General features: G+C 36.1%; 1 protein-coding gene and 1 non-coding gene across 3 annotated transcripts; one reads left to right on the top strand and one right to left on the bottom strand.

Annotated features, from left to right (window-relative positions):
• Positions 1-42627: 42627 nt before the first annotated feature.
• SAK (polo like kinase SAK) lies at positions 42628-124902 on the bottom strand. 2 transcript variants are annotated; one of them, XM_081751625.1, is made up of 16 exons: positions 124451-124902; positions 104689-104784; positions 103247-103457; positions 102890-103002; positions 100239-100331; positions 98275-98418; positions 97487-97624; positions 94864-95132; positions 89712-89804; positions 83622-84756; positions 79009-79151; positions 73594-73709; positions 60217-60350; positions 54209-54394; positions 50477-50650; positions 42628-43410 (listed from the first exon to the last, which is right to left on the bottom strand). In XM_081751625.1, the coding sequence occupies exons 1-16, from the start codon at positions 124496-124498 to the stop codon at positions 43180-43182; spliced, it is 3324 nt and encodes a 1107-aa protein (XP_081607751.1). In that variant the 5' UTR covers positions 124499-124902; the 3' UTR covers positions 42628-43179. The 2 variants fall into 2 exon arrangements, with proteins under 2 accessions (XP_081607751.1, XP_081607753.1); XM_081751627.1 differs by lacking the exon at positions 89712-89804.
• Positions 90737-90810, top strand: TRNAR-UCG (transfer RNA arginine (anticodon UCG)). Its single transcript has one exon. It is a non-coding gene; the product is annotated as a tRNA-Arg (tRNA).
• Positions 124903-144179: the final 19277 nt, after the last annotated feature.

Here is a 144179-nt window from a genome sequence, read left to right as displayed (position 1 = left end):
TTCAAAGAAATAATATTTAGAAATGATGATGAAAATGAGGATGAATTGTACTGGACGCCACAACATTAGGTTCTGTTAGTGAACGGATGCTGTTATCTTGTGTTCCTGGGGCTACTCAGGAACTGGTGTATACAGGGGAGGCCCATGTTAGTTGGTTTTACTATGCATATGATGGATAGATGGAAGATGACAGATGGCGTGGATGATATATAGCAAATACTTCTGGGTCTCGATTGGCAGGATCCATTTGCAAGTGATACAGTGTAAGATAGTGTTGGAGTGGAGTGTCGACGTATCGTGGCGGTGCATCATTGTCTCGGTCATATCGTAGTATATCCGAAGCATGGGGTGTCGTAAATCAAAGCGTTTCGTGATGTAACGAATGCGAAGCTGTTCTAGATGGGTGAGCAGTGGTGGAAAGTCTATGAGATCGTAGAGAAGTCTGGTTGGGCTTGGTAAGTGAATTCGATAGGCCAATCTAAAAGCATGCCGCTCCATTATAGACCAATTGTTTATAAAATTTGTCGGGAGCTGTGGCCCAAGCTGTTTGGCCATAGGTTAAAGTGGTCCTCATAAAAGCTTTTTAAGTGTGAAGGACAGTAGGTGGTCGTAAACCCCAGCTGGTGACAACTAAACGTTTAAGTAGATTTAGTCTGTTCTTAGCTTGAGTAACAATTTTCTTAAGATGCGGAGTCCACGTAAGCTTTGAGTCAAATATCATCCCAAGGTAAGTAAGAGATGATGTGAAAGGAACTGGCATGTTGTCCACGTGAATATTTAATAAATTCGGATTGCGAAACACTCTGGATCGTCTACGTGGTGGTAGAAAGACTACAGATTGTGTTTTAGCTGAGTTAATACTGAGTCTCCAGATCTGACACCAACGGACAAATGTGTCGATAGCTGGCTGCATGAGTCTATTAATACGCTGGATAGTGCGAACTGTTGTGAGAAATGCTGTGTCATCGGCGAATTGGTAGACTTGGACGTGAGGAGTCAGTCTGAAATCAGCAACGTACAGTAAATATAACAAAGGAGACAGAGAAGAACCTTGAGGTACGCAAGAATGTAAGAATATGGGGTGTGATAAAGCGTTGTTAATAGAAATATATGCAAGACGTCCTGTTAAGAAAGTATTGATTAATCGTATGTAAGATATGGGCAGCATATAGTTGTGAATTTATATATCAAGCCAGGATGCCAGACCTTATCAAATGCCTTTTCCAAATCAAACGTAACTAAACAAGAAGGAAATCCCTTGTTGTATTGGTTATAAATAGCAGTGGCGAGTCTTAAGAGCTGATCGAGTGTATTGAAGCGCGGTCGGAACCCAGCTTGATGTATCGGCAGAAGATTGTGCATGAGGAGGTGGTCGTGAAGCCGACGAACGAGAATACGTTCTAATAATTTGCAGAGACAACTTGTTAAATGGATCGGGCGATACGGCTGTACGTCGGATTGTGGTTTCTTAGGCTTAGGAAATAAAAGAACTTTAGAATACTTCCAATCGAGCGGAAAGAAGCCAGTGCGCAGGATAAAAGTATAAATATGGTTTAGAATCAGAATGAAAGAAGGAGGTGCTTGTTTGATGAGAGCATATGTGATGGAGTCGAATCCAGGTGCCGTACTGCGTTTGGTTGCAAAATTAGCCCTGATGTCATCTGGGTCTATAGCCTGAGTAAGTGGTTTAATAGGTTCCAGGGTATGGTGGTCAGAAGGCTGTAGATGAGGAGCGGTCGGATCGGCGTGACGGTTGATCGAAGTTTGAAGGTGATGCGGTGTGTGCCGTTCAGAAAGAGGAGTGAAGACTTCTTGGAAAAATGTAGCAAAAGTATTAGCCTTGTCGATGTCATTATTAAGTGCTTGATGTTTGTGAATAAGAGGATAGGGAGTACGAGACGTTTTACCAGTAAGTTGATTGAATTTACGCCAATATTTGCTGGGATGAGTTTCTGCAGTAAGAGTATTACACGTTAAAATCCATTGTCTTTTCTTGTTCGCTACAATGTAGTTGTGTGTTATTCAGAGATATTGGCGGTGTAAGAGCGGTGCCGCCAAGTTACCGCTGGTTCTATATTCAGGATAAGCTCGACGTGAAGCAGAAATTAGTGCAAGATATCTTGGTGGCAAAATAGGTTTATGCGGTTGTACATGAGTAGACGGAATGGAATGTTCCACTGCTCCTTGAATTGCTGCAGTAAGGTCAGTGATGACGTGATCAAGACTGCTGCGAGGTAGGTATAGTGAGTGTGCTAATGGCGTCGTCGATTGTGGATCGGTATTGATCCCAATTAGCCTTATGATATAGATAATTGTTTCTAGCTGGTAAGTGATTTGACGACTTCACTGTACATTGTAGTTCTAGTTTAACAGGAACATGGTCGCTGCCGATAGAATCTAGTACAGTAATGTTAATAAGAGGAGAAAGAGAAGACGAGGTTATTACTACGTCAGGCGTTGTGTTGCTAGCTGCTCTCGTAGGTTGTGGCAAGATGTGAAATTCTCATGTAGTGGAAGTTTGAATAAAATCAAGAAATTGCTGTTTGTCGCGCTGTGTTCTGCTATGGAAATTCAAGTCTGCCATGATAATATAATGCCGGGATTGTGTATCAATGAAACGAAAGAAATCATAGTTGAGAATCTTTCCTGGCCGAACATAGATTGTGGCAAATGTGACTGTGCGACCACGAAGGTAGAGAGTAGTTAAATTGTATTCAGGCAGATTGAAAGTTTGAGACATGGTAACAGTGCGGTATGGTAGACGAGTGCTAATGCCGATAGCTGTACCGCCGTACGGACGTGGTCCGGACGGAGCATCATGACGTAGTAAGTTATATTTTGGTATGTAACACTGTAGATAAGGAGCCAGATAAGTTTCGTTGAGTGCGAAGGCTGAGATGTGTTCTTCCTGTAATAACTGCGTCAATAGTACTTGATGTGTCAATAGTGAGCGTATGTTCATAAATAAGAAGTTGTACGCCATTACGAAAAAAAACAGAAAATATTACAAATGAAAGCTGCCATATTAAACGTAAACTTCGATAGGTTGGATTTGAAAATGAACTGTTGGTCCAGAATAGGTTGCATGGAGCTGAAGGTTAAACAGAATTTTAGCTGCATGGATGATTTGGTTGAGAATGTGAGTTCGAAGAAATGGATAAATGTTCTGTAGACTAATCGTGTGGAATCGGAGCAGATCTTCAACAGTAACAGGATGAAGTAAAGAGTTTGCAAGTGGAGTGGGACGGTCAGCAGACCTTATGGGTGCAACAAGTTCTGGTTCAGAAGGTTCCGGTTGTGGCTTAGCTTTACATCTGTAACTATATGTTGGATGATTTTCAGGACACGCATTACACTGTGATGGCGCCTTTTGATTGGGGCAATCCTTCGTAGCATGTTGTAATGAACAATAGCCACACTTAATGTCGTTAGTACACTCGGATATGGGATGTGCATTATACAGTTGACATTGCTCGCATCTTAACGGAAGAGGAGGAGGTGTGCGAGATGGTTCGACTTTGTAACGTCTTCGATAAATGTAAGCTGCAGTGGACAAAAGTTGGTCTATCAACTGTGGCTGATCGGTGAGAACCCGTACAAGACATGTTCCACCGTTAGCGTTCTTTATTCGGATACATCGCTTTACAGGAAATCCTTCCTGATGTAATTCCTCATAGATTTCCTCATCGGTGAGATCTGGTTCCACTCCTCGTATAACAACGGATAGCATTGGCAATCGCCTAGGAGCAGGGGGCGGATCCAGGACCGACTTCTGGGGGGGGCGGTGGGTTGTCATACTGCTACTTTTAAGGGCTCCAAACTTTGGGGTGGGTTTTATTTATATATGTAAAATAAGAAAGTTTCCTCTTCTGGGGGGGTGATCGCCCCGATCACCCCCCTGGATCCGCCCCTGTCTAGGAGGAAGAGGAGTTTTACGTGCATTTGGAGTTAGTGCAGATAGTTTAGCCTTTGATCCAAAGATCTCAAAAGTGGCCTTGTTTCGCACATGCGATACAAAATTTGAGTTGGTAGACTTTAGTGTAATGCCTCTGCGAGTTTTGACGATTTCGCGTATCTCAGGACGAGGCACATATTTAATCAACTGCTGAAAAACTGCTCTAACGGTGTTATACTTTTGATCATAATCTGTCAGCAGGAAGTTATATATAGGTTCTGGTTGGTGATGTGTGTTGGAGTTATCGACTGAATTAGATGATGCCCAATCCATGGTATTGCTCATACTTGGATCAATAATAGATGTAACTCGCTGTTTCTTCGGATCTATGGATTGCTCACCATCCAAGAGAGACCGAGAGCGAATGCGCTGCCCTTTAGTGATGCAGTCAGCGTAAGTAGTAGAAACAGTGGTGGTAGTCCTGACCGTAGCGTTCCGGTATCAATCCGGGGTTGAGTCTTCTGCCGACCGTTTGGCCCTATATTAGCTGGAGTTTGTTGACCGAGATGCGTGTTAAGATCCGTCATGATAGGTAGGGAGCCTGGGGCCGAAGCCCAAATGAAGATGCAAACGAAAAAAAGGATGATAGATGAGATTCAAAAACCAAGCGCCCTCCGAAAGTGAAAAAGTTCGTCAGTCCTCTAAGTGTCTTAATTGTGTTATGCTCGCAAGTACGTGGTGCAATACTTGGTCCTCGCTGACACCGTAAGAAACACAAGAGAGGCTAGGCTTTTTGTTTAAGTATGAGCACAAAGACATCGCCTTGCGATCATATCAAAAATAAATAATCACTACCTGAGAGAATTTGCATTGGTGTTTATCGTTTAATATAAGCAAAGATTTGCGAAATATCTTTGGCACTTATGCCAAGTAACGAATAATGTTCTATGTTTTCAGTAGTAGTACTTGCCCCACCTGATCGCAATTTTGATTATCCAATTTGGGCCTCATGGTCCATAAAGAATGAATCAAAGGATGCTTTGGCCCGGGATTGCGTCACCTATTGAAATTTTTGCTTATGCTTATTCAGGGGCCATGCACGTTGGTGTGAATGAGTCAGAGGTACCTTGGCCCTGCTACGACGTCACTGAATTGGGATTTTTGGATCAGATGTTAGGATGGTTCTTTAAAATTACTAAAAATATGGTCTTGATGATTTATTACGTTATGAAATAGTACAGGTTTACGAATGCTTTTTATTTTTCGTTCCCTTTTATGGCATAAAATTTGGAGATTGTTATCCCTTTGATGAGATGGACTAACACTGGTGCAAATGAAATCTTTGAGTTTTACGTCCCACGGTTATGCAGGTTATGCTAAAGGAGACGGTGACAATGAGAAATGAATGAAAGTGTGGGAGAAAATTGGAGTATCCCAAGCATAATATTGATCACCACAAAATTACTTTCGCGGGATTTGAACCAGGGACCCCATACAGCAGAAGTGAACGCTCTACCACTGAGCCACCGCGCCCCTACTGGTGTGAATGAATTAGAGGTATTTGGTTCGAGCTAATGTGTTCGTATGACGTCACTGAACTGGGATTTTTAGCTTGGAGGTTATGATGGCTTGTTTCGTTCCGTTTTATCGGTATAAAATTACTAAAACAAGGTCTTAGATTTATTTCCTGATGGTCTATCACATTATGAATTAGTAGACCCCAGTAATAGTATAAATTAATATTAGTATTAATATGAAACTCGAAAACTTTGGAGTTCTTCCGTGGCTAACCGATTAGCGTATGCGCCTTTAACGTGGGAGACCAGGGTTCCGGAGCTCCAGGTTCCGGAAGGAGCTCATGCGGTTTGGATTTCACGTTAATTAGTAGGTTCTATTTTTGCTGCTGAACGGGAAGTTAAACTTAAAATCAACTCAACTCGAAAACTTTGGAAGGAATACTTAACTTTTGGTTAAGGTTTAGTTTTATTCATGGAACTTATGGGACTCGAACCACGATATTCAATTGCCAAAAAGTGTGTCCAGGAAATCATACATTTATTTGAGACGCATAAAAGAGGGGGAGGGGCGATCCCGGACCTGGTTAACAACAATAATTTATATTGTATTCGTTTGTGGATTAAATAAAACTGTTGGAAAGATTTAAAAAGCTTCTTTCTGCATTGACTTATATTGAATCATATGTTAAAAAGGAAAACGTCAACTATATCGTGTTACATATGATTATGTGTTCGTTGTCACAGTAACGTTGGCATTGTTTGTTCGAACAAGTACGGTGTTTAATTGTCAAATAGTGTGTAATGGTTTACTTTGGAAAGATACATTCATTGTTTGAGAAGGAGAAAATGGATGAGATGAGGTTATTTTGGACCCAGTTAGTACCTCTCGTTTCGTCTGTGACGTCACATTTACTTTTTGCTTAAATCTGATTGGTTCATTGTAATAACGATTAATCATACTTATGTAACGAGATAACATTGAGGAGTTATTTCTTATGACAAAACAAGAACATATATGTGTAATGGTTTACTTTGAAAGAATACATTTATTCCTAGAGAAGGTAAAAGAGGGAAGTGATGAGCTGAACCTAGTTACTACCTTTCGTTTCCATTCGTGAATAAATAATAATGACGTCATGAGTATAGGCTTTTATAGGGCATGGGTGCATGAACGAACACAAACATTTCATGATTGTGGGTTAATTTGACAGAACCAAAGTCATGGTCTCCAGAAAATTTTGGTTTAAAATTTTAGGTTCAAAAATTTAATTTGTAAATTTCGTTATAATTTTTTTTCGTTTGACACAGATTGAAACTTTTAATTCGAAAATTCAGTTTGATTTTTTTTCGTTTGAAAAATCTTTTCATTTTTTTTGTTCGAAAAATTTAGTTTCAACTTTCTAGTTCTAAAATTTGATTTCAACTTTTTGGGTTCGAAAATTGTAATTTGAAAAGTTTAACTTATAACATTTTTAGTTTGACACAGGTTGAAAGTTTTAATTCGAAAATCTCAGTTCGAATATTTCGTTTGAAAAATCTTCATTCAATTTTTGTTCGAAAATTTTTGTTTCAACTTTCTAGTTCTAAAAATTGGTTTCAACTTCTTTTGGTTCGAAAATTTTGATTTCATGTTTCGAAAATTTTAGTTAACATTTTCTAGTTCAAAAATTTCAGTGTGAAATGGTTTGATTTGAAAAATTTGAAATCGAATTTTTTTATTTCATCTTTTTTTGTTCGAAAATTTGTAGTTTTAAAAAATTTGTTTCGGAAACTTTCAATTTTAAAAATTTCAGTTTGAATACTTTTCTTTGACGAAATTTCGAATTCGAAAAAATTTTATTTCGTTTTTTTCCGAAAATTTTAGTTTCAACTTTTTTAGTTCTAAAATTTGGTTTCAACTTATTTAGTTCGAAAATTGTGATTTGAAAAGTTCGAGTTATAAAATTTTTATTTTGACACGTTCATACTTTTAATTCGAAAATTTCAATTCAAATTTTTTGATTTCTAGAAATTTTAGTTTCAAATTTTCACTTGAAATTTTGTAATAATTGGAAATTAGTGAAGACTCAAAATTTAATCGAATAGTTAATAACCGTTTATTTGTTAATCGAATAGTTAAAAACCGTTTATTTGTTAACCGAATAGTTAAAAAACCGGATAAGTGTTGACGGTTAACCGTGAAACAATTCCCTCTTTGCACTCACTGAAAAATTTTGGCTAAAATATTTTGAGATGATGATTGTAACTAAACCGTCAATGTTATTTAAGATATAAATTACACAAACTAACACCAAGACCAAGAAGGTAACCTTAAAGTATCGTGGTTCTCTCTTATCAAAAAGCTTAAGAGGAGTGCATTAAGGAACGCATATCCTCATTATATGTAAATAAAGTGACAGTAAACTCTACTTTGAAGAGCTCACACAACGTCTATGTAGAGCATAAATCCAAAACAGCACAAAAATTTGTTAATATCAGTCATAAAAACCATCATCGAGAATCAAATTCATGACCTTCGGAAACTAAATCTAGACAGTGCATGCCTATAACGCAATAAAGAAAATACATGAGGTTAGAAAACTTCCCAAATTATATCTTTAGCAATCTTAGTTGGTCAAATACTAAAATTAGTTCTGGAGACCATGACTTTGGTTCTGCCAAATTAACCCACAATCATGAAATGTTTGTGTTCGTTCATGCCCTATAAAAGCCTATACTTATGACGTCATTATTATTTCTTCACGAATGGAAACGAAAGATAGTAACTAGGTTCAGCTCATCACTTCCCTCTTTTACCTTCTCTAGGAATAAATGTATTCTTTCAAAGTAAACCATTACACATATATGTTCTTGTTTTGTCATAAGAAATAACTCCTCAATGTTATCTCGTTACATAAGTATGATTAATCGTTATTACAATGAACCAATCAGATTTAAGCAAAAAGTAAATGTGACGTCACAGACGAAACGAGAGGTACTAACTAGGTCCAAAATAACCTCATCTCATCCATTTTCTCTTTCTCAAACAATGAATGTATCTTTCCAAAGTAAACCATTACACACTATTTGACAATTAAACACCGTACTTGTTCGAACAAACAATGCCAACGTTACTGTGACAACGAACACATAATCATATGTAACACGATATAGTTGACGTTTTCCTTTTTAACATATGATTCAATATAAGTCAATGCAGAAAGAAGCTTTTTAAATCTTTCCAACAGTTTTATTTAATCCACAAACGAATACAATATAAATTATTGTTGTTAACCAGGTCCGGGATCGCCCCTCCCCTCTTTTATGCGTCTCAAATAAATGTATGATTTCCTGGACACACTTTTTGGCAATTGAATATCGTGGTTCGAGTCCCATAAGTTCCATGAATAAAACTAAACCTTAACCAAAAGTTAAGTATTCCTTCCAAAGTTTTCGAGTTGAGTTGATTTTAAGTTTAACTTCCCGTTCAGCAGCAAAAATAGAACCTACTAATTAACGTGAAATCCAAACCGCATGAGCTCCTTCCGGAACCTGGAGCTCCGGAACCCTGGTCTCCCACGTTAAAGGCGCATACGCTAATCGGTTAGCCACGGAAGAACTCCAAAGTTTTCGAGTTTCATATTAATACTAATATTAATTTATACTATTACTGGGGTCTACTAATTCATAATGTGATAGATCATCAGGAAATAAATCTAAGACCTTGTTTTAGTAATTTTATACCGATAAAACGGAACGAAACAAGCCATCATAACCTCCAAGCTAAAAATCCCAGTTCAGTGACGTCATACGAACACATTAGCTCGAACCAAATACCTCTAATTCATTCACACCAGTAGGGGCGCGGTGGCTCAGTGGTAGAGCGTTCACTTCTGCTGTATGGGGTCCCTGGTTCAACCCCGCGAAAGTAATTTTGTGGTGATCAATATTATGCTTGGGATACTCCAATTTTCTCCCACACTTTCATTCATTTCTCATTGTCACCGTCTCCTTTAGCATAACCTGCATAACCGTGGGACGTAAAACTCAAAGATTTCATTTGCACCAGTGTTAGTCCATCTCATCAAAGGGATAACAATCTCCAAATTTTATGCCATAAAAGGGAACGAAAAATAAAAAGCATTCGTAAACCTGTACTATTTCATAACGTAATAAATCATCAAGACCATATTTTTAGTAATTTTAAAGAACCATCCTAACATCTGATCCAAAAATCCCAATTCAATGACGTCATAGCAGGGCCAAGGTACCTCTGACTCATTCGCTCTATAGGTACCTCTATAAACTTATCAAATTCCAGCTTCCTATCTCATATATTCGCCTCATATACAGCTTCATTACCAATCGTATCACCTATATCTCCATACGAGGGAGTTTATCACACCCTATCTTTCTATTCACTGGAGTACCGCAAGGGTCGGCTTTATCTCCTTTACTATATCTTCTGTATGTAGCTGACATCCCTCGATTATCAGATAAAGTACACCTCTTTCAATATGCGGACGAGACGGCCCTTCTAGCAGTTGGAACAACTATCCAGCAGATCAATACTATCTTACGGACTGCTATCGAAAGCTTCTACACCTGGTGTACTCTCTGGAGGCTTTCTATCAATCAGCGAAAACTCAGGCCATAGTTTTCTTACCACCCAGACAAACTTCCAAATTCCGTAGGAAGCTACTCTCTCTCCAGGTTGATGGGGTGCCTATTCAACTCAGTAATACTGTTACGTACCTGGGAATTACATATGACCTCCACCTTACCTGGTTACAACACTTGAAAAATGTTACTACTAAAGCCTATAATAGACTTATTATCTTGAAACGATTGATTGGTACCACTTGGGGCCTTAAAGCACACACCATACTAAATACGTACAAAGTTTTTTTTTTTTTTTTTTTTTTTTTTTTTTTACGACCAGTCCTCACGTATGGCTTCACTGCTTGGTTAGCTGCTCCGACAAAGTTCTACAATAAACTCTTAATCCTAGAACGCCATGCTTTTCGTACAGCGTTCCGTATTAAGCTACCTAATTACCTCCAAATTACCAGGAACTGTACCGCCAAATTACCTTTCCGACCTGACAATACTATCTTGAAAAGCTGCGGCTAACATATATCACCAGACGTTTCGAAATCCGACATCCTTTACTTCAGGATACATTGCGTTATTTAGCACTTTACCCAACACCTCACCGTTACTATCATTCTCCACTTTCGCTTCTCTTCACCTTATATCACTATACTCTACCACCTTTAGATCCCGTTTTACTTATCATCGCCGATTACGTCATTCATGAACATGTCCCTCTCATTCACCCATTATTCTTAGCACAGTGATTACCATTATTTACTAACATGGGCTTCATTCGTTTTCATTATTGCTTAGAGCAGCCCCTAGTCTGAAGATAAGCTCATTTGTCTAACTGACATCGCCCATGTGATGTCCTGTGTACCTCGCCACATCATTCACGCCCATTACTATATCATCCGTATCGTGCATGCTATACCTAATTCTTCGTTATGATCATTAATGTTCTTTGCTTATAATATACTGTCTGATTATTTCCTTATTTATTTTCCTATTAATAACAATCATATATATGTCAAGTAACGTTTCTTTTCATCTATTTATATAATCTATCTCATCTTACTTCTCGCACTTCCATTGTTCTCACGTTTTGCTTTGTTTTCTCACTTATATATATATATATATATATATATATATATATATATATATATATATATATATATATATATATATATATATATATATATATATATATATATATATTTATATTTATATTTATGTTGTGTTCAATTATACTCGTTATTATGTTACTGCTCTTATGTTATTAAAACTACACCTACCATTCAGGTATGATTATAATCAAAAAGATCATAACGTCCTAGTTCTAGTAATAAATAGATAAATAAATTACTCTTAGCCCACCCATGCCTTACTTCTTTACCATAATACCTTCACGTCTCCCACCTAAGAGAGGATGTAGCCCTCTAAAAGGGAGCTAGCCTATAGCTAACATTTCAAAAAAAAATTGTGCTGTATTAACACACAAGTGGTAGTCATTTTGTGTTGTTTCAATACCTCATTTTTTACAGTGTAGCGGTGATGTTAGACATCGGTTCCGTGGCCCGAAACCCAAGAATTCGGTCCCCACATGTGTGGGCTCAGGCCCCTTCCATTCGATATCAAATATATTACGCTGTCCCTTACTAGCATGCAGCATCACAGTATTGTCTTGTAATGTTCGGTTGAATAACATTCATTCAGGATAATAAGGGAACTTACTTTTGTGAGCAAACAGCATGGAGAATATGGCATGAACATCCTTTGGGGCCCGATTTCTTGGGCATCGGGCCCCAAGCCAGATTTACGACATCATTGGTGTGCTCAGGGGAAACCGACACTTTCAAATGCAACCACCCATGTCCAAAAACTCCATGCTTCATTAGTAAATAGAAGGGAATCTATCCTATACTTTCAGAGCTCGATATTTGGTAACATCAAGCCCCGGGCTCGATTTGTGACATCACCACGACCTTTCCATTGCCACTTCTCACGTCCAAAAACTACATATTTCATTGATGAATAGAAGGGACCCAAGCTCGAAACTTCGTGGCCCGATTTCTGGGTCTTCGGGCCCGTCGTCTGACAAGACCGCTGTGCTCAGAGGACCATTATTTATCGCCACCACTCACGCCCAACAACTCCATGTCTAACATGGTTTCCTTACTGTAGGAGAATCAATTCCATGCTCTTTATATAGTATCGATTGTACAACACATTATTAAATACATAAATTATGGACGAGATGCATTTTCGAGCTAATAACTTGCATGTATAAATATTTTTGAGACTTTTTTTTTATTGTCTTATTGGTTTTTCAACAAACAAGGCTACGGATTGGACAGGGCCCCCTTTCGGACCGTTAGTTACGCCACTGGTCACTAAAAACGAGAACGGAGTTTTGAATTAGTTATAACTAATCGAGCAATATCTTAAGTGATTTTGTACAGGGCAGGGCCCACCCGGAAATTTCCGGATATCCGGGCGGCCCAGTCCGCCTCTGAATAAGTTTTCTAAAAATCAAGCACCCACACCACCCTTAAATTTTTGAACACCCTCCTAATTTTGAAATCCTGGCGGAAACCCTGTTTAAGCGTCTCGAGAAATAGTTTCGTGACGCAGATCTCGATTCCGTGCGGATCCTGAATTTTCCTCGACGTAATGGCAACTCTAGTGCAGCATTATTTATTATAGCTGTCCCGCTACATTTTTACATGCAAGAGACGCCCATGTTTTTCATGTTGTCCCATTAACGCAAAACTAAGACAAAATTATTCTATTAGTAAGCATCGTGGTCACAAGAATAAATTGTGACGTCAAAGCTACTCCTTTGGTAGTTAATATATGGTCACTTGATGGCAGCACATAGGACCTTTTTAATAGTCGTAACAAGTTGGAAATTCGAGACGAATAGTAACATTATTTTAACGAACGACATGGAAGATAATTTTTCTTTTCGAAGAAAGACAAACATTTTTTATATAATGTGAAATCTGCTCACAGTTTATACTATTTATATTGGCGCTCACAAGAACTAGGGAAACGAGTAATAACAAATTCAAAAAAAAATAAAGCGAACTATTTGATATTTACGTATGTTGCTGAATTCAATTTATAATTATTTTTGGAAAGGAGTGTTGGTTGTAGTCATTTCGGTGATTCCTAACTCTTCTCAAAACTGAAGCCATCGCCGGCTACGATCTCTTAGCGCCTTCCCAAATAGCACAGACAAGCGAACAGGGCCTAGTTCCTTTAGAAGCCGCTGTGGCGCTAGTTACGTGCACCAATATTTTCTCTGTGTAGCAGGGAAATGAAATAGTTAGCTATAACAGGAAAAGAATTCTTAAGCCCCCCCTCACATAGTATCACAAAAACTAAATTGTTTTTAAAATTGAATACAATTAGTATCGATTAATTAAGAATAAAAGATAATACAAACACACCGGGAAGAAATCCTTTACAAATTACAAACGAAGTACTTCCCCAGATAATGGCTTGGCATTTACAAACTTTGCATGTTCAAAACATCCTGTTTCAACATCTGCTATGTTCTTCAGCAACACTGGAACTATTAGGTCTACAATTAATTTGAATGAATGATTGTCCGAAAAGAGGCACTGCAAATACTAAACGTGTTGCAGAAAGGAAACAATATAGGCGGAAAGAGTTTCCGAAATTCGGGTGATCACAAACTAATGGGCCTTTTCAACAACGTGAATCACCTATACTAGTTCTTTTGTAGGATAGCACATTACGTTTCTACTGTCTTGTTTATATATCCAGGGCCGGATTTAGCATTTTGGCGCCCCTAGGCCCAATAATTTTTTTCCGCCCCCTAGTCTGGTTAAAGTTACTTTCCTAAAAACCTTTATTAAAAAATTATATCAGGCCTATATGTTAATTGTTTAAACACCACTCCACGATGCAATTTTATCATTGCAAGTTTTTTGAGGAATTTACTTTGTTTCTAGGCTTAACAAAATACCGTTAATGTATTAACAAAAGATTTGTGAACTTTACCAACAATTATTTGTTCCAATGAACTTCAAAATCAGAATGCTTTATTAGCCTGATTTTTTTAATCAATTCAAAAAATATGTTAAGTTATGGCTATTTATTTTTATTTCTAGATATTTTTTGATGGCTATTTATTTTTATTTCTAGATATTTTTTTAATTTTTTTCTCTCGGCCGTGCGCCCCCTGGGACTTGCGCCCATAGGCCCGGGCCTATCTAGTTCATAAGCGTGGAATTGCATTTGTCCTGACTGATAAGTTTGTGACATGATTCACAATCTATACTTTGAATAATTTTCCGATCTACAAAACTTCCTAAGAAAGCAGTAGAAGCTAATTTCACTGTTCCTGATAAAATGTCTGAAAAGAAAACCATAAATGGGAACATTAAAGTATTATACAAATTGTGACAATAGTAGTGAACAATAGGCTAAAATGTTATGAATTGACTAATTTCTTAAAAATGTTATGAGTTGACTAATTTCTTATTGTGCATATAGTGTGTACAGACTGAATTGTTAAGAACTGGATTTCATTTGCGTTATGATTTTACTGAATTTCACTTTTAGTTTACACTTTAATGAATGTGTCTATTTTTCTCCTAGTGCAAAATGGTTATATTTTTTTTATTGGCATTATCATATTAGTAGGTTTCATATGGTAGATTGTCAAAAATACACAAATATCTTTCTAAAACATGGGATCTTTGTATATTATTATTATCCGTTTTAGCAAGATGTAAATAGGAGTCTACTAATATATTACTACGATATTTCACAAAATAAATAAAATCATTTTTTATCTATTGTAGACAAATATTAGGGAAATTTGAGGTTACCGCTGGCACACCAAATGCTGGGATAGTATCTGAAATACAGGCTCTGGGTTCTTCTTCTATCCCATTAGCAAGGGCATCAATTTTGTGAAGCTTTGTAAGCCGGGCCCCCCGAAGTTGAAATTGGCTACCCTAATGAGAAGGAGGGGAGAAATGCTAAGTTGAAGTAGGTTCTCCAATTTCTACAGTACATGGTAATTCGTTTTCCTGTTCTACTAAAGCGTATCTGCCATAGGGCTCCCTCAAAGTTACACAGAAATCGCCCATAAGTTAAAAGTTTTACGTCTGTTTTTTTTTCTTTCTTTAGAAAAGAACTAACCTACGCATAGATCCCATTACTAATCAGAAACATAAATAAATAAAATTAATTATACAAGTAAAAAACAACACTTACTAGGATCACTTTGAAGATCAGTTAACAATTCTGTTACTGTATCTGGTATGGGGATATGTGCTTCAGAATCAGGAAAGTGATCGGGAATATTTTCCTTTGAAATAGTAGTAGAATTTGCAGTGGAAGGCAGGGATAGCAATCCAGTTTTCAAAATTCGATTTATTGTATATACAATGACCAGTGGCGTATTTACGATTTTGTTTCGGGGAGGGCTTTGCTAACTTTCGGGAGGGGCTTTGCCTGAAAATGTGAAAATTCTGCAAGATATTTCATATACTTTACTATAGTAGGTAAGATTTCGGAGGGGCTTAAGCCCGGAAGCCCCCCCCTAAATACGCCACTGACAATGGCTCTGCTAACCAACATATCATTGCTCCCAGACAAAATGATACACAACAATATACCATAATTAAAACAATAAAAGAACATTTTTGTGTTGTTAATTTTACCACATGACGATACTGTATTATGCAACTATAGTGCCTACACACGCCATGTGACTTTTTTTTTTTTTTTTTTTGCAAGGAGAAAATCACGTAAAACACCACACTCAGGGTTCCCAAATGTCCCGGATTTTAAGGGACAGTCCCTTATTTTATGATTTTGTCTCGCGTCCCGGGGAGCTTCGATACAAGGCAGCAAAGGTCCCATATTTTGCCCAAATGACAAATTTACTTCAGACAACGACTTTAAAGCCCGCAATTTTTAATGAGTCGTCATGAGTGTGGCCAGTAAATGGCAAATGCTATTTCAGAAAAGCTCCGAGTTGCCAATTTATTTAAAGTCGTCTCCTTTTGACTAAGGATCCCACCCTCAAATTCATTTGTTGAAAGAGTTTTCTCATATATGAATTTAAAATGGACTGACACAAAAATATGTGTTTCTGTCCAGTTGATGATAGCTGAGTTTTTCGACAGCCTAAAGAAAAAAACAACTTGAAAAAGATTATAAGTACAGTTAAGTCAAGCGTGAAGTAGGATTTTTGAAATAGTTTAGATTACGTAAATCCAATGTTTTAAAAGTAAGATTTACTTATTTTTTCTTAGATCTATATTAACTCTTTGTATTAGTTTATACTTTTGTATTTCTTTCAGTCTAAAATGATTACTTTTTTATGTGATTCCTGGTTCATTTTCTACCACTAGATCATGTTTATTAAAACCTTCCCGTTAATACTCATTGAAACTCGTCAACCCAACCCTTATTTAGACTTCTTCTTCTTCTTCTTTTTGTTGGCAATTCTGACCACACTACACGTGTCTAAATCCACTCAGACTTACGTCACAGACAACCTGTCCTTCTGTTTAGTGCACATTAGTGGCGCCACAACGGCCGAAAGGTCAACTATCCCCTGTACGCTAAATCTCATGTTACGAGAGGGATATGGTAAGGCGCTAAGGGATCGTAGCCGGCGATGCTGAAGCAAGGTGATGTTAAGTTCAGTTTTTCCTAGTGATGGGCAAAATGATTCATTTCGAAGAATCGATTCATTTGCTCTGATTCACTAAAATGATTCGATCATTTAATTCGTTCATATGAATTGGTTGTCAGCGCATTCCCTTCGCGCAAGTGAATTGGTTAGGAATGATTCGCTCGTTGAATCAGTTAGGTTTCAGCGCATCTATTTTGCGCAGATGAATTAATCGATCGTATGAATTGAGTGGGAATTATTCGATCATATGAATCGCTTGGGCTACTGCACTTCTTTTCTGCGCAACTTAATAAATTTCTTGTGAGGAAGTACAACCTCGTGTATCATCTTTGCCACATGACACAGCCAGCGTTGCATTGGGGTGAGTGGTGGCTCGGGAACAGAGCTATTATGAAGTTTCAATAATATAGTGTTGCTCTACTCCCATTGTTGTTACTTTTGCATCCTGTTTGCATATTAGAGCATGAGGCAAAAACTAAAACTTGCAATCTCCACGTTTTTTCTGCCAATTTCAGAGTTCGAGGAAATACTTTGTTGAAATATACTCCATAAGATTTTCATGGGGTACGAGCAGTTTTAACAAATTTCTTTTCAACTTCTTATTGTCGTACATATCAATATGAGGAAAAATATAGAGCCCTAAGTGCAATGTATAGGCTACATTCATGTTTTTGGTTTTAAATACAAAAAGTAGTATGCAATGAGTCCGTAGTGGTATATGCATTTCTGGTGTGTATTATTTTCCCAGGTTATGTACACGTTGTAAAGTACACATCATGTTAATGAATTTCTTTTCTTGTAAGTCTTACAGTTTTGCACTATAGGCTAAACAAGAGGCGGATGATTAATTAAAGTAAATTGTTATCTCGCAATCTATTCTATTCTATCCTGAGGTCGGGGGGCGCGGTGGCTCAGTGGTAGAGCGTTCACCTCTGGTGCTTGGGGTCCCGGGTTCGATCCCAGCCCCCGCCAAGTGAACTTTGTGGTGGACAAACGCCGTGCTCGTGGGTTTTCTCGGGGTTTTCCCGTTTCCTCCCACTTTCTTCATTCCACCATTTCACTCATCTCTCATCATCACCGTCTCCTTTAGCCTAACTAACATAACCGTGGGACGTAAAACTCAACGATGATTTCATTTCATTTTTCTATCCTGAGGTCACCGTGACTCACTTTTAAAGCTGATACCTCCGGTGTGTGGGGTTCCTGGTTTGATCCACTGCTAAATAAGTTTGTGGTGTACATCATGATGTCCGTCTGTTTTGTCGGGGTACTCCCGTTTCCTCCCACACTCTTATTGCACCTATTCTTCCATTATCATTTACTTGCCTTAATCATTCGTTTTCCTTAGATTAATGGACATAAACGTGGAATGTTAAACTGCAAGATTTCTATTTTATCCTATTACATTCTAAAATATGTTCTATTTTATTCTTGACTGGCAAAAGATAATGATCTTTTTGAATTCTTTTGAGCTAGAGAAGAAAGGGAGTTAACACATCAACATATATTTAATATTATTATGATCATTTTAAAAGATTTCCCTCGAGGAGATATTGAGTAAACGCGGAATGAAATGGAATGTTAAAAACTTTTACGTTCCATGGTTATCATCGTGTAGACTAAAGGAAACGATGATGATGAGATGAATGAAATGGTGAAATGAAGGAAGTGAGCGAAAACGAGAGAACTCAGTGAAAACCCACACAAATAGTGTTTGTCCGCCATAAAGCCAATTTGGCGTAAATAGGAGAAAATCAGGGACCCCATCCACCAGAAGTGAACACTTTACTACTGAGCCAATACTACTTCAATAAGCAACAGATGAACATATATTTGCGAAAATACTGGTAACCCCAATTGAACCCAATCTGAGAAATGCCCCAGGGGATAATTCTTAGCCTCGGGGTATGTTTTCCTCGCCTACCCCTGGAATCATCACTGTTCGTCTATATTCTTAAGATAAAACCATTAGTTAGTTAAATTTGAGTTGAGTTGATTTTTAGGTTAACGTTCCAATCAGCAACGAGGCTATATGAAACGTGGACCTATTGATTAACATGGAATCCGAACCACATGAGCTCTTGCCGAGAATCGATCCCAGGTTTTCCACATCCTCTTGTTTACATGGAAACTCAGAAAACCATTTGTATCTCTACGCTCATTTCAATAGTAGTAAAGCGAAAAATACGTACCACTAAGCAAGAGAGCCGATTTCTCTGTAACTTTGGGGGGGAAGGGGGCATTAAGGTGTGTTTGGTTGCAGACAAGGGTTTAAAGGATTTTAAGACTAATTCAAATTATGCCAAATATTGAATATTCATAAAAATACATTTGAGCATTCAAAAGGTCCGGGTTCCGGGCCCCCCAGAATTGGCGCGCTTGCCACTAAGTTTTGTTGCATGTGGGCAAGTGTTTCTACTGAAAGATGCAATACATTATCTTCCCAGAAAGAATCTACGTTCGTCTTTCTGTACAAGTATATACATTTGTGAAATCCATTATGTACAGTACCTATAGTTTACAGGGCACTTTTTCTTTGTAAATATTGTATTTAGATTGAATATAATATAATACTTTGAGCTGATTATGAAACATTAAAATTGACCTTTTTGGCTAGTGCAGTTGAAAATGATGGTAATAGCTTTATCCAATGTACGTACAGTATCTTAATAAAATAGATATGTGATCATCAAGAGTATGTTGAAACTAACTACGAAATCGTATTACATCTAATTGAGCAACACTGTCAGTACTTCACGACGAGAAGCAAGCAACAGAAAAGTTTATTTTGAAAGTAATTTGCTTCTAACAACGCTTCTTCCTCTCTTCTCAAGAAGCAACCCTACCACGAAAAGAAAAAAGCGCATGCATCTACGAAAACAGGAACAAAAAGCGCGCGTACGGTTTTCTTTGTTTTACCATTCCCCGTGAATTGCAAGCTCATTTGCAGAAGCAACACTACCAATTCTCTCACACAAGCTGGCACTTTGTGATTCTCAATTCATTTCGATTACGGCAAGCAATTCAGTGAAAAGTACACATGATTCATTAGAAGAATCGATTCATTTCTGGCAAGAACCATAATTCATTTAATTCACGCCATGATTCGTTCATAATGATCGAATCGTTCATGATCGACACAATACTAGTTTTTCCGTATTCTCTTTATTTACTTCCCCAGACCTCGCGTTTACTCGGGGAGTTCTTAAGTTGACATAACCACAGCAACAGGACATGACGTCACTTAATGTCGTCACTACCCTGGAGCACTTAATGCGCAGTGTATCCATAAGCAAGGCAGCTTTGTTGACAGTATTACTGCTGAGATAATATGGCAAGGTGTATTATAATTTAAGACATACCTGGAATTTGTTCGTGTACAATAAAAAATACATTATGTTGTTACAGCGGTTGTGTGAGTTGCGTTTTATATTCAACAAACGAACAAGATTATACATAAACAATGCACTGAATAATGCGTAAATAATTGCGGCTTGTCCCATCAGAGGCGGGAAGAACGCCGGGATTTTTTTTTTTAAATCTCATTTCGTGCTGCGCACTGATACGTGTATCAAGATTGAAATTTCAGGTTTCCTCAGTTATGTTCTATTTTATAAGTGTACTGACATTCATGATATATCAATTTCTTTTAGCACCAAATGAACTCTTGTAGGTTTAGTAAGTGTTTTGGAGTGGCAGAAACGGGATTAAGAATACGTGGACATTTTTAAAATTACAATTTAGAGGTAAAAGGTGTTAATTCAGAACAAAAAACAAATGTTTAGGGAATTTATTTATGAAGGCGCAGAATATGTAAGTCATCTGTGAACATAGATACAGCAATAAGATGTTGCTTTAATTCTATGAAACTCACCATAAGGGCGTTTTTCCAGGGATGCAAACTAATGTACAAGCGACTTGAAATATGACTATTTCGCTGCCTGAAACTACCTAACCTAACCCGAACTACTACTACTAGTATACTATTATTACTACTACTACTAAACTACTACCATTACTGCCTTACTATAGTACTACTACTACTACTACTACTACTACTACTAGCCTATTGTTATACTATCATTGCTACTACCAGGGCCGAAACCAGCTACAAAGGTTTGGGAGGACCGTGAATATGTGACGGGGGGCCAAGTCTTTAGAATTATATTATAAATATCTAAATTATGTTTTTTTGTATTAATAATAACATTTTGTATTGAAGTCTGGAGGGGCCACAAAAAGTTTAGAGGGACCTGGCCCCCCTCTGGTTGCGGGCCTGGCTACTACTAAACTACTACTGCCTTACTACTACTATACTATCATTACTACTATTACTATTACTAAGTATGCACCCATATTTTTTTTAAATGTAATTTTTGAACAATTATCTCTTGTAGCGCCCCTGAATTTTACCTGTTCCTGGTGGATCACTGGCATGCGCCAACACATGTACAGTCTAGAAGGCGTGATGACGCTATTTTCATCGAGAAATGTGGGTTTCAAACTAATATGAATTTGCCCACGTATTATTGATCTGAACTGCGGAAACTGCTCTATCCCAATTTAAGGATGCACATTAACAATAATGTAATAAAGTAATTATGCAGTCTATACCTAAGCTACACGAGGTTTACGTTTGCGTACCCACCATTTCAACTTTTGAAGTATTTTTTTATTAGCTTATCGACGTCGACCATACCCTAGACGCCGCATGGACAAAGTCGCACGTAGTACGAACTATTCGCAAAATCAAAGTAGGCGAATCACTTATCGACAATTTTCGCATTTATTACTGCCTTAAAATGGGGAGGTCCTTAAGTGACATGAATTCCCGCATATATCTGTGTGCGTTGTGGATTACACGCACAACATTTAATGGATTTATCAAGAAATACTGAACCCACAGGTTCAGCACCCACATAACTGCATTACTTATGAACAAGGGCGCCCATCAAGGGGGGAACGATGGCGGGCTCGCCCCCTAAGAGGAAATTATACTTGGGAATACTGAAAACCCAATAGAATTTTTACATTACTTACAACAAAATTTGAAACTATATTTGAAACGTCGCTTATACTTGCCCCCCTTCGAAACCACTACATGGGCGCCCTTGCTTATGAACTGCACAGTAAGAAAAATCCGTTCTCCGGACAGCGGTATATTGTACAAATATACAAAATCCTCTTGCTTACTACAGAAATCAGTATGGAGCATATGCTACATACGCACTGCCCTTAGATGTTACATCATGCCATTGCAGGATGTCTGACATCTAACAGTTTTCCGTATATCACCTATGTTACATTCTCCAGCTATATTCTATTCTACTATGGACATTCTGCGTCGATTTGTATGTGAGATCCTGACCGCCTATATTGTTTCATACGGAAAGTACGTACAGATGGAACACATACGGAAAGTAAGTATTATAAAACATGCGTTTTCAGTTATACGTTTGCTGTACGTTAAGTCTAAAAACTACAGGAATTACGCATGTAACCTACCATTTTGAGTACGCTACCTACACTTTTTTTTCTCAGTATGTGCTTTGAAAACTAGCCATATGTCGGATTACTGGGAGAAAGCATTTTTTGTTGAAAATCATTGTTGTTTTCTTAAATGTTTTTGAGGTTAATCTACCTAAAGCCAAACATACCACTAACTAAAGAGTTTCAGACAGTATTGCTGAGCATGAGTAGTCGCTAATGCTCTCGCCTTTGGTCCTGGGCTCGATTTCCGGCAGGTCAGTCGGTCGAAAAGGTGTAACAGCTTTTTCAGGCTAGCTATCCTAAATGAGGTTTTTCCTGGGATTTCCTCATTCACACCAGGTAAATGCCGGGATGGTATCTAATTTACAGGCCTCAGGTCGCTTCTTTCCTTATCCGTTCCTTATATCCCTCCCCCGTACCGTGATTGTGTGCTCGCCGAGGATGTCATCCCTCCAACCTGACGTGCTTAAGGCCATAGATGTCGGTAATGGCCATGACTTGTATCAATAAATAAATAAATATTGACGAGCGAGCAATAGCAAGCGAAGTCGGGTTAGAACGCCGCAATGCACATTATATTTGTCCATTCTAATTAATACCAAATAGTAATTGCAAAATTTTCCATTCAGCACACGGCATTTCCAGTCTACTCAATTCACAAATTACTCACACATCAATATCAATTATCTTTCCGCAACATGAACTCATTCCACCTATAAACATTGTGTTTTTACGTAGTTTTGGTACCCCGTAATCCTACAGAACCCGAGAAATATATTACATACTTCTTTCGTAAATTTTGCAAATTCAAACTCATAAAATAGGACAGCACCATCGTTTTCTACATACAGTAAACGTTATATATATTTTAAAAATTAGTAGTACAGTCCTCTTTCACACGCAGTCATTCATTTTAATCATAAATTACGGTTTTTATGTTTATGTATTCTACACCTGCATCCATTTATCCAGCGCCGTAACTTAGATTGTTTTCTTGGGAGAGGGGTAAGCATTAATATGCGTATTTGGTGCTCCTAGAAAAAAGTTGTTTCTCTAATCTTGGGCTCCCTCTTTCCATCTTTCTCTTACTCTTTATGGGCCCGGGTCGTTAGTTACACCTTTGATCCCGTTCCATACATGACAAATGATTTAAGGGGGCAAAATTGACAAATATCAAAGCCATACGAATAAACATTACTTCTAGGGCCCCTAATAGAAACATTTTTATTCAAATGGGCCCACGGCTCATTTTTGTTTTATTTACCTTTTATGTGTTGTTTTGTTTATGTAATATAGTGGACATATTCGATGCTTCATTTATAATTTCATGTTCGTATCGTATACGGAGTAAGAAAATGTTGTCTTAAAATGGGTCCCCTCGAACGGCGGGGAGCTTCCTTGGGGAAGCATTTGCCCTCTCCCTCCTCAAGTTACGGCCCTGTCACTTATCACATACTAGGCTAGCCAGCCCAAAAATCTAGGAGAAGCCCGGTAGAAGTTTGGGAGGGAGTCCGATCCAAACGTAATATAGTTAATCATCATATTATAGCTCAGCGTACAAATTTTCGACTAGAAATTGGCGACTAGAAATTTAGAGCTGGCGACCAGTTGGAATGGTTCAGTAGTACTGGTAGTGTTCAGTGGGAATGGTTTCTGCCTGAACTCACAGGGCAGCACATTTTCTGTTTCGTAAGAAAGTGAGAGAAAACACGGAAGGTGAAGTCTTTCTTTGTCAAACCAAAGGCCGTTTGGGGGGGGGGACATGTCAATTTGTACGTGAGAGATATTGGCGACCATTATTTTTGGATTAGCGAGTGCGTCTGACTTTGAAATTTTGCACCCTGTTGTAGTTCATTTGCAAGCGTACTGTGAAAATTTTAGGGGACCAGTACCGTAAAAATTTAGAGGAGCCCGCCCCCTAGACCCCATGGATAAGGGTCTGTCACATATTAATATGATGTAGACCTATCATTAATTTTTATGTCAATTATACATTGTGGATCTCCAAATTTTTTGGGGCAACAAATCTTTCGCGGAGCAATCATCAAATATCGCGTGTGGAAATGCTATGTTTTCATACAAATATACAAATATCTCTTTAAGTATATTACTTCATTAACAGATAATCATTTTTAAACATATTTTCTTTACCGGTCTGTTACTCTAGTATAAAATTAATAAGTTGACACCAAATCAGTTGCAAACACTGCTCAACTTACTATCACATTTAGTGGCGTCATATTGTGTGGTGCTCTGGTTTTGTCAACTTAAGATCTCCCGTTTACTCGGCCTACAGTATTGTAGGGGAAGGTGGTCGAATTCTGCGCGGCGGATAATTCTGCGCACACATGTTTCTTGAACTTGGAGATCCTTTACGGCAGATTGGTTGCTGCTGCCACGAAGGAACCGTTACTATAACTAACATTAAAGGAGAGAAGCTATTATGTCAAATGTTTAGGCTGTAAGTGGCCATTGAATAATTTCATCCCTGTTGATGTTAAATTTTCTTCAAATAAATTAAGAGATACGTTCTATACTTTATATATTTCTAGGTAGTTACTTTTATGTTCCGTTTATATTGTACAATGGACATTATAATCATTGCAATTCGTAGTGCTAATCAGTATTTAATATGTCGTAATTTAGTGTTCTTTTGTTAAATGACGGAGTGGGGTTATTCTGCGCAAAATCGATGGGATATTCTGCGCAGTGCGCAGAACTGTACTTCAAGAGTGTTTATGTTAATGACAAGCGTACGAATTAAATCCACAAAATATCATCACTCTCTAATTAAAGATGCCGAAAAGAAGAGAAAGAACAACTACAAGAGGTAGTTATGTAGAGGAATAACTAAGAGAAGTTATCAGTGCTGTTAAAAGTAGGTGTACGATTCGAGAAGTTGGAAGATTTGTACGGAACAGCAGAATATACTATTCGTCTACGGATGAAAACTGGAAATACGGTGCTACTCTAGGAACAAAATCACTGTTCTCACGAGAACAAGAACGAAATTGGTGGAATGTGATTTTCGAAGCAAATCGAATTGCCAATAATTTTGATGGAAATACCGAAGTTGCTAGTATGGACTGGTTATGACTGTTTCTTTAAAGAAATCCACGAATAAGCCTAAGGAAAACTGAGAGAGTTAGTTTTAATAGAATAAAGGGATTCAATGAAGAAGCCGTGACCTTATCCTTCAAGAACTTGGAAACTGTAATGAAAAAGCACCATTTTCCCCTAAGTAGAATTTTCAATGTGGACGAAACGGGTATTTCGAACGTATAAAAACATGTTAGAATTTTAGCACCTAAAGGTCAGAAACAGGTAGGGACTGCTATTTCGAACGAGCGTGGAAAGAATCACTATTGTGTATGTTGTAGTGCATGTGAAATCTTCGTCCTGCCCATGTTTCTATTGCCACGGCGTCGCGTGTCACAACAATTAAAAAACGATGTCCAATAAGTGCAATCTATTCCTGCAGTAAGAATGGATGGATTAATGATGATTGTTTATGCAATGGATTTATCACTTTAGAAATTTCGTTCGCCCATCTACGACTGGTCCAGTACTTCTAATACTTAACAACCATGCTAGCCTTATTTCACTCCTAGTTCACATCTATTGTTGGGAAAATAATCCCATAATATTATTAATACCTCCCCATATATCCCATAGGATTCAGCCGTTCAATATTTTTTTACGCACCACTGAAACCGATGCTCTCTGTTTTTGAAATCCCTTATTATCAAACGCTTATGGTATCAATGCACTCAAAAATATGTATTTTTTCAGTCACAAAACAAGTAGACAATAAATTATATAACAAAACTTGTAACCCTCTCGTCGTTCTTTTTCTAAACCCACTCCATTCAGCGTTTCTTTCAGAAACAATGTTCCGGGGGGACACTTTCTGGTACTATTCTATTAATTATTATATTATAGACGTGTTATATTGGTCTCCTCCGGGGGGCACTCACAGAGCTCCAGAAGGGGGCAGTGCGCCCCAAAAACATGCTGCGTGGAACACTGACTCCATCTCTATATATATATTTAAGTATGTTTTTGTTATGAAAATGTTTTCTTGCTTTATTCGCTTCGCGAAGAATTATCCCATATTACGCGCAGTATTACCCACCTAGTTGGGTAATTCTGCGCAAATGTATAGTTTAGGTTTTTTGTCTATTATCGAGTACTGGTGTGAGCAGTGGCGTATTTACGATTTTGTTTCGGGAGGGGCTTTGCTAACTTTCGGGGGGGGGCTTTGCCTGGAAATGTGAAAATTCTGCAAGATATTTCATTTATTTTACTATACTAAGTAAGATTTCGGGGGGGGCTTAAGCCCGGAATCCACCCCCCTAAATACGCCACTGGGTGTGAGCTTTTATTCAAACTGTGTTTATCTTGTCTACTACATAGCAAACAATGGCTGTGCAAAGTTATGTCGTTTTGCTTACAAAAACAGCGGAGAAATAGCGATTTTTCCTTAAGTGCGCAGAATTCGACCACTTTCCCCTAACTCTTAAACCCAGACTTTAAAGAACATGGGAATTTTTTTAGACCGATTAAAAACTATATATATATATATATATATATATATATATATATATATATATATATATATATATATATATATATATATATATATATATATATATATAATTCATTTTTGGCAATTTCTCTGTGGGTTAGTCTCGGAAGGCTATAATCATGCCAAATTTAATCATTCTAATCTTGCCGGACGTGCCTAAATATTTTGGAGTGTAGAAGATGTCCCATATAAAGAACATGACTGGAAAAGATATTCCAGTTCCCCATAAAACCACTCTAAAGTTGGAAATTTTTATTTTTGTTAATTTACTTGGGTAACGCTAACGAGGACGTACGAGTCTACCGAATTTCAAGATTTTATTCCAACTATTTAAAGTATGAGATTATAGGTCAAAAAAATGTCTATTTACGTAACATGGAAAATTACTTCATCCCCCTTTAGACCCCCTAATACTTAAAAATATTTATTTCTGGTAATTTTTCTGTTGGTTAGTCACGAACAACTACAATCATGCCAAATTTAATCATTGTAGCCCTACAGGAAGTACCCAATAATTTTGGGGTGTAGATGTCCCTTATAAATAACATGGGATTTTTTTTCAATTGCCCAAAAAACAACTTTAAAGTTGGAATTTTTTATTATTGGTCATTTACTTAGGTAATGATAACGAAAACGTACAAACATACCGAAAATATCTTTGTTTTACGTCCCACGATTATGCCGGTTAAGCTAAATGAGACGGTGATGAGAAATGAATGAAATGGTAGAATGAAGAAAGTAGGAGGAAACGGGAGAAGCCCGAGAAAACTCTTACACACGGACATTGCCTACCACAAAGCACACTTGTCGCGAGCTGGGATCGAACCAAGAACCTACAAGTATACCGAATTACAAGTTGTTTGTCCAATTCCAAGTACATAAAAAATGAGATTATAGGTTCAAAAAACGCTAATTTAAATAACGGAGAATTTCTTCATCCCCATTTTATACTCCGTAAAACTTAAAGATATTGGGCCTTATGCTGAGTCGTTCTGACTCGTGATTAGTGCCATACTGAAGAGTTCGTCTAACATATGTTTCCTGCAGTAGTCAGACCTTTAGTATGACGCCAATCATACATCAAAACGTCTCTGCATAAAACCCTTTCACTTTTGTCCATTTTTCTGTTGGTTAGGCTCGAAAAGCTACAATCATACCACATTTCAACTTTGCATGTCAACCGGAAGTAAACCTTTATTTTGTCAGTCAATTCAGGTAGTTTTATACATATACTTAGGATAGCCCTTTAGACTTTCGATAGACCCTTTGGCACTACTTACGTCATTTTCACAGGAGCATGGCGAGGAATCATTTTCAGATTACGGAGTTTAAAGGATTAAGTCAACTTACTTCGTTAATATTGCATATATACAAGGAAGAAATAGGTCTACATATTTACTTATTCCACGCGTTTTTCTTTTAAATTAAAATAATTTAAAAAATAGCGAAATTCACCATTGAAGCATATCGCATGTATAAAATGTTTTTGAAATGTGCATACATATTTTGAAAAGATATATGTTTGAGTATCTCTACTTATATTGTAAAGATTTAATTGCAACTTAAACTGTATTGTTTCAACCTAATTATTTGAAAATGAATAATGATTGTAGTGAACATGAACGTGGTTTGTTCTTTATTATTAAGACATGGGCCATAACCGTGTTTAGATCTATGTAATACAGAGATTGATCAGTCTACATTTGGCCAATTTCGACTTACCTAAAAATTTAGAAGAATCCATGGCGCCAGGTCCGTAACTGCTCGATGTGTTTCCCTTGGTTCCTAACAATAGCCTGACAGCGTAATTTCCACTGTAATAGGCTTCTCTGAAGAACTGGGAGGGAAATCTTGTCCCATTCCCTTTGCACAGCTTTCAAAAGTCCTTCCACAGTTGTCACACGACGTTTTCCTAAAGTCCGCAATCCAAATCCACAATAGTCCATAGGACTTGCATCTGGAGGTTTAACAGGTACATCATTGAAAGGTATCACCTGTATACCACTTGCCTCCTCCATCTCCCTGTAGAATGCGAGGGACGATCGTGATGTATGTGATGAGGCCTTGTCCATGTGAATGCGCACCAGATTGGCGTAATTTTCGTACATTGTTGGCATCTCATGCTCGTAGATTGGCCGCATGATCTGCTCCTGAAAATACTGCGAATTTATTTTGCAGTTCTTCGCCACCCTACGAATCTTCAGTTTACCTTGGTAACAGTAGCCAATAACGACCAAGAACCCTTTTGGGAAGGATTCTTTACAGACATGGACCCACCTTCTGAAGTTCTTGGCGCCTTTCTCTCGGTTTATGATGGCTCTCGGTTTGCCGCGGTCGGAAAGGTAAATCAATGCTTCATCGAGCGTTACGACGTACAGTACAGCGTAAGGGGCGTAATAAATATGTAGGAGCCGGTGCAGGGTAAGTTAACAACGGCATTAGCTTTCCATCCTGTAATGGCCAGCCCCAAAAGGGTTAAGGGACTCCCTCAGCAAAGTCTGTACTTCATGGTATACACTTAAACTGTGATAGTGCCAGGTTCCTGATGTTGGTGAAAACGATCTGGGATCAAGTGCTGAATGGGATGTAGCTGTCTTCACACAGGTTCTACATCTTAGTGTTTATATCTTCAATGCATTCACCGCCATACAAGGACATGATCCTTTCTCCAGATTTTGAAATTGCATCTACATCCGTATTTCGTAGCATATCTCCGCCTCTTTGCGAAAATTAGGATAATTAATACATTTGGAAAGGGCTATACTCTTACCCAATCCAAATACGTGTAATGTAGTATCACATCCAAGAATGCTGTGCAGGACTAGGATATTAGTGTAGACGTGCTCACCGAGAAACTGACATAGTGATAGCATATCCCAAATACGAAATTTCACGTCAGATCGAAATATGACTTTCATGTGCTTGTTGGTAATGTAATACAGTAAAAGTACAAGGAGATCGGTATATTCTCCCATTACAACTGTGTTCTCACAATAAGCGTACTGAAGTGCTATATTAATAATGAAGACATTGTGGCATGGAGTACAGTGATGCTTTTATCTCGTAATACATCACCAGCATTTGTATGTTACTTTCGTTCTTAAAGAACGTATCTCTCTTTAATTTCTTGACAGTTGTTTCAGTGAAGAGGGCCTGTAGTGCTACTTTACCTCCACATCCACTTAAGTGAGTTACATCTTTCTCACTTGGTCCTGCCTTATAGGAGTCAAATACAACCTCTGGCCTTTGTAGCAGTTGCATACTGAACACATTGCAAACATATTTCACGAAACGTTGTCACGTTTAGCCATGTCACTCTTCGTAGTAAGGACCCACCATCTCTAATAACCTTTGCATCATCAATGGAAACTGAAACACGGGGATGGTGCTGCCAGCACTGACTTGTCAGTTCTTCGTGGAAGGCAATCATTATCAGAGTAGGAGGCACTACATAGCTCATATGTATGACATCATCTCCTACCCGTATGGACAGTTTGTCTGTTGCTGGGTAGGGATGCATTCGAGTCGAGTCGAGTCGAGATTTAAGCCTGTCTTGACTCGTCTCGAGAAAATGTTGTCTCGACTCGAAAATATGTTTCTGTCTCGACTCGACAGTCTCTGTCTCGACTCGACTCGAATTCGAGTCGAGACGTCTCGAAATTCGAGTCGAGACAAAATGTACGAGTTAAAATATACGCACACATCAGCCAGACCATCATGACTACCTACCTAATTGTCAGTATGTCGACTTTTGGCATGGATAAAAACGGCGATACGTCTTGGCATACACGCAATGATCCTTGATAGGTCGCTGGAGAGAGCTGGCACCACATGTGCTCACTCAGGTCACCTAATTCCCGGAAATTCCGGGAAGGGGGGCGATGTGCTCTGACGTCACGTTCAATCACATCCCACAAGGGACATCACTCAAATGTCCGGCTCCAATTTCAATGAAACTTTTTTTGCTGATAGAAGGCATGTATGCATCATTACTTGTGATGTGGTGCCATGTGTGGTGATTTTTGCCATGGTGCATGTTTTCTATTTTTTTAAATAACTTTTAAGAGTTGTGATGTGGTTATTAGAGATTACTACAGAAGTCCCTTACTACCCTTTGTAAACGGAGCGTTAATGAAGAAAAGTGAAGAAAAACCATGTGGATACATATAAATCCTGGGGGAAGTCGTATGGTAGATATGACCTTGATAGCAGCCATCTTGAAATCCACCATTTTGAATTAAGGTCAAGTTTTCAAAATGGGAATAGGGTAATATGATACATAATTTCGGGCTAGCATTTAATTAGAAAAATAATGGTGAGGTTAGTTTTAAGATACACCCATTTGGGGGAAAGTTACAGGCATATTAATTGTTTTTACTTACTGTGTGCGTAAGTCCCTTCTTACTTTCGTCTCAAGACCTGTAAATCGATCGCAACGGCAGAGCCCGGTTTCGCACTAGTGTTTAGAAATCTTTAAACTCACTTGAGGCAATATTTGTGGATTATTGTATTGTATTTTGCCTTTAAAATTAAATTTGAACCCACTTCATGATCTTGTGTAAAGTATCACTAAAAGAGAATTTCTGTTTTTATGGAGAACGTAAGCATGGCAATTATAAAAGGTGAGTAAGGTGCGTATGTATTTATAAGAAAGTATTTTGTGGTTCCGCCAACCTATTCTTTAGTTGTTTTTTTTTCAAAATACTCATATCTCATAAATAAAAGAGCTATTATAAAATCTCTTACCACTATTCTTTAATACTTATAAAATTTTATTTATTGTAAAAGCACTGGCGAGTTATTTCTTAACGCCCACTAAAATTATGGTGGAGCTCCTTCGTGGCTAACGGTTAGCATACTTGCCTTTGGTGTGGGAAACTTGGGCTTGATTCCCGGTGGGAGTTCATGTGGTTCGGATTCCACGTTAATCAGTAGGTCCACGTCTCACATAGCCTCGCTGCTGAACGGGACGTTAAACTCAGAATCAATTCAACTCAAAATTATGGTTTTGACTTTATTATGATGTCATTAGTTTAAACGCCCAACTGCCCAGTAATTATAAACATTGACTACATTATAAAATTGTAATTTGTGACGACTAAAATATCAGAAATTAAAGATTATTCTTTGGGTTTTGGAACATTTTGAAAAACGTGAAAAACTGGTACTGCACCGATACAACACACCTTTTAGATTTGTCATAACATGTCGTACATAGCTTTGATTCGATTCTCAACACGGACTGCAACTACCCGTTAAATTGTGCATCCGAAAGGCACTGTTTGTTAAACCTCGCTTATCACCGCTCATCTTAATAATATATATAACTTCACCGCGAAGCAAATGTTGCATTTCTCTCTTTCATCCTAGCACAAAACAAAACTAACCACAGCTGTGACACGAAGGAGCTATTTCGAAAAGAAACAAGCTGTGCTTCATAGAGATGTGTACCAAATGATAGAAGTATAAAGTATTGTTTTCTTTCCTGTTTATTGATATCAGTTGGTGTTCTTAATGAGTTTACTCATTAGTTTAGAAAGAGTATATATGGAATTTGGACATATGTTGTACGTATTCTCCTGAGAAATTGATGAGACCAGAAAAGTTATAAGGACAGATGGAATAGGTTTAAGCGCATCTACGTGACTTTATTAAATATTTATTCTCCGTAATGGTACCACGCGGAAAACTTGGTATAGGCCTACTTTTATCTTTGCCTCCCTCTGTTAGCTGTTTCGTATCATATATATCGGATGGTCTTGATATTTCTTCTGATCATTAAAACAACAGTGGTACCTGTGTGCGTGCAGAAATGCAAAAGCACAAGGTAACTTCCTATTTGTTTTGGAAACAACAAACCCATTTCACGTGTGCGAGAGAAATTGAGCACAGCGAGATCGGGTGTTTACTCACGGTCAGTTCGCAGCAGGAGTCCATGGTAAAAGATTTGGCTATCTCGAAAACACTCGCAAAACCTTACAAATACAAAATACTGCGCTTCAAAGAAAGTTTAGACACAGATGTTTCAATTTTCTTTTAGCATCTTTCTTCAGCAAAAGATTCGGTTCATTGTATTCGAAAAAGGGAAGGGAGAAAGGGTGAATTTATATTTTATGTGGGGGGTAACGTTGTAAGTAGTATAAACAATACATACCGCTTCCGACTCTGTACTGAAGCACTTCCTTTAGCGGTATATCATTAGATCTATCCTGACCCTCATCCCACCTCAAGTTGTAAAGTAGAAAGGGACAGAAGTATTCAACATGACTGCGCACTTGAGTTTCAGTTCACAATACGAAAACCAGTGAGCAAGTAAACAGTCTTTTGTAGGATCGTGTTTTACTTCTTGAATTTATTTTTGAACATTTCTGTGAATTCAACAACAGAACGCAGTAGAAATACGGACTAGTTTTTACTCCAACCATTACTTTCGCTCCAACCCAGGAATGCCACATTTATGATTTCGTACTAGATTTAGTGATTTTACTATTGAATTAGTGATCTAGTACGTACTTTGGGTAAATAGGTACATTCTAGTGATTTTTTGCATTTTTTTTGATGCAGACAAATGAGAAGGAAATGGTTCTTAAAATAAAAGGAAGAAGTATATTGCAGTTCAAAACAAATGTAGAAACCTTAAATTATTTTTTCTTTTCCCTCTGACTGAATGAAACCCCTGCTGTGTAACGACCTTAGGTAAACAACGGCTATCTTTGGTCCGCTACCTCCTTTTGTTAGCCGACATGAGATGGGTTACTCTTTTTTCTTGAAGAAAGTGAAGAAATAATTATCCAGTACATTTACGTTTTGTCAGGCACACAGGCGCAGTCTGTACTTGTTTCCTAACGAATTTTAGCAACATAACATAAATGAAACATATGTACCAGAAAATAGAGGCAGTACAAACCGAAATTTTCATCTGTGACACATTTGATGAGAAATATAGTTAGATGTCACGTGCAAGCAATCTAAACATGTCCTATCCTGTAATTCTATTCGTATGTTTATGTAGGTGAGACTGAGAAATCAAGAAACAATAATAACTGGTTTTCTTCCAGGGGAAAAATCTAAATGTGAAGGGGTGTTACACTGGGACTTTAATTGCGTCCCTCGAAGCAATGGAAGCGAACCCTCGTAAGGACCTCTGCAAGGAAACATGAACACTATCCGCCACTGTTTGTTACATTACAAAATAGTTTCATATATATATATATATATATATATATATATATATATATATATATATATATATATATATATATATAGTTTTAGTCAGGGTTTTCATTCTGCAGGAGAGGGGGGATAGTAATACCTGACGAACATTTTATATTCTCAGAGTGTTGCAATGATAGCATTTCCTCCATTATAACTTGGCCAAGCTAGTTGCATTATATGTAAGGATTAAGTTAGCCTAAAAAGCTTAAATTTCTATGGCTGTTTTACTCTGTACCCATGTTTCTCATTTTCGGTCTACGGGACTCTGTGTCCGGAAATTTTCGATGGCTTCCAAGTCGGAAAATAAGTGTATCAAAGGCATATATATTATATCTATGGTTATATGAGGCATGGATCTACAGTTTAAAGTGGGATACCGGTAACAACTTCATGAGCTTCCACCGTAAATCGAACCAGAGTCTCCCGCGATCAAGACGTATGTGTTAATCATACAGCCACGAGGAAATTCACATAAGCACACACACATATATATTGTTGAGTTGATTTTGACTTTACCGTCTCTTTCAGCAGCGAGGATATATGAAATGTAGACCTACTGATTAACGTGGAATCCGAACTACATGAGCTCGCGCCGGGAATTGAACCCGAGTCTTCCACGGCAAAGACGCGTACACTAGCCGCGGAGTTCACACACACACACACAGAATCAGAGTCTTCACACACCAAGGGTGAGAGCTGTGCCACTGAGTCACAGCGGCCATGGGGCTAGGTCGAGTCCACTTTACGTTCATAGTTTCTTAGTACATAAATGTTACGATTATGAAATTGATTTCCCTTAATGAGCTGCACAAAAGCTTTCGAAATGCATTAAACAATTAGCTCGATTTCAGTGTGAACTTAAAGTTATATCAGAGTGTAAATACGGATACGCACCAAACTCGAAAACTTAATACACTATTTCTCCTATATAGTCAGCATGTATCAAGGAATCGTTCAGCTTTCATTTGAGAGGATGGAAATCGAAGGCCCCTGAACAACTATGTTACTAATGTGCGGAATGTATTTATCTTACAGTGAACTGCTTTGATGCCAAGTGGCCTAACTCCAAAATTGAAATTTTCCAGGAGTGAAAGTTGAAGTTCAATATCTCATGAACAATCCATATTTCTTTTATGTTGGGAACCAAAACCATAACTATTGTATGTAGCTCATTGTTTTATAACTTAGTGTTTACAAAAATCCTTTTAAAAAATACCTATTCATAGAAGTGAATGGTACTTATCTGTACTAGTTCTTGGCATCCAAGCAGTCCATTTATTGTAATACTAGCTTAATATACCCATTCTTCGCATGGGGGATGTATTTGGAAGTCAACACCTGTGGAAGTATCACCATTCATTTCAGTGACCGCGAAAACTGTGGATTTGACACTAGTATCAATCAATATGGGCTATTTATACATGTCTCGGTATTCCTCACCCGCTGACACCCGGCCCGCATACAGTAGTAGCTGAATTTGCAAGTCATCGCTGATGGAAGTGTCACCATTGATCTCAGCGACCGTGAAAACTATGGATTTGACACTAATGTCGATCAATTTGGATTACTTTTACTACATTTCTCGCTAAACGCCCCCCTGAGACCCCCTGGTTCCAATTTTGACAAAAACGCTTCGCCTTAGACTGGGACCTGGACCAAGGTATCCGTGACCAAAATTTGGTGACTCTCGGTCAACCTGTCTGGTCCCCAGGTCGGTCCCAGTAAACGTCCCCCCCGAGACCCCCCTGGTTCGAAATTTAAAAAAAACGCTTCGTCTTGATCTGGGGCCTGGACTAAGGTACCCGTGACCAAATTTTGGGAACTCTCGGTCCACTCGTCTGGTCCCCAGGTCGCACACAGACAGACAGACAAACACACAAACAAACTCTTTATTTTATTTATAAAATAGTCTCGTATCATAATATGTGATTTACAACAAATGTTACATTATATATTATCCGTAGCTCGTGATATGCTGCAACATATTAAAGCCTCAGAATAGTTGGGCAAGCGAATAATCCACAAGTTACGTAACCCTATTGCGTTCATGGGAACGAAAACACAATAATTATAACTATGCTAAATTACTATAGACTACCAACTGCTCATTCAGAGAATTTATGAAGTTCACTTTATCGCAATAGTTTTATACAAACTAGATTTAGACTACGGATAATAGTTTTATACAAACTAGATAATCAATTATTATTATTATTATCATTATATTTGCAGTACAACCAAATACAACGACATTAACTATTAGTTCTAATTAACTGAATAGAGCTGAAAATTAAATCTTGATCTTTAAAGATTAACTATTAATTTTATGCGTTCTGTACCTTTCTGAAGGAATAAAAGCTGGAATTGGTTTCAAGGCTGTTTCTGAGTGAATACTTTCTTCAAAATAATATTAAAAATTATAGAAAGATTTTCGAGACATTCGAGTCGAGTCGAGATTTTTAAGAGCCGTCTCGACTCGACTCGTGTCTCGAATTTTACAAAATGTGTCTCGACTCGAATTCGAGTCGAGTCGAGTCAAGATTCGAGACATGTCTCGACTCGAGCGCATCCCTATTGCTGGGATGCATTGCGATGCCTTCTTAAATTTGTACTGTTACATTCTGATCTACCGTGGTCTCTAGTATCATTTCACCAATCCCCTCTACTCTGTCTATATTAGCATCAATTACAGCAACTACAGCACTAGTAATACTATGAAGAGAATCTACGGTGACGTCGAAAGGATTTTTTACGCTCTTTATGAATTCCACAACCTTCAACAAATCCTCTGCATCCCTTTTCACTCTAGCATTTGAACTTTATGCTGCTCACTAGCACTGAATGTGTTTCACATATGCCTGCATAGTTTCATTTACCTCAGCACAAGCTGGCATAGATAACCACACTATCCTTTCCTTTTCCATGATTTCTCTTCCTCTTGTTAGGCCACCAGTTGTTTTCAAACTCCGAATAAGTACCTGTTCAATTACGAGATCAGAAGAAAGACCAGCCCAGGTCTCATCTGCGTATAACATATAGGCCATCCATGAAATACTTATGGACATTTGGATGACCTTTTTGTAAAGCTGTCATCTTCTGCAGGTACAACCAACCACACTTGGTGTACAGTTTGTGACCAGCTGCACCGAAAAATGGTAGCATATCAGGAATACACTTTAAATGAAGTAGCCAGTTTCCGGTTCTTCCTGCCTTAATAAAAGTAAGAAGTACGCGCACGTAGATCAACACTTATTTCAGTTATAGTGATTCTTTCCCCAAATAATTCCAATAGTTAGCTTTCATGTGTCTGACAGAGTACGCTTGCTCTTCTGTATAACTCCTGCTTCATAACCTTCACTAAATCACATATGGTAATCTGCTCATCATAGTTAATCTCCAAATACTCAACTACACGCAAGAAAGCATCCTCTCTTTCAGTTTGCATGGGGCTGCCTTTTTTTCTGCGGTTCGTATTCACTTGATGACATCCGCTTCCCCATCTTTCCTGTTCTAAAATTTACGCTGCTAGTAGTGCGGTACACTGCGTCTTTCGCAAACAAATCTCTGGCATATTCAATGCGACTTTTTACAGTCATGGTCCAATCATCATTGCGTTCTTTACATAATTTCAATATTGTTTCTTGTAAAGTATTAGTTTTTATTGGAATTAGATAGTGATCCTTCCACTTACCGTCATACCTATCAGGCTCTCTACAAAACAAACAATTAAGAGCAAAATGAAATGAAGGCGAATTTGAACGTAGAATACTTGCAGTTTCTTAATCGGACGGTATTCTTGATTTGACTGGGATTCGCACATTTCCTTCGGCATTCTTGATGTACGTTTTCTCCAGGTTTGGCTGTCAGTGCAGCTGCACATAATTCACTTGTTTTCTGAATTCCTTGGCATCTCTTCTGAGATAAACACGTGGATCTGTCATCTTCAGTGAACATCATCTTACATGTAATGCAACTCTCCATGACGAGTGAGCAGTATCCTATTCAGTGGCGTATTTTGGGGGCTATCGAGCTCAAGCCCTCCCGAAATAAATTTGTTATATGCACAACTTCATTAAAATTTGTCGGCACCCAAAAGGAAAAATATAAGTGCTTATTCATGTGTTGTTCACAGCTCCCCGAAACACAATCCTAAATACGCCCTCATTTTATTCAATGTTTTCCACTATCTGTGGAACATTAAAAGCTTGCATTGTAAAATTAAAATCATCAGTTACAGTTCAGTGCCCAACTATTCAGCCATTTGAAAACAACAACCATAAAGAGAGTTACATTTACACTTACAAGAGGCGTAAAGGATCTACTGTCTGTAGTTAATGAATAAAGTATATTACAGGCATGTTCAGCGTCTCATTCGAAAGGACACATAATGATGAACAACATAAGCTTTTTTTTTTTTTTTTTTTTTTTACAAAGTTACATAGTTACTCCGTTTGTTATTATGACTCCCGTAAATGACCATCAAAGGCGGCCATATTGGATTTAACGACCTTTCAGACTGAATATTCTTGAGGATTTTTTCAGGATTGTTTAGAATGTAATCAGCATAATTTTGGCGCATATTTCATTTCTATTGCAATTTGTTCAAGGTAAAGTGCCTTTTTTTCCATACGTTGACGGGGCTATTTTGAGTAAAATTCGGCACAGCCTCACCCGTTCACTGCCCGGTATACGTATGTATTATACGTAATGGGTAAACAAGGCATTTCCACGTCGAGTGACTATCACCACGATGAGTAGCGATCCACAATTAGTCAGGGTACCAATTTTCATAAGTATCTAGCAGCCACGTTTCGCATACTCCCCTAGTAAGGAAGAAGTTGGGTAATTGCTTCATATGGAGTATTGGACTGTATAGTTCAGAGACTTGGACATTACGGAAGTTAAAGAAGAAATATTTAGTTTCGAAATGTGTATAGACAGGGTGTCTACTAGTCTGGAAAACATGGAAAAGTCAGGGAATTATCTGTATATTCAGGAAATTTTTGGTAAAGTTAGGTTTATTTCATTGCTTTTACATTTTATTTACACAATGTTTGGAAAACAACTTTTCGCTACAGCAGAGGTCATCATACAGTGAAGGACTTTGAAAGGAGTTGGCAACCCTTGCGTCTGGAGTTCCTGGTTTCTGATCTCCACGTTAAAAACTGATCCTCATGTCCAAGAGTAGCTAGGCTATTGCAGCCGGTGACTCCCAATAAAGCCCTAAGTAACACTTGTTCTGGTCTAGTTGATTTTAATATAGCGATATGTCAGAACCTAACTATGTATGGTTAACTCTAATTTATAATATAATGCGTACCTACAATAGTTAGGTTTAAAACTTCTATTCCATTTCCTTCATATTACATTTTCAGTGTAGTTTGGCGTTCCGCGTGTCTTTTGTGATTTTCATTATTATTTTGCAGGTAATTTTTGTGAATATTTTTGGTATGCTTTTAACTTTTTAATAAGATCATTTTTTTCTAGCAAGTGTTCATATTTTTTATAGAAAACGTGAATGTAGTAGACAGAGCTCAGCAACTATTATTACACTTGAAGATGTACGTCGATATAGTTTCACGTAGTAACCGAGAACCGTCTTGTGACAGCCTTAGAATTGTTAAATCATGTCTGAAAGATTCTTTGCTTGGAGCTAAATTAGCTTTCTTCCAAACCGTTGCTGCAGACATTCAACTTTTTCTTACGAAATTTCAGTCAGACTCACCAATGCTTCCTTTTCTTTATGATGAAATACTTAAACTTCTGAAGTCCCTCATGATTAGATTTGTTAAAAAATCCATTGTGATTGAAGCAGCACGTTCTAAAGACCCGATGAAAATGTGCCTAGAAGATAGTAGTAAGGATTTGTGTTCGGTTAAGCAGGTTATTGGATTTGCAAACAGCATTAAAATCAGAGAAGTTATCTAAACTGAATATCCTTCGTATTTGGAGGGATTGTTTGCATATTTCAACAGGTTTTTCTAAGAAGATTCTGTGTTAATTGCCATTGAAATACAGACTTAATTATGATGCTGCATGCCTCCCTCCCGATTCAGTTTTAAACAAGACATTTGGGGAGGAACAAATAACCATAGCATTGGAAGTTTTGTAAAGAATAATCATTTGTCTGGCCCTGCTACTCATGAAGTAAAATGACTACAGTAAAATCAAGATTCAGTTATCACAAGAATGGAGAATTTTGACGTTACTAAGGATCGTTTAGATCACTTGTGGTTCTTCGTTCCTAAGAACATAAACACCAGCAACAATTTTTCATCGTTCGTTAAGAAAATTCTTAGTTTTATCACACGGAAACGCTTCCGTTGAACACAATTTCTCATTGAATAAGGAGATAGTCTACACGAAGAGTCATTAGTTTCGCAGAGAATAGTACATGACGCTGTCACGTTTCACGGAGGTGTTCAGGCAATACCAATTTCAAAACAATTAATTCATGCAGCAAGAAATGCAAATGTCGAATGGAAAGAGATTCTCAGAAGGAAGTAGACAATAACTGAGGCAGAGAAAAATCGTTCGAAAGAAAGAGAGCAGTTGCGGAGTTGGAAGATATATATATAAAAGGAAAAATTCCTTGAGAAGGCAGCAAAAGTAATCAACGAAGTTGATGAGCACATTAAGAATCTTAAGAAAAAATCCAATAACGTGATCATGATTGGAAATCTCATGTGGATTTTAGTGTTCTAGATAAAAATATTCTGTATTTAGTATTCTACATAGAATACTTTTATAATCTAGAATACTAAAATCCACAATGTTTGTCATATTTGTATCTCGCAATGACATTTTTGTTAGTATCCATATATATGTGTGAAATATCGTGTATTAGCCCTACTTCATGTCCTGGAATAATAAAAAATATAATAGAAGTAAATCACTTGAATAGTCCAGTTTATGTAACTAAGTGTACCCAGGCCCGTATTTATATATTGTGCACGACTGTGTTCTAAATAATTTATCGCCTCCTCGCACAAAATTTGCCGCCCCCCAACCCCTAAAACGGCCAATATTACAGTTGAATTCATAGTTTTTGGGGTCGCTGAGATGAATAGTGACAGTTTTAATCCATTTCAACTTCAAGGACATACTCCACTTCCCAGGGAGGAGCGAGATTTTAAAAGTAATCAAAAATGACAGATATTCGTGTGTAATTCATAGTTTTCGAGGTTGCTGAGTTTAACAGTATTAGTTTTCATGATGTTCAAGTTCATCCTCACCCTTTGGGGTCGGGGTGAAAGACGATGACTTTTAAAAATAATCAGATAAGCTAGGTAATTAGTAACTACTGTAATTAGAACAAATTAAACATATTAGCATATTTTGAACTGCGAATTGCTGGTTTTAAATATTACTTTATTATGAATGGTTTAAAAAATCCAAAATTTTGCCACCCCGTGCTCGAGAACAGAATAGCACTTACCTAAATACGGGCCTCACTGTACCTCACAAGTACGTGATATGAAATGTAAAATCTTTATACGCATTTTTGTGTATTATTATCTATGTTTTATCATTCACACTTTTTGTATTTGAAAAATATATGTATTAGTTGCATTGAAACAAGGAGCAGAGAGAGGGGACTACAAGGGGAGATGGGAAACCATCAAAAAATACATTATATTTAACAATACTGTTCTTGCCAAGAATAAGTAGGTACTTATTTAAGTGTTGTTCATAGTTTTATAACAGTCATCACAACTAAGAGAACATACATTATAAAACTACAAATGTTTAGAGAATAGTGGTTACTTAACTTCACTAAAATATAATCTGGGAAATATTCTGTTTTGGTATGGAAAACCTGGTCAAGTCAGGGAATTCTATTTGTCTGAAATAATAGACATCCTGATAGAAGGAAGATGAAGAAGATAAAATGGACAGGAGAGAAGAGGATGCTTTTAGCCAGCATTCTTCGTAGGAAGGCCCATTGGATTGGACAAATCTTGCGAAGAAATTGTCTTCTTCGTACCTGTATAAAAGGAATGACGGAAAGAAAGTGGTGAGTAGAAGACAAAGAAAACAACTGATCGATGATTTGAAAAATAGAAAAAAAAATATTTGGACTTAAAAGAGGAAGCTGAAAATAGAGAAACATAAAAGAAACATTTCCAGGCCCGTCCCAGGACCTGACAAAAGGCAGAAGATTTAATAATAATGGGCCTTATGCAGAATCGTTCTGACGCGTGATTATTACCATACTGAAGAGTTCGACTAACATATGTTTCCTGCAGTAGTCAGGCCTTTAGTATGACTAATCGTATGTCAAAAAGACTATGTATAAGGTCTAATAAGTTTACGTAACTCCAGACACAATTCAAAGTTACTTTGGAACCGACGGATATATATAAGTTTTAGAATATTTGATCTATCTATTCCAAGTATTTTGATTCTTGAAGTTGTTATGGCTATATGACTTCATAAAAATATTAATAACCTTTTGGATACAGAGAGATTAGTAATATTTTTATTTTGTAATATGTACTTCATATGTTCTGTCAATTGATGTAGACATCATTAAGTCTCCTACCATATGTCTTTTTCGTATCTTCAGCAAAATAGGGATAACTTCATTTGGTCAACATACTAAAACCATCACATATCGCCCAATAATGCATACAGATAAGTGAGAAACTGAACAAAATTACAACAAAAAAAGAGGTGCTTTATTACGAGACAATTGTATATAAAGAATTTTAATACCTATTTCAACTCATCTAGATATAAAAATAAATAAATGTCATGTTCTTCAGTAGATTTGTTAACGTTCCAAAATAAGCCTATTATTCTACAAACTGAATAATTTTCAAAAATACGTTCTATTTTATTACAACAACTCTGGTAAATTATCAGAGTTATTCAAATAAACGACATATCTAAAAGCAACTACAATGCTTTGGAATAAAAAAGTTCTTGAATAGATCTATAACAAATACATATTGCTTCATATGTTACAAAATTACATACCATGACAGTAGGCAATTTTAGAATTAGCTGTACAAATTTTATATACAAGGTGTTTGTATATATGTATCTTTAATTCACATAAAAATAAGCCACGCTTCCCTAAAAAAAATCCACATCCACGCTTACAGGATATTGCACGAAAATTGCTCAAAATGCTACAAGATATTGGTTTAAAAAAATTAAATATACATATAAAAGGCACTGGATAAATTTCGTGGTATGTTAAGGATCACCTAACACATCGAGTTTTTGGTCGAAATTTTTCTTGTGCTTCCATTAAATATTTGATAACTTTAGGCATCTGAGACAGATGCTGTCGGATTACTGTGGGTAAAAGACCATCCTTCTTATACGTCACTACTTCTCCATCTGGGTCAGTAAATTTGGCTTCCATCAGTGTTGATTTTACCATCAGACACGATCCGTCTTCATACTTCACTTGCACATCACCATTTGACAACTGTGAGATGAAAGCAAAGAAAACAATTATTCAGTTAATCTCTTTCCTTTTCTAGTGAGTCCTTAATGTTCAATGTGACTGAAATATCACAATATGCATTAACTGTACCAACAAAATACTTATCCAGTTCCGAATAAAAGCATCATAAAGTATTTTCACATTTAACTAGATAATAGTTTGGGAACATTGCATTTACAATAAACAGGTTTATCAATTTCGAGTATTAAACATTTTCTACACTTCGCACTACATAACTTTCGTGTCGGATAACGACGGTGTTCACTATTACTAATCAAGAAAAAATAACAATTGGCCGTATTAACGCAGACATTAACACAAAATATGATGACAAATAAGAATTATTCATTAATATGAATTAAATCTTGAATATTGTGATTAGTGTTGTTACTCAAACTTAAGGCTAATTTGAAATAGTTTTTTTTTTTTTTTTTTTCTGCGCGTGAGATTAACGAGGTTTCCGTGTTTGAAAATATTGTCAAAAGAAATTATCTATCACGTAATAGATGGTAAAATGGATGTTATATGGATACATCACACGAAATAATACTACAATTTATTAGCGTTTAACGGGGGGATAAGTCTGAAAATGAGACATGTACCCAATAAAATTTCATTTAACTGAGCAAAACATGGGTGAATGTACACCCTCCATTCCAAAAGAAACCGAACGTTTTAAAAAAACAAAAAAAGCAATGTACATTTTGGAACAAATCATTTTTATTAATCAATGTATTCCCCTTCTGCATCGATACACATATTTGCACGCTCCAACAAGTTGTCAAACGACTTCTTCATGTCCTTTATTGGAATGGTCTTTAGGACGGCGGTCGTCGCCTTCTCAATGGCATCAATCGATGCGTGCCACTTTCCTTTCATCGCCAAATGCAGTTTCGGGAACAGATAGAAATCGCACGGAGCGAGATCTGGTGAATAGGGCGGATGATGCAACCGAATAATGTGATTTTTGACCAAAAATTCAGTTACAAGTCGCGAACGATGTGATGGTGCATTATCGTCCAAAAGAGTCCAACTGCCGATTTCGCTATATTCGGGCCGAATACGACGAATTCTTGCCAGAAAACGCTTCATGACGCCCAAGTAAAACTCTCCAGTCACTGTCTGGCCGGGCTGAACAAATTCTTTGTGGATAATTCCTTTTGAATCGTAAAAACAAATCAGCATCACCTTAACTTTTGACTTCACCAAGCGACTTTTTTTCGGTGTTCCTTCATCCGGCGCTCTCCATTCAGCACTTTGCCGCTTTGTTTCGGGCTCATATTCAAAACACCACGTCTCGTCACCAGTTACAATCGATTTCAAGAAGTTTCGATCCTGCCGAGCACTTTTAACGATATCTTTGCAATGCGCAATTCGATCAACTTTTTGGTCTTCGGTGAGTTTGTGTGGTACAAACCGCGAATTAACCTTCTTAAGGCCCAAAACTTCGGTCAAAATGTGGTATGCGGTTGTTTGAGGAATGTCTAATTCCATTTCAATAACTTTCACCGACGATTTTTTGTTATGTTTGATGAATTCACGCACTTTTTCGATGTTTTCTTCCGATAATCCGGTTCTGGGACGGCCTGATCTTTCGTCATCATCCAGCGTCTTTCTACCCGATTTGAATCACCTGAACCACTCGTAAACTTGCGTACGGGATAGACACTCATCGCCATATGCATTTTGTAGCATTTGGTACGTTTCACTAAAAGTTTTACCCAGTTTAACACAAAACTCAATTGCAGCTCGTTGTTTGAAACTCATTTTCCGACCGATGTACACAACACACTGACAGTTGAAACGCAATAACTTTGTTGCCGTGCATCCAAATGTCATGACATTTATACCAGTTGTCAATGAGGGACTACGCCATCTACCGGTAAAATATTACAACAGATGGCACTAGTGGTACTATTTGTTTTCAAAAGTTCGGTTTCTTTTGGAATGGAGGGTGTAAATCCTCATTTAATCCCTCTTGCATTTTTACCGAGCATCTGTCCTATAGCTTACATTTTTTTCTTCATTATACTAACCACATTCAAATATGGCGCCCAATAAGACGCTTCACATGTATTTATGTCTCTTTCTTTTCTCTCTACTTCTCCCTTCCCTTATCTGATGAAGCATTCACCGAAAGATCTTACAGTTTGGCGCATGCAGCTTTGGTGCACGTGGTTCCAAGTTTGATTCTCGGTGGGAGAACATAAAAATTCAATTTCACAACCATTCACTTTCATTTATCATCCGTCTCCTTTCGGGCGAGGGTATAACCGTGAAACATTAAACTAAATAAATTCATTTTATATATACAGAATGGCCCAAAAGTAGGTATACCATGGTGTCCACAGAAAATTCCATCTCAATTACCCTGACTTTCCCTGATTTTCCCTGACTGCATTTCCAATTTTTCCCTGACTTTTTCTGGCCTCCACCATCCCCATAGCCAGCCAACTCTCACCTTATTTACTGTCGTATTATTACATTTTATTACACATTATGCACACAAGATTACAAAGATACAGAAAGATTTTTTAACGTACATTTACAAGTTTACAAAATGTATTATATTAGCACATGTTGACATGAAACTGAAAAATATCATGGTTTAAAATAAAAAATAATAATAATAAAGCGTCTTCTGTACAATATGGAGAATGTGTTCACATGAAAATTTCTCACTTATGATTGCACAACTATCCATAAAAGTGGGAAATAAAAGAGTTTATATTTTTAATAAGTGTTCCATATTACAAACTGCCTTTCTTCTTTTCCAGCTCATCGATTCTTGCTTGAAGAGCACTTTCTTCTGATTTCAAGTTATTCTGCAACTTTTGTCTTTTGTCATTTAAATCTTTTAGCTCTTGATTAATCCTTCTCTTTTCTACAACTTTCTTTTCTTCTTCGCGCTGTACACTTTTCTGTTTGTCCAGATAATCTTGGTACCTTCGTCTGGAACATTTTACAGACTGTAGTAAGCTCCTGGTGATGGATATATTACCTACACCCCCAGCACTGCTGATAGCATCATGCACAAGTCTTTGAGACACCAGAGAGTGTTCTACAAGATTTTCTACAAGTAGTGATTTGTTGATGGAGAAACCACTTTCAACCGGTGAATTGCCATGTGACATTATCAAGCAAATTTTCACTACATTCAAAAGGCTAGCAAACTTGACATCATCCTTTAGCATCTTGTAGTAAAACTCATCTAATCCTACAGAATCGTCGTGTCTTGCAGTAAACTCGCAAAAGTATGATTTCAAGGAACCTTGTGCTTCAACACACAATACACTGAACTGTTTCTTTGCCTGTTCAGCCACATCTGACGAAATCCTGTTTGCACTGTGAAGGTCTTCAAGAACAATCTGCGCTCTCTTTCTTGCTAGAGATGGCTGCTCCAAAATAATACTTGGGGCAAAACAAGTGACACCACGCACAAACCTGTACTTCAGCGGGCTTCTTTCACGCAACTTCTGAACTAAACCTATGATTAATTTGCGAAACTCAAGTTTGAATTCTGCTTTTTCCTTGTCTGTACATACGGTTTCTCTTAATACTTTCCTCGTAGCAAAACCAATGTCAATCATTGCTGAAGGAAGAAGGTTCTCATTTGAAAGTTCCAAAGACATCAGTTTTTGAGCAGAGTCAGCTTGCTGCAATATTTCTGGTTTCACACATCGAGCCAATAAACTATGCATTAAGTCCAAAAGTGCTGTGTGCAAGAAAGGCATTAGTGGCTTTGGAGACTGAAATCTTCGAAGAAAAGTTTCACATTCTGCTGAAACAACTCTATAACCAGCCAACTTACTCTTCCACAGAGGGTCTTTCATCTGTTCCTTTAAAGAAGATTGTTGCCGACAACTAGGTAGTGTAGAATCTTGTATGAATTTCTTCACATTGTGATAAATTTTCACAGCCCTTTCCAAGCAATCCACATTCTCAAGCCATCTGATAGAACAGAACTTTTTTGGGAAATCGGTGGATCCTGTAATGGTAGTATATTCCGCCCGGCGAGCTGGGCTGTTATTAAAAAGGTAATACATATCCCTAAGAGTCTCGTCTAAATGCCACTGTGATGCCTTTAGCCCATTTTTCATGCTACCATGCAAAACATGTAGTCCACAAACACCAGTGTCTATCAAACTTTTTCCATCGGGATTTCGTTGGCACATTTCACTCTTTAGTTTTTCCCTGAAGAGGAGATTTACGTTTGGTCCACCCATGGAAACCTGCAGTAAATTGTCTAATGAAAGACCTATTCCCTCTCTGAATCTCTCCAAAACATCATCGGCTCTTGCCCGTCCCAAAAATACACTATTTAGATATGATGTAGAAACTTTTTGTTGATTTACATCCCAGAATCTTACGACTAGGTCCATCTGGCCTCTCTGAACTACTTTATTCAGAGATTCGTCGAAATATATGACATAATCTGAAGCCTGTTTAACTCTATCCATAGCACAATCTTTAAAATATGGAGCCAAGCCATGATTTACTAGATAAGAGGCTTTTGTCTTCCCAAGGGTAAATTTGGAAGCAATAGAGCTGTCAGGAAACATCAACTGGAAAGTTTGGCTAATGTTCTGGCAAGCATTCAAGGATATTTTCTTTGCAACCAACTCCAAAGTCCATATTATTTCTGCCTTCATAACTTCTTCGGTCTGTATGTATGAATGTAAACCACGCTCTTTATTTTTGCTATTGATTTCACCACTTCCTTCACTTGATTCTGGCTGATCATCTTTATGCTTACACACAGTTTGATCAGATTCCTGGCTACAGTCACTTGTACCTGATGACTGACCTGTTGAACTGGAAGGCACAAACACACTGACAGCAGGTTGCATGAGTTTAGCTTTCAAGTTCTTAAGATGTTGAGGTCCTTTAGCATGAAAGGACACTGCTCTTCGTCCCATGTTACTAAGCTTGAATGATTTTGAACATACTTTGCAAAACGCACATCCACTATTTCCATGTACACTTCCAATCCAACATGAAAATTCCGGGTACAACTTTTCATCAAGCCATTGATCATTAAAAGAAGTTGACTTATTAGCCATTATGATGACTCATAAGGTCAGATTATTGAGTTGACATCCCACTTAAACCTGCAAAAAGAGAAAGTGATATTAATTTCTGAAACAATGCAAAGAAAGGCATCTAAAATATTTTTGGAAGTGAAATTAGAAATTACGTACAATGATATACTTACCAGACAAAAGGTACTGATAGTAAACTGTTACCACAATTTGATTACCATCACTAATATATGTACGAGCTTTCAAGAACTAACTCACTGTTCACATCATCGTCCGTGCTGCCCTCACCCATCCTATTCTCCCATCTAAGCCTGATGATGAGAACAGTGAGTTAGTTCTGGGGTAACAGTTTACTATCAGCACCTGTTATCTCGTAAGTATATCAATGTTAGTAACTACAAAGCGGTCCAACTTTTGCGGTTTAGAAATTATGTAGATAGGTAGATACAATAGAATATTATGCTCTGAAGCACAGAAAAAAATATAAATGTATAGGTCACCCTTCACCTCCAAGGGCAACCGGAAACAAGATTTAGATTAATACAAAATAAGAGTATCTTTTTACTTTTTAAACTTAGTAGACCTGCTGTATCCTTAAAAAAATAATAATAAAATAAATATGGACTTATCACTTAGCCACTGATCGCAAAATCGAGTTTTTCTTGGCATTGTAAACTAATGATCTATACAAGAAAAATTTAAATACAATTAAATTAGCAAATATGTATAGCTCATAAAGGCATATGCATATTCTAGTCCCTCAGAAAAAATCCTAAGACACAATTAGCATATTGCTAATATGTAGCAATTTAAATCATCATTGGGACTGCACTTGAAAAATAAAGGAAATAAAGGACATATATATTTGTCCTATAATAATTGTCACAAATTTCCAAAATATAGGAAAACAGGACAAGTGGGAGCCCTGTTTATATAAAAAACACTGTGTTCAAAGGAATAGTTAACTGATAAGGACTTTGGACTGACAGCTAGGCCAAGTTTGTTTACGGGAAGCAAGCGCTCACGGAATAAGCAAGCCCATTATGCCTGCATCATTGACTCACAATCACATGTTCATAGATGTAGTTTATGGTGCAAGTCTTTTGAATCATCCTGTTGCTTTTCATCATTGGGTACAGGCCATGCGAAACAATCTATTAAGTATCTAGACAAGCCCTCAGTTTTGGTATGTTTCATTATTGGGCTCAGGTCGTGCGAAACATTTCAACTGATATTAACAAGTGAATTTTTTTCGCTTAGCCTACCAAAGAGCCTGAAATATTGACTTGGTATTCCTATAGTACAGGTGTTAAAAAAAGATGAAAATAAAGTATGTATGAAACCAAGAAGAGATTCAAAATACTCTACTGTCAAGTAAAAAGCAAACAAACAAAACAAAACAAACAAAAAAACGGAAGAAAAAAATGAGCCGCTAGGAAGGCGGGAAAGTACCTTCCGATAAGCATCAGAAGGTGAATACAAAAATACTTGTACATTTCCATCAACATATGGTGTTTGTCCTTCCAGGAATCAACTGCAAAACATACAAGAAATCTTTCTAATTGTAATGTTTGTAATTGATCGTACAATTTCTTGTGCATTTTCCCTGACTTTCCCTGACTTGGCAAGCTTTTCTTGTGATTTCCCTGACTTTCCCTGACTAAAATCCATTTCCCTGACTATCCCTGATTTTCCCTGACTTTCCAGAATGTGGACACCATGTATACAGATCTGCATCGATCAAGTATGACATTTTACTTTAAGATAACGAATTTATTTGCTTTGGATTGTTCCGAGCTTAAGGTATACGTGAAAATAAATTAAGAACAGATAAGGAAGAAGCTAAGTCAATACCTATATGAATAACAATAAGTAAATGATATAAAATGCCATAAGCCGATCAGTATGGGACTGTATACCTACTTTTGGGCCAATCTCCATATGTATATGTATGTATGTATGTACAGCACTTTATACGTATATGCAGAATGGATTTAAAAAATTACCTGCATAGCAATTCCAATTCCTGGCACTGAAGCTATTCGCACTTGACTGTTTTCTCGTTTTACTCTATCAGCAGAGCTAGAACGAACAGACCGTGTGGATCCAGTTGCATGGCTTGTATTGTGACTCTTCAGTGCTGTTCTTACGCTTTTGACAGATCCATCATAATCTCCAAGCTGTTAAGTAAAACAAATTTTATTACTGAATGGGCTCTTAGAGCAAGATTTTCGGTGTAAAAAGAAGATACAATCTACCTGTAATGTATTCAACAACTCTGTATTTTGCACAAACACTATCTACTTATAAACAGAATCATTACGCTCTGAAGCAGAGAACAAACATTATAACTACGCGCACACTGGCTTCAAGAGCGAAAGCGGTGTTGTTAATTCATATATCCGCTACCCGTTTGCAGAGCTGTTAGCTAATATTACTACCATTAATATTACAATTGACTAATAGTGCGAGTGATTATACAGGTATATAAATAGTCAAGAATTAAAGAATACAGTTTGAAAAATTAGTATTTGCTAAATACTTTCTTCCACAATGACAAAGCAAAAATAGCATATTATGTTTCATACAAATTTGTAATGCATTTAATATAAAACATCTTATAAGTGCTTTTAGAACGAACATGCAATTTTATATCGCATTAAAAACTGATATAAAAATGGACTAGTTGTCATTTCTCGATATAGTGACCAGAGTATAGCATGAAGAGGGAGATATTTAGAACAATTACTTCTTCATATCTTGTAAAGTTTTCTCGAATTTCTTCTGGACTGACTCCCATTTTTATGCTTATATTTCTGGATTATTTAGCAGTTAGCCTTGTTACTCACAATATATGAAGCACAAAACAATAGTTTTCTCGTCATATAGGTTGTGCTGACGACTAACTAGCGATATGATCTATCGGTGTAACGTTCTCTAACTACTATCTCTCCTCCTTATGATGGTCGTTTGCATTTGACAGAGGACACCGTAGTTTGTAAGTTTTTGCATAATAATTACAAGTACAGTAATGGTGCAAACGTTGTGAGACTGCCTATACGAGGCACCTGGTAAGTTCTCAGAATGACCCACAGATGGATGGGAGTACTTATTATTACGAGCTATCTTTCATAATGGCAACTAACCATTATTGTCAAGGTCAGTAAATGACCGCTCAAGTTATTGGTAATTGTCTTCGCGAAATTATAGTGAACGCTTGTTTGTTTAAAAAAAAATCACAAATTTTGCAGCCTGAGCGGTCATTAAATATTTGTTGCAGGCAAGAAAATACATGATGATCTGAAAGATAAACTGAGGACTGGACGACCAAAATCAGCCATTATAACAGACATTATTGAAAAAATACACGATATAGTACTCCAGGATCGCAGATTAAAGGTCAGTGATATTGCACAAGCTCTAGACATTTCCGGTGAACACAAACCGTAAAATTGTTCATGAAGAGACAACTGCAAGACAGATGCCGCGACTGCTACCACTTGACCAAAAACGAATCTGAATGCAAGTGATCAGACGAAATTAAAAAGGAAACGAATTAGGAGACAACTTAGCCCTTTCAATTAATTTTATGTATCGATTCTTAACCAATGATGAAACATGTGTACACTATAGAACTCTAGAAACGAGAAGATGGAAATATTCTGATTCTCTAAGTCCGAAGAAATATGGAGTCTGCAGCAAAGGTTATGGTTTTATTTGGTCTAGGAATTAATTCGTGCGGTTGGTACGCACACATTGAAGCTGTAGTACAAACACAAAATACATAAATACCTTAAGAAAAATATTGTCCATCGCTAGCCACCACTTTCGCCCATCTGTCAGGCAATGTACGGATTCCGTGGCGAAAGAAGTCCTCATCCTTGGAAGCGATCCAGTCAGAGACCCATGTTTCGATATCTTCTGAAGAAGTAAACCGCTGTCCAATCAAATCGTTGTTCATGCAATCGAACAAGTAGTAGTCCGAAGGAGCAACGTCTGGTGAATACGGCGGGTGGGGTAAAACTTCCCATCCGACATTTTCTAAATAGGTTTTGACCGGTTTTGCGACATGTGGGCGAGCGTTATCATGTTGAACAATAAGTTTATCATGTCTGTTCTCCCATTCTGGTCGTGTTCTGGCCAGAGCTTGCTTCAAACGCATTAATTGTCGTCGATAACGTTCTCCATTCATAGTTTCACCCGGTTGCAGCAGCTCATAGTACACCACACCTTTCATATCCCACCATATGCACAGCATAACCTTTGCACAGTGAATATCTCGTTTTGGTTGTGATGGACCTGGTTCACCTGGTTTCACCCAGGCCTTTTTTCGTTTAGGGTTCTCGTAATGGATCCACTTCTCATCACCCGTAATAATTCGATGCAGAAACCCCTTTCTGCTCTGTCGTTGAAGCAGTAATTCGCAAATGGTTTTTCGTCTTTCAACGTCTCTGTCTTTCAATTCATGTGGAACCCAATGTGACATCTTTTGAATCATTCCCATGGCTTTCAAGCGTTTGGAGACTGTTGTTTGATCAACGCCTAATGCTGCTGCAAGTTGTTCCTGCGTTTGACACGAATCCTGCTCGAGCAATGCTGTCAATTCTTCGTCTTGAAATTTTTTTGGCTGTCCAGCTCGCTCTTGGTCTGCCAAGCCGAAATCACCACTTCTAAACCGTGCAAACCACTTCTGACACGTTCGCTCAGCTAGAGCATGGTCACCATACACTTCCACCAAAATACGATGACTTTCAGTCGCACTTTTCTGCATGTTAAAGTAATGCAGCAGGACACCCCGCAAAAACACTTTATCAGGCACAAATTGCGCCATGTTCACTTAACTACAAACTGGTGTTGTTGACGCTTTAATCCACTGCCCTATACTACGAACGATACGCGATGACAGGGGTTTGCAACACATGTGTGGATACACGGAACTGTGGGACGCTCCGTTCGTTGCGCCATCTCTTGTCCACCCGCACGAATTAATTCCTAGACCAAATATTTCTTGGGATGCTAACGGTATTCTTCTCAATTCACTATCTTCCATCTGACAAAATTATTACCACCAAGTAATACGCAAAACCTTTGGACCTATTACAGCAAAATAATAATAATAACAAACAACAACGGAAAAGATTACATTTACTACGAAACTCATCTTGCATTACAATAATGTTCGACATTATACGAGTGTCATTGTAATAGACAGACTAAATGGGTTAGTGTATGATTTGTTTTTGTATCTGCTTTATTCACCAGATGTGGTTTTACCATATTTCCATCTCTTCTCAACGATGAAAAATATATTTGTGGACTTTCACTACATACGAAACCCTTAAAGCATATAGGAGTAATTTTCTGCAAGTCTGGAGGGCTCTAGTATCCGCGATAGCATAAACACTTTAGAATCTCATTGGATCAAGTGCATTACTGTCAAGGAAGACTATCTTGAAAAATAAACAATTTTCAAGAAACAAACCAATGTTTAATACATCATGCCGAATACCTTTCAAATGAGTCTCATATTTACTGGACTAAATCATGAATAACCGGTCTTACATGGTGTACTATCATGTTATATACTTTGTTTGCAGTAGAACTTATAACTTGACCGATTTTCCCAATTGTATCATTGAATGCAGGAATAGTAGTGAATTTAAAAAAAAAAACATTTTCTCCGTGGTCTTCAGCTGTTTTATACCGTGTTATTTAGCATACTAGAAACTTCTACTTACAGCATGAACTACATCTGAAGGATCTTTTTCTGAAGGTAAAACGTTTTCCTTATTGTTGATAGGAAGACTATTATTCTTTCCATCCATTGAAGGTCTTCGGCCCACTATAATAGGAAAGCATATTGCCCCCTTATGCCCTGACACTTTAGACAGAGCACTTTCAAGTTGAATACAATGTTGGTAACACTATAATAAATAGAAAACAAATAAAATAAATTGCTACACAGAAATAAAAGCACTGAGTAAACATAGGAAGAAACTAATACAATAGCTTTTAGAAATTGACACAATATATTAATTTATGTTGGATTTGTTATGACGTATATTTGTTTCAAGGAAAGTAAATTAATAAGAGCTTTAAGGGAATTAAATTAATTGGGACGGCTAGCTGAAATACTATCTATGCAATCAGCAACGAGATCAATGAGGAAACACAGAAGATTGCTTTATCTAACGCGGTATTCGTTACACTTTCGATGTCATTATAGTTTTCTTGCGTAAATTCACAACCTGAATCAAAAATCACCATATTCAAATTTGAAAAACTTGACTTCCGCTCTGAGTAGGTTCATTTCCAGCCCGTTGAAGTTTAAAATTTCACCATTTAATAAGGTATATAGGTTTTACTTATCATAGTATTTTATATTTTGACAATATTCTTCCCTTTAACTTTAGAAGGTCTGAATAAGTGGGGTCCTATGTATTAAGCTTATTTTCTCATCGCAGTTTTCATGTCATTTTAAGTATTATTATATATATAACGGATGATCGAAAAGAGGTTACGAAACATATAACTTTTGTGTCATTCAACACAATATCATGTTTGGCTTGTTGCAGATTTAAGGGCTTCGGATTCTGACCATGTATACCCGAGAAGCGGACACTTAAAATGGTGACTCGCCTGGAAAACTGATCAAGAGTAGAAGTGAGATCAGTGGTGCGGTTCCTGTGGGCCAAAAAACACTACACCTGTTGTCACTCACAGACAGATTGTGGAAGTGTATCGGAATGGTTGAAATTCAAGGTAACATGTACTGTGATATCATGCCTTCTAAGAACGGACTAGTATTGTTAATGATAACACTGGATACAGCGGCAAACCCAGTACTTCAATCACTGACGTGAACTATGCTCTTGTGGGCGAGTGTATTCGTGTGCGCAGAAGATGGTGGTTACGCTCAATATCAGCTGAGCTGGAACTGTGCAGAACATTGTGGTTAATGTCCTTAAGTATGGGAAAGTGTGTGCGAAATGAGGTCTATCCGAGAACTATAAGATAACCAGAAAGGCGATGTCGCTGAATATTCTGCAGTGTTATGCAGTGGAGGGAAACAATTTTCTTCACCAGCTAGTGACTGGGGAGGAAACAATATAGCATCTATTCAGTCCATCAACGAAGCAAGCATCCATAGAATGGAAGCACGCACCTTCTCTACGGAAGAAAAAAAATCAATAGCATTGCTTCGTCCATAAAAGTTTTGTGCATTGTATTCTGGGACGCATCAGGTGTGTTACTAATGGATTATTTGGAACAGAGAAAAACTGCGAATGCTGAAAGGTATTGCAGGACACTTCTGAAGTTGGGGGATGCCATCAGTCAAAAACGTCCTGGTCTCCTTCGCCGTGGTATGATTCTTCTGAATGATACTGCGGGACCCCATTCAGCAGAAAAAAACTTGAGTGTACGCTGGGAACAACTAGAATTCTCCTTTACAGCCCTCACTTGGCCCAGTGACTTTAGCCCTTTCCCTGCTCTAACGTAGAAAATGACTGGCCAACATTAACTGACATGTGATGATGTCAAAACCGCTGCTTCGCGGTGACTACAAGAACAAGACGTGGATAACTGTACAACCGATATGGAACACTTCATCTACCATAGTGACAAGTACTTGAACAAAAAACTATTATTACACCGAGGACTAGTGTTAAGTGTCCTCTATCATCTGGTGTGTTGATCTTCCAGCTATATCTTACCAGCGTCCCAATTAACTCATCTGAAGGCCTGGGGCTAGAAAAAGTATGTGGCACCTGCTGATTTCGCCTAATATATTTCTGTGAAAGTACAGTAGGAAAGTTAGGGGAATACACGTAGTTCTACGCCATGCATTAGATGATATTATACCTAATGGAACTTTGTATCTTGTATGATTAATTTTACACAAACAGTTGAGATTTTGATACGAGTGGAGGCTCCTGCCCACCTCGAGGCCCGGGTCTACAGCCCCCCTAAGCCCCTCCTTAATCCGGCTGTGTCTTACACATAAGTCATAATAGGTTTTGTAACTTCTTTCCCGATCCCTCGAATGTATACTGTATAATAATTAATAAATAATGAATTTCACAAATTGTTAATTTTAGAGGTCTACGAAAATCTCATGGAGTGTTTCCTGTTGTAACTTACTACGAGCTATTTCCTGGGTTTCTATATTTTTAAATAAAATGTTCTCCTTAACTTATAAGGTCTACAAACTACGAAAACTTCTTACAATCATAGTCAGAAATTGAAATGGCCTTGTCTTTCAGTCTGAGGCACTACTTTATCGCTTTTATTTTTCAACACTGAAAATTCTGCAATTTCTTTTCACCCAGATTTTTACGTTAAAAATAAATAGAGGAAATAACTGATTTTTCCACACCAATAAGTACGAATTCAATGATACAAAAAGAGTGAAAAATACAAGAGTGGATCGCGAATCAAACCCAGGTCTATGGCTTATGGTGCCAATGCGTTAACCACTACGCTATGCAGTCCGTTCCTGAACAGTCATATATTTTACCACCCTATACATCGATGTTCAGTCCCTCAGATCACATGGACTATACCACAACTTTTGTCTAAACAATCCAGCGTCTACATTACACTTCTGATGGTTGAATGCTGTATTGTACACGTACGTAAATGAGATATGGAAGAAATGACTAAATGTGGTGCTTGGGCAACCCAATGTCTACATTAAAAAACATCTCTGACGGTTCAACTATACATTACACAAGATTATGGAAGCGATTTTATCTCATGTCAATTCGCTTGTAGGTGTGAATTCAATTATATACAAAGAGTGAACACATGCACGATTGATATTTTTCACTCTTTGTATATCATATCTATAATTAGCTTGTTTCAACCTTTGCAGCAAACATACCTTAATTCTGACATATGAATATATAAACAGAACTCAAAAGAGATCGTTTAACTGTACAGCGCTTATAGTATTTAAATAATTCATGATGCAACTAGTAGTATTTTGACATTACCCATGGCAAATCAACACAGGGTTTCGGATCGAGCCTTACATATTGCAATGATATTTTATATCCTGGCGGTATTCCGACGATATCACCAGTGTGTGGAACAAGCGAAAAGCTAAAATTGATTTGGAAACCGGTTTCGAAAGTTCTCAAAATTTACCAAGAATTGCGTGAGTGACATTTGTTCCATTGCCATATTCGGGCGTTGATTAAGATGCCACTTTAAAACTTTTAAAAAGAGCTTTCAAATTGTATGTAACACTACTGAATTATTTTTATCTTTTCGAAAAATCCAAAGAAATTGCATTTTCTCAAAAAGCCATATATTAAAAACTTTCAATATATATATATATATATATATATATATATATATAAAATTTTGAGATCAGATGGAATCGTTTGTTACAACTTCGCGAGTTGAAAATCGCGTTAATTTAGGTTCTTTATAAAAACTATGAAAGAAATAAGATGTACTAAAACCAAATTAATAACATACAAAAGTGTCAAAAAAGAACATTGATCAGGCTTCTGTCTCTATTTGGAAATTTGTCTCTGGGTACAACTTATAACTTAGTTCTGAGTGAGTTTGAAAGGCTTTTTAGCTTGTCACTACATATTTGGCAAGTAAGTCGAAAAGTAGGAGTCAACAGGGTTCACCTTACACAGTAAATGCACTGCATGAATCCAGAGAACATCTAGCTTTCCAGGATATGCCAAAGGTGGAGATGGGCCAGGTAAATAGAGAAACGTCACTTTCACTTCATCTTTTCCCACAACATACGTCTGCCACTGCCAGATTGTCGTCAAATTCGATCAATGTCTGTTTTAATGAACACTGGCAATACGAAAATATCTTGATAAACAAGTTTGGAAGTATCTGAAGCTGCAGGAATGAACACGGAAAATTTCTGTGTCCCAGGGATTGTTTGTGTTTTGTTGAAGCGACCTTACGCGAATGCTGCTGTCTCGGTGTGCTCTCCTTGAGAAGTGTAAAATGCATTACAGTGAAGTTTGGCGCTTCTCAGTCAAAAAGCTGCCGGAGTGAAGAATTATAATATCATATGGATGCTACAGATTTGCTTGGGTTGCCAGCCTTTTGATTTGTGTCACCAACCCCATTGCAAGAACCCTTTCCATGATCTGTTGCAGAAAACTGCCATTCAGACTCTATGCCAAAATTACCATTATGTTTAAAACCACTAGAACCACCAGAATACTAGTATACCTTTTTCGGTCTAAACTGCTCTCTCACGAATACAGTAAGTTTATGCTGGAATCAGTATACAGCCGTAGTGATGTGGTTTGAGACACTTCAAAATTACAACATAACTGACATGCTCTATTTTTGTATCTCTTTTATAGTACACTACAAACAGTTACGATGCAAGTGTTTTTTTTTTTTTCGGGGAGGGGCAAAAGAAATATTTGGGGCAGCTGTTTTTTTGTATACCAAAAGAATATATTACTTGTTCTACAATATAACGGGGGCAAACGCAGCCACCAAGAAGTGCCCCCTTCCCCCTCTCGATTCATTATTGACTATAAATAGTTGAACAGTGGCTTGATTACTAGTCCAATGAAAACTTTGTGCTTTATCATGTGCCCCAAAATTATTATTTTCACCCAATAGTGTTCTGAAAAGTAGTTTCTCGTAGTATTTCTCGTGAAGTTTTGTGCTTTACAGAGATAATTGTTATGCAGTCTTGTGTTAGTTAATGGGATGCAAGTTTAACAGTACTTTTAACAAAGTTTTTAGCCCAATAATTTTCTTTTTATTGCTAAATTAAGGGTTAAATCCAAGAATCTGTTTTATAAAAGGGGACATTTTCCTAAATCATATTAACCTCAGTCATAAAAATTGGATTAAAAGTGGCTTTACTTAGCTTGTTAAATTCACTCCTTTTTTTAGAGTGGGTTTTGTAGAAACGTTGAATTAACCAATTTCCTTTAAACTGAAACTTACATAAGGATCACACCAAAATTAATTTGCTGAATTACATAATTTTGAACTGGGTACCTATTATTTTGTTGAAGTAGGTCTAAACGTTAGATTTAATAATAGTAGGGGAAAAGGGGAAACTTATAAATAATTTAATTTTCATAATTTAATTGGGTTTAAAATTTAAAACTAAACCTTCTTAAATAAAACAATCAACAAAGTAACATTCGATCGGAATTAATAAACTTGTAGTGTTTAATAATAGTATCGGTCAGAAAGTTTCAGACACCAGCGAGGACTGGACATATGATAAAATCAATCTGTTTGAATATCTTCTTTCTTTCATCCAGCGATTTGTTAAGTGTTCAATTGGTAGAACAGAGACAGTAGTTGTAGCTGTAGATTGATTAGTGTATGTACTTTGCAAATTTGAAATTTAAACATAATTCATATAAAAGAACTAAAAATTTACTCTATTATTGAAAATTGCCAGAGCCTGTTCGAATTTGGAATTATTTCTTTACTGACTAATTCAATATTTCTAAATCTGAAAGAGTTGTGAATAATAAAGTTTTCGAATTTATAGTCATTTGAGAAAATAATCAAAAGTTGTGTGAAACTAATTAATCTGTTCATTTCTTTAAATCAATTAAATAATTTCGAATCACTGTTGCCCCATTGGCTAAATTACAAATATTGAATTTATGCCTTCGATTGGTTGATTATTAATTTGACATGGAATGACTCGTATCCTATTTTGTCTCTATTCTTTACGAACATTAAAAAATCCCGGGTCTGAGGAAGTAACAAAATCTACCTGCTGAAAATGATCCCACATGAGTTGAGCACTGCTATGCAAAAAACTGACGTTATCCATTGACTGAAGAATATGAGAATTTCCACCTGCTTCTATTATCCTGATTTCATCTTTTGATTTCGTAATCTTTCCTCCTAATAAAAAAAAGTAAAAATAAAATAAAACAAAAAAGAAAGGAAAAAAGTAACATTATAAATTTTATGTAAGTCTTTTTAGATTTTGTTAAATTGTGTAGCTTTCTTCACATTATTCAATATACTGAAAAAAATTAAAAAGTAGCTTTTTCGAATGCTAAATTAAAAAAAAAAAAAGCTCCAGTAAGAAATACCTCATTACTGAGAGTATGACGTCATAGTCAACTTACTGAACAAATTGTCAACAAGGAAAATCGCACAAAACATTTGCCATTTTAGAGTACTGCAGTCTATTGGTACCAAAATGTTTATGTTGTGAAACTTTAATACTCAATTTTATTTCTTAAAACATTGCGGATAACGTGTAAATACGCTATAAAATTCAACGAACATCATTAACAGTAACCAGGAGCTCGTTTCGCAAGATTTTTTACAGTTATGAAATAACATGAAGCAAAAATAGCAGATAATAGTGTCAGAAGCATTAACACTTACGAGTGAAAGCCATTTGTAAATTCTAGTACAAATTGTCATTATTTTAAATGTACAAATTGTAAGTCTCATTTATTATTATTTTATTAGATGTAATTTGAAAAGTTTATCTTTATACGTTTTATACTAATATTACAAGACTAGTCCATGTAAAATACATAGCTCCTGCGTGGCTATAAGATTAGCATACGCGCCTTAGGCAGAAAACCCGGGTTCATTTACCAATGGAAACATTAGTGTTTTGGATTCCGCGTTAAGCTGTAGGTCACCTCATTGCCTAAAGGGACGCTAAACTTCAAACCATCCAACGGTTAGGAAACACGTCCCGTATTATGAAGTATTGGTCCAAACAATTTAAGGTAAACGTACTGTGTACTAAAAGAAATGGGATTTCTAAAATAACAATAATTCCAAATCAATATCCTACGTTTATTTCTTAAATGTACTAGATATTATTAGGGAGTGTTTAAAAATAATCTTACAGGTCAGACATAAAGACACTAACAAAACATTAAGCTATGTGATTGTTATCAGACTGAATAACGTGTAGGTTGAAGCTCAATACCCTAAAACTTTACCGACAGACAACAAGTGCAAATGTACGTTTAAGAAACAATTGATAAAATGATGATAAAAGCACGTGTGTCCTGCAAAAAGCAATGGACACAGCTTTATATCTTGACTTCACATGCCTTGGCATCTGAGTAAATGATACTGAGCATTGAATGACAATGAGTACCTTTGAAGAATAATGCTCCCTTGAAGGTGTTTACAACGATCCTGCAAGTGGGCCGTATAAGATTGTAATGAGCCCGATATCCCACATGACATAACTCTTCAACGAAATCGAATTTTTGAATTCTGCTTTTTGCAATAGAAGCTAGAGCGATTATCTGGCCGATTCCGTTAATGAAGTCAATCCGTTAATATCTTTACGGATATGACTTTAAGGGTACATATCCATATCCCATTTTTTACTACTGAAACAAAGGTAATGGAAGTTAGGCATCGCACCGTTATATGGAAGAGACATCCTCCAGTGGTTGACATCTACCGGACGAAACAGAAACTTCTAGTGCGTGACCCCATTTACTGTCTACTAGGGTTCATTTTTCTAGTACACTTTTAAACAAAATTACACTACTTAATGATATTTTTATTTATTTTTAGCATAACATAAAAACAAAGAATATTTCAATTTCTACTTCGTAGAAGTTTATTACTCAAGAAATATGAAACGAAGAGGATAGCGTTTTCTAGACATCAGTGACCACCCTTCCAATTCGGAAAATCATACACGTACAGAAGTCGTTTCTGAAATCTTAATTGATCACTTTTATTTTTTACTCTTATAAATTAATAATACATTCTCTACCTATATAAGAGACACAAAGGAACCTGATCCAAGAATTCACACGTGTTAACTAAACGACTCGCAAAGCCTACAGCCACCTTAACATACAATCAGCCATTCCTCGCCTTCAATAAATGCTAAAAACTAGAACTCTCTAATGTTTCAGTATAAGAAACGCCATAAAGAGCTACACGGCGTATATACTAGATGATGCGTAGTTTTAAGTATAAACACAAATACTTATCAATTTAATAGAAATACCTGTAAATAGTGCACCTTACCAAATTAATAAAGCGTTGGACCATCTTTCACCCTCAGAACATCTCTGATGCTACATAGAATGTACCCACAGAGGTCGGGAGTCATAACAAGTGGAATATTACATCATTCTGCGTGCAATTCTTCACTCTGTTCCATGAGTGAGGATGCACGAGGAAATCTGTGCCGCACTCATGTCTCCGAAACGAACTACAAATGTTCAACTATGTTCAGGTTTGGGTATTTGATGGAACAGGGGAAGTTATTCCAATGTTTCTCATACCACGCTGCAACAACCCCAATCGTATGAACAGATGCATTATCATCCTGGAATACGCAAAACTGCCCGGAAACATCTGAACCACAGGATGCATATTGGTCCCCTAAAATGGCGATATAACCATGGGTAGTGACGCTACCAGTAACAGTCAGAACCCATTAAAAACCAGGATACTGAGGCCCACAGCATCACAGAGTTGCCGCCATATTTCTGGCTGATCGGATATACTAAAAATCATACGCTGTCTCTGGGAGTCCGCCACATATAAACATGGTCAGTGGTTTGAAATAAGATGAATGGTGACTTATCCGACTACTTACATCTTTCCAGTCATTGGTGGTCCATGTTGAATATTAGGGACACTATTTGCGTTGTGTTAAAGCATTATGGTCCTTTACCAGCGGTTTCAACCGGGGTAGTGATGGATCGTTCATGAACGAACTGACTTTGTTTGAATGGCACATGCACGTAAACTAGTAATAAACTACCTCGTTTATTTTGAATGCTCGTTTAAAGTAATCACCACGATTCCAGCACCAAGACAATTCTTCGCTCGTGCGGCTCTCAGGACACCGAAACCGAAATAAAAATAAGCATGCAATCAAGGTTATCACATCCTGTTTTACGCGAACTTGTCATTCTTTTAAGTACAATAAGCGCCCGGGTGGATTTTCTACGACAATGAATTGGATTTTCTATCAATTCGAGAAAATTCAAAAGTTGAAATAAATAGTTCCATCTCGTTTCTTGCAAATATTTGCATTTATCGACCACAAAGGAAGTGTGTAATAGTCGAATATAGATGTCGTTTGCTGCACAGGGACGAGCTCCTGTAATTCAACATCCAGGTATTTTTTCCTGGCAGCTATTGACCCTTGTAACAACATTTATTGAAATAAAAAATTGTCGTTGTTTCCTTTCAGTTTGTTCGTTTTTATTTTTCCAGAAACGACTCGATTGGAACTTTAACATATGTATTAAACGATGTCTTATTTTTTTCATAATAATAATAATCTGTACACCCATCAACGTTGAAACCGCAACACTATGTTACACACGTTAAGATTTTTGTAATATGAACACAGACCTACAATCAAGAATCAAGTAACAAGCAGACATCTTACGCCATCTCTTAGAAAGCATGGGAACTCAATGAATGAAATTGTTCATTTTTCACAGACATATAGTTAACATTGACATTCATTCTGGTGAATGAATGACAGCACCACTCCAACATCGAAATCGCACCTTTCACCTTTGAACGACTCCCATATTAGTGCCGGAGCGAATGAGCTAGGTACAGTAAAGGAGCCGGTTTGTCACATCACTACACCAGTGCAACCCGATCTTGTATGTCCATACAATGTAACTTGAAGCGGACTGTGATTGTCGACACAAGTTGTGGGAGGTGCTGCTTTAGTTTTTCCGTCACTTGTAACCCTAAGTGTAAGCAATGTGGTTTGGGTTCAGTCAAGTGTGTCATCAGTCAACAAAAGTTGGGAATCACTGCTTTACATAATGTTTACATTTGCAGTAACAGACAAGTTAACAATGTCGGTTTATGCCTTGAAGCACAACACTGTAAATACTAATCACTCACTGCAAATCCAATCTCTGTAGCATCGAGTTATGTAGTGGTTTTAACTTATCATATTAGTTTTTAAGTGCTCTTACTGCGTGCACAAAATCTAAAATGCGACATTGTACATGATAAAATATTCCATCTTATAACAATTGCAGCACCAATTTAATTCCTTTCCACGTCGAAATTCCAATCGTTTTTAATCATTCTAAGTCAAGTACCAAAAAAATGCTGAAACAAGTTTCGAATTATTTTAAATGAAAAGTCTAAACACCGAATTTCAAGCTTCTAAACTTAAGGGATTCTGAGACACAGATGTATCATTGTAATGTACACTTCTTTTTCTTCCTTTCTACGTCAAATAAATATATATAAAATACTGAAACATTTACTTTATTTTAAACGAAAAATTTAAATACCAAATTTCATGAGGTCCAAAGGGATCCCATGGCATGGCGTCTTAATATGAAAATTGTAAGCCCACTCCTTTCTTCCTTTCATGGTGAAATGTCAAAAAACACTACACATAAAAAGTCTAAATATATATTTCATGCCTCTCCGAGATATAAGTCCGTATTCATAAAAAAAAATAAAAATAAATAAATAAATAAATAAATAAAAGCTTATACGTGTAAACTATGACGGAAATCCTTCAATCTGTATTCATAAAGAATCAAGTATAATATTTTATTTTTAGAGTATAAGCATATACTATTAGATTGATCCTTGTACTTCTCATCGAAGTAAAAGGGTATTCATAATCTTTATCTTATTCATTACTTTACTTAAAAAGCATAACCTTCAAAAATTACGAGTGTGATCAGTAGCAAACTCACCGTTGCGGTTAAATGTTTTGGAGTGTGATAGCGGATGTTATTCAGCTAGGGGATGTTAAAGATTATAAGCCCCGGTTATCTACACTTGTTCGTGATTTTAAATAACTATACGGTTTTGAAGAAGACAACTTACAAGGCCATATTCATAAAGTTGAAAGATATCCTTCCAAGTATAAGGTTGAAGTAAAAGGTTCTGCCTTAGGGTATAAGGTAGAGGTATAAGCATATTCTATATTCCGTATTCGTAATGATTACCTTATACTTGAAAGGATATCCTTCATTGTTTAAAGTAAAGATGTCAAAACAATTGAGCATCTCAATACACAAATTGCTCGCTTATTTAAAAAGTACCACGAAAAAGACTGAAAATAATACAGCATAAGGAATCTTCCTTACAAATTATAGTAACTGATGCAAATAAATTGCTTGTGAAGTTAAAGTGTAAGATGTACGAAGGGGAACCCATAAGAAACCGGGTTGAAAGAGCGCTGCCGTTCCTAGGCGCAGTAGAGAGTTCTCCTGCTAGGTGGGTGTAGTAGAGACCTTCCCAGATCAGTTGGCCAAGCGGCGTCTGCGTAAGAGGTTAACGTTTGATCGTATTATTGTTTTTCTCAACTGTTCTCGTTTGCCGCCTGCGAAATCGTTATGGCAGAATCAAAGGAACAAGGAGTGCGTTTGTTTCCTACTTGGAAAATCGGAAACGAAAAATTACCAAATGCTTCAACAGGCTTTCAAGAAGGTTATTATGAACCGCACACAATTTCTTGAGTGGTTTGGGCGCTTTAAGCGTGGCGAGATGGATGTTGAAGATCATGCTCGTGCTGGGTGCTCTTCATCATTTCGAAACGACGAAAACATCGAACAAATCTGCCCCAAAATCAGCGAGGATCGTCGTTTCATGATCGATGATATTTCAAAAGAGGCATGAGTGAGTTGAAGCTCGTACTAGCGTGAGGTTTTGCAAATGAGACATGTTGCCACTAAGTTTGTTTCTCGCCTGCTCACACAGAATCAAATCATTCGTCTGAATTTGAGCCAGGACTTGAAAAATCAGATTGAAAGTGATCCAAACTTTTTGACCAACATGATGAAATTTTCCGAGAATTAAACCAAATCTAAAAGGAAAATGTTTTGATGGTGTAGAGGCTGTAAAAAGAACTTCACAGAGCGCATTGGACGATATAAAAGTTTTAGAGTTCCAGAGGTGCTTCAAACAGTGGGAAAGAAGATGGGAGAAATGAATCGCATTTAATGGAGAGTACTTTGAAGGAGACTGAAATTTTTTTGTAGAAAATGTAATAAATTATTTTTTTTAGAACGAAAGTCCGGTTTCTTTTGGGTCCTTCCTCGTATAATAAATTTACTGCTTGTTAATAAATTTACTGCTTGTAAAGTTAAACTTCGTTATGCACGTGTGATTAGTTATACGACAGTAATCATTACATACTGTTTACAATAACACTCAAGTTCTTCTTATTACCTGCCTTGACGACGAAGAGCAAGTTCATCATGATCATCGAGTTAATGATGATCATCATCATCTTCTGGTACTTCCTCATCTGGTTCGAAATCAGGGTCGCCTAAAGGTTTTGCAATATTATGGAGCACAAAACACGCAATAATTATTTTTTGGAACATTTTCCAACTTTGCACGGCAAACGTACTGTAAGATCGGAAATCGACGTTTCATGTGACCAAAACATCGTTAAAATATTACTCTCTCCTTTTTCAAAAGTTTGTTATATTTCAGTTCAGCACCAAGAGCAGGATTTGTAAACGTAGTCATGAGGCATGCATGGTTCCATCCCATACCTATTATCACCAAGTAGTACAACATTCGCTTTGTTTCTTAATAGTAACCTAACCTGTAAATCTTTCCATATTCTCGAATCATGCACAGATCCAGACCAGCTAACATCAACACTCCTGAACATTTCTCTGGCGTCACAACTTACTTGTACGTTCAGACTAGATTTATCTTTCCGGTTTATGTACTCATATCTGTGGAATTTTGGTTTCAGTATTCCTACATGGGCACAGTCAACTACACCAATTGCTGTGGGAAACCTAAATTTGCTTTGCCATAACTGTTTAATCCGCATTATTTCACTGTCGGTAGAAGGGAACTTTATCCATTCATGTGCTTGCGCGATGATGATGTCAACCACTGCATTTACAGTCCGAGATACCGTAGCCTGACTAACATTAAGCTCCTCTCCGATTCCTTTTTGATAGCCGGGATCAGCGAGATAGCGTAAACGTATTTTCATTGTATGTACGAAGGACAGCGCACCTCCTCGAGTTTCTGGATTTGTACCAATAAATCTATCTGTAAGCCACAGTTAGTTCTCTTCTTCAAAATGGTATAGCTGTTTAAAATCACGAACAAGTGTAGGTAACCGGCGTCTGTAATGTTGAACATCCCTTAGGTGAACAACATCCGCAATCACACTAGGAAACATTTAACTGCAAGGGTGAGTTTGCTACTGACCACACTCATAAATTTTGAAGGATATGCTTTTTAATTAAACTAAAAGGCAGAGGTTATACACAAAATATTGCGTAGTGCCTACATTTTTCTGGTGAATTTTACAAAACAACGGGGACCTAAATTCGATAGCATACGGTGGATTTGTATTATGTGTAACAGACCCCGATTACCGGTTTGTTTACATTGGATCCGTATTGTTATGTGTACCGGTTGAAGTTGAAGTTGGTTCCCGCATAGTATTACTGTGCCCAGTTTTGTTACGTGTAAGTCTACACTAATTTAATGTTAATTCGTTTTATATTGTTAGTACAAGGAATGGCACAAAAGAATACATGCACTCAATTTTGATATGATATACGCACATAAACGCCTTCGGAAATCTTCTAAATCTAACTCTTACCGGTGACTGCTTCTTTACAGTTTATACAGTATTTTAGAACAATTAATATAAGTAAGACTAGATACAACTAAAGCTTACCGAATATTTTGATATAGTTTTATTATTAGATTTCATTCGTTTGTGAATTATCTCGACGTTCGCTTGTTACACTATATTACTGCTGATATGGCGATTTCTCTGGTTATTGCCGCAAGAGGGCGTTCGAATCGCTATACGTGGAACTAACAGTTTAAAAGATGGCGGCTCGGCGGTGAAAAGAAGTCCTCCGTCACTATGACAATACCTAAATAATTGCCTGGAGAGAATAATCTTTTAATTATTTATTTATTGAATAGAGTTTTCGGTAAGTTAGATATTAAAATAGATATAGAAATTCATGATTTTTACAGTTAGATTCTTGTATCGATATGTATTTATGGTAAAATTATGCGAATTATAATCAAAGATATAATAGTAGAAACCGCGTTTATAGAGGCCTGGCTACGAGTGTAAGATGACGCAGTGGATTAATAGATTTCAGTGTGGAAAAACGATGGCTTGTTAGCTCCTCCAAAAATTTAGAAATTCTGTAACTAAAAGTGTAATTCGGCCTGTAACCTAGTCAAAATCGTGGTTTAGACTAACCTAAGATGTTATTTGGAAGAAATAGATACGGAGGAGTCTAACAAAAGTCAAAATTTAGTGAAACCTTTTTTTTCGGCTACAAGCCATCGAATGTCATCTCCGCCATTACTAGACATATGCAGTAATGGAATGGGAGATGTAATTTATCGAAGCTGATTGCGGCGGCGGACCGGAAAGATATTCTACGTTCGTCGAGTGTGTAGCCGGTGTACCGAAGGAGTCATCTCTCGATTTTAAATAAGCAAGTAGATGAAACCTACTTTGCGAAGTTTGATCGCCCAGCTCAACCTGAGGACTATTATTCTGTGAAACCTGCGGATAATCGGGTAACATCTTTTCTTATTTATCTTATAAACAGTATAGCAGTTCAGCAAATGGCATCTTTAAGAATCAGGATGTGTAACTAAGTTAAAGGGCGTTACGCGTCTCTGAACTTGTCAGTCGTCATTATCCACTTATGCTACAAGCATGTATAATTGAATTATTAAATCTTATGTGTGCCTCTACGTAAATTTGAAAAATATGTATGTTGATATTAGGGTAATATTTTACTTTGTACGTATCTTTCGATGGCAATGTACCTTGAAAATTTTGAATATTTAGATTAGATCGGTTATGTTAAATACATTACTGAATTATGTCTCGAATTATGTCCCGTGATGATGCCTTATTTTGTGAAATATTTGCTGTAGGTTAGGTTAGGTCTAATTTTGCAAATGTGTGATCCATAATATCTATGTAGGTTAGGTTAGATTCTCTTTTACCCGTGTTTCCAAATTTAATACGTGTCTTTTATATATTGCAATGTGATATATGCTATTTTGTTGGGAAACCTTTATCATGAACGCACATACGAATATTCCGTGTCTGAGAATTTAAGTATTTCGTAATTCATTTCATTCGCTTCAATATTGCTTCATGATGTATGTCAGTCGTAAACATTAAGATGAAATTTCTTTGAGAGTGCTCTGATATATATATTAAAGTGTCTTTTAATCGTATTTGTAATACATGCATGTAGGTTAGATAAAATTTCCATTTCTTACGTGTAGAACCGGTAACAATTGTGATTTGAGCGTGCTTTCCTATATTTTGTCGTGTGTCCCTTTGATATTAATTTGTAATGTATTTTTGTATCCGTGCTTGCCATATTTTGTCATGTGCATGTTCAATACGTGTAATGTCGATAAAATTGCATTTCAAACGTGTCTATTATTATTATTTTTGTCGTGTGCCCTTTTATAGTATCTCTTAATACATTAGTGGTCTAAAATCTTCTTTCGTATGTATGATCTCATTTCGTTGCACCATATATTTAGTTTTGTAGGTTAGGAAAAATTGAATATAACATATCCTCCGATGTTAATATCGTATCTTGATGAGTGCGAGTAATAGATCTGTGCCGATGCGGGAGAACTTCGCTCTGGACATACTTCCGGAGTTTGACATTACTATTTATAAAATACTATTTCGTGCTATGTTTGTTTATCTTCCGTTAGGTAGATATTTACTTTGAACGCGCCATAGTTACAGTGCGTAATTAACTGTTCGTGCCTATATATATATTTGCCTCATCGAAACCGATAACATTAAAATATGTCTCAACTCGCTTCGCTCTTATGCGTATCCATCCTTCTAAGTTTAATTAGTTGTAAACAAAGATAAAAGGTTAAAAATGATAATAATTCTTTAAGAGGCGTTTCAGTAATTGGATCCTGTCGATTATATGTAGATTTTTTTTTTTCGTTCTCGCTAGACATTTGTAAATATATCACTTTCATTAATAGTAGTGCTTTCATATTAAATGTGTTATGCGAACAATACATAGGTTAACGTAAAGTAATGCATGTTGCTACTCGTTGTTTTTTTTTTTTTTATATATCAAAAATGGAGTTGTAGTAGCGATGATATTGCCTATGGATGCATAATTTACATGTTGTTTGACGAACGACAGGAATGTGATAAGTGATGAACGCCTAATTAGAAGGGATGGATCGTCAATTCTTTGAATAATAATAGGTTCTATATGTACTAACGAAATATGTTTGAGAATCATGTTGAAGAATCTGGATATGTTAAAGCAATATAACAATGTCATTTCATACAGATGTTAATGAAGTATCATAGAGATACTACGATGGAGGCAAATGTTTAATGAGGCAAATGTTTAATGACAATTTTTTTTTTGAATCTGTTATGATGTAAATTGTTAACAAATTGGCACGAATAAATAGTCATAAAAATTTAGCTCTATAATTTCAAATATAATCTATACAATTAGAATTTATGAAAATTTTAAAATTTTTCTTAAAAGTACTAATTATGCTGAACAATGTTGACTCTTATTCTTGGTTGGCCACAAAACAAGAATCTGGAAACTTCTGATGATAAATAATAGCTTTATCGTTGTGTCTTCCTTTTCTTTTGCTAAAGCGAATGCAACCTGAACATTAAGTCTAATATAACCTTGATTTTTTTTTCACAATACCCTGAAAACGATTTGTTATAATTGGCGATCCAATCCAGGATTTGCCTGATATGTATTCATTAATCTCTCGTTCCTGAAAAGAGGAATGTTATATGTGGACATTGAACTTTGCGAAAATACTGTACGCCAACTTTTCCTCGAAAATGCCTACTAGGGTAGAGGTTTTTTACTTTGGTGCTCAGAGTATATAGACATAGTATTATAATAATAGCAACCTCTTCTCCCCCTTTCACGTCAAATTTCCACAAAGTCTACCTTATGTCACAAATTATATGCGGTGATGCGGTGTTCAAATTTCAAGTTTCTAGCTTAAGCAGCTTGGTCTAGGCATTAATCAGTCACTCAGGACTTCTTTTATATAAAGAAAATATTTATACTTTATCAGTATGTTATGTTAAGCACTTCTGATGACGAGGTCTGTCCAGAAAGAAACCGAACATTTCTAAATATAATGATACTTACAGTTTGTAGAAGTTATTCAGATTTATCTCCTTCAAAATTGTTTTCTCCACTATTGATACATCATTTCCAGCGCGTCTTCCACTGCTGGAACGCACTTTCTGGAATAGTCTGAAAGTCTCGCAGCAGGTTTTTTTTTTTTTTTTTTTTTTTTTTTTTTTTTTTTTTTTTTTTTTTTAAAATAAATCTTTTCTATGGATCGGAAACGGCAACCTTTCAGGATGTATTACCTTGAGGAATAGCAAGAAGCCTACAAGTGCCAAAAGAGGTTAGTAAGGTGGTTGGGGTACAAGAGTCGTATTGTTCTTAGCCAAGAACTCCCTAATGAGGAGTGTTCAATAGTTAGGAACAATTATGTACCATTTTTCCAAGTTTTCGGTCTCTTCGTCACAACATTCCCCAAACGCCTCACTGTTTCTAAATAATACCCGGTTGCTGGTTTGACCATGTGAGACATATTCACCATGTGAAACAATGAACAACTCCACAAAATTAAAAGAAAAAATAATAAGTACCGCTTTAAAGTTTGCGCGACTTTGATGAACTTTCTAGGATCTCGGCGACGACTTTCCCACCCATTGGGATGACTGTGTCTTTATTTCAACGTCACAGCCACAGACCCAACTCTCGTCACCTGTTTTAATGTTTCTAAAGAAAAATAGTCTTTCCACGATTCAGAAGATCTTCACAGATTTCCACGCGTGTTTCTTTTTGTTCATTTGTTAGGAACTGTGAAACGAATTTTGGAGCAACACAATGCATTTCAATTTTTCAACTAAGATCACATACAGACCGATTTAACATTGCACACTTTAATCATCACATGATATTGTGATTTTATGTTGAAATGAAATGAAATGAAATCTTTAGTTTTACGTCCCACGGTTATGCCGGTTAGGCTAAAGGAGACGGTGATGAGAAATGAATGAAATGGTGGAATGAAGAAAGTGGGAGGAAACGGGAGAACTCCGAGAAAACCCGCGAGCACGGTGTTTGTTCACCACAAAGTCCACACGGCGCGAGCTGGGATCGAACCAGGGACCCCAAGCACCGGAGGTGAACGCTCTACCACTGAGCCACCACGCCCCCTGGTTTTATGTTATTGTCGATGAATGTTCTTCCTGCTTTAAATCAATGAAACCACTCATAACACTAGGTTCGGCTTACACATTCTTATTTGTACATTCCTTGCATCATTTTCAAAGTTTCTGTGAACATTTTACTCAATTTGAAATAAAATCTAATCCACAGATGCTGCTCTTCCAAACTCGTTCTTTTCGTAATATCACAAAATTGCCACAAGTACGGAACACATCACTCCAATCCTTTCAACGAACACGCACTCACAATGACACAAGACAGAATAACGGAACTGCCGTTAAATTGCTTGGTAAGAATCCCACTGCGCATCGCTAGCAAGCAGAAACTCAAAAACAGTTAAGTTGAACGTATTTCTTAAAAGTTCAATTTCTTTATGGACAGACCTCGTATCATGGCTCTTCTATGACCTATGGTTAGAAATAACAGTGGTACGAGCCATGTGATGTAACTGATAGCCAACTAGCCACTCATTGTCCTTTGTGAGTTGTACCACTAATTTTCTTTATTTCTTTAAAACACCGTTGTTTAGATACTATTTAAATGGTTTATCTTTTACATCAATTATATTTCCGCCTCAACATATAGAATCTGATAATTGTAATTTCAGTGTGAAAACTCTTATTGTGGTCATATTGTTTCGGACGATTTGTATTTCTTCATCAATGCAAAAATAGTTTATAATTTCACTTGCTGCATCAAGTATTTCACTACGGGTTTTCCAACTAACTTAAGCTCTATACAAAATTATGATCCACTAATCACAGATATTGAGTTGATATGGATACAATAGTGATTTAAGATTTACATACTTCATTGGTGTAGCAGCAGCAGCATTGAAGTCCAACAAGAAAAATCACAATTTAAAATTACGATCTTACCTTCATAAAAGCATGCTTCAAAATCAGGATCTGGCATATTTTCCATCAATAAGCATTTACACTTCTCACTGTAGTAAGTTATTTTTGGAGTTTTTGCTTTCACCAAATCTACAAATCTGAAACATTAAAACCACACTTAAACTCAATGTAACAAGTTTAGAAATAAAAACAATGTAATAAATCATACGATGTGTTCAGTGTTTATTTTTATCTAAAGATGACTATAAAGGGTAAAACTACTTATAAAGATACACTTATAAATGTACATTATTAAAAATTCACTTTTTTGTTTGTTTTTATATTACTAAAAGTGTTATTTCTCAATGTTGTTAAACTTAAAATTATTATAAAATATTTTAAAGAATTTATCTACATTTGTGCGTCGGTCGGAAACACACACTTCAACTATCATTTCTTCTCCAAAGGAACATAATGAGCTCGTATCGAAACCTACCGCGAAATTGCAATGAATCTCACAGAAACTCAACACACAAAATAAAAACTATGATTGTAATCTGAAAAAATCTGAAAGCGATAGAGAAACGTCGCTCCCTCTCGACAATTCCATAATATACTTCAATGTGAGATGAAAAACAGCAGAAACGAGCCTCAGCGATAGAACGAGAAAAACACAAATTGGGTTCATACCAGCCACAAGAAATAAGCACTGTCTTGTCACATTGTCCATAACATTCGAGCGTAGTGGTCTGTAGACAATATTGCACAGACACTATGAACTTAGGAAGCCGCTCCTGTTAGTACCCAGTTGCACATCATTAATATAAAATCATGTCTGTGAACTGTGGAGAAGAAACTGAAAATAAATGAAAGAGTGCATTTTCAGCAGTTTCCACGTAAAACTTCAAAATTAATATATTTCCTGGTTGACACAATTTATGTTAATCGATGCGACGGTAACGAGCCTTCCATTTCCATAAGAAAAACTCATCCAATGACTGGATTTTTCCTATAGTATCTGAAGAAGCGCAATAGTGTTGTTTGGGTAAAGTCTTGAAGACAAATAGTAACACTGTGATCCAAGAGTCGAGAAGCACAGCAGAACGTTCTGCACAGAAAGAGAAAAAAGTCCCTTTAAACCAATATTGTAACTCCACTTTTCCCATTTCCTTTAGTTTAGTGCAGTGACAATGAGACTGTCTACCCGAAACATTTGTCTGGATAATCTGGGAAGAAACTTTCCACTCGGCTCCTTTAGTACAACAATTAAAAAAAAAAAAAAAAAAAATCTTTAGCAGTAGTGGTCATTATTGTGTAACATAAGAATAAGTCAATGCATTAATCGATTGGGATTATTTGTGTGCTCTTCTCCAACAAAAGACAAAGTCGTTTCAACTCATTTCATAGGTAAAACCACTTTAATCGTTGCTGTAAATGAAAGAGAGGGTATAGCCTATAATTGCTCTCTGGCTGTCTCCACGAATTATTGTACAGCTCTCTCTCTCTGTCTCCTTCCTCGTGTGTGTAAGCGCGAAATACGAACTTTTAAATTTTCCTGCTTTTAATTCGGAAATATTTCTTGAAGCAGTTTATCCACGGTATGGATGCGCTGAACTTCCCTACCAATTACAAGTCTCCTAGAAATTTCGGAAGCCCACAAACGTGAATCCTCTTCACTATCACCTCGTTTGCTTTGTCGAGCTTCCACAAAACGAGAATGTAATTTGTCACACATCATATTGTTATATTCTATTGGTTTTACACACACTTTCCAGCTGCTTTTTCCATGAATATAGCTGCCGGACTGACATCACTGAACGAAATTTATTACGAATACTGAACACCGAACGTCGCTTTTTACCACCTTCATTCACTCATAATGTTACAACCCTTTAAATTAATTCAATTACTTGCTGCTACATTTCTAATTCTTCAGAGCTTACTGTCTCCGACGAGGAAAACGCTCCTCCTGGAAATGACGTAACCTGAAGTGCAGAATATTACCCGGATTCACAACGGAGTAGATTTGACTGCAGGACACCAGGACTGCTTGTACTGTATTGATTTCAATACCGGTATATATATATATATCTGGCAGAAATTTGAACTATTAGCTCCAACTGACAACCTCTGGATGACGGTAACGTCATTCAGAGTTGAATATTAGAAGCGAGTGTTTGGCTTTATAGTGAACCTGGTATAACGGAAAGATACAAAAAGTAAAAATGGGTTATGTCATATAGTACCCAAATGTTAAAACGGAAAGATAACCGTGTGCAAATTTTTGTAATGTTGTAAAGTTTGGAGTGTTATTACGTTTAAAGAGATGCGTGAAGTATTTCAACAGTTATTCAAAATATTCAGATGTATTGTTCGAGTTCTATTAAAATTATATGGTTGTTAATCAGCTTTACTTCAAGTATCTATATTGTTCCCATCTCATTCGCCTGAAGGTGAGTGTAAGAATTCTATTATTTGTAAAGCTCTGTAATGCTGTTAAGTTAGGGGAATTAATGAAAGCTTAACGATAGATAAGACAAGGCAAGAAATAAAAATTTCATTATATTGATACCATTAAACGATTCTAAATTGGCTTGTTAATGCTAGAAAATTTGTTAAATCGATTATTAGTAAATCCGAGTTAGATTCTAGATTCAATGCCAAATAATAATATTAAATTGTTTGTACTTGAAGATTTTTATGACCCATTTGTTTAATTTTGAGAGCTTTATAAAAGTTACCAAAAGGATATTTCTCATTTTTTTTTTTTATTTCGTTTATTCAACTCTCACTAAATATTGGTATTGTTCTGTATAATTAAAAATTTAGAAAAGAATTAATCTAAATTAATATAATGTACTCCCGGTTTGAAGCTTTATTAATATTGTTATTTCTTTGGTCTTTGATATTACAGTGTTTGTCTATAATTCCACTTATCCTGTGTAATCCGTGTCTAGCACAAAATTTAGCTCGCGACCCTCGAAGCTCGAGTTACGGCAAGAGAACGTTACACAAATATTCCACTCTGAATGATGTCAGTTTGTACTATTTCAAATTTCTGGCAGACATGGCGCTGCTAAAGAGAATAAGCGGGTTGCATAAGAACCTCAATTTTTTCCTTATATATATATATATAATCAATACGGTACATACTGGAACGACCGGATACCTCGCGTAATGTATAACGCTTGTGCCAAACCGGAACCAGGGTGGCCACTATCTACCGGCTGGTTATTTTGTTTGCGTAACATTTCGCCATCGTTCTCGGGTCCTTCCAGTTCACAATCGTAGCTGTTATTTTGTACAAGACGTTTCTATAGAACTTCTTTGCTCTGAGTGCAATTTCACGGTAGGTTTCGATTTGAGATCATTGTAAGTTCTCATAAGTTTGATGGAAGATCTTGTGATTACGTTAAAGACTCTGTATACAGAGGTGGAAGTAGTGTTACAAAGTTTCACAAGATCCCCTCAAGGAAATCAACTGTTCACCGCATTTTAAAGCAACCAAAGTGAAAACCCTACAATGCCAGACTGCTTCCGGATAGGCGCCTCCAATTTTGTGAATGGATTGGCGATAATGAACAGTTGACAGATTTCATTGTTTGATCTCATAAGGCGACTTTTAAACTGAATGGAATAATCAATGTATGTATGTGTACTGGGCAAGAGATAATCCCTATGTTATTGAGGGACGAGCTGTTAATTTTCTCGTTTATCAGTGCGGTGAGATATGTCTGTCAGAGGACTTGTCGGGCTATCCTTTTTTAAATGAGCAGTGACCGGTGCAGTATACCTTAACATGTTGCCAGAAAAATTTGTGTAAGCTATTCATCAACTACCCAGATGAAGATTCTTTTTTCAACAAGACGGCATACTGCCACATTACCATCGGAAGGTGCGGCAATTCTTGGATGAAACATTTGCTCCTGAGAGGTGGATAGGCCGACGAGAAGGTGTTGAATATCCATTCAGATCTCCTGATTTAACGCCGTTCTTTCTGTGGGGAACTCTGAACAACATTGTATATGGCACAAAACGTACGCTGGATGCCATGAGAAAGGGAATTGAGACTGCCTGTGAATTCATTCAAATGGAAACCATATCACATGTCTGTCGGTCTATTCCACAACGTTGCCGACGATGTATTGCTGCCAATAGAGGACATTTGGAATATATTCCTCATTAGAACATCATCAGTAATTTTTGACCACATTTGTGACTTAAAAAAATCATATTTTGCTTATAAATCCCATTCTGGGACATCTTTTATAGGAGCATGTTGGAAAACTTTCTATATAATACACAGTTTAACGATGAAGTTCCAAGACAGATGCTGGTACTCTGTAACTGCTAATGAGAGAATATTGTTTATCATGTGAGATTAGTACTATGATAGTCTTGTTTTGCAAACAATCTAAACATCTGGTAAAAGAGAGCATCTTTGCCCTGATTTCCATTATGATGGATTCTTTTATTTATAGCACAAGGTTTCGTCGCCTGAAGACGTGATCAGCAATGAAAAGTCCGATTCCATGGAATTAATCAACTCCGTGCAGTCAGTTTTCCGGTCTTTAATCAAAGAATGAGGCACGAATCTCACATAAATATTATTTTCCCGCAAATCTATCACGATTGTTTTACGGTTGATGTGCAGCACATCCTCCATCATGAGGACGTTTAAGCGACACTCTGACTGCAGATCGCGAACTAGCTCCATTTATCTTCTATATGACAGGTTGGGAGACGTCCATAACGAAATCTGGAGTATCATGCAAAGACGGACCACGAGATCTAGGGTATACTCGTGGTAATACGTTGTGATGATCTCGTAAATATTCTAATGCTGATTTTCCTAACTTACAGCAAAATTTATTGTTCATCCTTTGCTTTACGTTAGAATCTATGACAATGGGAAGTATGTCGTCTTAAATGATTGATGTTTACAAGGGCGCGGATGCTCCCTTCAACAAATTTCCGAATGCCCTACAAAAGAATACCATAGCATTAACCTCACATGACAAAGAATTTTCTGTTATTACCAGTCATCAGTCATGGAACTATACTGTAAAATCTGAGGTAAAAGATAAATATAATTAATAGATACAGCTTCTTACTGAATTTTCATTGGAATCAACTCAATGAGCTCTCAACAAAAAGGAAAAGACATTTTACGGTTACACAGTACGTTATATTTATGTACAATCAGATTATGAGTAGCTCCGATTGATATAAGATAAAAACAAGAATGAACTTTTAGGTAAATTCTAACCGTACATCATATCATAACCGTCCCTCCATTTACAAATGCTGAGTTCGATTCAAGATAGGCGGCATGTCATTAATGTGTCTTGCAGACAGAGTATTCATTAATGTCAATTTGATGTCACTCCAACTGCTTATTAGCAAAGTTACACTACGAGAATTCAATAATCCAATATTAAAGGAATGTTTACTTACCTCACGGCATACAAATATTTCTTCCAATGTTTACTTGGGAGGCTTTCGTAACTAAATATTGAATCTGCTCCTTCTGGAGGTACGTCTGGCGGAGAGTCACTGACAGAACAACCACGACCGAAATTAGGTTGGTACAGTATTATCTAGAAAGCAGAGAAATTACGCTTTATTAATAAAATCACCAAATCACATTACTTAAGAAAGAGTTTACATAATTACACTGTTTCACAGTAGTCTTCATGGCCGCTTTTTTGTGTATCTCTACATCTCTGAAACGTTCTCTAAATATCTCGTTATGATAAGAAACATTTTTAGTATTTACTTATACCAAATCTCAGTGCTGAGACGGGTCGCTAATCTCAAATAAATTAATGCGGCTCCTACTGACATCCTATCAGGATGATTTTGAGATGTGAGAGAGACATCCTGTGAAAATTTTGGATGTCCCAAAACAGGTATAGGACTTGTGGATATGCTGTACTGTGTGTAAATAAACAGCCTGTTCCAGCAGAATAAAAATATCCATTATTACTGGAAACGAGCGACATGCTTTTTGGTGTTATGTATATATATATATATGAACATAATTTTGGACTGTGTCTCATTAAACATACTATGTACTGTCTTTTCACTACTTTCATACTAATAGAACGCTTGATTCAATCAGTTTCAGTGTAGTTACTGTGTATCAATTTTTAGGTTTATAAAAAAATTGTTTCCCTTGCCTTGATATCTACGCATGAAGATTTACATTCACCCGTATCACTTTGTTCAGCTCCATGAGAAGTACTGACTGATAAATGTTTCATCTTTGGACCTTTTTCCCGTTTAATATGAATAATATTTAGACGAGATCATAATTGAATTGTGAATAGCTCTGTGTATATACGTTATAAATTGATTGTAGGTTTTGTTTACCATGTCCATTAATTAATGTATAGTTTTTAAAGTGAAACAATTACTATGCCTAATTGGCAATAAATAACAGCGAATGAATTTTTAGTGTGCAATGATTAAACTTTGTCAAATTGATCACGTTTTAGTAGACAGAAGACAGTCTAGCATCGTAATTCATGTTCAGGGATTTACAGGAATGACTGTGACACTCTGCCCATTATCTGGTAGCAATTACAAGAAAAAGATTATCGTTGAAAAAACGAAATCTTCAATATGTGAAAACGGAAGGGTTTAATTCAAAGAAATTAGAGGGGGATCGGGCGAGAAGAGAATATCAGATTGAAGTGTCGAACAGATTCTTGGTTTCAGAAAGGTCGGAATGCACTAGTAGTGCAGGAATTTTATGTCAAAATTAGGGGTTTATATAAAAAAAATCATACAAGTAAGGAACTTTGCACAGTTGTAGTAATTGACCTCCTTATCAATATACTAAAAGTCCCCTAAAATTGAAAAAATGAAATGAAATCTTTGAGTTTTACGTCCCACGGTTATGCCGGTTAGGCTAAAGGAGATGGTGATTATTAGAAATAAATGAAATGGTGGAATGAAGAAAGTGGGAGGAAACGGGAGAACTCCGAGGAAACCCACGAGCACAGTGTTTGTCCACCACAAAGTCCACACGACGCGAGCAGGGATCGAAGCTGGGATCGAACCAGGGAGGTGAACGCTCTAGAGAAATGTTTGTTTTTTTCGTTCTCTACATATCATTACTCTTTATAGTTTACACTACTGTATCTCTGCTCATTCTAGAGTTATCGGCGGAAAACTGAAAATCGGTGGCTATTTTCCAATATGGCGGCCGAAGCTCAAGGTCAATCTAAGGAGACTTTTAGCACGTTGATAAGGAGGTCAAGTACAACTGTGCAAAGTTCCATGCGTGTATTTTTTTTCTCTTTTTCTTTACAAAATTCCTGCACTATAGTATTAAGGATACCTGGTTAAAATTAGTGACAACATTAAAATTTCACTAAGAAAAAAAAAAGAGAAAAAAAAAACAGCGCGCGGAAATACGTAGAACAAACCGTCATTCGATCAGGAATGCATTACACTAGCAATGAGAAACAGGCAAAACTGCGTTAGCTTCAAAGTCCGAACGATAGAATTGCATAAAATTTGGTTGATAGCACGTGGGAAACTTCCAATAACTTTTAGAACAAAGAAACGTGATTTTTTAAAAGTTAAAATTGTTGAACAAATAGATAACAATAAAGACAAAAATATTTGGGACATGCATAAAGGCATCAGCGAATTTAAGAAAGGTTATTAATCTCTTGCGGATACGTTAAAGAAAAGCGGACTTTACAATTCTCACATGGGTAGTACTATTTCGAAGAGATGGAAAAAAATGAAATACATAGAGCAGAACTGAAACAGAAATTGTTATAAAGAAATTAAAGAATTACAAATCTCTGAATGTAGACGAAATTCCTGCTGAGTTAATTATAACTGGAGAAGAAAAGCCTGGAACGAGATACAAACAAGGAAGAACTGTCACAAGAGTGGAGGGTCTCAATCATTTTTCCAATCCATAAGAAAAGCATAAGGCACAAAGGCATAATAATTTTCGAGGCTTTTCTCTTTTGTTAACATCCTATAAAAATCTCAAACATACTGTCAGCAAGATTGAACCCATATACAGTTGAAATTATTGGAGATTATTAGTGCGGATCTTTCACAGACAACTCTTTCCTCACCTATCATCATATTTAGACTTTTCTTTTTCACATTCCTATTACATTGTACAGAAACAATGTTAAGTAGAAGGCAAATTAATTACAAAATCAAAAAGTAACATGTTCAATGTTCATGCTTACACATTTAGATTTGCTACTGTCTTGACACATGACAAATATTAAGTGAATACAAACTGCATATAAAGTAAGTTAAAAAAAAAAAAAAATGTAAACACTTGTATTATAAACACTACTTATTTTCTTTCTCAAACTAGTTTATCAGTGGTGGCCAGTTGGCCCTACCACCACCACATTCAGATAATGGACTCCATCTTGAAAAGTCTCAAAAGGAATTTTTATATTTCTCCAGTATTACACAATAATTTCTAGTACATTTTCAGTATATACAGTATCGATACAAATTTCCAATATTTCAAGTATCAATAGACACCCTGTTAAAGGTTTTCATGGACTTCTAACTTGCTTTTATTTAAACCCCATCAATTTATAGTTAAGCAAGGAAAAAAATATGAATCTATGCGTAAAATTTATAACACACTCAAAATCAACTGTAATACATTTGCAACCTGTGCTAACATTATGCTCTTCCAACTAAATATTTGAAAGTTTGAGAAGCAAGAAGTGTTCAAAATGAGCGTTTTTATTCATATACAGCATATAACATAAAATATTTTGGTAACTAGAAATGAATAAAAGTCCTACGTATGTTTCCAGAGGGGCACTACTTTGAAAACTTAAACAGGGATCCCCATTCTTTACTGCGGAATCTACGACAAGAAATAAATAAATTCTATTCGATTCTTGACAGATGACGCTGTAGTCAGTGAAAACCACTTTCACTAAGATTACTTCAATTGGGATTTCCTACGTTTCATTCTTGAATAAATCTGTGACAAACAATACCAATATTTTATTTTAAACGTTTTCTCGAAAGGTTGCTCTGCATTCGGCGTGAATTCCGATAACTCAAACGTGGCAGGGTAATTAGATGGAAATCGCACTTGGTTACCAACAATTTTATCGGCTGCTTCTATGTCATTGGCCCCCTTAAAACGTGGTACACAGATCCGATTATTTTAAACGAAGATTGTATGCACAAGGTTTCACCTTCCTAAGTTGACAGGACCATATGAATGTTTCGTATAAATTTTAATCGCCCTAGCTTCCGCCGTTGAGGCTGAACTTTTACTTAATTGGTATCGGTAATGTCATTATTCATTTTATTGATCCTAAAAACAAGAGGTTCAAAAGCAATATATTGTCGCTGCGCCTCGAAGAACCGCTATGTGACATTTTTGTCGAAAATGAGTTATATCGTGCAAATAAACCAGAAACCTGTCAGGCAGCGTCCCTTATAATGTCAGAAGTTAATATTCAATTGTTTTACTATAACAATGAAAAATTAGAGATTGAAATTAAAGGCTTCTGGTTCTCATCACGTACGCATTGATTAATATATACAAATCCTCTATGTGCTTATAAAGGCGCAAAAGGTAAACACAAAAATAGTAATATAATACTGTTGAAGCAAGCTACAACAATGTCCAATGCATAATATACGCAGAACCAATTTAATTATATTTTTCAAGTGTTTCCGTGTATTTGGCAAAATTTTAAGAGTTTGGAGTGTTTTTTGCTTCTCCTGAAAAGTTGCAGTTTTAACACATAGCGGTTCTTCGAGGCGCAGCGACGATATGTAGTTTTCGATTATTTCCACATATGCCCCCTTCCTATCCCATAACAGTGTCTTACTCTCACAGTATTTTTCTAGATTGTAAGTCATATGTGTACCAAGTTGTGTTGAAATCACTCCAGGAGTTCCAGTTACCAGACTTTTTGATGTATTTGAAGTAACTAGCTAATATTTTCTGACATATTTTGACACTATTGTTATTTCTACACGATAACGATACTAATACCTAAGTTGTGCATAGAAAATGACTAACAACGAACTATATTTACCCTCATTCCATCTCCAGAGATTCTGCATACATCCATCACTTTCTCCTCTTTCCCGTGTTTCTTTACAAACTCTATGCACACTTCTCCGGTTGGAAGAATGTTTAAGATGGCGTTTTTTGTTCTGTGACGAGTTGGCTGTAATCTTGATGTATCTAACGGTATACCTTCATTAGGTAGATTTTTCTTACATTCATCGGAGGGAGGTGGTGAGGACGGGTTCTTTTGCTCAGGCTTATGGGACACTTTACTATGCACTTCACTGTCATCTACATCCACATACTGATTATGATTTTTTTGGGAGTTATTGCCACAAGTTACACCTGTATACCCAGAATTTGAATAAGTAATGTGACTGCTTGCGCACACAGTCTCCGTAGTTTCCTCTAACCTGTGGATATTATCTGTTCTTTGATTGTAACTCTGGCAACAGCTTCTATTGATATGAGAACAATTAACACAACTACCGACATGAGAACAGTGTCTTTGATCTGCCCTACCTACATGTATTTTGGGTGGAACATACATATTGTGACTATTTTCACATGGTGTTGAACTATTTCGACAACAATTGAGAATTTGATCGGCACTGAAACTACTTGGACACACTCCGTTCTGTGTCTGTCTGGGGAAAGAAATTTCACTACAAGGAGTTCGTCGGTCACTTTTCTCGCAATTACACGTCCTCGAACACTTACTGCAATTGTTTTCATCAGCACTACACCTACTTACATAGTTATTAAGCGAGAAATCGGAATTATTTCTGCAGTTCGCTGGAAAATTTGTGCTCAGCTGCTTGGAATCTAAGTTAGCATACTCATCACCAAAAAGAAGATTATTTCCGAAAATACTATCATCACTGTAACTGGAATACGGAATATTTTTGTGCGAAGAAATGACTGAACTTATGTCGCCCAGAATAGTTCCACAATTGGTATTATCACTTCGACTAGTCGTATGAAGGTCATGGTGAAGGTTAGCAATCTTCTTCCGTTCTGCAGAGACATCTCTTGATATCTCGGTATGCTTAGGGAAGCTTGGTAAAATAGCTGAATCGTTTTCAGGAGACAATGCTGTGGTATTCAAATATTTCGTTCGGAGAGATCCTCTGCCTATTTGCTTGGTCATTCTATCCGTTCTGAAATGAAAGGAAATAAAAAGAAAGGTAAATACATTATCGGTGTCTCTGACATCATCTTTTCATATTTTACAGTTTTCTTTCCGTTCTCATGAACTTCGAAGTGTGGAGGCTTGTAACTAATCCGTTAAAAAAAATTAACGATTAATCACTTAAAACTTTTAATTTATTAAGTTGAATTTTGCAGGTTAATTGTTTTAAAAAAAAATGGTACAGCCAACTTGACAAGTTTTATTGTATTTCAGAATCGTTAAAACCTATCATTACAAAATTGTAGCAAGATGTTTCTCAACTAGTTCAATTAAAACATAGCTCTTTTTTCTTCAGTATAATACATCTACTAAAAATGCCTAAGCAAGTTATATTCCATAAATTAGATTACTATGAAACTACACGAATATCTTATAAAGTTTGTCACACTCACTAGCCTAGCTTAAACTTGATGTACGCACCTACTATTTACTTACAAGCTTATCACAACGGTAAATAAGCGATCAATATAGCAAACTTAAGCAATTAATAAATATTTGAACGAAAGCTAAACGAAACATCCTAGAAATATGGTCATCATATTACGAGGATTATCAGCAATGTAAAGATACAAACGCAAAAATGAGCATCAAAGTTGTCCTCTGGCAATAACCCTGATTCATACGACGAGGATTGGGAGTGATTCATCAGTGCTGCGCTATGACTTGTGCGAGGAGCACGTGTTAGAAATGGCAGCGACAACACCAAATCTCGCCAGGTATGAAATACTCAACATAAGCAGGTTTCTGTAGGCACAAGAAAAGTGTCTATCGGAGATCCATCGAGAAACAGTGTTTTGTGTATAAGAACGTAATGAATCCCAAACAGTACACTCATAATTATACGAGGTCATCGGGACAGAGGCTACCTCGGATAATACGACGATGAAATGGATTTTGAAGTTATTTTATACGTAAACCTTTCTAAACAAGTAAATGAAATTAAAGTTTCTTTATTATCAATACATTGAATGTTAAGTGTATAGGAAACTGATTTTGAAGAAAAACAACTCTAAAGAAAAAGTTTAAGAATGATACAGTAAAACGAAATTGTTCATAAACAGCAGCTAACTTTACAAACACTGAATTTAAATTTAGTTACAGGTACTTCAGGTGTAACAGGAGATGTCTGTGACCGCATGAAAGGGTTCGAGGATGAGCAAGAGTCCTAGTGGGAACGGAAACGTCCGATGCTACACAACTCAAGCAACGCCGAAAAGACTTGTTTGTCTTTCACGAAGTAAAATTAAATATAGTTTCTTTTTCTTTTCTTTCTCGAGTAGTTTTGTATTAAAGCATAACATATATTAGTTTAAGTTAAAAAAAAGAAAGAAAAAAAAACTATGTTTAACACTTAACCATTATGTTCAAACTGAAAATGAAAATGAATATTTATAAGTAATAACCACCTCGGATAAACCAAAGGCTCGGTTACTCGAGAGTGTACTGCACCTAAAAGATATATTGGGAAACACGATGACGATGAGGTCAGAGACGTCACGATGCAGGCGCTGGCTTTTTACAATTCTGGGATAGAGAATCTTGTTCCATGTTTGAATAATGACGCTTAGTGAAGAAGTCGTCTCTGTACCAGTGTAGATTTTTTCGCCCATATATTTCTGATACGAGGTACACACCAAGAGTATGTGCCGTTTTGTTCTAATTTCCAAAAACAAGAAAATACAGGGAATCAACCTGTGTGTTTCTCAACCAACTCTCTGTCTTTACCTCTCTATTGATACACAGTTACCATTACTCCATCTATTTTGTGTGTAAGTTGGTTAGATTGCACACTGGTGCCCAGATTAAAAGATAATTGGCACTACTTCCTGAAATTCTTAATGCTTTATAATACTGAGTACCTCAGGTTACGAAAGTATAGACACACAGCAAATTGTGGCAATAAGTACATTCTCTAATCGATATAATCAGTATCATGTGTAACGACAATTATAAAGTGAAAATAAAAAAACAGGGAATAATGAGTTTATGCGAGAGAGAGAACGAGAGAGAGAGAGAGAAAAAACGCTATTGTGAATTCCTTCCCTACTTTATTCTGTTCGTCGATTTTGCAACTCAAACATGATTCCCGGAATTCAAACCTTCTGTTTGGAGGGCTATGTTAATTTGAAATTTATAATGCGAGTTCTTGTGATTTTTATTGAAACTTTACTAGAAGAAAACTGTCCTCTATTCGGTCATGTATTCAATTTTAAAATCTAAAATTATATGGTCTACTAATGAAAAACAATATTTCTGTTGAAATATTTTCCAATAAAACCAACAATGGAATGGAAAAATTGGGAAATAAATGTTTACTAAAAATAAAGAAATATTACTGAGTAAATACAATGCAAGCCACAATCTGTACAGACAATATCTAACTTTCCTCTACGAAGAAATCGCCAATACTAAATAATTAACAATCATGTGTACAGTGGCGTAACAAGAACAGGTGAGGCCCGTGAACAATGAATGTGGTGGGCCCTTAACTTGAAAAATACAAGGAATTTTAATGGTGTCAGAGCTCAGGTTTAAGGGTTGTATTTAACAAATAAAGATTTTGAAATAAATACCAAAATAATGGAATATTTCTGTTAAATAATACTAAACTCGACTTGCTCATTTAGTATACATAGTTTTACTTATATCTTTGATAGAGATTAGCTGAAAAACTCGAAACTTAAGGAATTGACATCATTCTTAAGAAAATTTACATTTTTGAGAAAAACAACAAACAATAGTTGATGATGACGTTAATTTTCCATCACTTCATCCAGCGGGCAGGAGTACATTTGAAGAACACACAAAAAAATCTTAAAAGTGGAAGAGTTAAAAAAAAAAAAAAAAACCCAAGGCGTTAGTCACTGACGAACTCCACATCTTGTATGTTCTTCTCTGTGTTCTTCAGCTCTCTCCTGCATACTGCTGTGTATATTTACACAAAGGGAATTAAAATGACCATTTATGGGCTTTCATTGCCACAAAGTTGTCAACTGACTTCTCTATATCCAACTGTTTAACAGTCTCATTTTCTATTGAAATAATGACCAAGTTATCAAGTCTTTCTTGAGACATAATAGACCGCAAAAAAGACTTGATTAGTTTTAAGTTTGAAAATGATCTTTCAGCAGAAGCAACTGTCAGAGGTAATATCAGGAATATGCCGTACGCAGCAGTAACCTCTGGTAAAGAGCTTCTCATTCTAGATGTAACAAGTAAATCAAACACTTCGTTTGCTTTACTTAAATTTTCCAGATTTTCTTTAAATTAATTTCTAAAAAAGATTACATCATTCATCAAATCGTTACCTATGTCTTCAATATAAATTGTACACAAATTGCTGGTCGAATCTTTCAACTCTAATTCTGACATTTTAACATATTTTTAGTAAACAAAAATTTGAACAATCTTGCCACAAACTCATCCAGTTCCAGTTGTCCTATAGTATCTACTATTCTGCTCAAAATAGTCACCCGAAATTTATCCTCTGCATTTCTTACACTTCAGCACAAAACAATTCCTCCAATAAAAAAAAATAAAAAAAATTTTAAAAAAACTTGATTTTTCGATTTATTTTGTCTTGAAATGTGTGGGATATTCGCCAGCTATTAGCAAGAGCTTTTGCTGTAGGTAATACACTGTCGTTCCAACTGTTTCGAAGTCACACAAGGCTTTTTTCCCCTCCATATTGAACAAATACACTCCTATATTTAAATCTACTGAAATGAACTGTAGTTCTTCGGAAACCTTATTTAAACGAGAAAGAATTTCCTCCCAAACCACCAACAGAACTATGAATTCAAAACTTTCTAATTTCAAGCGCAGAGATTTGGCATCACTTCCCTCAGATTTCATAGAAGTATGCATTATTTTGCTCAAAACTTGTAAAACATCTTTATAACGCCTTCTCAAAGCCCTAACAGCCTCAAGACGTGAAGGCCATTGGGTTGGGCAAAGTCTTTTAAATGTAAGTTTCTGAAAACTATTTTCAGAACCTAAAGCTATTTCTGCCAAAAGCTCAAGAAAGCTTTCATTAATATTCCGAATTTCAGTTTTAAAATCTACCTTAATTCACCTAATTATAATACTTAATTGATCACGCTCTGTAATGTCACTGGTTGTGTGCAAAAACACGGAAAAATACGGAGCACTTACGATGGCTGGCCCGCCTCACGGTTCACCACCCAGAGGACAAGTTTCGAGGAAACTGACTCTCCAAGAAATGAATTCTCTCATAAATATGTTGATTTCTTCAACATATCAATAAGAAAACTCAATTCTGGAGAGTCAGTTCCCTCCCGACCTATGCATGGATTTCTTGACAAATATATGTAAAGCAAATACCCCGCTATAGTACATCATTTTTAACAGTTTAATACTAATTCCGCTTAATTATACTTCTTACCTCAGTATGTCATCAGCCTTTAATATGAAAATTACATTGAAACAATATAAAGAAATTACAATTTTGCCGCCTTCTATTAATACACTCCCGGCCGGCCGTACTCTAATTCACTCAACACTATAGGATAAACACAGTTCAAACACTCGTGAACATGAACACAGTATAGAAAATCCAAGAATAGCATATATAATGTAGGAAATAGCAGAAAAGTGGCGCTGTAACTACCTGGCCATTTTTACTTATAAAGATCCATGATCAAATGACAGCCTACTGAAAATGGTCTAAAGAAATTTGGCCTCACTGTGAAACCTAGTAGGTAGGTGTATGTTAGAAGCGGTTCAGTCGTTTATTTTAATAGGAGTACCTGCCTACCTTGGGGTCCCTTACCATCTGGACGGGGCTCGGGGCATTTGTCCACCATGTCCACACAGAAGTTACGCCACTGCTTATATAACTTTTATGTGTTTGCTACACTAACAATGTCAATACAAACAAGATAAATGAACAAAAATACTCACTTTATCATTAATATCGTTGGTTGCAAAAAGCATGATACAGATTTTGGTTTCTTCCATGCATTCATAACCTTCCCATTAACCAAAGATTTCACCCTGTATGAGTGAATACATAATTATTTTTTTTATTTATCGTGTTTTTTTCTTTCTTTTTGAACTGACTATTTTTTCAATAGTGATATTTATTTCGAACATACTCTCTTTCGAAAATATTTAGTGAAACAATAATAATTGTTGAGATGTTCTGCATTGCTAATAAATTATCAAATCAATGACGTCATATGCTTTAATGACGAACTGCTTACAACAAACTGTACCTTGTAAGAACTTCTTTCTTTCCTTTTTTCGCTTAAATCTAAATTTTATAACTGCACAAAAGTAAGACCAACTTTGAAGACTTTATATTTATACTTTAATAGTTTACTACAAAACTTAGATTTGTACGGGACAGGACGTTTGGGCGCCACCATTTGGGCGTGGACGTTTCGGCACTGCCGTTTGGGCGCAAAGCCGTTTAGGCGCCAGACGTTTGGGCGCGAGGTACATAGTAAAAATCACAATTTACGACATATAAAGTAAGCTAGGCACTGAAAACTAAGCGCGAATCAAGATATATACATTTCCTACACTTTTATCTTTATCTCACCTCATTTATCTGTATATTTTCTATCTCTATCTTATTTATTCATCTAAATTAAATAGTTTAATGCGTTTGTGGCATTAGAACCTCGTCATGGATTGATTTTTCGCTTGTTTACGATTCTTGTACTTCTGATCTAATGATCTCATTTTTGTATTATATAAGAAAGCTAGGAAATGAAGGAATCAAACGAACTGTTAATAATTTTCTTAATGTTAATTAAAACATATTGATTTAATTTTTGTATTTTTTTAAAGTTAATAATTACATACTTATGAATATTAAAATTTGTTTTCTTTCGTATTACGTTTGGCAAACTCTTCTCTTCCTTAACTCCAATAAAGAACTACCAATAAAAGATTTCCGCGCAATCGAGTTGAGGAAAGTGGCCCCGCGTAGCGTAGTCGGTAACGCTCTCGCCTTCGGTGCAAGCGGTCCCGGGTTCGATTCCCGGTGGGGGCATTCGGTCGAAAAATTGTAACACGCTCTTTCAGGCCAGCCACCCTGAATGAGGTTTTCCTGCGTTTTCCTCATTCACACCAGGCAAATGCCGGGGTGGTACCTAATTTATAGGTCCAGGCCACTTCCTTCCTCCCCTTTCCCCGGATAGTATACTCCCTCAAACGTGACGGGCTAAATGGCCTTAGATGCCGAAAGCCCAGAAATCTAAAAATCCTAAATCTTAATCGAGTTGAGGGAAAGATGTTAATACAGGGTGTCTAAGACATTGAGTTTAGGAACTGCAGTATGCCGTATTTCGGGTATCACTTTTTTTTTTTTATTATTATTTTTTTAACATTCCACTATAAAAATCAAAACTTAACACACTTTTTTTTCGTCCCATTTTAAGCATTTAATCTGCATTGAAGAAAGTAGCGAAAGGAAAAAAGGAACGATTTCAAAGTGAAAAATAATTGTTAAGTGTACATATATTGGTCATTTAGCCACTAGAAATGTGTTTGACATTTACACTTATTGCATAACTACAGTAGAAGGCTTGCTTTAAGTTTTTTAATGGAATAGGCTCACTATGTATGTAATGCAGGCAATCATATCTAGTCTGGTCTACTTACCTTAGCTTGAAAAGTTATCAAATAAAAAGCACACTTAACTTCGGCTGAAACTTAAATTTACAAAATTTAATTGTTAATTAAGTTTTTAGAATTTTGAAATTCCAATATTTCTAGTATGTAAAACAAAATCCAGTATAATTCAAGGACTTCCACTACAGTAGACACCTTGTGATATCTTGATTCGAACTTAGTACTCAGCGCCTACCATAATGATTTTTTAATTTAACTCGCGCCCAAACGTCATGTACCGGATTTGTATACAGTGAAAATATTACACTATCAGTTAAAACAGCTGTGTGTTCCACAGGTGATTCAAACTCGTAACACTTTATATACAGGAGAGTTTTCATTGATAGTTTACCATACCTTGCGGCAAATTAGACACCAATTTATATTTGTAAAAGAATGTATTATTATGACACGACTTTTGTGTGTATATATATCTCACTAAGGTATCTGCTAAAACTAGTCCTTAACGGAAAAAAAAGTGAAATTTTTGTTTGTTTGGATGGGTGAGAGTTTCCAGGAATTAGAGAATTTTATAATACTTGTAATGTCGATTAGACTGGATCGCAATATTTGGCATTACCTACAGGTCTATACTGTCAACCAATCTAATAGCAATATTAAAATAGTATATCATCATTATCATCATAGGTATTCTGCCATTATTGGCAGGTCACTTGCTATAGTTGAGAAACTTCCAGCTCCACGGTCTTCAGCTAACCTCTTCGTCTTCACGCACAATTTTTGTTTTTATAACGTTCATCACCTGTAGCCTACTTTGCCCTCTCGCTCTCTCTTCTGCCACTATACCTTCTAGCACGTCGCAGATGATACGGTTTCTTCTCAGCCAATGTCCCACCCAGTTTCTCTTCCTCTTTTCAATAATATCTAAAATTGATAATTTCTCCCCCATTATTTCTAATATCTTCTCATTCGTTTTCTGCTTCATCCAGCTAATTCTTTCCGTCCTTCTTCACGCCCATATTTTGAAAGCTTCTACTCTATCTTTCATCACTTTTGTGTAATGTTCATGTGTCTGCCTCATACAGTACAATACTTCACACGGAGAATTTTATGAGTCTTTCCCTCTACTCTTTACTTAAGGATCCAGAAAATAGGCTTTCCTTCCTCCTATATGCTTCTTTCTCCATTCCTATCTTTACTATAATTTCACGTTCGCACTTCATATCGTCATTAATAACATTCCCAGATATCGAAAAAATCACTGTTCTACACTCTTTCCTCCTACTTTTATATCTAACACTGACCGCTTGGTTCCAATCACCATGGCTTTTGTCCTTCTAATATTTATTTTCATTCCATATCCTTCACAGCCTTTCCTCAAGATTTTTAACATCTTATTGATTTTCTTTTCAGATTCCAAAACAGGCGCCACATTATCAGCAAACTGTATACAGCTAATCATTCTATATCGTACTGAAATGCCATGTTCTTGCAAGCTCTTTTTCACTATCTCTTCTAGGTAGATATTTAAAAATGTTGGCGAGAGACAGCATCCCTGTCGACTCTTCCTAGTAGTATATAATTTTAACACCTGTAAATTACTTATTAGGTTTTTTGTTTGTTCTTAATTATTAAGTTCATCAAGCTCTTTACGTACATGCATTACCAGCTGAATGTGTTTTATCTTAAAGTTCTATTATTATTTAATTTCTTCTCTTGAAATGAATTCTGAGAAAGCAAAGTTTTCAACTCTTTCTTATCAAATAATACATGGATTTTCATATACGCAACAACCACGGATGTAGAAAGTACTAACAGTATCAATGAAAAAATCACGAAATCGGGCCTGACTAATTGCTTATGAAAATCGGCCTTAATGTCTCTTCTAAATATTTACAGAAAGAGGGGTTAAAAAAAGAAACGAAAAAGGGGAACAAAAATGAAGACCATACCCACAAAAATATCAAATTCGACATTAACACAGTAAGGAGAATTCCTATTTATTGCAGAAAGCCACTACCTTGCTACCTAAATTCGAACATACAGGCCAGAAAGTCCCTTTACACTTGTATTTATTTCATCCTTCAAGACCCCATGTCCTCCTATCCATCCGCTTTAGCAGCTGTGACGTCACAAACTAGAAGGTTTCAAAAGCACACTTGTCCGCAAAGCATCACTGTCCACGTATCGCCTCTTCCTGACATGTGACCCCACAGGGCATTGTCTGGTGTCGTAAGGTCTGGACTTCGAGATGGCCAAAGATAAGGAGTTGGTGAATTTGGGGACCAATGCACCGGGCAGTGAATAATGTGTTAAGGCGTTCACGAATAGCAAGTGTGAAATGAACGGGAGCTCCATCGTGTTGGTAAAAACAGTGTTGTTGATGCCCAAATTCTGCAGCTTTGGAAGGATAATCATTCAACAGCTCGAGATAAGTAACCTGGGTCATGGAACACTCAAAGTAGTACAAACCAAAGATGTGTTGTTCAGTCAGTCCTGAAACATGATGTGTAGAGAATTGTTCTCAATTTCATGATATATAACGGTCTTGTTTTGTCCATATCAAGACGTTCCTATCCGATAAATAGCACATTCATCAGAGAAAAGAACGACTTCAGAGCAGGAATGGTGTGGAAGGCCGCCAACAAGTCCTGCTGCTTCTTACCGGCGGTTTACGTCATCGCCGGTTAATGACCATTAGCCAGAATGCGTGCAACCCTAAGTTCATTTTCCTGTGGAACCGGACTGTGCTCCTTGCAATTCCAAGTTCTGTAGAAAGTTTTGTGGTCGACTTGCAGGGTGAACGCATCACTGCGCACTAACTTCTGCACACGTTTCCTTTCAGGTTGATGGACGGCCAGAACGAGAGGCATCCAAAACACTTCCCAGGAGAAAAGTTTTCTCCCACGTGATCGAAGTCTGACAACTTGGCTCTTACTGAACCATTCACGAAACCTATCCACCACCTGCGGCATGTTTTCGCTGTTGTGCTTCCGTTCATAGACCGACACACTTGCCACTAAGCGCTCTTCCAAAGTGAAGTCACTGGTATCTGCCATTGTTGTTCACCAAACACGGTAAGACGAGACAATCAACTGGTCAAAGTACAGACTTTATTTTCCTCCCTCTGCAAGCAGTCATGTGGCAATCACATGAGAAGCACTATCGCCATATCAATGATCAGAATGGGAGGTTCAAATTTGAAATATCTTAACATTTTACATTGTTACACACATTTGGTTCAGGTGTAAAGGGACTTTCTGGCCACCCTATAGAGCATGGTATTAATGTAGAGTTCGACCGGAAGAATTTGTTAACATGGTAACAGCAGAAGGAATGTCATCTCCTTCTGTGTCAAAGTATTGTGAACAGCCAAGTGCATTTATATATACAAGGAACTTCATTATGTAAAAAGATATACCCTAAGATTTAATTCATGAACGTGCAGGAGTGGGGTTAGTTATATCCTTACCTCAATTTTATTTTGGCAGTAGCTGATGAAAGTTGACTGTCTATTTCTTCTTCTTCTGGGATTTCTGAAATTTTAAACCTGCAGTAATCCTTCTCCTGTAATTTGCCACTATACACTGGGGCACACAACGGAACACGCTTCTCATGTCCAATGACTCCTCTTTCCACTGAATGTATTTGGTTACTGCCATTCTCATCACTGCCTCCAAATGACTCCACAGTTGACATTGTGCACATTCCACTATCGATCGTTCCTTGTGTAAGCCAGCTCTAAGAGGAAAGATCTCAAGTAGTTCATCCAAATAAAATAAAAATTCAGAATCAGCAATTAAGACTCAAAATGACAACGATACTTTGTGTCGATTATTTTGCGTGCATGATGTGTTACATCTATGTGAATAGTGTAGTATTATGTATGATTTCCGTTTTATTTATTTAATGAAATGAGGGAAAAACACCTTTTCTACATAAATCTTCTTGCATTTGTTTGTTATGGCTTAGAAAAGATCTTTTTATACAAGAATCATGAGTCGCAAACCACATTGTTACATTAGACATTTCCAGAATTATCAGTGGTCATATGGTTATTTTGTCCACGCTCAACTTGCCTTCTTGCTTGCAGCAGGATGCGAATTATGTTTCTAAGTTATATTTTGTCACCCCACCAGACTTGGGTATAATGTGACTTTGCTTTTATTCCTATATTTTATGAAGAAGGCCCGACTTGGCTGTGGCATACAAGCGATCTTAAGGAGCGACAGACTGCTTTCACATCGAAGTGTATGCAGATATAACTTTCAGTGTTGAAAGCCCGATATTTGCACATTTTGCATATTATGAAGATGAAGAGAAAGGGATAAGCCTGGAAACATACAAGATGGTATAACAAAGAATGTGCGGCAGGGATTTACTGTCATAAAAGAAGTGACGTAGATAATAGCACGAAAAAGAACTTCATAAGAAATATGGAGAAGAGAATAGAAGATATATACAGTGAAGAAGAGAAAAAGAAAGAAGACCTAGAAAAGTTTCACAATCTTCTAGAGAAAAATGGTTATAACATTAATATAAAGAAAAGTAGAATCAAAAAGGACAGAAAGGAAGAACAGAGAAAAGAAACAAAGAGAAGAGAAAATGGCATGGGATAGACAGCATTGGAGAAAAGACAGAGATACTAAAGAACTTATTAAGAAAAGGAGGTGTGAACACATACAGAAAAGAAGGAAGAAGAATCCTAGAAATGATTAAGAAAATAAGGATGAAGGAGTAGTGTATGAAGTGAAATGTAGCATGATGTACATTGGAAAAACAGAAAAAAAGCTTAAAGAAACAATAAAACAACATAAGGATGACATGAGACTTAAAAGAGAAAATAACGCGATATATAAACATGTAAAAGAAACAGGACATGATATAGATTGGGAAGGGGTAAAAGGTTTAGAGAAAAAGAGAACAGAACATTAAAAGAAAATGGAAAGAAGCAAAGATTAAGAGAGAGAAAAATTAATGAATTGGCCAAATGAATTGCAAATTCATGAATTATGGGATAGGTTGTTAGACAGAACTGAAGAATAAAAATTCACGGATATTAGAGCCTTTCTATTTCATCTGTGCCCCTTGTGGCGCTGCTGTCGATATGTGATTTCCCGTACCTCCCTCGAAAAAGAAGGAACAAGTTGCTGCGGCCAACATCTTTCAATTGTTGAATGAATCAATAAAAAGATTTATGTACAAAATAGTAACATAAAAGTCTGCTAGAAGAAGAAAAAGTTTGATTTGTCTGAAAATTAGATTTTCTATATTATTTACGTGTTATTACATTCTGTTGTTACTTGTGTTTTTCCCCCATGGTCTTAGCCTTCATATACTCGTGTTGTTCTATTTTTTGAGAAATTAATTGTATTCAAATAATTAAAATGATTTTACAATAGTAACATGAATTTCTCATCATAGTTTCATACTGTTTGTCCCATATCCACATATTTATTTTCGTTTATTATAAATTATTTCTGTACAACAACTTAGAAATAAATATACTTTACATTGTATCCAGCGAAAACAGTTATAGTTGTCAAAGAGGAACTAAACGATCTAGAACAATTTTTTTCTCCTAAATACAAGGTAACATACATTTATTTCTATGTTACTCAATATGTACAATATATTGAGCCTATAGCCAATTCTGTACAATATATTATGTATAATTGCAATAATACTGTAAAATTTATAAACAATTTAATAGTTTACAGAAACAGAGCTCGTGTATAAGTAGGAAATACTACAAAAGAATAGCTTTTCTGTTTATACATCACGCATCCTGTAAATAGTTTCAGACAATTTCCGATGAACGGTCAACGATTTCTTTGTCGTTTTATCATATTAATTGTTTCTTTTGACAAAGGACTCCGAAATATCACTTAGGCATCAAAGATTTCACGGAATAATAAGTACTATTCTTTGTTAGTTCAAAGTACATTGCTGCGGCGCAATATACAAAGTACGTCTGTTTCACCACTTTTAAGATTTTATCTTCGAAAGAAAAAATAAATAAAATTAAAAAAATTAGAATCCCGTAAAATTTCCTGTGTGCGAAATAGAGCTTTATTTTTTCATTTATAACTTACCTGAGATGATGATTTATTCTGTGTTCTTTTCATGAACGGATGATCTAATATCGCTGACAATTTTATTCTTTCAATAGGGTTCTTTTTCAATAAACTATCTATTAAATCTTTGGCGTCAGTGGACAAATGGTCCGGAACCTGTAAACAAATATATTTTTTAACATAAACACAATATTTTCAATGACTGAATTTTGTAGGCTACTAATAAAACACCAACCCTCCAAAACATAAAACAATATAAATTGTAAATATTCCTATTAAATATTCTGAAATTTCGCGATGCAAATTTACTCAAAATCGCTGTGAATTGTAGCAGCAGAAATGGTATGATTTTGATGTTTCTGTGCAATAATTAAAATAATATTCTACTTTATCATTAAATTTTATGACAAAAAGGTGGCACTGGATGTAACAGTTGCATCCGACTTAGTCCTTAAAAGAAGTTATAATTTACACCAGCATATCAAATCAATACCCTCAAGTAAATATTTTAGGTACTAGTTGCTCAAACGAAAATATAACACTCAACATTCCGTCAAAAGCTTTTCTAATCTGTAAATTCTGTACCTCACGCTTTACTTGGTCTGAACATAGGACTTCTACTTCAAGGAAATAAATGGTAGCAGCAATTATATATGATTTTCTATAAAAATAAATATCAAACAAATAAATGTATTAGATTCAATCTCTCTTCGAAAAATAAAGTTAATGCAAATGCTATTGAATACGATTTTGTTTGCTACACTTAATCCAAGGGATATATACTACAACTACATATAAACACCTACCTCATAATCTGCCATAACAACTTTCGTAAGTGTACTTTTAACTGCATCCGTATCAAATGGAGGCCGACCAACAAGAAGAGTATACAACATACAGCCTAATCCCCAAACATCGGCCTCTAAACCATGAGAGCTTCGTGTTGCTACCTATGAGGAGATAAACGTTTCTTCAAATTAGTGACTACCTCGAAAATACGACAAATATATGTGGCTAAATATACAGGACCTGGACAAGGAATCAGCTATAACTTGCGTTATTGCTTTATTCATTTATTTTTAACCAGCTTAGTTTTCTATTAGATAATTACCCATTAAGATCCATTTATTTTGTTTTATTTCTTTAGGTAAAAACGTTTCTGGGAAGAGATACATCACTTCAAATATTCTATATGAGTAAAAAGAAAAGTTTGAAACATTTTTATTACCTATAAATCTATCTTAACGGGGTTCATGGAATATCGCGTGTATTTTTAATTGTTATTAAGTTCCCTTGTGGTTAAGCGGTTGGCGTACACGACTGTGTCGTGGGAGACCCGGCGGAAGCTCATGTGGTTCGGATCACATTAAGCTGTACGGTCACGTCCCATAGCCTCACTGTTAAAAGGGACGCTAAACTCAAAATCAAAACAAAGCAAATTTAATTATGATGATTTTCCTTCGAAAGGGAACTGCTATAGGTGGTAATTTGAACGAACTTACATAGCTTATTATTTTTACTTTTAGAAAGTCACGTTTTTGCAACAAACAAACAAACAAAAAAGAAAAAACTCCATGTTTAATGGCACATTACACGTCTGGCATTGTTTTCACACAATACGCTTTCTCTATTTGCTTTCCAGTATTATTTCTAGAAAATGCCGAATGGGACCTTATTCCGGTAAAACACTTTTAAGTGCAAGTGGTCGCCTTTGTGGAAAGGTGTAAGATTCCTCGAATTGTGACAGTGTGCTCTAAGTTAGGTATCTACACTATTATTCTGCGAAACAGAAGAAATGTAAGGTTCAGTCAAATTTTAAGTTGCAAACGTATTCACAATTACAATAGCACTTACAAGAATGGGATAGTACCCCTTTTCGCTTCTGATTAATATTCCTTATTTCTATATACCTTCCAATACAAGATATTGACTCCATCCATGCTCTTTCAGTAACTGTGAAGCTAGGGCTTGGGTAGCACAATTCCTTGCTCCACACTAGAGTATTTTTTGTAAGTAGCAGTCACGAACACAGTTTTGTAGTTGTTTAATATTTCATATATAAATTAGAATTTTCAAAAATAATAAAAAGAGATTAATTTCACTCATCAGATCTACAATTATGGGATTTTTCTCTAATTTAGTTATTTTTTCTCTAGTAGACTGAAATAGGAGGAAGGGACAGAATCCTGCCGAATATTTAGTTTAGATGGCCAACACAGAAGAAAACTTGAATAACATAGAAATAAAGCTGTCTCGATGGAATCAAATTCCAAGTTGTGACCAACTTGTGATATGTAATATTTGAGAGTACCATGAGTACTATATAATATTTGTCTTTTGTGAAACAAATCTGCGTGCAACTTAGAGATATGATCAAGCTAAAAGGTTTACTGTATCTCTTTCTACTTGTGGTTTTGATTCGTGTAATATTTATTTTGCTGATTTTCTGACTATGGGCATACATACAGATTCAGAAAGCTTAAATTGTGATACAACACATATATGTCAATTCCGAAAACAATCTATAGAGTGACTCCAGTATTACTACTTTCGAATTTTATATTTACAATATAGTATCAATCAGTATATTTTCGACATATTTCGGGTAAACTCTACTTTTCTCTACAGATTTAACTTATTCTCTCAAATTACACTTTCACTTATCATGCAACAGAAAAACAAGTTGCTTGGGTTCAAAAAATGTTCTGAGGCAGAAAATTACTAACGGAAAATACGAAGACATTGCTTATGAAAATTTTCTATTTCTTACCTCAGGAGAAATATAATTTGGTGTTCCACACATAGTTAAGTGTTTTTCATCAGGTCTCGCCAACTGAGTAGCAAGTCCAAAATCACCAATTTTCTGAAATAAAAACGAACATGAATGTTGTATTTGTATAAATAAAAACATCTAGCTGCACCACGAAATACACATCTTATAAAAGATTTAAAGTATGTATTCTGCGAAGTAACTGGAACTTCATATGTGGCGGAATAACTCCATATACCCTATCTTTACTAAATATAGTTTCTCATCTAAGTTCTGACAATGCTGATAGCTGTCAGAAAAAATTCGATGTTTAACATAATTTTTAAGCAATCTATAATAACCTGGAGGGAAAAAAAAGTGAGTACCTTTTGAGTCTATTACAAAATTTTCGTTCGTTAAGTTTGTTAACTCTAGGTTTGTGATAGTTATGTCTAACTTTTGAAAACTGTGTCTATAACGTTGTAGAATACGCTAAGTTTCTCCATGTTGGTGACTTCAGCATTATTTTAACTTACCTACAAATAATAATAATATAAACATATGATGTGAGCATAACTTTACAGAACATTCTTTGCAAAATTTTCCCTGTTCTAGACTAATGAAGTTTAAATTAATATTAATGAAGAAGTATTTGCTCGCACTGGCGTTTACTTATATCTTTAATTCTTTTTAGGTCAACTGTATCATATTTGATGTAAAACGAATTAGGTATATGATCAGAATATCCTAACTTGGATCGGATAAATGAGTTACATAATTTCTGGAAATATTTCGTTCCCCCAAATTCACGATTGATTCTTACCGTAAACTCTTAAATTCCTACACGCTGTCATTACCATATTAGGAATACATGCATTGAATGTCAACTCTAGTTATACAAGGCACCAATATTACGTGAATGATACTGAGAAAAGAACAATTTTGGTCTATAATGTATGGAAAATAAATTAAATGTTCGCGTTTTATAGCTTTCCAAAATTAGACTTTGAAGGAATGAAAGTTATTCAATGTATGTGTTTTAGTGTTTCGTTTAGACTTAAAACACAAGCCCGGCCCAACTTCCTTCCTAGGCTGTGTTCATACTACATGAATTCGAACTCTGCAAAGAATCACCTTTTAATAAATAAAGAACTAATATTAATAATAACTAGGAATGCAATGGATATACCCGATTGCAATAAAATGAGCTGAGCGAGCTTAAACTACGTAATCAGGAAGCGTTTTTCGGTGATTATTCCTCGATGGTACATCGGATTTTTGATTTCGACCTATTTTGTCACTCAGCACGACATACTCTATCAGCGTGCTAAGTTTGGTTGAGATCGGCCAAACGGTCTAGGAGGAAGCGTTTTTCGGTGATTATTCCTCGATGGTACATCGGATTTTGATTTCGACCTATGTTGTCACTCAGCACGACATACTCTATCAGCGTGCTAAGTTTGGTTGAGATCGGCCAAACGGTCTAGGAGGAAGCGTTCTTCGGTGATTATTCCTCGATGGTACATCAGATTTTTGATTTCGACTTATGTTGTCACTCAGCACGACATACTCTATCAGCGTGCTAAGTTTGGTTGAGATCGGCCAAACGGTCTAGGAGGAGTTCGCGGACAACCAAACGGCTAACCCGAGTATAAGAGCTTCGCTTCGCTCAGCTCAATAAAATAAATACTGAATGACAAATGCACATGTGTGTCACTGCAATCAATATTTTGTGCTTCTTCGTCTGCCATATTCAATTAAAATGAACGAAATAACTGTACTCTGTGTAGAAAGAAGCCTCCGTACATCAAATTTCGTTTCCTTAGGTCCAGTGGTTCTAAACAAATATCATACTAAAATATTTCACCTCTCCCATCCAGAGTTCTATATGATAAACACTACCCCTAATGATGACATGTCATAATACCGAAAATCAAAATAGTTTTGGCGAAGGATTCAGTTTACAACATGAATTTTCATTTTTATATAAGAGTAGCAAATGCACCCACGATCGACAGCAGTCTGTAATTCTGCTCTTCCCCTAACTCTACGCGACGCCCGTATATCATAGTTATGCTGGTGAATGATTGCTTCATATTCTCTGGAATAAGAAGCCCCGAATACCAAATTTCTTATTCTTATGTCTCGTGGTTGGAAAGTTACATCCTGTGGATAAAAAGCAGTGCCTGTTGTTTTCAAACTCTTACAAATCGAGTGTTTTACAAACGCTTTCTCAGCAAACACGCAACAATTATCAGTAACAATCCTACCACACTTTATCTCCTTTGGTCAACTGTTTCCGAAGATACAGTGATTAACCAGTGGTATTTTACAATTACAGTATACGTTAGGCGAAAACATTAAATCTAGGTATAAATTTAAGATAAAATTATTAAAAATGTATTCAATCATATGTCTCGTCAATTATTTCGAAGCTTTTTGTTGGTAAAACACAGCTTTTCTCAAAATTTCCGTTTTTCAGCTCATGTCTACAAACTCTCACGTCCGGAAGTTGAACCAGGGATTCCTCGGACTTGATATGAGAGTTCTATTACTAAAACTAAACCACTGTGTCCCTACTTAAGACGAATCTTTTAAGATTACTATCAAATATCTTTGCCGAAGAATTACCTGTGATTCTACTTAGTGGCAAATTATAAAATAATACTTACCACGTGCATATCCTTTGTTAGTAAAAGATTGGACAAGGTCATATCTCTATGAAGTATATTCCTTGAATGTAGATACAGCAACCCTTCTACAACTTGTTTCAAAATATGACTTGCTGTAAGACAAAATAACAAAATCGTCACAACAAAACCGAAGCATCAATTATTTCTGAACGTCTATCTTTTTAAGGGGATATAGATATCTGTCTACCTGTATTGCATCAATAAATGGTAGAAATTGTTTAATATTAAATATATTTCAAGAAAATAGCGTTAACGATCTTAAAATGTAAATTATCTAGACAGAAATAACGACATACCGGTACATAACTCGAACTATATCAAAAGAACCTTACTAACCTTCATCTTCCGTTAAAATTTTTTTGTTATTCTTCAAGTATCTCTGAAGTTCTCCATTATGGCAGAGTTCCAACACTAAATAAACATAGTTTGCATCTTCAAAGCATGTATACAATTCCAAGATGGATGGATGTTTTAAACGAGAATGAATTGCTACTTCTTGTCTAACTCTCCCAACCATACCGGCGGACTGCATCAACTTCTTGTCAATCTGCAACATAGTCAGCGAATAAGTAAATTTGAATCAACTAACAATTAAACATGTGAAGAATATTTGCTTTAAATTGTTCAAATTTTCAGTGGCGTCTTCAATACCCATATTAAGCAACTGATCTTTCGCTAGTATCTTTCCCAATAAATTAGCCAATTAGAATATATCAGTCATATTTTAAATTAAATAATTTACCTCTGAGATACAATAAAATAAACTATAGAAAAATCCTGCTTCATAACGAATATTTATATTAGCACAAACATCCTTTCACATTTATAAAGTTTACTTTGGGAGAGGTTTTCCAAACAATCGTTTTCAGTTATACTATTAAGCTTCATTCGTGGTATGCAGGGTTTATGTAAGCATTTAACCCTTAAAATGATAAGGTGAGTCCATTGGACACATCTCAGACAATAAATTAATTTCAGTAGTTTACTATGAGCACTATAGGTGCCACCATCAATATATGATCCCACTAGCATATATTGAATGCAACTACGGGTTAATTCTATTAACTGGATCATTAGTTTTCTTAATAATATATATATATATTTTTTTTTTCAAAAATGAAACACAAAATGATGAGTTCAATGAACTCAATATTATAGATGAACATAGTTTCTCATGTGTACATTTTTGTTTATTATCATCGAAGAACTCAAGGTAATAAGCATACAGTTCTTGATACATGTGGAAAGTTTGTTACGTAAAAATAGGCCTAAAATTCAAAATGGTACAGGAAAAACAATTGGAGTCCAATGAACTCACCTCATCATTTTGTGTTTGTGTTACAAAAAAGGCTTATCATTTTAAGAGTTAAGTATAAAGCGAAAGTTCTCTACTTCTTCATTTTCAAGAAGATAACGAAATAACAAAATAATACGCTAAAGAAAACACGAAAATGCTAAAAGCTTTATTTTTTTCTATTCTTGCAGAAGTGCTTAAAAAAATAAGATTGCAGTGCTTCAGTTTAATTTCTGTAACCTATGACAGTCAACCCTGTTATTCACCATTATAATTCCTCGTTCATCTTTATCTCTATTACTATGATCACTTATTATGCACTTAGAAAAAAGATTTAATATAAAAAATCTTGACTGTTCCGATGTTAAATTTCTTATTTCTATTATCGTGGTTTCAGAATTAATTAATTTCAAAAAATACCCGAAAATATAAAAACAAATATATAATATTAATATAATAGAATGAAGAAAAAACAAATACTTGCCATTTTAATTGCCACTTCTGTTTCTGACTTCCGACATTTTGCTTGATAAACATTGGCAAAGCCTCCTTTTCCCAGTAACCTGCTAACCTCATAGTCCTACCAGAATGATTCAAACATTATTACTTACTTAAATATACAAATACAGTAAAAATTATTGATCGAAAAAAGTCTTATAAAAAATATCAACTTTAATTTTTTTCTTTTAATAGAAAAGAAGCATTACAATTTTCATCTTATATCAATCTAGTACTAACGAATTATGAAATAAACGGACTGATCTTTTTCGAACTATTTCTTACCACTGAGAAAATTGTATGAGATCGAATAAGATATAGGGAGTGAATATATGAGGTGTTCCGGGTAGTAAGGTCGAACTTAGTAAAACATTCCTATATCAATCAGTTAAACGCATCATATTTCTTCGCAGAAATGGATAATTTGGGCACTAAATGATAGTCTGATCTACTAGAAATCCTATAAGAATCATCCACTAATTAAATGAAAAAAGCCTGTTAAAAAAAAAAAACTGCCTCAAAATAGAGGCCACTAAGGGTGGCACTTCTAGTGCCATTTTTTGTGCAGTTTTCAGTAGAACATTAGAATGCTCTTTCTCTGAAACAGTTTAAGATATTTTGCTGTTTTTTTCTAATATTTTATTTGAAAGATTAATAATGATTCACTGATTCAAATTATATCCTCCGTTTGGAAATATATGTCCAAGTTCCTCATGCTGTAGCCTTCTGAATTTCTTTTGATCAAACAAATAAAAATTGATTTTTCAAAAATACCAATCCCAAAATTATGATTTAACTGTTCATCAGTACCATACAGTGTTAAATTCCTTGAAAAAAAGGAAGAAAGAAAAAAAACTTCAGATTGAGAATAAGAGTGTTTATTTCAGGACTGTTTTAAAGTCAAGATGACTGTTTCTAGTGATGACTTTCCGTGTTCTAAAGGCTTCCACAGAATATCAACAATGGTTCTAACTGAACAAGATGTCCACCGTAGTGTGGATGATCACGATCTTGTATCTATAAAAGAATTACATTTCCTGAATCAGGCAGCTATAGAGGTTGGTATTGGAGCTGTTACAAAACTATGGTCTGTGGAGTCAAGTCGTAAGCTGTGTGTATCAAGGAAAGCACAACGAAATTACTCCAGCTGTATGTGAGTACACCGAATGAAAACTAACCAAACTCTTCAAAGTAAAAATTTCATCTTCACAAGAAAATAAATCAAAAGAAGCTTGTGCAACTTTCCGGGAATTTATATCAAAACATCAATTCGGTTGTAGAAACACGTGAATTCTACAATGAGAGGTGCAAATTCTAATAATTATCCCAGTACCCCTTTTAAAGGAACAAATATTGCACCACATTCCTCTGCAACAAAATACATGGTGGAAAAAACAAGAAATATGAGGCCTGCAAAAGGAAGTGTTTGGAAAACAGGATCCCTATTGTGGTCATCTTGTGAATGAAGCACATGTTCAAACTGCACAGTGATTTTATCTGGAAGATACATAGGACTGTTTTTGCCAGAATACCGACAAGAAAGGCACTATTACTATAACAGGTGCACAAGAAAAAGTTGTGAAAATGAAAAGACACATGAGCCGCAGTATTAAAGAAACTTATAGGAAAGAACATTCAGTATTTCACATTGCAAGATCAAAATTGCATGCACAACGATCTAAGTTCCACACCAACCTACAGATATTTGTTTATATGTGATTGTGCCAATTTTGAACTTTGTGTGGTAAATTTGAAGAATGAACTTTGCGTGGTAAAAATGAAGAACTGACATTTGCCATTGATACCTTTATTGTAGAAACTTGGGAAATGGACAGTGAAAGAAGTAACACTCCAACATCTGAAGAAATTTCAACACATCATTGCAAAATTGAAGGGACGTGTAGAGGCAGCACAGCTGTGTTTATTGATTTACTGTGATTTTGCTGAGACCTTGTTTGTGATTCTGCTACAAGAATTGCAAGAGCATCACTTAAGTAATGACCAAGTTTCAGTTTTTAGAGGAGCCACATATTTTCAAAAACCATACGTGTAGCCGTTATAAGTAACGACAGAGGACATGATTCAGCACATGCATTGTTGGCAATACGCTAAATTCTTCAACATCTGCAATCACAGGCAGAAAAGATCATCATTATCTCTGATGGTGCTCGCAGCCACTTCAAAAATTGTTATCAACTGTCTGAAGAATTCCGCCAGCAGAAAATGGAGAAGAATGGTCTAACCAAACTATCTCTGTGAAACGAATTCAGAAATTACATATCTGGACTCAAAATGATGGGAAACTTATATCGCACAAACTTTAAATAGCAACAAAGAAGAAATGTCATTTATTCAAGATCTCAGAAACGGCAGAATATTTAGATTCACAACCAACAAAGAGGGATTTTGTAACGTGTATGTATAACTGTGACTGGTGGCTTGCGGAGGTTGTAGATATCAGTTGTGAGCTAAATGAAATCGTCGTGAAATTTTATGTTACCACATGGACAGGCTCCTGGATATAGATTTCCAGCTGCAGCCCCCACCACCACAGCTCACTTCCAATTCGTGACGTTTTAAAGATTGTGGGTGTCCCAGTTCCTATTGGTTCAACAGGAAGGCATCACCCAATATCAAAGGAAAATACTCATGCAACTGAACGTATTTTTAGTTAATTAAACTTCTATCTTCAGTTCTAAGTAGAATCCACAAAAGTAGTTTGCTTTGGATATGATTTAGGACTTGTATATATATTTTGGAAGCTTTAATATGTTTGAAAGCTGTGCCTGTTACTTATCAATTAAAATGTTATATCAAATAAAACTAGATTTTGATTCCATGAGATAAATATGTAAGAATGTGGTAACGGAAACTGTTTAATGTATGGTAATTTTTTTTAACTGCTTATAAATCCTGTTCAACTCAAGTGGAAGTTTTTCTTTTCAGAACATCTAGTACTGTCCAGCAGTTTCTGGGATTGGCATTTTCAATAAATAAATAAATAAACAATCAGAAGTCGACAGCAGGAAAACTTGAACACTTTCCAAACTGAGGATTCATTTTAATCAGTAAATTATTATCTTTCAAACAAAAAGCAATAAAATATTTTGAACAGAGATGAGTATTTTAATATTTTGCAGAAATTCACGAGTGAGAAATGGCGACCGAGATGCCATCTTTGGCAACCTGTCTCTCGGTCCTGGATTTTTTTTTTTTTTTTTTTTTTTTGACAAAACAAAAAAATATAAGTGTCCCTTACTTTGTCCTGAATTTTTACACCTGTTGAATTCATTGAAACAATCAAGGTAAAATTTTTTTCTTCGCCTACATGAATTGACGTGGATTACAAAATAAATAAAAAGTTACCTGTGTCATGTTATCATAGTAGGCAGATGAGAGGACCAGGTTCATTAGTACGTACAATAAGAAAATAATTTGTTCAAATGTATCTATTTTAAGAAGTATAGTTGTAATGACTTTCATAGTTACTTAGTAAACCTGATTTACTGAATGGAACAGGGACTTCAAGCAAATATCTTTTAGCACCACATGATCATACTCCGAGGATAAACGAGAAGGCGATGATGGTAATAAACGAATTGGTGGAGTGAAGAAAGTGGAAAGTCCCGTTGGTGAGGGCTAGGATCGAATCTGTGACCCCAGACACCAGAGGTGATCGATACCACTAAGTCACCGCAGCCCCCAAACCTATGATTGGAGTAACTTTCAATAATTCATGAGATAATGACAGTATTTTGACGCAGATCTTGAGTTAACACAAAAATTCCACAATAATTTTTATTGTAATACTTATATTGTATGTTCATTATGTAACACTGATTTATAAAAATGAAATTAAATTTCTAGTTTAACGACTGACGATTATGCGTCGAGGTTACGGGAGACGGTGATTATGATAATGAACAAAATAAAGAAACTGAAAGGAAACCCACGCACACAGTGTTTGTCCACAAACAAATCCACTTGGTGATCAAACCAGGGACTCTACGCACCAGAGGTGAACACTCTACCACTAAGGCACCGCGAATTTTGCGATCGCTCTGGAGGCGGTCCGGATCAAAATATGTTAATAACATTTTATTATGGCTGATTTGGATTGCTGGTTTTCCGATGGAAAAAACTGGGAACACTTTTCCCGAATGCATGGACACTTGACATATGTGTAAGTTATCATTAAAAACCCTGATTTATTTTAAAGAGAACGCTGTACAAACAACGGAATTAAAAGTTAATTAGGGTACGAGCAGAATCTTAAATTCTCATTTTCGATCTTTCAAATTTGTGTATACATATAGTTAGAAAGTATTTTTTATTGCCATACTACATAATAAAACTTAGCAAATATACAGCCAAGGACATGTAGGCTAGTATTTTTCGAGATACATTTTGTGTACAAACGTGAACCTGATAGCGCGGTATTGAAGAAAAAAAATTTCTTGGCATTTTTTTCCAAATTCCTTTGTGATTTTATAGATTGTGATGGCACATGACAATGATGCCACTAAAAAATCTGATTCGTTTTAAGAACAATGATTCTACTTACCATAAATCTAAGATAATTACGTACGAGCAGGAGTTTCCTATGTAGAAGTCGATAATTTCCTTATAAACCCACTATATTAGACATGTTGGTTTCAATTAACGAGTCTATTTACATATTAAAGAAAATCGAAAAGATTTATTTTCTACACGAGTGTGTATCTAAAGATAAACAGAACATTTTCAATGTATATTCTATTATGTTAATAAATTTTATGCACTCGAGTCTATTGACTAGCCTTTGGCTAGCTGGGGCTCCGCCCCCAGATCCCCGAGTTTCTTCGGCCTACGGCCTCGCCTCTGTTATATGTAAGCCTTTGCATCAAGAGTGAATTTTGTGCATTTCCTCTTAACATTTTCTGAATTTGGCTCAGCTCGGGGCTTCGCTCCCTGACCCCCGCGTATACTCAGCCTACGGACTCGCACCTCTTAAACCCATACTTTTACAAAATTTCAAGTTTCTTTTCCTATTTCAACTATCTAAAATATAAGATTTTGTATCCCAAGAAAAAGCCCATTTAAATAACATGGAAATTTCTTCATCATCCCATTAGACCCCTGAAAAATTAAAATATTCACTTTTGGCAATTTTTCTGTGGATTAGTCTCGGAAGGCAACAATCATGAAAAATTTCAACTTTCCACATCCACCGGAAGCACCCCTTTATTTTATGTCAGTTCATGTAGTTTTATATATAGTTAGGATTGTAACCGCGATATCGATCTTGATAAAACTTAGCAATTTGTTCATAATACTTTAGAAAATATTTTACGCGTAACGATTCTAATTTTTAGAATGTGTGTGTGTGTGTGTCATATTAAATTGATGTTTCATCAGTTTGCTGTTAGGAAAAATTAGAAACGTAATACATTCTTACCTAAATTTATTATGCTATGGTATGTTTTATCAATTGTATTATACTATTCTCTCTAAAAGAGTTTCTGCTCCTTTAAATCATATTATATATTTCTTTCACTTTTGTCTTCGTGTTCAATGATAAGTTTCTGTATATTTAAAAAGTGAAATAAGTGAACGGAATATACATGAATTCTAAACATGAGTATCGTGGACGCAGCGAACAAAGGTAACACATGAGATATTTCGGTGTATATATGTATATATTGAAAGTTTGAGCGAATTCATTCTGATGTGTAAATAATAATAATAATAATAATAATAATAATAATAATAATAATAATAATAATAATAATAATAATAATAATAATAATAACAGAGTATTTGTTCGCTAAACTTATGTGTCGAGTCAAACATGTCGGAACCCACCGAAGGAATATTCCCCGTACGTCGCTGGATGTGGTCGTCCTGTTGAAAGTAAAATTTTAATAAAGACATTTGAGAGCACTGTTCCACAGTAAGTTTTTCATATTCGGCTAACTAAATGAAATCCCGTACACCAGCTCCTTCATAATTTCATGAATTAATTTCTCTGTAATTTCCTTTCAACTGACCCTTTTCTTCCTTCTCCATCTACTTACCGCGCTAATATTACTATACAGGCTGCAGCAAGAGCTATCTTCCCTGCTGAATCCATGAATTCATACTATATACCTCAAGATATTTCTATGTTGCTATTAAAATATTACTAGCAATTTCAAAGGAATTTTGTGAAAACGTTACTAACAACATTGTTATTCGTATTTTCGTATATTTTAAAATTTCTCATTAGAAACTACTAGCATCTTTTAAACGTAACATTGTTATTTTTTTCGTGTAAATCAGCCTTAACGCATCCATCTACCAAAGCACTTGTGACTGGATGTAGTCTGCTATACTGACGCTTCGAAGCAACATCATGTCTCGACTTGTCTCTTCAATGACCCGTTACACGAGCGTAAACAATATGCATATGAAGTTGTCGTTTGCCATTGCTATTGACATTATGAATTGTGATTATTATATTGGAAACTTTCAATTTTCTAGGAACATTGAATTTCCATAAACTTTTGTTTCAAGTTCTAAATTTATAACGAAATTAACCTGCACCAATATCTGCAATCATCAGTTTTCAGGAGATTGTTCATATATTTATGCAGAATTTTGTAACGGCAGAGAAAATTAAGTTATTTCATAAAATATACTCTTATATGAAAGATACCTATAGTGCAATTGCATATTCGGCAATAACAATAAGCATTATTAAGGTAAAGAACACTCGTTCTAATGAAAAATCGAATTCCAGAAAAAAATATCGTCATTCAGCTGCTCGGAAGCTGAATATCATCAGAGCGTGCTATATCCAGAAAGAAGAACTTCAGGGGCCTAATACAGGAAATAAGAGAAAAACTCTTCAATAATTCCTGCTAGAATGTTAGTCATGCTATGCATAAATGTTGAAAATCTTAAAGAACGGCTATGTCCATCTGTCAGTTTGTCGCCAGGTATCACAGCAAAAACGGTAAGTGATATCAAAAAGCGATCTTTTGCAATCGATTCTGCGTTCCAATAATATGTTCCATCCCCTCCCTTAACGCTCTACTCAAACCGGAAGTGGTACAAATCAAGTTTTTCCTGTTACAACGTTGGTCACCAATTGAATAAAAACGACAATAGATAGTTACATATATATATTGCAATCGATTCAGCGACTCAAGAGAACATATCATTAACACCCATAATACTCTAGCAAAACCAGAAGTGATTGAAATTTACTCGTACTTCCGGTTTGAATACTGATTTCCATAGAACAAGAACGAAAAAAGACATTGAGAAACTTTGTTCTTGCAATCTACTCAGGGTCTCAAGAATAGGTCCATCTTCTCTATTAACCCTCTATTCAAACCGGAAGTGGTAGGTATCAACTGTTTCCGGTTTCAACGTTGGTCTTCATAGAACAAAGACGGCAATAGGTAACGAGGAGCGTTTTTAAGCAATCGATTCAGCGACTCAAGAGAACATATCATTAACACCCATAATACTCTAGCAAAACCAGAAGTGATTGAAATTTACTCGTACTTCCGGTTTGAATACTGATTTCCATAGAACAAGAACGAAAAAAGACATTGAGAAACTTTGTTCTTGCAATCTACTCAGGGTCTCAAGAATAGGTCCATCTTCTCTATTAACCCTCTATTCAAACCGGAAGTGGTAGGTATCAACTGTTTCCGGTTTCAACGTTGGTCTTCATAGAACAAAGACGGCAATAGGTAACCAGGAGCGTTTTTAAGCAATCGATTCAGCGACTCAAGAGAACATATCATTAACACCCATAATACTCTAGCAAAACCAGAAGTGATTGAAATTTACTCGTACTTCCGGTTTGAATACTGATTTCCACAGAACAAGAACGAAAAAAGACATTGAGAAACTTTGTTCTTGCAATCTACTCAGGGTCTCAAGAATAGGTCCATCTTCTCTATTAACCCTCTATTCAAACCGGAAGTGGTAGGTATCAACTGTTTCCGGTTTCAACGTTGGTCTTCATAGAACAAAGACGGCAATAGGTAACCAGGAGCGTTTTTAAGCAATCGATTCAGCGTCTCAAGAGAACATATCACTACTGTCCACAACAGTCTGCCAAAATCAGAAGTTGAATGACTTGATTTTGAATTTAACATTCCTTGCACAGTAGCGATGCTATGTAAGACGGGACCTACTAATTAACGTGGAATCTAAACCACATGAGCTCCCGCCGGGAATAAACCTGGGTCTCCCATGCCAAAGGCGTGTACGCTAACCGCTTAGCCACGAAAGAACTCTACAAAACCAGAAATGGTTAAAATTTACTAGTATTTCCGGTTTCAATACTTATATCCATAGAGCAATACGGTAAGATACATTAAGAAACTGTTTTTGATACAGATTCAGCGTTCCAAGCGTAAGTTTTTTCCCTACTTTTATCTCTTCAAACCGAAAATGGTACAAATTTACGACTTTTGGTTACAACACTGATCGCATAATGAATAAAAGGAAAACAGATAGCGACAGGCAGACCTTTGATATAGATTCAGTACTGCAAGAATATATTTCACTTCTGATTTTACTCTACTGGAACCGAAAGTGATAGACATCAATTAGCACTTCTGGTTTCAAAGTTAAGCTTGATAGAGCAGCAAAAACAATAAGATATAGCGAAATTCCTAAGGATTTAGCGTCTGAGAAACAGTCTCTATCGTTGATCTTATTCCTCCATTTAAAGTTATAGATGTACACTCATGTCCAAAATTATTGTCGTATATCTATAAATATGTTGTTGCAAGAGTATAATTTGATAACGAATTCGTCCGTATTTCTTATAATGTTAGTATGTGTATAGTCGGCAAAGACATGTAAGTGGCAAATTTCATGTGAAAAGAGCAGTAAATAAGACCAAAATAAAACTTTCTTGTCCATTTAGCAACATTTTGTTTTACTCACTCTAATTTTCGTATTTATAATTCTCTTCCTATGAAATTTACCACAAACATACATTTCCCGATTATACACACAGTATCAGCATTAAAAGTACCCTGCAAAATCATTATTAAATTATATTCTTACAAGAAGACAGTTATAGATATGCGACAACCATTTTGGACATGAGTGTACTCACATAGTTTGGAAGTCTACCATACTTTCACTCTGTGAAACAAAACTTACTTGTTTCTCTAATATATGTGCCGGTATCATGTCTATAGAAGCTACATAATGCATTTGTTCGATTTTTTCACGAAACAGTTGCTGTACAAGCTTCAGTATATGTCTTTGCCATATTGCTGGAAAGAGATCTTGATGCCCCGGCATTACAGCCCATAAAACGTTATCGCCCTCCTGATGGTACACAGTAACTGATGCATAGTCAGTATACTAACTCACAACGCTAGCATTTCTGGCCTTCTAGGTTGGTCACCTCTTAATACATGTACTTTCTCTTTATTATTTTACAATGTTGGGCCAATAAAATATAAAATAAAAGAAAAAACTCTGCCTCCATAGAATATACAGGGTGGCCCAAAAATAGGTATACATTGATCAAGTATAACATTCTAGTTTATAGGTTTATTTGCTTCGGCTCTTCCGAGTTTAAGACGTAAAGTAAAAACATATTAAGAACAAGTAATGAAGAAACTAAGTCTACCTGAAGGATAACAATAAGTATAAAATGCAATGAGCTGATTAGTACGGTACTGTATACCTACTTTTGAGCCACCCTGTATAATTCAGGGCTATGTATTTATGGTTTGTACACACGAAAGCAATATATCTGTGGCTTAAGAAGCCCTCGGAGTTATCGCCAAAGACAAAAGAACGCCACTTGATACTACCATGTGCCCAGCTAGTCCATTTGGAATTAATAGTCTTATTCTCCGACGTCCTTTTTCATATGACACAGGTCTACCCAAAGGTCTTTCCAATTAGAATCTTATACATCCTAAGTGAATTTTTCATGCAAACGATGCGTCCCACCCATCTTTGTACTTCAGTCACGTGTAAATGCTATACAGTATCTATTTCGTACCTTTTCTTCTTTATTAAATTCCTTTCTTCAATTAAAAGTTACTATCTCGCATACTAAGTATTGATGCAAGAAAGCCGGTTTCTGAGGCAAAATAGAAATTTTAGTTGTTTTGGCTTCTTGTGAGCTTTTCATTCAAGTATTACCTTTGCTTTCCTGTAGTGGATTCTACTATTAAATAAGTACATTTTAACATTCACTACTTGTGAGTCCTATATTCAGTCAGGGGCTGGCTAACCACTTTATTAAGGACATGAATGTTATAAATCTTGTCATCTGTGTTTTACGAGTTACCTAGATTTAAATTGGCAAGCAAGAAAAAGTATTATAAACCAAGAATCAGATGCAAAACAATTTTTGCTTTGGTCTAAAATTCCGCTTTCATTTTGTTCTCCGCTGAGAAAAGCTACCGATATTATTATTATCATTATGACTGAGTTTGACGTCTCGCAACTATGCTCTGAGGCTAAAGGAGACGGTAATAATGACAATGAAAGAAATGGTGGAATGAAGAAAGTGGGAGGGGACCCCGAGAAAACCCAACAAAAAGCCCACTTGGCCAGAACCAAACGTAAGTTCAGTTTACAAATTAAAGTTGCTGACGACAATTTTGGGTATGAGGTTAATTTAACGGTATTAATTTAATTACTCTTTCTTTACTGCTATACCGTATGATTATGTTCGAAAGAGATTTGGGTATTGCGCTTTTAGCCGTCTTCACCCTGAATTTTGAAGACCTCAATAAAGATTGTGTATAGACAGACTTGTTTTGCGTAAGCTCCTACATAAAATGTGTGCTTAGCTCGTAAAATGTTACTGAGTGAAGGTTTAGTTTATGCATAAATTGCAAATGTCTTTTCCACGAAATGTAACCACTACGTTTTATAGGGACATAAAAATGGGGTTAAAATGAGATTATGTGGAACATAGCGAGAACGAGAAGGAAATCGGAAAAGGTTAAATGTTCGAAATACTACCCATAGTCGACACAAGGCAATGAAATAAAACACACCAGTGCGAAGAAAGCAGAACATCCGGAAATGGACCAATCACAATGTGTTACGGAAATGAACGAAGAGGGTGGCAAGGAGCAGGAAGAAACAAGAAAAAAAAAAAGAAGGAAAATACGTGTTTTTGCTTTGGGTGCATACGTCGTCCGTATTCAAAGAGACGCGGATTCATCTTTATACACGAAGATGGGATAACACGCAGGAAGGATGTAAACGCCGTTCGTATAGACAGCCAGCGAGACAGTACTGCGCAGTGGGTTGTACATATTGCGTAATAGTAACAACGATGAGATGGATGTTGGAAACGAAAATGTGTGTAGGCAGTAGAAACAGAAAAACAAAAATATTAGCATTACTGTTATGTTGTACGCGTATTCTCATAGTGATGTAATGTTGATACTCATGCTTGGCATTGATATTACTGTTGCTGTTTATCTTACGTATGTGGACCACCTGCTATTACATTCCACTGTGCTATGCATTTTTGTTCCCATTACGCGATATATGTAACACACTGCGCAGTACTCTCTCGCTGGCTGTCCATACGAACAGCGTTTGCATCCTTCCTGAGTTTTCTCCCATCTTCGAGCATTGAAATGAATCTGCGTCTCTTTCGCAGACGGGCAACGTATACACCCAAAGCAAAAACACGTATTTTCTGTTTTCGTCTTCTTTTTTCTTGCTCCTTACCACCCTTTTCGCGCATTTCCGTAACACATTGTGACAATGTTGTACACGTGATTGGTCCATTTCCGGATGTTCTGCTTTCTTCGCACGGGTGTGTTCTATTTCATTGCCTGGCGTCGACTATGAGTAGTATTTCGAACATTTAACCTTTTCCGATGTTGGCCGATATAAAAAAATTCGTGTCGCTTCTTTTTCGATGTTCTCTGTGTCTGTGCAATCTTATCAAAATCGGTCTGTTACATCGGGGTACCCTGCCTTGTAAGTAAGAAAAAGATTCTACAGAGGTAAGATTCTTTCTTTACACACCCTTACCTCAGCAACTCAGACACTCCACCTGCTTGTTCACTATTATCAGAAAAAAGTACAATTTGTAACGTTAAAATTCATGTTTACTGGATAATTCAATCATTCCTCAATAATGTCCGGATTAAACATTTTTTTTAATCAACAAAAATAAATATGTCATCTGAAACTAAGTACACAAATCAAAAAGTAGAGGACTCTGTATATTTCAAGTTACACCTTTGAAAGTTGAATCAATAAGACGTGTCAGAGATAACGAGTATTAACATTTCTTTCTAATATTACTTGTTTAATAACAGTGAATTTACTACAGTATGTATGTATGTAAAAGAACACTACTGCGCCAAAGCATTCGGCCCGCTAGAACAGCTTAATCAAAAGTTCCAATTTTTAAATTTTTTTATTTTATTTTGGTCAACAACTAACTTGCGGTGGTTACGGTCGTCGTCTTAATAATAAACAGCAAAGACCGTTTACTATCCACTTTGAAATGATTAAATGATATTAATACTGTTCATAAGCCACCATTAAATCATCACCATATTCTTTAGTCTGCAAAGTGTTTGCACGCTAGTGATGCATATTAGCGTGATCGTTTACTATTAGGAATTAGTATGACGCACTCCAATATGTTGTCTTTTATGACAAAATATGTAATGTAACTCATAACGAGCTATAGTCCTGTACAATTAAATTAAAGAACTATATATTTATCCAAAATTTATCTTAAGGGGAACATGCACAAAGAGTATGGATTAAGAATCTGGGTAGCTATGAAAAAAATCTACTAGCCTAATTCTGAGACAGATCAATATCTAAAGGAATTATGAAGGTAGTTACGTAGGCGTCATATCATCATCATAGGTATTCTGCCTTTATTGGCAGGTCACTTGCCGCAGCTGAGAAGCTTCCATGCTCCACGGTCTTCCGCTAACTTCTTCGTCTTCGCGTATGATCTTTCTGTTTTAATATCATCCATTAATTGTAGTCTCTTCGCCCCCTCCCTCTCTTTCCCGCCACCATACCCTCTAGGACATCCCTCATGATACAATCTCTTCTTAGGCAATGTCCCAACCAGTTTCTCTTCCTCTTCCTAATAATACCTAAAAGTGTTCTTTTCTTACCCACCTAAAGGAATGGAACTCTTCTCATAAGAAATAGTTCATTACTAGGAGTGACTTCCATGATGAAAGAAGGTAACTCATGAATTCATTTATGATCCCCTACACTAGGACTGCACAGCCTGCAGAATACAAACTGTGATGGTATTAGGAAAAACATTTCTAAAAGCAATACATTTGCAATGTATTGGGTTAGAGTTCTATATACGACTGATTCGCTTAATAACTTTTCGTATTCAGAACCTACTAAGTACATTTGGCCTGCATGACAACACAGCAATATTTATTGACATCTTAACATATTTAAATGCAAGTTTGTGACATACAAAGTATTGGTCAAATTTTCTTGACATGTCTATAGTATATGACGTGAACAAATTTTATTTTTGATTAATATAAAAAGATGGATGGAAAGAAAGAATTAACTACATAGCTCGAAACTGTTACAAACTAATAAAAAATGCAATGAAAATCTCTAATATGGTCTAGGTAAAAATAAACATTTATTTTGTGCTAGGAGAAGGCCTCCAGATATAGAGGTTAGCTGCGAATATACTGAATAAGCAGTCGCGGACAGACGACTAGAAATGGTCCTCCAGCTTAAAGGTTTGGGTAAGGCTAACAACCTCATACTATAAAAACAGGCACTTGTTCAGAAACATTCACAAAAGCCTCGGACAAGGACTGGTAACTTGGCACGAACTCAGCAAAAGAAAATGGACATGAGATTTGGAACATGGAATATTAGAAGTCTTTATAGGGCAGGCGCGTTAAAATCCTAACGTGTGAGTTAGAGAAATACAGGATGGACTTAGTAGGAGTTCAGGAAGTTAGGAGGGAAGGAAATGGATGTGCGGATTCCGGAAATTTTACGTTCTTGTACGGGGAAGGAAATAAAAACCACCAATTAGTAACAGAGTTTTTCGTTCACAAACGAATATAACCAGCAATTAAGCAGGTTGAATTTGTTACTGACAGATTTTCTTTGATTACTCTTAAGGGTCGGCGGTGTGATATTGTTTTCAATGTACATGCCCCAACTGAAGATAAGATTGACGATATAAAACAGTTTTTATGAAGAAGTGGAACGGATATTTGACCAATTCCCGCGATACCATATGAAAATTCTATTAGGGGATTTAAATGCGAAGGTAGGATGAGAGGATATTTTCAAATCAGTTATAGGGAACGAAAGTCTGCATAAGGAAAGTAATGACAACGGTGTTAAACTTATGAACTTTGCAACATCCCAAAACCTAATTGTGAAAACTACAAAATTCCCACATCGCGACGTTCATAAATACACTTCGATCTCACCAGACGGAAAAATACATAATCAAATTGATCACGTTTTAGTAGATAGAAGAACGCAATCTAGCATAATTGATGTCCGGTCATTTAGAGGAGCTGATTGTTACACTGGCCACTACCTGGTAGCAGCGATAATAAGAGAGAGATTATCGTTCAATAAAGGAAATATTCAATGTCTGAAAACGGAGAGATTTAATTTAAAGAAATTAGAAGAGAGCGAGGTAAGAGAGGAATACCAGATTGAAGTTTCGAATAGGTTCTCGGTTTTAGAAGATTCGGAGTGCACTAGTGTTGAGAATACTTGGATTGAAATTAGAGACAGCATTAAAATTTCAGCAAAAGAGGAACTGGGACACGCGGAAATAGGTAGGAACAAACCATGGTTCGACCAGGAATGCATTAAACTAGCAGAGAAGAGAAAACCGGCAAAATTACGGTGGCTACAAATTCAAATGAAATAACTACACAAAATTTCGCAGACAAAAGGCGGGAAACTTCCAAAACCTTTAGAACAAAGAAACGCGATTTTTTGAAAGGTAAAATTAAGGAACTTGAAGATAATAGTAAAAATAAAAACATTTGGGACATGCATAAGGGGATCAACGAATTTAAGAAAGGCTATCAACCTCGTGCTTATATATTAAAGAAAGTGACGGAACAGTTCTCACTGATACGGATAGCATCTTAAATAGATGGAAAGATTTCTTTGACGATTTGCTTAACGCGCAGCCAAAACTAATGTTCGTGGAGAAAATGAGATACACACCGCAGAACCGTATATTCTAGAACCCAACCGAATAGAAGTAGAAACCGCTATATATATATATATATATATATATATATATATATATATATATATATATATATATATAAAAAAACTCCGGGTGTAGATGAAATTCCGACTGAGGTAATTTTAGCTGGAGGCGAAAAATTGTGGAACAAGTTACACAAACTCATTCTCCTTATGTGGAACAAGGAAGAATTGCCACAAGAGTGGAAAGAATCAGTCACTTTCCTTATTCACAAGAAAGGCGACAAAACTGACTGTAATAATTATCGAGGCATTTCTCTTGTCCACAACTTATAAAATTCTTTTAAATATTCTATTTGCAAGACTGACCCCATACGCAGATGAAATTATTGGAGATTATCAGTGCGGATTTAGACGAAATCGATCAACTATCGACCAAATATTTACCATTCGACAAATACTCGAAAAGAAGTAGGAATACAACACCCTGGTACATCAACTATTTATTGATTTTAGGAAGGCCTACGACTCGGTTAGGAGAGAAGCATTGTACAGCATTCTTACATAACTTGGAATACCGAGGAAGTTAATTAGATTAATTAAGATGTGTTTAAATGAATCTCAAAGTAAAGTCCGGGTACGAAAATTTTTGTCCACGAGCTTTCACGTTGAGAATGGCCTGAAACAAGGAGATGCGTTGTTGCCATTATTATTCAACTTTGTTCTGGAATACGCTATAAGGAAAATCAAAGATAGAAATCAGGGTCTACCACGTACTCACCACGTTATGGCATATGCTGATGATGTAAATTTAATAGAAGATAATAGGAGAACAATAGAAAGAAATGCAGAGATCTTATTAAACGCTTGCAGGGACATGGGTTTAGAAGTAAATGCAAAGAAAACTAAATACATGGAAGTGCGTCGGGACCGTAATACAGGAAATTATGGATACGTTAAAATATTAAATAATACTTTTGATAAAGTGGATACTTTCAAATATCTAGGATCAGTATTAACAGACGAAAATCATATTCACGAGGAAATTAAATGTCGACTAAAAGCAAGGAATTCGTGTTACTATTCAGTTCAAAATTTCTTGTCGTCGCGAATTCTATTGAGGAATTTGAAGCTTAAAATATATAAAACGATAATCATGCCTGTTGTTCTGTATGGTTGTGAAACATAGTCGCTTACTCTGTGGGAAGAACATAGACTGAAAGTATTTGAGAACAAGGTTCTGAGACGAATATTCGGATCCAAGAGGAACGGGAATGGCGGAAACTTCATAACTAGGAACTACATGAGGTCATCAAGTCTAGGAGCCTTCGGTGTGCAGGTCATGTAGCTAGAATGGAAAAAAAAGCAGAAACGCTTTCAAAGTTTTGACTAGAAGACCAATCGGAAAACGACCATTTGGAAGACCAAGGCGCAAATGGGAGGACAATATTAAGATGGATCTCGCAGAGATAGGAATACCAAGTAAAAACTGGATCCAATTGGCTAAGGATAGAAGTCAGTGGAGAGCTTTTGTGAACGCGGCATTGAACACCCGGGTTCTATGGGCCACAGAGTTCACAGCTATCCCATTTTATGGGAGCACATTTACATGAAATATGAACTCCTCTTCGCAGTAAATGCACTCTTACTGTCTAAGAAAGTGTTTCTTAAGGAAGGAGTTGCATTAATGGTCTCAGATTAACTTTAGGAGGTCTGAATATAAATAAAGTGTGTGCAATATGAAATAAAAACTGCAACGCAAGAATTAACTTTAAACCACAAATTAACTTGCGCAAGATGACCACTAAAAGCACGAATGCCATCTAATTGAGTCATAACAAAGTTTAACGGAGAGAAAACACTTTATACGACATAAAAACACATATTTTGTTTGTGGCACAGCCTTGCAACATTTCTATGATTACTTTGCACTCTCCTTCACATAGCATTGTACTTAATCATGGCTTACTTATGGAGCACACTTTGAATTTCATATTTCTATCTTATTATACATCTGAGAAATTCCTTGAAATTCTAACGCGTTATGCTTTCAATATCTGGTAATTCAAACTTCTGTTTCAATTTTTACTGATGTTCGGACACCATATCAGAGTTCCGGCATCCTAATGTTTTCGGACAATATCACCATTGCCCATACGTTACTTCAGTCCGACATTTCTGGACACTTTTCGGATAGCCTACATCAATCATCAGAGATCACAAACTGCAACATTGTTTGGTTTGGCTTACAAATTAAACAGTACACTCTTATGTACTTACAAACTTTGTTTTACATATACCCGCCTTTTACCCATGTTACAGGCAAGATCCGCATGTATTCCGGTTTCAGTGCACATTTATTGTATAGATTCATACGTAAATCCAGCGCGTATGTATTTCTTTTTCAGAAAATTGACTCCCTGCATCTTACAGGGTCGGCCTTTTTCTTAGGGGGGGGGGGGGGTTGGACCTGCACTCTTCTGTGCAGAATCACTTTAGGAAGGCATCAATACATGTATACGATAAGAACTATCGTGCGAAAGACCATTACGAATTTGTGTCAAATTGTCATTAAAAATCACGAAAATCACCACTGCGTCCAAAGGGAGCAGGCGCGTCAGCGACAATAGGTATACAGATAAACGAGGATAGCGCAAAACACTGTGTAAGCCATAAAAACACTTACTTTACGTATTGGATTATGTATTTGTATGTTACTAAAGACGTTATAGGCAATATCAAGATTTTTTCATTGCATGCACTTTTGGGTTTCAAAGTAACATAACACTTTACTCAAGGAGATTTCACAAATATGTGGATCCCTAAACTCTGGACACTTTTATAGTTGCGCATCATGTGTTAAAACACTTTTCAGTTTGTTTTAATGACTACCTTATTGGCAAATCCGTGTCCAATAGGTTACTTTCATTAATGTATTTGTAAGTAGATACGCCTCTCAAACAACATACCTAGATAAATTGAACATTGGTCTATTAAAATAATATTACAAATTTCTTCCGTGAATTAAAAAAAAAAAGTCATCCTATAAAATATTATACTATCTTTTCGTGAAATGTCTTCTCAAACTATTGGTTTGTTTAATAAATACATACTAAGAGGAAGAGTTCACTCGAGCAAACGTTTCTACTAAATAGAAAATTTAAAACGTCTGCCTGCTCGAGTACTGTCCTAATGAACCGAACCTAACTCAACCTGAAAATGTAAGAAAGCTGTCAAAATTTGGTAGAACCTCGAGTAACGCTCAGAGAAATAGTTTGTTTTATTTTCTTTCTAAACATGAATATTAACTTACTTTCTATTAGAGCCTCCTTCGTATGTCGTATCCATAAAGTTTCACAAGTAGAATAAAGTATGAAGTAGATTACATTAAAATATGATGTAAGTTAGATTAGGTAAAATTTGTACTTGAATAGCATGTACAAAAATAGCTACGTACAGGTTTAATTTTAGCGCACCACTAGAAAGAACTGCTTAAAGATAATTCCTTCACTAATTTCCCTCATATCATCCCTTAAAAGATACCCTCGGGGAGGCATCAAAATATCTCACGGGCATAGACAAAATTTAAGGCAACCACTGAAAGTAATTATTACCGAAAGCACGCGCGTCAGTGATGGTGGGTATTTGTCCAAGCTAGGATAGTGGAAAGTGGGTTTTGGCAATGATATGAGTTTCAATAGCACTTGTCATGATTTCAATCTTTTAACACTACACTTGTAAACATAAAATACAGGTCGTGTACACTGTGGAGAAATAGGCCTATGCCGCCGATGGAAAATAGCATCTAACAGGGTCATCTTTTATATACACTCACTTACTTTATCATCGTAAAACACTTCTAATGATTTTATACTGATAATCCTACGCGTCTAAACCTAAAACACAGTTACATTACTTTGAATTTAATAATGTCGCCTGCAGAAATTTCTTATAAACACGTCTTTCCATGCAAAGTATTATTTTACCAGTAAATCTTCCCAAAATATAGTGCGCCAAAACTAGACCTGCACCCAAAAATAGACCCCATTATTAGTTTACGTTGTTCCGGCCTACTATTCCAAATAAATGATTTGTTTACGTATCAGATTACTTGTAAACGGAACAGTGAATCAGAAAATTGAACAATGTTTATTATAACTATAATTGCTTCTAAATTACAAAATACTTGATAAATCAAAACATTGTACAGCTGTTTACAGGTAAGTGTAAATCATGAAATTTCCTTAATTTCACAATTAATTGCATTGACAATACCATGTTTCGTTTCAAACATCTTCCTGTATATAAAGTGCCCAAAATTCACCCAAATTAACGAAGATTTGCTGATACTCCTAGTTCACACAGAGCTTTATACATCCGTATAACACATACATACGACCTTCCTAGACATCTAAATGACAGATGAAGTACAAAATACACAGTACAGAGTCTCTGCCTACTTTTCTTATACAAATAGCTCATATTTTAATTCTACATAATACTTGCAAAGAACACAAAATCGAACAATTATGGAATATCTTGAATTGGCTTACCTCAATTCGGTTGCCAAAGTTGACACATCCACCGGACTTAGTACACATTTTTCACTTTTATTCCACTCACTATTTTCTCACAAACAACTTCCCTTCTTGTTTTAATTTAACAAACATTATTCTATAATTTATAAGTCTTAAATAGCACATAACAAAACAAATTTTCTATATACACCCACGCCTTTCATATTTAGGACGCGCTACTTTTGTTTGAATGCCACCATGTTGCCAGATCTGCCACAACAACCTACTTTAGTATATGATATTACCAGTTCAGAAAACAAATACTTAGAAATAAATATGTCGTCTGTTAGAACACAACTTCCTTGTTACAGATAGTGTGTTTTGACTCAAAAAGTACATGTTTCTAATTCAATAATTAGTGGATTATCAAATATTTGGTTGCAAATTAACACCTACAACACTTAATTTAAAACACACACTGTTTGTCAGTGTTTGTAGATATTCTAAGATAAATTTCCCACCAATATCACAAACATTACTCTTTTTTTAGTTACAAAGAAGGGCATGAACGTGTCATCTGGACATTCAAATCAAACCTAGAACTTTCGATAAACATTACACATATATGTTCATACACAAAAAATTAGGTGTCATGGACAACGGATTATGTTCCTGGGGCCCTTTAATCTTGTTAATATAAAGAAAATCGTGGTCTCATAGTGAAATAGCTATTGCATCAATAATTTTCATTGAAAAGTCACGGTTTATAGTCAGGGCCGTGCTGGGATACTAATGAGGGCGGTGGACAAGTCTACTAGAAGGGCGCCAATATATATATATATATATATATATATACACGGGAGAATACACACACACACACACACACACACACATATATATATATATATATATATATATATATATATATATATATATATATATATATATATATATATATATATATATAGGGGAGAATACATAGAAATATATATACACAGATTTCCAGTTAGAGCTTTGAAAGCGTTTCTAATTTCTTCCATTCTGGCTACATAACCTTCCCATTTGAGCCTCCTAGACTTGATGACCCTAACAATGTTTTTGTAAACGGTATAAAGTTATGCAGTTTCTCGTTATGAAATTTCCGCCATTCCCCATTCCAGTTCCTCTTGCAGTTCGAATACTGGTTTAAGAATCTTGTTTTCAAATACTTTCCGTCTGCGATTTTCCCTTAGAGTCAGTGACCATGTTTCGCAACCATACAGCACAACAGGCATGATTATCGTTTTAAATTTTAAGTTACAATTTCCTCAATAGAATTCGCGACAACAAAAGATTTTTAACTGAATAATAACACGAAATCCCTGCTTTCAGTTGACATCAAATTTTTTAGTGATTATGGTTTTGATCTATTAATAATGATTCTAGATATTTGAAAGTATCCACTTTGTCGAAAGAAAATATTATTTGGTATTTTAACGCATCCATAAAATGCAGTATTACAATCCCGACAGACTTCCATTTATTTAGTTTTCTCTGCACTTACTTCCAAGCCCATATCCCTGCAAGCTTAATTAAGATTTCTGCATTCCTTTCTATTGTTCTATCATCCCCTATTAAATTTACCTCATCATCATACGCCATAACCTGGTAAATACGATTTAGCTCTAGGACCTGATTGCTGTCTTTGATTTTCCTTATAATGTTCTCCAGAACAAAGTTAAATAATAATGGCAACAACGCATCTCCTTGTTTCAGGCCATTCTCAACGTGAAAGCTCGTGAACAAGAATTTCTCTACTCCAACCTTACTTTGGGATTCATTTAAACACCTCTTAATCAGGCACGTAGCCAGGATTTCGTAATAGGGGGGGTCCGAGACATGAAATACTGTGGTTATCACATCACAGTTTGATTATTCTAAACTAACTTACTAGTAACATATATTGGTTCGTTTAGTCAGGATTTCGTGATGGGGGGGGGGGGGAGTATGATATGAAATATTGTGGTTATGACACCAAGGGCCTGATCAATTTAAACATTTTACTAGCAACATATGTTAGGACTTTAAAATTATGACATGTTAGTAAGGGCGCCGATTTCTTTGTAAATTCGGGGGGTCCATTCAGATGCAGAAGGCATATATGAATATTTTAAGACAAATTATATTCAAATTATGTCAATACATTGTATATTCATAAATACAACAAGGGGGCCCACATGACGTGTGGGGGACGGGACCCCTCGGCCCCCCAGGATCGGCGCCCATGCATGTTAGTAAGTACTTTAGTAACAAACTATGAAGAAATCTCGAATAAAAGAATATTTTTTAAAAAATTACAATATCTACGTTCCCTCTTTTGTTCATCCAAATATAACAATTTTCCTTTCATTATGCTCTCAACTATTTAAAAAAGTACATATCCAATAATGTCTTGTAAAATATTTTATAATATCTGCGTTCCTTTCTCTGTTGAATAAAATGTTAACAGGACTTGCTTTCCACATAGCTTTTTTGTTTTATTATTCCGTCAATTACTGTCTGTTCCAAATGACAAGTTAAAGGAGCAGTAGACAACCTTTTCTGAAATAACATGTTTGATACTGCACGGATCCGATGACGAAAAATTATTTTTATTTTTAGCTTTATTTTTATCTTTATTTTTAATGCTGATTCTTCCTATTTCTTGTTTCTTTTTGTTTCGTTCTTCCTTAATTTTTTTATTTCTGGTCTCGAAGGGGGGGGGTCCGGACCCCCCGGACCCACCCCTTGGCTACGTGCCTGTCTTAATTAATCTACCTTTTTCGGTATTCCAAAAAGTTATACGTGGAACTGCACAAAATAAACTGGGGCTGTCTTTCGCAAATTAATGATATCAATAGTGTGCCCCAACTTTTACAACATGATTAATGATGTATTTAGCAGGTGTATTCCCTGTAAGAAACATGTTAATGGAAATTATCCGAGCTGGTTCACTTATAGTATAATTAAAAAAAATAAAATCCAAATCATACCATCATAAAAAATGGAATAATTGCAAGCCTATATCATCGTGAAAAATTTCATGAGTTACGTAAACAGATAAAAACCGACATAGCAATTGCGTATAAAACATTCATTCTAGAATCTGAACTTTCTATTCATAATGATCCGGGCCAACTTTGGAGTTTTGTAAAAAACAAAACCAAGCATATGTCATCAGCCTCCTTTACTTACAATGAGAAAGAACTAAATGACAGTGAGATTGTTCAGGCCTTCGCGCATTACTTTCAATCTGTTTATAACAATGTCTCAGCAAAATATGACGTAGACAGTTTTACAGCTAACAAGACGGAATGCATTAGCCTGTTGGACAACTTTCAACTTGGAGAAATACAACTGCGAGAAATTGAAGTGGCTATAAAGGCACTCAAACCAAAAGCGTCATGTGGACCGGATGGTATTCCTCCGTATGTTGTCAAAGGCTGTATTGATATATTCAAGCATCCGCTCCATACTATATTCAATATGTCCATAAGAACAGGCACTTTTCCGGACTTATGGAAAAAAGTTTAGTGTGTCCAGTGCCAAAGTCTGGAAATAAAAGCGAAATACAAAACTTCAGACCAATAGCTATATTATTTCCTTTTGCCAAAATTCTTGAGAGTATTTTATATACACGAATTCCAATTATATCTATACATCAACATGGTTTCTTACACAATAGGTCTACTGCAACAAACCTAGCAGTTGTAACAAATTTTATAGCAACGGAGTTAGACAAAGGCGGCCAGGTAGACGTTATTTATACCGATTTCAGTAAGGCATTCGATGTCGTGGATCATGACGTTCTAATGGCGAAATTAGCAAGCCTAAACTTTTTAAAGTCGGCAATAGAATATATTGTATCATATTTATGCAAACCGGAAACAATCTATTCTATACAAGGGACACGTCACCGAAAAGTTTGTTATTCTGTCTGGGGTTCCTCAAGGATCTCATCTGGGTCCTCTGCTATTTCTCCTACTTATTAATGAAATTCCACTTTTTATTGAAAACTCTAAGATTCTCCTATTCGCTTATGATCTCAAATTATATTCTAGAATTAATTCAACTGAAGACTGCATACAACTACAACAAGACCTTTAGCGAGTTCAAACATGGTGCGATGACAACAAATTAGTAATAAATGTATCCAAGTGTAAATCTCTGTCTTTTACAAGAAAAAGAAATCCTATCACCTTTGACTATACACTAAAAAAAAACTAAATTGTCTAAACCAAGTACTGTTAAAGATTTAGGCGTTATTTTTTATCCTGAACTAAATTTCAATCAACACATAACAAACAGCGCATATAGAAACTTGGGTTTAATTTACAGAATAGGACAAGATTTCTTCAGTGAGACAACGTTTACAACACTTTATTTTATATATGTGAGATCAAAATTAGAATATTGTTCTACTATATGGACCCCCAATAATAAAAGATACTCTCAAGAAATAGAAAACATCCAAACAAAATTCTTGAAAATGGTTACATACAAAAAAAACTAATTATTATCCCAAATATTTTTCCTACAATGATCTAGTAAACAACTTTAAGTTTCAAACTCTAGAAAAAAGAAGATGGATGTTGGACTTGTTATTCTTATACAATTTATTAAATAATAAGATTGACTGTATTGAGTTGGTATCAAAAATATCATTGCGGATTCCCACTTGCAAAACCAGAGTAGAGAATACAGGGACATTTTATTGTGCAAAAGCCAGGAGCAATATATTATAAAAATCCCCTATGTGTAGGCTGTGTAAATTATATAATGATATTGTAAATAAGCTTGATAAAGTGGATGTATTTAGTCTTTCAGAAAACAGGTTCAGTTCATATGTAAAACAAGAAATTTTCTGTAGAAATAATTAAGAAATTTATATATGTAACATTTGCTGTATGTACACAACACTATAATTGGGTATTAAGCCTGTTGTGTTGTATATTAAATAAATAAATAAATAAATAGATTTGAAAAAAACAAATTGTCGAAGTATATGCTGACGATATTGTACTGTATTCTGATACAATTGAACAACATAAAACATTACTTAAGACTGTGCTTGATCGACTTCAATCACGAGGTCTTACAATTTCACCAGAAAAATGTTCCTTCTTTCAAACGGAGATAGATTATTTGGGATTTCGCGTAGGTGGAGAAACTATGCAAAGGATTCCGGATCGACTTGAAGCTATACGAAATTTATCTGCTCCTCGTAATAGGAAGGATGTCAAATTTCTTGTTGGGTTTCTGTCTTTCTATAGTCGCTTTATTAGTAATTTTACTGAGATTATGCGTCCCATAAAAGATTTAAAATTACCTCAAATTCCCTTTGTTTTGGGTAAAGAACAATCTGAGGCATTAGCGCGTATTAAGGACGCTTTTGAAGAGCCGGTTATTTTAAAGATTCCGGATATGAGTGAAACATTTTTCATAGAAGCCGATCCTATTTTGCGAGTGTTCGGGAGCGTGATCCTACAGAAGGATACCAGGGGTTTCTATCAACCTATTGCGTTCTATAGCAGAAAACTGAAGCCTTCGGACTATAATCGTCCTATCTTTGCCTTGGAGTTGGCTAGTTCGTACAATACTATTACTCGTTTTCAGCACTATTTTGTTTCAAGATTTACAATATTAACTGACAACCATGCTTTAGCTTACGTCTTGCGTAACCCTAAAAAATCATACGATATAGTACTATGATTCATAAATTGTTAGAATTTAAATTCGGTATCTTGCATGTACCGAGCAACAAGATGATTAACGCAGATTTTTTGAGTCGAATACATAATTCAAGTTTGTATGACCTCATAGATGAATCTATAGATGAAGAGGTATACCAACCAGAATTTTTGCCTTCAAGCCTGTTGAATACTCCTTTGACAATTATGATGTAAAAGATGAGCAAATAAAGGATCCGGATATATCAAATATTTATAAGAAAACTGAAGCTGCGGGAAATATCTGGAGAGAATACCGTTTGTCACGTGGTTTATTATGTAAAAGAACAAAAGCACAGAATAATCCGTACAAGGTTCTATTGCCTAAGTCTTTACGACCTTCGGTATTGGAATATTATCATTCTGGAACTTTGGTAGGAACATATACGGGTAATTTTAAAACACTTAGTAAAATTAAACGTTATTTTACGTGGCTTTCTTTGATTCGTGATGTGTATCAGTACGTGCGTTCATGCCATGAATGTCAGATTTCGAAACCACGTTTTGAAAAGCCCCAAGGTCTTTTGTCTTCTATATATGTAACACAACCCCAGGGACATTTATACTCTGATTTGGCCGGTCCCTTATTCCCAAACAATGGCTATAGGTACATAATGTTGCTTGTGGATAACGCTTCCCGTTTTTTGCACTTAGTTCCATTACGTAATACGACCAGTAGAATTATTATTAAAGCAATGAAGGAGATATTTTGTCGTTTTGATCATTGCTTTGCTTTATCCACGGATCAGGCTAGTTACTTTTGTAGCGAGGAGTTTCGTCGTTTTCTCTTTGGACTAGAGATCAAACATATCCGTAGTTCAGTTTACTTTGCGTCTGGAAACGCAGTTGTAAAATATGTTCAGACGGTAAAGAATGCCTTAAGATGTTATTGCTCTGAGAATCAGACGGTATGGAACAATTTCTTATATCCGATCCAATTTTCTCTTAACGTTTCTGAACATTGTGAATTAAAGGCATCACCATTTGAGCTGTATTTGGGATGTGAAGCTCTAGACCCATTATTAGTTAAATGGTCTGTAAAGGATTCCGACCTGAACTTGCATAATTTAGTAGAGGTATGGTCCAAGGCCTTAAAAAATATGCATAGAGCTTGGGAAGATAGAAGGCATCTTTTCCTGCAGCGTAACAATCCAGTTACTTTCCAGATAGGCCAATTAGTTCTTTGGGAATTTCACTTTAAATCGTCCATAACAGATAAAGTTAGTAAATCTTTGTCGCCTCTGTGGCTTGGTCCTTATCGCATCGACTCCTTTGCTGGTCCGAATACTATAATTCTTTTAGACGAAAGTAAAACCCAGAAACTTTCTTCTCATGTTACCCAATTAAAAAAGTATGAAATGCGTGAAATTCCTGAACCTGAATTGTAAATTTTGGTGTAAAATTTGAGAGGTTCTTACACTTATTTCCTTTTCAGGTCTAACGAAGCTGTTTGTGTAATAACATTCCTATCTGTTCCAATTTGTAAAGAATGGCCAGTTTACACTTCTACTTAATATATATATATATATATATATATATATATATATATATATATATATTCTCGCCTTATGGATATGAATTTCATCGTCGATGGATATTTAAGGTTTATTCAAGCCTACGTTATGTTTACAATCTATAACATGGTATAACTCTACTCTGGTTTGTTGTATTTAGTAATGTTTTATCAAAATTTAAACATATTTAATGATGAGCTTGAATATATTTTGTAACTTGACTTTATATCGTTTGGTGGTCCCTTTCATTACTTATTTATGATTTGTTGTTTTGTCTTTTCATACTTCATATTCATTTATCACCTTTACTAACAAAATCGTTTTCATTTCCATAAGTGTTTCATATTCCTGGTAATTCAAAAAAAAAATTCTCACATTTTTTGAATTCCGGGGGGACCCACCATGTAGTGTGTTCTACTTTAATATCTCTAAAATTACATTTTTTTAAAATTCGGGTGTTCTATTGGTTTATTCTTCTGGTACTATTGTATACGATAATGACGTCATATCTGGCAACGTGATTTGAAGTCCCCCTGCCTCTAGTCACATTGACTTCAAATCGGGTGCGTATTGGTTGGACCCTTTTAAAGTGCAAAATTGTGCCTCGCAATTCAATGGATAACGAGGGAACGGATCGAAGACGGAAGTGTTGAGCTATTTAGTTCTGCAGTTTGTTTTCTTTAAATAGTGTATTTTTCAAGTGTTTTCTTTTTTTTAATATCTGCTATTTTGTGCTTGTGAAAACTTCCTGCCACCGTTCGCTCTCGAGTTGACCATTGGAAGTTGCCCTTTTCATCTACAGGTAAAAGTAGTAATTTGATATATAATTATTTTGTACAATTGTGTAGTGGAAATGGAAAAGGCTGAAAGTGCCAAAAAATTAAAAAAATCGATTTTTTGCATGGAATGTGTTGTAAACGACATCGCCAATAACCTAGAGAAGGTCCAAAGTGCCAGAAAAATTCCTACTAGTTTCTAGAGCACTCGCAAGGAGCAGCACCTTAAAGGATAAAGTACAGTTTTAGGAAGTTTTTATTGAATACTGGAAATTTTACTTTGTGGCACTTTCAGCCTTTTCCATTTCCATTACTCAATTATCTTTGTTAATTTGATATTAACCTACTGTTACTACCGTGTTATATATATAGAGAGAGGTTAATTGAAATTGAAATTTGGAAATATATATAATTACTTCTTGTTCTGTATGAGCTTCACTCATATATATATATATATATATATATATATATATATATATATGCTGCTGCTATGATGCGAGGAAGTATTGCTTATTATTAAATTATCTAACTACTGGTACAGTGCCTTCCTTGACTTCCGGTAGGGCGTGTATGATCCACTACAGTTGCTTCTTTTCTAGTTCATTCTTTTTCGCCAATATCTTCTTCGGTCGTCTTTGGATTTTTTTAGCTTTCAAGAGAGCCTTTTGCTTTTGTTCCTCTTTCCTCTTGGCTTTCTTTTCGTCTTCCATCTTCTTAGCATTCTTCTTATTGTAGTATTTTCACCACTCATCAGAAGAAACTGCAGATGGCACCTTCTGGACAACTTTTGTACGATTCTTCTTGTTAGAAACCACCTTGTCTGGCCACCACAAATGTTGTTGAAATTGCGATAGTTTTTTTTTTCAGAATCGCTTTGGTTTTCAACCATTTCGCCCTCAGGGAAATTCAAGCTTGTACACCAAGCAATTTTCATTGTCAGTTTATTCTGAAGCACATTGTTGTCTTCGTTTCGAATACTTTTGAAATATTTTACCCGAACATTGTAGAGAGCCAATTTGTCATTAGGAAGGTCTACAGTCCGACAGTTGAGTATTAATCTTTCAAACGTTGTAACTGTTTCTTGTCCAATCTCTTTGTTAAGACCCTGTAATGCAATTTTGTAATTTTCAAATTCCTTTCCATTACCACCGTTTGTTTTATTAGATGCTGATACTTTGGAAGTTATACACTTAGTGTAGTCATCATTATTTGGGTTGAAAAGGAAAATACCACATTTTCTGAACGCATTCTTCACAACATCAACTGAAGCCCTCTTCGTTACTGCTTTGGAGAAAAGAGGACAAAAGTCTTGTTTAGTGAGCACTTTCAATGGATTTGCAGTTTGCCACTCGTGCACAATTTTCCTCCATTCTGTCTTTAAAGTTTTAAAGACATCGACATCTGCAGGCTGTAATACGTGGGTAGAGTTGGAATAAAGGGCGTAAAGAATGATGCCATTTTCTGCGCAGAGTTGACTGATGGGAAGAGTAAGATGTGCCTTGTGTCCATCCACTAGAAACAGAACTGGAAATGTAACTTTCTTTAATTTTAACTAGTGCTGTTGAATTTTTGTGACATTTGCGGTTTTCGGTTTTTGAGAAAACCGGTTTTCTGAAAACCGAAAACCGCAAATGCGGTTTTCAAAACCGAAACCGCAAATCCGGTTTTCAAAACCAAAACCGCAAATCCGGTTTTCAAAACCGAAACCGCAAAAGCGGTTTTCAAAACCGAAACCGCAAATGCGGTTTTCAAAACCGAAACCGCAAATGCGGTTTTCAAAACCGAAACCGCAAAAGCGGTTTTCAAAAATGCGGTTTCATGGGATGCTAACCAATTATGACGGCGCCGTGGAAATTCGTACAGGACCCATTTCTCATCACATGACAACACCTTGTCCAGAAATGGCTCCTTCCTCAGACGAGACAGCAAAGAAACACAGGTGTCTGCTTGCGTTGCCTTTTGACCCGGAAACAAGTTATGTGGGACCCATCGACCCAACTTCTAGTGTTTCCTCAGTTGAAGGTGCTGCTGAATGGTTTCGCCACTCACACTGAATTGTCCCCATGCCGTAAGCGTCGGTGGACCACAAATGGGCAATTAGCGACATCACGCCAAACATTGGCGACGCCGCAGCGACGATCCCCGGTGGCCCCTCCACCGTTTTGAAAATTATGCCACCAGCGGCAGAGATGCGACAAAACGCCAATGAACCACAAAATTACTCCCCCAAAATGTTAAATCGGCTATATGTGTGATTTAGTTACATTAAGGTGAGTCTAAAAAACACTTTTAAAAAGTACCAAAAAATTACCCCGAAGGGGACTCAAACCACCAACCTTATGATTACTAGGCAAGTGTTCTTCCTACTTCGCTACGATGGCGATGAAGGAAACGTCGCTTGTAAAGGGATAAATCGTTAAGATCTTTTTAATTTGGTCAATCACAGTGCTCCTTTAACCGTGTATATTCGACGATAACTGTTTGGAATTAGATAAAATGTGTTCGCCATGTAATTTTGTAACAAAATGACGCGTGTCTATTTACTTTATTTCATAGTTCTCGCATACTCACTTTCTAATGATCGACGACAGTTGTCATCTAAATTCATACAATTATCGCACTTATCTCAAGATTTTTCACGTCATGATGTTGAGGCAGAGGTTATTCTTGACCCTCGGAGCTCACTTTAGGAACAATTCGTCAGCAAAAAATAATATATAATAATAACCGCATGCACATGACTGTGTACCTGCAAAAATCGGGTAATATGACAACACTAAGCTAAATAGAAAATAAGGTATATCCCTATTTAAGATCACTACACCAGCAACCCATGAAATCCAATTTGAAATCTCATCCACTTAGACTGAGATCTTTTATATTATCATTACTCTTTCACTTTGTTTCTAAATAGTACTGCCACTCTTTCTTTTGTTAACAAAAAAACACCACCTCCCTTTCTTAAAAAAAAAGAAAAGAAAAAATTTAGATCGCAATACACAATATTATTGTTGATTTGTTGCCACTCCGATAAATGTGAATGTTGTGGTTTTGCATTTGTTGACTGGTTTCTTATTGCAAGTCCCAGACACCTGCAATAGTTCATACGTGAAGGAAACACCGATCATATTTTATTCTATATCTTTTTACTTCCCAATAACGATAGCCGTGCCTCTTTGTGAGAAACTGCAACTTATTTTTTTTATTCTGCCAATTGTAAAAGAATACTAAACAAGAATTTCCCTACACGTTAAGACATTTTAAGAAAAAATATCTTCTTTCACCTCTGCAAATTTTGAGCATTTTTTCCCTACGCCGGGGGAAATTTCCCTCCATTTGGCAACTGTGAGCCGAAAATGGGAAAGATTCTTTGCTGTTTCGTCGTCGTTACTTGATAATAGTGCTCTCGAATTTTTGTGACTTCTGCAGTTTTCGGTTTTTGAGAAAATCGGTTTCCAAAACCGAAACCGCAAAAGCGGTTTTCAAAACCGACAATTCGGTTTTATGAAATTTCACTTTTTTCAAAAACCGGTTTTCGGTTTTTTCAAAAACGGATTTCGACAGCACTAATTTTAACCACGGTATTAGTAAGTTCCCTACATATTCGTAGAAAGTTACCGATCGCATCCACTCTGAATCTGACAAACCTATTCCCCACCCGTTTGGGACTGTTGCCAATAGATCTTTTGGAAGTTTTATATAAGGAAATATAACCATGGAAGGCAAAACTTCACTATCTGCTCTAAAACCAGCAAGAACAGTAATAGTGTATTTATCTGTTCCTAATGCAATTTCGTACAAAATTTTCCAGCCTCTTGGTCCAATCACAATTCCAGTTCGTGAGCAAAGCTGGAAATTAGTATTATCGGCATTCATAATATGCGTGGGATCTGCAAGTAAATTTTCACACTGATTTGAAGCTAAATATTTTTTCAAATCACTAAACCAACCCCTAATTGCACTTTCACTAAGGCATGTACGAGCCTTTGACACCACTTCTGAAGTTCGTTCGGACACTTCAGGATGACGTCTTATGAACGCTTTATACCAACCCTTTCCTCGGCGACCATTACGAAAAGGTGTATTCCGTTTGTCACTCTTTACTATGTTCTGAACAGTCTTAAGCAAATAATCCTTTTTGTTGTTGTTGTTGTTGTTGGAAATCCTTTTCTAGCAGTAGAAATAAACCACTCAGTCACTACTCTTTCTTCTTCATCGGACAAAATTGTTTTAGGTCCCATTCTTCTAATTTCTGGTTGCCTTCCGCTAAGCTTGTCAAGTAAAGTAGTTTTGGGGATACCAAATGTAGACGCTGCTTTTCTGACACTCAGCTGCTTTGCTCTAACAGCAGTTATAGCTTCTTGTAAAGCATCTTCACTATATTTAAAAAATGTTCGTTCCTTAACTGGTCCCATGTTGAGCAACGCCTGAAAAGAAAAAGGAAAAGAAAATATCTTAAAACGTGTATTGCCACATTTAATTGATAGTCCCTGAAAGAATAAGGTCATTACAGTGACGTAACTAAAGGCTTGGGCGCCCTCCCGCAGACAGCGTGGAGCGGGCCCCTTCTCTAGTCCCACTTCATGAGTTGGGTCCCCTGATGGCTTGAGGCCCCCCGCAATGCGGGGTCTGCGGGGCCCTTATTTGTGCCCCTGGGTCATTATTTATTTGACAGTTCCCTTCACCACATTTTGCTGAATCTGTGATTCTTGAAAGAATAGAGTCATTATCTTTTACTGGACCATTTCCTTTTCTGCTTCTTGTTGTGTGCAATTTTTCCTAAAGTAGAAAGTAAATTGATGGTTACTGAAAGAATAAAGCTATTGGGCCTTATGCAAAGTCGTTTTGACGTCTGATTAACGCCGTACTACGGGGTTGACTAAAGGATGGTTATCAAAATTGTATTCAGAGTCTCTGATTAGGATGTAGGATTTGACGAAGTTAATCACATGTGACTAATTAATCTAGAGCAGAGGCTAATGTTTTACCCACGGTTTAGCGTGCGACACAACATTTCGTATTTCGTGTATTTTCATTTTTACAGACTACGCATGCGCTGATATACTTTTCCGTAGTTGTCACATTTATTTTTCTCACTCGATGCATTTGGTTATATATGTTAATCATACCCAAATCATCATTTTAGTTTACTCAAAGTAGACTCTGAATACCAAAAAGTGCACTTTCCTTAGTAAAGAGTTAGTATGCTTACTAACTAGTCTATGACTAACCATCGATTAATGAATTCTCTCTGAATATCGCCCATCATCTTTTAGTTAACAATTTCCTTCTCCATTTGTTGTCAGTAAATGTTCAGTATAATACGACCTGAACCGCTGCTGGAAAAGACACACACCAATTACAACAGCTGCGTCAACCTCACATCCACCAGTTTGTAAGGTTTCATCCTTCTTGCTATAAGGAAATAGATCAAATAAAAGAATTAAACCTGAAGAAAATAAGGTACTTAAATACATGTTCAAACAGATATAGTAGTCGCCCACACCGTATTCCAAGGTCGACCACCCTAGGTCGCTTACTGTTCCTTAAATGTGTATGTAGCTACAATAGCGCTCAAAGGTATTCTTATACAGAATTTTACAGTTCTACCAGTTCTAGCGAACAGGTTGTTAAAATATTTTGAGTTCGCAGAACCGTTTGTTACACCCTGATATAACAGTAAATTTTACCCATTTATGCGCAGTAACAATAAATTTTAGTTTTACTATCTTCGTTTTCAGAAATTCTTACACCTACGTGGTTAAATATACTGGATATCTTTATTTGAGAACATAATAATCTTACGGGAATTATGGCCACTAAGGTCTCCTGATTTAGTGTCCGCGATTTTTTCTGTGGAGATTTCTAAATGTTCGATTCTATAGTGACAAGCCAAGAAAAGTGTGGCACTAGAAGGAAAACATTATGTCCTCTATGGTAAAAATAGTTCACTTACTAAGAATTTTGGAAAACCACAGTAGTCGACCTAGTAGGTCGACTATACAAAATTACAAATTTTACGGATACAGTAGTCGATACCCCGCCTCCCGCGGAAGGGAACGATTGATCTGCAGAAAAATTGCGTGTATTTACTGGTTATATAATATTAACTTAAACAAAAACTTCGCTAAAGCATAAAAACACAATTACCTACCTTTCAAGATCTTCACAAAATATATTTTTCCTCAAAACTGTGAAATTCGGCCAATGTAGTCACACAAGAATTATTTACCGCCAACCTCTACATCGCTCGTCTCTGAGCCAGTGGTGCGAAATAAACAAATGACGGGCGCGTTCAAAAACGCGACGAGCCATACACTGACGTATTTTTCCGCCGTAGCCATAAAATTTCATGCGCTAGCCTTGTTAGCAGCTATCAATACGTTAGTGTATGGGACCTGGCGTAAGTTTACGCACCGAATTTTCATACGCTGAAAAAGTCTGGTTGCTTTTAACTTCGAGCGTAAATACGGCGCGTAAAAACGGCTTAGATGAAAGGGTTTTCGAGCAGCAGGTGGTCTCTTGTCTTCTCCCTGGTCTGGTCTTATTGTTTTCAGAAGAGAAAACCTGTTCTTGTGTTGTCCTCGCGAATCGTTGCTGAGGTTTGCTGGTAGACTCACCAGAAATCATCATTCCAATCTAGTTTCAGTCTTTCCATACAAGATACGGTTTCGGCTAAACTAATATTTCCTATTGCACAAAACGATACATTATTTCCTAATTAAAATTCATAATTAATTTTGAGTGCACAGAGAAAAAGGTATTTAAATCCAATACTTCCTAATCTGAATTCGCAAATTATGAGAGCTCCTCCGTGGCTATATAGTCAGCGTACGCGTCCTCTGTGCGGGCGCCCTGTTCGATTCTAGGCGGGAGCTCGTGCGGTTCGGGTTCTACTTCTCATATAGACTCGCTAAACTTATCGAACCTGATGCCTTTCGACTAGGAATTTAAGATTTAATTTAATATTTGGACATTAGTTGTTTTTTTTTCACACAGGTAAAGGCGCATATAAAGATGAAATAACACCTTCAGAGTTACCCATGTTGTGATACTGAAATGAAATCTTTGAGTTTAACTTCCCACGTTTATGCCATTTAGACTAAATAATACAATAATTAAGGCAAGTGAGTGATGATGAGAGAATTGGTGGAATGAAATGTGTGAGGAAACGAGAGTACCCTGAGAAAACCCACGGACATGATGTTGCCCACACACACTTATTTGCACGGGGGTTGAATCAGGGACCCCCACGCACCAGAGATAAGTGCTTTAGCACTGAGTCGCTGTGGTCCTCTGTTGTGATATTTTTTTTAAAAAAGTATGACTGTCAATATCATTTGACCAATTCTTGCCGAATTGAAAATTATCTATAAATCATATGTTGCTCCCACTATTGAGTGTTGTTCTCCTATCTGGTCTATGGCCTGTCCTACTCATTTAAAAAATTAAATTCCGTAATTAATTTCTTTTTAGCCATTGTATCCTACCGAGTACCTCACCTCCGAACACTTCCAAAAAATAACGTTTTAAAATATCTCAGTATCAAGCCTCCCCTAGTGAGAAACAAAATTGCTGACCTAATATTTTTGCAAAAAATTGTAAATGGCCACATATCATATGTACAGTTGTTAAGTCAGATCAATTTTCGCGTACCCGCTAGAACAACACGGTCTAGTGATTTCTTTTACACTCAAGCGGTAAGAGTTAATATTGTCCAAAGGTCCCTTCTAAACAAAATTATCAGTACCTATAATCAGTTACCAGAAACTGTAGACGTTTTTTCAAGTGAGTATACTTTCAGATCATCTATAAATAAGCTATTTTTGTAATGTCGCTGTTGTCTTGTACCATCTTGACCTCAAATTGTTATTAAATTGTTATCAAATTGTTAAAATTTTTCAGAGTAAAATGGCCTAGTGCTGTATCTGAAACCTATTATAAATAAATAAATGATGCCACGCTATTTACAAAAACGAAGAAGAAAGAAAGAAAAGAAAAGAAAAGTAAAAGATAAGGTTAGCGCATCTAGCAGCAATGTTTCTTCCAGCATACTTGCGGGAACATGGTTGCCTCCGGCCGAACACAAATAAACCTGATCCCAATAACAAAGATAAATTAGATTTCATTCTTGTGCAGGACACTCCTTCACCAACTAATGCATTTTTTTTTTAATCCGACGCTTCCCTGAAAAAATTATTCGAAGAAAGCATCACCAGCATTAAAGCTATAGCTACCTACGAAGTAAGTTTAAATAGTAGCCAAGTAATCCTGACCTTGAACAAGATACTATCCGATATTTCCCTGATAACACAGAGCAAATAATTGAGTTCGAATATCGAAATTCGATGACGATTCTTGCCATTTTGACAATGTGCTGCTTGTTATTTTAAGTACTTTCTCAACTTTACAAGAATTTATAGCGAAATAGGTTCAGAAAGTAACTATTTTTTCACGTGATCTTGACATTACTCCAGTAAAAAATGAATTAATAAACCATGAGATATAATGTTTCTTTCTTCGTATATTATTCAAAACCTCAGTTTGTGCAAATATTTAAATCTAATAATACTCCTATTTCACCATTAATGCTTACATACTAAGTCAAATAGCAAATCGTTGTACAGCTTTTTTGTGTGTGGTTGGTTCCCAGCCGTAAAAGTTCTGGTTCAATTCGAGGTACCGGCCATGTTGAATATTTTTCAACATTGTATTATATCTCATCATGATGGGGATAGGTTTACGAACACTTACCTGAAAAGTACAATAGATGTAAGCCCAAAAGAGATCATAACTAAGACCAAAATTGAAAATTACACCCATTTACAGGAAATACACTCATAAATTTATATTAACTTATTAAAGCATTTCTCAATCTCAGTGTTGGGAGTACTATTAAACCTTCCTAGATAAATGTCAACTTGGTATATTGCCATAAAATGGAGGTATATTGCCATAAAATATTATGTAACACTCAATACTTGTCATTAGAAATAATTTATTTCACTAACAACTCAATCGTTTTACTATGTTTGTAAGTAGTATATGCATCATTATTAGAAGAATTGACATAATTGACGCAATCTGCTACTTAACAGTGTATATTTTTCATAGACATTACATATTGAACATAGTAGAAACTCATCTTCAAGACTGCTTCGAGTGGATGTTTCCATATTGCAGGCTAGTAATTAAACATTTATTTATGAAATATGAACTATCACCTAAGGCGTTTTTCAGAAATTTGAAACAAATTCTCCCTCAAGAGTAAACTATCCGTTGTGGATCTTTTCAGGAATAATTAGTTATGTCATATTGTACGGTTATTAATAAACCATTTATTTATCAATTACGAACAAAATTAACTGACTCGTATTTGAGAAAATATCTCGAAAAAACTCACAGGCAAGAGTAAACTAACCTTTTTGTATTTTTACCACAGAAATAACTTATGCCAGATAATAAAAGTGGTAATGAAATATTGATGTACGAGCAGAATCGTTAGAGTCATTTTCGATAAAATCGCGTTTGTCTTTTTATTTTCATCTATCAGTGAACTTCCTTTATTTTGGGGGATAGGAAGAAAATTCGAAAACCTTCCCTTGGAAATCTGATAAAAGTATTAAGTTTAAAAACTTATCACTCGAATTTAAAGAAATTATCCGATGTTGAGTTCGCCCTTACTACTACTCAATTGATTTGTATGTATATGTGGAAACCCTCAAGTTCGGGTGGATTTTACCCTCATGTCACATAGAGCAAGAGCGAAGAAAAAAGTCATTAAGTGTTTAAAACATTTTTTTAATACAGTAAATTACTAAAGACTACATTTAAAGAAAACATGAAAATAAACAATGATAAACTGGCAATAAACGAAAACCAGAGTAGAACTGAATTTAACCTGACCCCGCATGCTAACACCGGGCGGCGGTAATTTTGTCACCGGAATATTCGTCACGGTAATTTCGTCACCGGTAATTTTGTCACCAAAATATTACCATATAGGTAATTTCGTCACCGAAAATAATGTCACGATAATTTCATCACCAGTGTCTTTTAGAACATAATACAAGTACAATGAATGAACTTCAAAAAGGTTTTTGAAATTGCTTTCTTTAATCTTCAACTGAAGCAAAACTATGCAGCATAATCAAAATAGATTATTATTATTGAATAAAGGGTTACATATTTTAGATATCGTATTTGAGACAAGAAATAAAAGTTTCCAGTAATTCTATCATAGAAATATTGTCATATAGGCAGTGGTGCCCATCCTTCCTCATGTCCATGACGCACCCCCCCTCAATTGTCTATCCGTATGTGTTCTTCCATGAAAAAAAAATATTTTCAATTAATTTTTACACCTCCTCAAACATATTTATATAGATTTTTACCCCCCCCCAAATATTTCAATGACGCAGTTTGCGTCATAGCCCCCCCTTGTGGGCACCCCTGATATAGGAAATTTTGTCACGGTTATTTCTTCAACTTTGTTGAATTAAATAGAGACAAAGCAAACGACCAAACAGCTTACGTTATTTTAATAAAACTTAGAAAACAATTCAGTTGGTGTTGAACTCTGCAAAATTGAAGTTTCTGGTACTCGACGCAAGAACAAGCACCAGTAGAAGAAAATAATGTCTGCTTGACCAAATGTTAAAAGCACAGGCAACATGGGGTACTAATGGATTCATTATTCACTATTTACAATTATTAAATTTCGCGAATATCAAAATTTCAGAACAGAAAATAGCAAACAAATATGGGAAGATACGCCAATCTGTTAATTTTCCCGCAGAATAGACGAAAATTTTTCATCGTTCTAGTACCGTTCTCTGAGCCCAAACTCTTGGACTTTGAGTCATTTGAAAAGAGTGGCTTTTTTTTTTTTTTTTTTTTTTTTAGGAGCTATTAAAAGAATTATATTATATTTCAACTCTGAGTAAACATTGGCAAATTGTTATTGGATATACATATGTGAAGAGAACAAATTTCTATAAAGGAAGAAAAACGTATAAATATTTCTGGATGTTTCCTTTAAATATAGCCTTATGAAGCTATTAAAAAGTGAAACATGGATGGTGAACGCCAACTTTTCAATGGCTAAAAAAAAAAAAAAAAAAAAAAAAGTGTATGTTATTTGAGGTGAGACTTCCTGTACTAGGTATACGCCCTAATGTAGACCAAGACACAAAATTCATATGAAGAACTGTTTCGTGCGGTGGTGCATCAGTGCAGTGAATTTAGTGAATATCCGGACCTGTAACTATGGTAATGGATTTTGATATAGCGTAAATGCTGGCTGTAAATGCAACTTTTGGAGATTCAACTCGTTTATAGCGTTACTTTTTTCACCTGACTCAGTCGACATGGAGGAAGGTCCAAGAGCTTGGACTCTTAGAACGGTACAAGAGCAATGAAAATTTTCGTCTATTTTGCGAGAAAATAAACAGATTTGCGTTTCTTCCAATAGCAGATATGCATCGATTAATACAACAGCAGATGTGCATCGAGGAAGAGCTGGAACTTCTGGACTATTTTGATAGCACTTACGTGTCAAACACGTATCGCCGTGTTAAAGGTCGGTCTGGAAATATTTGTTTGCGTAATGTGCCCCGTCTATGGGTCTAGGAAAATTCGGTGTAGGAAAATTCGTTGTAAGAAAACTCGGTGTAGGAAAATTCGGTGTACAGAAAATTCGGTGCACGGAAAACTCGGTGTGGGGAAA

This window comes from Thermobia domestica, chromosome 3 (assembly GCF_964235325.1).
Source record: "Thermobia domestica chromosome 3, izTheDome1.hap1.1, whole genome shotgun sequence".
Classification (NCBI taxonomy): Eukaryota; Metazoa; Arthropoda; class Insecta; order Zygentoma; family Lepismatidae; genus Thermobia; species Thermobia domestica.
Note: the sequence above shows the minus strand (reverse complement) of the source record. Positions and strands in the feature narration are given on the sequence as shown.

What these genes read in the sequence shown, in the direction of transcription:
- SAK (XM_081751625.1), bottom strand. Translation starts at nt 124,498, where the DNA reads ATGTGTACTAAGTCCGGTGGATGTGTCAACTTTGGCAACCGAATTGAG. An exon ending in ACTGCCAAAATAAAATTGAG is followed by an intron (nt 89,805 to 94,863) that starts GTAAGGATATAA and finishes TCACTCATACAG; the next exon opens with GGTGAAATCTTTGGTTAATG. An exon ending in CCAACGATATTAATGATAAA is followed by an intron (nt 84,757 to 89,711) that starts GTGAGTATTTTT and finishes CTTTCATTTCAG; the next exon opens with AACGGATAGAATGACCAAGC.